This window comes from Bemisia tabaci, chromosome 5 (assembly GCF_918797505.1).
Source record: "Bemisia tabaci chromosome 5, PGI_BMITA_v3".
NCBI lineage: Eukaryota > Metazoa > Arthropoda > Insecta > Hemiptera > Aleyrodidae > Bemisia > Bemisia tabaci.
Window position 1 is genome coordinate 38825625 of NC_092797.1, and position 102758 is coordinate 38928382.

The 102758-nt window shown below is 39.4% G+C and overlaps 5 protein-coding genes across 8 annotated transcripts; 3 read left to right on the plus strand and 2 right to left on the minus strand.

Moving 5' to 3' along the window:
• Nucleotides 1-2588: 2588 nt before the first annotated feature.
• Nucleotides 2589-14415, plus strand: LOC109040836 (protein D2). 4 transcript variants are annotated; one of them, XM_072300677.1, is made up of 7 exons: nt 2589-2752; nt 3656-3951; nt 5494-5623; nt 7310-7447; nt 11047-11125; nt 11986-12276; nt 14112-14415. In XM_072300677.1, exons 1-6 carry the CDS (start codon nt 2614-2616, stop codon nt 12197-12199), a joined length of 996 nt encoding a protein of 331 aa, XP_072156778.1. In that variant the 5' UTR covers nt 2589-2613; the 3' UTR covers nt 12200-12276; nt 14112-14415. The 4 variants fall into 4 exon arrangements, with proteins under 4 accessions (XP_072156778.1, XP_072156779.1, XP_072156777.1 ...); XM_072300678.1 differs by having other exon boundaries at nt 2592-2752; nt 3755-3951; XM_072300676.1 differs by having other exon boundaries at nt 2596-2752; nt 3641-3951.
• Nucleotides 13006-21506, minus strand: LOC109040834 (uncharacterized). Its single transcript, XM_019056916.2, has 2 exons — nt 21084-21506; nt 13006-14299 (listed from the first exon to the last, which is right to left on the minus strand). The coding sequence occupies exon 1, from the start codon at nt 21500-21502 to the stop codon at nt 21140-21142; it is 363 nt and encodes a 120-aa protein (XP_018912461.2). The 5' UTR covers nt 21503-21506; the 3' UTR covers nt 13006-14299; nt 21084-21139.
• A 6273-nt stretch (nt 21507-27779) lies between these two features.
• On the minus strand, nt 27780-37020 carry Spx (Spliceosomal protein on the X). Its single transcript, XM_019056929.2, has 6 exons — nt 36893-37020; nt 34931-35014; nt 33632-33777; nt 32539-32667; nt 30710-31469; nt 27780-29233 (listed from the first exon to the last, which is right to left on the minus strand). Exons 1-6 carry the CDS (start codon nt 36924-36926, stop codon nt 29097-29099), a joined length of 1290 nt encoding a protein of 429 aa, XP_018912474.1. The 5' UTR covers nt 36927-37020; the 3' UTR covers nt 27780-29096.
• Nucleotides 37021-42033: 5013 nt separating this feature from the next.
• Nucleotides 42034-87068, plus strand: LOC109040839 (CKLF-like MARVEL transmembrane domain-containing protein 4). The gene is made up of 4 exons (XM_019056923.2): nt 42034-42344; nt 76288-76455; nt 78680-78796; nt 86538-87068. The coding sequence occupies exons 1-4, from the start codon at nt 42204-42206 to the stop codon at nt 86625-86627; spliced, it is 516 nt and encodes a 171-aa protein (XP_018912468.1). The 5' UTR covers nt 42034-42203; the 3' UTR covers nt 86628-87068.
• A 9147-nt stretch (nt 87069-96215) lies between these two features.
• Nucleotides 96216-101558, plus strand: LOC109040800 (MTOR-associated protein MEAK7). The gene is made up of 4 exons (XM_019056868.2): nt 96216-96711; nt 97260-97472; nt 98196-98354; nt 99001-101558. Exons 1-4 carry the CDS (start codon nt 96592-96594, stop codon nt 99826-99828), a joined length of 1320 nt encoding a protein of 439 aa, XP_018912413.2. The 5' UTR covers nt 96216-96591; the 3' UTR covers nt 99829-101558.
• Nucleotides 101559-102758: the final 1200 nt, after the last annotated feature.

Consider the following 102758-nt stretch of genomic DNA (forward strand, 5'->3'; position numbering starts at 1 on the left):
AAAGGCCGACGAGTGCATGCGAGAGGAAGCATATTCGTCTCTGATTGTAACGTTGTGTACCGATTGTTATGCTTTATTTTTGTATACTGTTTTTAAAAAGCTACGCACAGTTTTTCCACGAACTTTCCTTAATGATCTCAAATGTAAGCATCGAAAAATTCGACGCGATATTCTCGTTCATTCTATTTTCTTATTATGTAACAAAACAAAACAATTAAATATCCTCCGAGTTTCTGAATCGTTACAACGAGGACTTATTTCCCTTTTATTTATGGTAAAAACCGGAGCAGAGAGGCTAGAATGATGACATGTAATCCTAGTTTAACGGTGACTTTAGCGTTGCGCAAGCCAGGGAGGGGAACGCGATGGAGTCATCTCTGTAGCGTGACGCGCCTTCCATTTGGCTAGCGGCAATATGCCTACACCCATGGTCGAATAGTTATCTCGTTACGCCTGCCGTAAATGAAATCAAAAATCGCCGTCTGCACGCGGTAAAAAAAGTGTTTTTATCTCCAATTGCAACGTTGCAAATCTCTACTCATTTTTTTTATTTTTTATCAATTAAAAAGCTACACACAATTTTTGTATAAGTTTAAGAGAAATTCCCGGAGTGATTTGAAATCAAATTACAAAAAATTTCGACGCAATATTTCCGTTCAATCTGTTTTCTTTTTATTAAACCAAAATTAATTTTACGCGAATCAAGTTTCATAATCCCTGCATCGTTTAAACATCGTTCGAGTTGCTGAATCGTTGCAATTAAGAAACTTATTTACCTTTTAATTGTGGCAAAAACCGGGAAGGGGCCGTCAAAAGAAATGACGCGTGGTCCTAGTTTTGCGGCGATTTTATCGTCGTGCAAGCCAGGGAGGGGGTCTCAGTCGAGTGTCGAGTCATCTTCACAATGTATTACGCCTTCAATAGCCAGTTAGCGGAAATGTGCCTATACCCGCGGTCGAGTAGTTATCTATACTATCTATACTATAAGCTCCGAGACCTCCTAATTTTGCGAAACTGGTAACGCTTAGTTCCAGCGTTCTACCGGGCCGATTTTCATGATTTTTGCGGCTATCGACGGGCAATTGTCTCTAGATAAGCCAACTCTTTTCAGATTTTCAAAATATGGCCCAGGTTTTTTTTATATTACGTGGTAAAGTTGCGAATTCTCCCATTTAAACAATGTAAATTTATACTTTTTGTCATAGTTCGTTTGAGCGTTCTACCGGGCCGATTTCCATGATTTTTGCGTAAATCGACAGGTAATAGGCTCTAGATGAGCCCGCTCTAATCAGATTTTGGAAAAAGGACCCAGGTTTTTTTAAAATCACGTTATAAAAGTGAGTGAGTTTACAGAATGCTCCGGTATACTGCTACCGCTATGCGCGGGAGGATGCGCAGTGGTCGAGGAGGTTGCGCAGTAGCTGTGTAGCCTGCGCATCAGCTCTACACTTATCTACACAAGATTCGCGCCGAGGTCCACACGTCGAGCGGTGGCCGAGTCGTCTAAGACGTCGAATGCGTCCTTCTAGAACTCGGTATAGGTTCGATTCCCGACTCTAGAATAACTTGATCATTACCTGACAATCATTGTTTATTGTTTTACTGCAATATTTCATCAAGCAGTCATTCCATAACGCGTCCTTTTAATTTTAAAGTAATTTTAAGTAAAGTTTAAAATTAAAGTATACCTCATATCGTAATTTTTTAGGGGAAAAATAAAACTAACACTGATAGGAGGGTAAAAATAGGGCCGCGAAGCGGCCCATTGATGGCGCGGAGCGCCTTCAGGGGTTTGGGCCGCGTAGCGGCCAGGGGGCGTAGCCCCCTAGTAGCAAATAACTCTCCCATTACGTTTGGTGCAATGCGAGAAGTATTCATGCAGTCTTGCAGGCGCTACTATGAGTTTGACACCGACGCGACCGCACCGTCTTCGGCGCGATTATTCGAACTGGTGTTAGGATAATTGCAGCATTGAAAAATGGGGCTTAATAGGCCCATGTTATGTTTCGACGCCGTATGAGCAGTCCAACGATTGATGTTGCCATATTTTCATATTACTGGAGACCGTCAAAGTGACGTTTGGCGTGCAACTTAACCCTAGTAAATTCTTCTTTCTTCCATGCGCAGAAAGGTTTGATTTCTTCATAAAAGACGTTATTACCACGGTTAAGGAGTTAATGTAGGGTTAGGATATCCTCGCTGCTTATGGTGTTCACACCGCGATCCTGCAATCTTGGAATCGAAGGATTGCGGCAATTTTCCAGCTTTTTGTTTACTCATTTTATTTTCGTTTTTTTTAAATGAGAAGGAATGCTTGAAATATATTTATATATAGTGATGATAATTTGTAACATTTTGTGAAATTAAGGACATTTTAGAGTAAACGTCAGTAAGGCATGTACATACTGCTGACGGAGATGAATCACAGTAGGTAACACGGTTTTCAATCTCAACCTCTAATCACCCACATTGGATAAACGAATAATGTGACTTCAAAGTTATTTTGCTCGCATTAATCATTACTTTCAATACCACACCAGCCGTGCCTTATTAGCCAGCATTATCTGCGTGACAATCAATGATGACGTGGATGCGTAACCACTGATGTGCTAGATGTGCACTAGTTCATATTCTTCAGATGTTCTTCAAATATACGGATATTTTCACAGAAAAAGGCTGTTTGTTTCGTATCGTCTCACCTCTCAAAATGATAGCTTATCAATGAAGATTTTCTTTTCCGTTAATAGTTTAAGTGAGTTACAAATTTGATCTATAGCCTGCAAAATTACACAGGTAGTTTAGTGGGTGCATATTTGATGCTGTGCGTGATTGACAAACGACGAAAAAATTGAAAAAATAAAGGGAAAGGAAAAAGTGACGAGTATATTCAAATATTTGCATGAAAAACATCCTTAGGAGAGATATGTGATAGAGCTAAAGGACTTTAACTCAATGATTAATACAGGAATGCTAGATCATTTTAGGTTTTTTGTCCCACCTGAACCCTGGTTTCACTTCATGTCGTTTTACTCGAACCACTCCGTTAAAATTCAAACCTGAAAGTTATTTTCACCTGAAAAGGAAACAATTTCAACAGGATTATAATTTTAAGTTTTTTTTCAAATATGTTTTTTTTTTAAATTTTAAAAACTTATACATGAGTATCTATTTAAAAGTCCATTTTTCTGAAAATCTGAAATAATAGTTTCTAAATTTGTTCTACTGACGGGAAATATTGTGCAAGTTTTAAAGAAGATGGCTAAATAATTTTTTTCATATCAACAACTGTAAATGTGTCTTAAGTCTTAATAGCAGTCTTTCAATGCCTGAACTTCTTAGGATAAAAACTTTTCAGAGAAGGTCGCGTCTCTGAAAAAACTTTTTTCAGAGACGCCTACGATTTGCTGTTCCCCAAACGAATGAATGTGACTACATTTCAACTTTACACGATTTCCATACTGGTAAATTTTGTCATTACCAGAAATTGTCAAATATTTCTGATTGAAAAAATCACTGACTTTTTTTTTTCTTTTTTTTTTCTTTTTTTTACTAGATACACTAGAAAATTAGCAACATTTTGATATTTTTGTAAATTTGTAAATATATTTAGTAGATTTTGTAACCTTGGAATGCAATTAAGTTCCTCAAACTCTAGGAAACAGAGGAAATTTGAAATCCGCATCAATCATAGAGTTGCCCGATTATTTTCATAACTGTCCCCAGAAGACTCTATTAAATAGTGTCCTGTGGACAGTTACAAAAATGATCAGGCAATGTCAAGAGACTTTCGTGCTACCTATATCACTTCATTTAATTTACACACTTGCTGTAAGCCATGCCGAAAAATACAAATGGCCAGTTGGGATACAGCCGATCAAAATGCAAGCCGCATTAATGAAGCACCGGATTATCCCAGACTGCGTTGATGGCATATCCAAGTATGATCTGTGGGTGAGTTTTCAGATCTATTCAATTTTAATTTATGTATGTTTTTATTTTGTTGAGCAGCACTTCATAGTATATCACAACAAAACTGATGATACAATTTGATACAAATTTTTAGACGTTTCATGACGCCTTGGAATGCCACCTCATCAAGGGGAATCTGAGGACACAGAAAGACATTCCATCTAAGCCAAGGAGGGGGAACTCTGCCTAAAATATTTGAAAATTGAAACGACTTAAAGGCTCAATGAGTCATTCTTTCCTTCCTAGACCTTAATTAAGACGAAATTCCGGAGATATCAGGAATTTCTCACCGTTACTACGCAAAATGTCTTACATTCTTAGTTTAACCCATGAACCTACCATAACCATTCCAACCTAATTTCATACACCCGAGCCTAACTTAAATCTCAAGCGAATTTAATGCCCGCTAACTGAAAAACCCTGTTTTATTATTGATTTTTGAAACAGAGATCTTGTGCGTAGCAGGGATGTGCGATTAAAGAACTTTATTTTACGTAAAATTTCAGTAACATTTACATAACATTTTCATTTTTACGTAACATTTTTACGTTTCAATCAGAACATTTCAGAAGAAACACGATGGTGCTGCGGTTTTTATGGGAAACGAACTCACAAACTCCAAAAGAGTTCTTGATTTTAAGGGCGCAGTGTGAGGGTGAGTATGAGGGTGTGTGTGTGTGGGGGGGGGGGGGCGTCGAATATGTTATGGTGAGAGTCCATGCTGTATATCTATACCCAAACTCTATACATCCACGGATAAGGAGGAAAGACATTACAGGATTACCACTTCGTGAGGGGTAGGCAGGATCTCAAAGGCTGTAGCCACAACAGCCCTGATAATTTATTCGTTCCTTATTATCTGTGCATGGAACGTTTGATTGTAACACAGGTAGACTCTTGCCATAACGTAGGCGCGATTACTTCTGTTGTGGCCTCAACTTTGAGACCTTTTGTTGAGCATAAGGGTTTGTTTCAGAATTACCAATGACACCGTCGTGTTTCTCGTAAAATTTCACAAAGATGCAATAAATTGTACCCATTTACATTGCAAATCCCTTTGGTCTGCAAGAGGTCCACTACTGATTAACAAAAAACCTAATGGTATGGCTGGATGATCAGATAGTTCTAAAACCAATAATCATTTATGCGAGACCTTAAGAGCTGCTAGGATTCAAATAAAACTTTGTCGTTTACATGATGTAACTTACCTCTTTAAGTAAATGAACTTGAATATGCTCCGGATCATATAAAATTGACTAAAAAAAATCTTTAATATATACTTACATAATTCATCATTGAGAAGAAGTCGCCTTCGTATGGTAGTTTTATGTAGACTGTAACAAGTCGATTAAGTTGTAACAATGGTATAATTTATTTCATTGAAATGATAGCATTGTGCACGTACATTCTTCAGCTTTGCTGATAAGTTCACAATTTTTAATACGTGTCAAATTGTTAGTAATGCAAATGGTTTTTTTGGCATATTTCTGAGAGTTAATTAAGTTTACTTTCGGGTTTTTAAAGGCTGAATTCGAAGAAGACAAAACCATATATTACGGAAACTTCATTCAACCAACGGCTGACACAGAATGGTTGGCTCAGCACATAGAATGGGACGCAAAGCAACTAGATCATTTTACAATGATGCTTTTGGGTGAGAATTTTTCTCCGAACCAGATAACTTACGTAGATATTTCAGGGATAATGCGATAGTGTGAATATAATGTCACCAATTCTGCCGTGCTAAGGGAGAACGCCGTATGAGCATTCAAGAGTTGCCGAATTTCCCTGGATTAAGGATGTGTTTTTTACGAAATTTGTGCATATTTTTCCTTGAAATTTTTCCAGATATTTTAGATTAAATTGCGAGCAAAATTGTATGAAACTTGAAAACTTGAAAAACCAAGATTTTTTGGTCTAAAAATGTCAGTGACGGTAATGTCATCATTTGCTTTGCATGCATCCATGCAGGCTCATGAATACTGTAAGTTTCCAATGGTTATGATATTCTCATTTAATCAATCTATTCCACCAGGGCCGGATTTTCCTACTTGCCGCCCATGGGCCGCCTGTATTTTGCCGCCCCCTTTTCATTCGTTTTGAAACATCAATAAAAACCATCAAGTGAACGTGCCAGCGGGATAGGGGTGCATAAGACGCGTTTACTCGTGTTGAACACATTTTTTGGGAAAGCCCTGTCAACACTACTAGCAAATGGTCGCGGAAGTCAAGTTTCGTAAACCTATCTTAATGGACAAGGCCTTCCATTCATAAGAAATGAACGAAAAAATTGTGAAAGACCAAACACAAAATTTGATTTAATGATTTTAACTTCCGCCGCCGCGCCGCGCCGACCGCACCGTGTTTGGCGCAATGCGTGAGGTATTCATGCATTCTTGTAGGCGCTATCCGTTTCACGCTAACCACAATAACCGCACTGTGTTTGATGCAATGCGTGAAGTATCTGTGCAGCCTTGTAGGCGCTAATATGTGTTACATGCCGATTGCCGCGCCGAGGGCTTCTCCTTTTCATCTCAAGTCCTCGTCATCATTTCTCCCAAAGTCGCGCCGTTCCAGGCCAAATTGTGTGTTTGGTTTCTCTCTTAGCTCTACTAATTAAAGGTGCTGTTTCTCGTATCACTGAAAGACAACAAACTTAGAAATTACTATACTCTCAGGAAATGAGAGATTTTGTAGCCTTTTCTCGTTTGTAATTTTTTTTTCTGTATCCGATTTTTTTTAAACCTTCATCCTTTTTTAAACCTCAAATCCGGCCCTGTGTTCCGCATAGGTATTTGAAAACATTAAAAATCAAACTGGCAACACTTCTAATCCTGTTCTTGTGAAATCACCCATTACTTTTTTCTTTTGAAATTTAATTAGAAAAACGGAATGGAAAAGGTGAATTTCTTTATGACCATAACATTAAAACAACATTTTTATTGATTTTTTTTTCAATAAGCGGAGATTTGGCTTCTGGTTGCGTTGACTTTCAATATCCATCGTATAGCTTTTTTTCATTTTGTTGACATCAGAAAAGATTCGAAGATATATAATGGGTCTCAGAAAATTTATTCTTTAAATTTGTCAAATCTTTGCCAAAGGTAATCTGAAAAAGTAAGTAACACCCATAGAACAATTGTGAAGAAAATAGTTGAAAATTATCATCTCATTCCCTTCAATAAAATATGAAAAAGAGCACAAATGTTGAAATACTAAGATCGAGAAGCAGGATGTTTAGCATCACTCATTTATATTCTTATTTTTATATATATTTATGTTTTATTTTTAATTAATATTTTTCTTTAAATTTTACCACCAATGTTCTGAATATTTGTAGGTCTGGACGAGCCAACGGAGAAAAATCCCAGTAAAAGAGAATATATTTTCTGGCTTATCACAAACATTCACTCATACGCCATTGAAGGAGGAGACGAAATAATTGAGTACAAGCAACCAAAAGTGGCTCAAGGATCAGGTAAATCTCGCATTTATTTGAAGTTTTATATCGACGCGAGGAGGTTCTTTCATCGAAAATTCAAAGTATATTATACAAAGTAAAACTTCACGCGGTCATGGATGCATTAGCAACTTTCTGCTTATAAAAGCCAGTATGTAAGTATTAGCCATTTGACTTTCTTATCAATGCGACATTTTTTTGGCGGTATTGCAAAAACGTGTTTCAAAGGACCTTATATTTGTAACTCGTCTTACAAATAAGTTTTTTGAATTTGCACATAGCCAATGCAGTTTCCATGAAGAAAAAACAAGCAGGAAGCTCCAACGCATTGGCGTCGGAGAGCGGCTCTGGGGGCAGTAGTTGTAGTCAAGAATGAGGGCCTAGACACATTTTGTCATTGATGTACAATCCGACAACTGTCGATTCATGTTTTGTAACTTAGCAGATTTACGTAGCCGGTGTATAAATGTGTATTGGGCTTTGATATGGCGAATACATGGCATTATCACTTGTTGTATACTTTTAATTTTGAAAGCTCTTTGGAGGTCCGCTTCCTAAAAAATCTCTGGTTGATAAGTCGTTTAGCGAGGCTGCAAAAAATTTGCATTTTTATATCTGAAAGTGTAGGTATTGGTTTTTTGTATAATTGTTTTTTTGGATTGCTGGAAAAGTAACGCATACTTCTATAATTTAGGACTGAGTCAGGGAAATATAAGGTTCGTTAAATAGTAAATATTCCTAGTACCGTGTGACACTATTGTTAACGAAAAGTTTTTGCAACTTGTCAAAGAGGTTGTTGAATGATCTTCGAATAACTTTTGATGAGCTAGAGGTAATGGTTCTATCTGCAGCTCGTGGACTTCTGTACGATATTGTCCAGAATCATCTAAATTTTCAAAAAGTGTCCGCTTGTTCGATACCCAATTTGCTCATTCATGCATACAAGGAGAAGCGCATGAAAGCTTTAGCAGACATTTTGGAGATGAATCAAGAATTAGATGAAGAATTTATGACTTAAATCACGGCACCTTAATCACGGGATGACCTTAATTACGGCAACTATTTATTGTCCATGAGATGCAGATGGTTCCATTTCCCTAGCTCATCAAAAGGTATTCGAAGATCAATTTCATCAGCCACCCGTACGAACCACGTTTCTAGTGACCCGTACTTGCTTCGCACGTATGAAACATACAATCAGAGAAAACAGAATTCATCTTACAATAATCAATAATCAGTAGGACATGAATCGTTGCGATGTATAATACGACATTATAATGCGGCATTACTATTGTAATTCATTTTAATGTTTAGGGGCATTATAAATCATTATTGCCACGTCGGAATGAAATGTTGTAGACTGAATTGAAAAGCATGTTGGCAAAATTTATTATAAAAATAGTATAACATGTAGGTACATAACATAAAGGTAATACAAATTAAATGATTAGAGCGTGTATATTTCATTACATTATAGGTATATTACAATCATTTTTGTCATTGTTGGAAATTTTGATAGTTTGAATTTTGATAGTTGATAGTTGATAGTTTGAGAGTTGAAAATTTGGTTATTTTATTTAGTTAAGGTGATTCGATAGACGCCATATTTTGTGTCAGAATGGCATGCGACATATCCCATCAATTGGTTCCATTTTTTCATTTACTCATCATTTTTCTCCAATTTTAAGTTTCGCAATTCTGTTTTCAGGAGACTAAAGCACTCACTTATCAATTTGTATATTTATATTGAGTTAAGGGTAGAGACGTATTCCTCACCGGAATTGAGGAATGGAGGTGTTACAGTAAGTCCGGCATTAGGTTCCATTTCGACATCAGCGACGATCAACGCTACGATACTGGAAGCCAGTCTTCCGATATTAAATCCCTAGCGGGGAAGAAAAAAAATGCCTAGATTTCGCTAAAAATCCCTAAATCCCCAGATTTGCTCAAATATACTTAAAAAATCCCTAGATTTTGCAAAAAGCGCCATTTTTTTATGAAGAATCATGATGTCATTCGATGTAGCGATTTGCAATATTTAAATCTGATTGGCTCGTTTGAATTTTGGCGCTCTCTGAAAGCAGTGCTAATCCAGACCAATAAAATGAAAGAATATTAGTTGATTTCTTATTATTAACAGGTTGAATGCAGTTGAATGTCAAGTACATCGAAGGACGCAATCGTTTTAATTTCCGGCTTATTTGCGGGGAAAATAGTGTTGCCAAAAAGGCCTACAAAATATAGATGAAAAAATGTTTTCGATTGTCGAAGCTAGAATTGAGGTTAAAAAGTTGATTTTTGGTAACTTTACCTCATCAAAAAAAAATCCCTAGATTTCCTGAAAAATCCCTAAATCCCTGGAAATTCCGGAAAATCCCTAAATCTAGGAATAAACTCTTAGACATCGGATGGCTGTTGGAAGCATTAGAGTCAACATTTGAAACGCTGCTGCAGAATTTGCCGGGAGTATAATCGAGTGTTGAAAGTCAGTAGAATTGAACAATGTAATAATTGCTTTCCGAAATAAGCGTTATAATAAAAAAACAACGAATCTGAACTGTTAATACTGGAACACACCTTCTGTAAATGTACCTTGCGAGAGATAAGTAAAAAAATAGATGTACTGGAGGAGAAGTGCTTCTCCACAGAGTTTGAAGAAGGAAAAAAAATGCCCAAATTTACTTACTTCAGCATTTTCGGCAAAATCACTGCAATTTCCGAACCTTTTTCTGGCCAGGGGCCAAAATTAAATGATTATGAAGGGCCACTTAGATGTTGTAGATAAAAATAGGACTGTTGAAAAATTCGCCGTTTTCAATAAATATGTACCCGGAATGGAAGACATCTAGGGGAAAATTGTTACGATTTTCCGATGCAAATATTTTCCTACAATCTATTTTCCTGCGTTTTGGGATTATACGTACTAAGCAGGCTAAGGGCCCGTTCGCCAAAACTAATCGGAACTGTATGAATGAATTGCTCCTTTTAAAAATCAAAACAATATCGAATTGCGATATATTACACAGTTAAGATAGGGCTATGTCCTGTCGTAAGCGGCGACATAAAGTCGATATCATTTCAATAATCGCCCCAATGGCCACGATAGTTGTTAGACGTTTACGGTTTCCCTGGTAACCTTTGTTTGCTATCAGCTGATATCGAGTAAATGACTAGGAAGCTCCAACCCAGTGGTTAAAGCTTCCTTAACCGCGAAAACTTTAAAATTCAAATTTTCAAATTTTGAACGTAAAGTACATTTTTTCCATCACGAGATAAAAGCACAAACAAGTTTTGAATTGTTGACTGTATCACCATGATTCCAAAAATACAATACACAACATAGCACTTACTAACAATAAAACAGTATGCAATAAAATAAAGTCATGACAAGGAACATAGCCGAAAATGGCGCCGATTCCCATCAACCAACGCGCGGTCTCTACAATGTAACATGCTGCATTGATACTCCCCAGCTGGGACCGTCCGGAATAGCAGCTCTAGTGCAAGCACCAGAGCCGCTAAAGAAAAAAATAGTGACAGCTAGGGTAAGCATTTATAAGTGTGTATGTGCAGTTTGCAGATGATTCGTATTATAACTATCTTGAAATCAATTTCAGGGGTTCACCGTTACGTGTTTATTGTATACATCCAACCGAATGATAATTTGACCATGACTTGGAAACCCGTAAACAGCACGTGAGTAAACCAAATCTGCATTGATTACAATCACCTTTCGTAATGATCCGAACTTCTTCAATTCAAAAACGTCAAATGAGCAAAGTTTCTCCATAGTTCGAAAACATTAATAAATTTTGCTACTATCTGTAATTTAAAGAATTGAAGCTACTTTGGCCCCTAGCTCAGATAGTTTTCATCGTCCTTGGCTCTTTGAATTTCCCAGTATTGAAGGATAAATGTCATGATGAATAGATATACTTGGTAATCACTTCGAATGTGTTTCGAAAAGTGCCAATACTGACAGCTAGAAGCTGCAGGTAGAAATCAAGGAAAACCCTTTTGGAACCTTGAACCTCTCAATATTGTTTTTTTTTTTTTCGTTACATATTTTGGGAAATGTAATCAAACTCATGAGAAAGACACTGACTGAGATAAACCAAAGTTTCAGTTTGTTCAGTTCACACAACCAGATCTGTACCTTTAGCCCAGCTTAGTAACAAGGTTTATGGTTGTAACAAGACATTTCAGTTCTCTCGCGGTAGTCGCGGGCAAGATCTGTTGCGGCGCACAGTGAATCGAGTCAATAGGAGAGGTCGGACAAAATTTGGAGACTTTAATCGCTAATAACTCCATTTCAACAAAATTTTGATTCTAAAAGTGTTTCATTGATTTTCTCGTAAAATTTTCTTCTTAAACCACCCCTTGAAATTTAAAATATGACGAAATAAACATGAAGATTTGCAGTTTTAGTCAAAAATTTTATGTCCGGCCTCTCTAATTGATTCGATCCACTGTGCGGCGGTAGGATCTATATTTCGTTGAAGGCTCGTAACTCAGAGTTATAATGTTTCATACTTAAGATTTTCTTCTCATTTTAGTTCTGAAACGCATCGAGCGAATTTCAACCAGCGGAAGTTTGCTAAAAAACACAAACTAGGAAAACCATGGGCGATGAATTTTTTCATCAATTATTGGCTACCACCTGGCGCTACTTCACCAGGGCCCTCGACGCTGCCCCAATCAACCCCCAACATCTGGCAAAGGCTCGCCGCCGAGGCCGAGGCCAAAGAGAAAGCAAAGCAAAATGGGTGAATCTATCAAAGAAAATAGACCACGAGCACTCTGAGGACCAATCCACGCAGGCTAGTATTCGGCATCATTTTTTATAGGTAACCTTTCTCCCGTTCATCATACTGCCGTACTAGGAAAAAACACCATATGAACCTTCAGGCGTTGCCAAATTTTCTTCGATAAAACACAAATTCTCTGGTAAACTTATGAATAATTTTCTTCCAATTTTTCAGAGAATATTCTTTGTATTTTGATCTAAAGTCCCTGAAAATTTCAAGGAAAAGTGTTCATAATTTTCCTCATAAATAAACATTTTGTCAAAGGAAATTTGGCAACTCTCGAATGTTCATATGGCGTTCTTTCTCAGCACGGTAGCATAGCCCGTACAATGACGTAGAATTAGCTCATCCCGAAAATATCCCACTATAATAATTGTTTTTATTTTCTTTCTTTTCTTTCTTAGGTTTTTTTTTGTCTCATAGTTTTGCACATCATTTTTGTAATTAAATCTACAAGAATTAATGCAAACAGCAACTCTATTTCATTCGTGTCATTATAGTTCGATTGAAATAAATATTCAGTATATGATGAGTGACGCATTGAGGGTTACTTACAGCACGGCCAAATTGGGCCTTCACAGGATGCTCGTAAAACTTCATTGTAAAATTATCTTGTAACCTTACAACATGTTCATTACGAGCGTGTGTAATATGTTACTCTAGTATACGTGATGAAATGAATGACACATAATTAATCTGAGAATCTCGTCTCGCTAAAATGCGCTACGCTATGAGGGTAATTAAAGGAGTAGTGAATAAGCTCAGGTCTGAAACTTTAACTGCTTAAATGTATTATTTACATAAATTTACATGAATATAATTTATTACAAACTTGATTTTGACATCTGCATCTAATTACATAAGTTGGGGCTTTGAAAATCCACTTTGGCGTTTATATCAAGTGTGTTTCAATGGCGATGAAAAGTACCTGCATAAATGCAACGACAGCCTAACTTGACTTTTGTAGCATTTTTCTAACAATGGAAGAGATATGTTCTTAAAACTTTCAGCCCAAATACTCACCGCAAAAGTGCTTTCCTCTCAAAAGGCACACTATGAATAACGTCCTCAAAACATGATGAAAAACTCTTTGTATCGAAACGAACGACTTCCTATTTACATTTATGTACACATAACAGCAAAACATATAAATACACAAAATATCGATCATTAACGAAAAAATAAATTAGAGAAATAAATAGATATTTGAAAATAGAAAATAATAAATTAATTCTTAACAATGTAATAAATACGAGAAAGTTAGAAACGAGGATCTATTAATGGTGAAATACCTATATAAATCTGCGTATACCTATTCTACCTTATAGGTATTGGGATTCGAACTCATTGTTAGTAGAAAAATAGGGCAATCATTTGGTTGGGTATTCATTTTGAAAATTTTGGGACGCACGCACGAGAACTGCGTTTTAATGCTGGATTGCAGAGAAATTTTACCAAAATTTTTAGTTTTGGTCACTGAGCTTATAGTAGATGGATGTTCAATTTGAAAAAGTTGACTGGTTTGTACCATCATCAGCTAAAATTTTGAATGCACTTCCTAAAATCAGCCGTGAAGGTCCTTTTAAGAGATTACTAATTGGAGCCCTATATTTTCAGCTCATCTTCAGAAAAAAGAGAGGATCTAAAAAATTCAATTAAATTTTCCGAAAAGACTGATATGGACGTTTTAAGTAAGAATTAGGTCTTGATTCATCAGATCGTCGTTGTTAAACACTAAAGACCGTTTAAAAAATGACTAGATAGCCTGGTAAAACCTTTCAGATGTTAATGAGTTGCATTGTCAATACATTACTTTGCGATTTTATCATCTGAGAAACATTCATTTTCAAAATTTATGACTTGTTTTCTTGCAGATCTTTTAACTAAGAAGAATACGATTTTGACTCTGGTTTCAATCTAACACTTCTGGATTTGAAAACTTGTTCTACGTGTGTTAAAAACTTATCTGGAAAGTTACGAACAAGCCTCAAGCAGATTCTTGTGTTGAATGTTTGCTCACCACGATGGTCCAAAACTTTGATGACAGAACAGCAAAACTGACCTGAAAAATAGAACACGGAAAATAAAATTTCAGATCTTCTGGCTGAGGTAAATAGCTGACATGTTCATACGAGAGAAATCATCCTTTCATGAAAAATAAACTCCTTTCCATATGAATCATGATGTTAGTTTTTTTTTTTAGTTTTTGATCATGATGCAAGAAGAGAGGAAACTATCAGTGGAGAATAGAAATAGCTTGCACTTATGAATGATAAAATTTAAAAAAATGTAAAAATGCGTATTTTCATCGCAAAGTATCAAAATCTTCGATTAGGTTTTACTTTTCTCTAAGGAAACAAACCAAAATAGATTGTTTAAGTGCTCTAGAAATATTCTTGAGTGAATGCAGAAAATTCACACAAAACTTCAAGAACACATGTTTGTCAGCTTTTTTCAAAATAAACGTAAAACGTAGGCGGAGATTTGAAATTTTGCAATCGAAAACATATGTACATTTTTCGACTCTAAATTTCGAAACGAAAATATATAGTTTCCTTTTTCCGTTCCATTCCAGGCTCTTCAGATTTTTAAATCTAAATTTTATCCTACATTTCCGTGGCTTGTCTTTTTCCACCGTTGTTGACTCGAAAAAAGCCTTTCTCTGATTTCAAAAATCTCAAAAAATACCTAAACATTGACGAATTTTCGTCCAGAGACATCATATCAGCTCTGTGCAAATGTCTCGGGCATTCACCTTAACTTTGCAAACCTTCAATCTTCATGATTACACAATTGACTCTTTCCCACCCTCCCCCTCTTCTTGGGTGTTTTCCAAACAATGCAAAATTTTTGGCAAGTACCTGCCGAAATTTCAAAAAAAGAGTGTGCGATGAATTCCTTACTTGAATGAAACAATAACAAGCCTCGAATTTGGCGTGCGATTTTAGACGTGAAAAGACATGTTTCAACATAAATAACCAAATGAAAGGAGAGACGATATGATCGACCTCTCTCTCATGCTAGAACATTCCTAGCCTTGCTTCGAAAATTCATTCACATCAAATTTCAATGAATGTGTGTAATTGTTTAACGCTTCAATTTCTTTTTTCTCAAGGTGAGTCGAGAAAAAAAAACTGTATAATGTCCCTTGTTATTCCTTCAAGAAGTAAAATGTGTTACCATCAATTATTATCCTTAAAAATTATAAGTTCACCACTTGGAAATATAGGAATCTACAGAATAGCGGTACCAAAAGTGGTTTTAAACTTTCATGTTCTGATGAAAGTGGCCCTATCATCTGACCTTCAGAGGTTATTACGAACTTACGGGTCAAAAATCTTGGGTCAACTTGTTGTTATTTTCGGGATCATCTGACTGTGAGAGTCTGAACGAGATCTCTCCTCTTAGTCACACCAACGAAGTAGTTTCATTGTATGCTACAAAATCCACCTTCATGCAAACTCTGGAAGTGTTGTGTATGAACTCAGCGACAGAATATGAGTATCGATTTCATCAAAACAACAGAGTTTATACCATTTGCTTCACCCACACTTCGTAGTATCCTTCTTCTCTTTTGACCTCATGTTTATGCCTTCCCGTAAAAATAAGTAAACTGGCTCTCGATTTAGGAAGAATAATAAGTAGCGTCGATTACAGGAGTACGAATGTTAGATCATCAAACTGAAACACACGCCCTGATATTCTACAAACAAAGGTTAGGAGTGCTCTGCCTTGCTAAGGAAGAACACCGTATGAACAGTCGAGAGTTGCCAAATTTCCTTTGATAAAATGTTTATTTATGAGGAAAATTATGAATATTTTTCCATGAAATTTTCAGGGACTTATTAAAGAACAAAATACAAAGAATATTCTCTGAAAAATCGGAAGAAAAATATTCATAAGTTTACCAGGGAATTCGTGTTTTATCGAAGAAAATTTGGCAACGCCTGAAGGTTCATACGACGTTTTTCCTTAGCACGGCAGTGCTCCTGCTCACTTTCATGATGTAGCACGAGCAAAAAGACATCTGGTGACTCATTCTGCTGGACAAAATATATTTTCTTTTTAGCTCCTGATATGTGTTGGTTTACATTTATAAATCATTTCCCATCAATACATATTGTATTATCTGGGAGTGCTTATGGTGCAAAAAAAAGAGAGCAGAAAAAAAAGGTTGACGCCGGTTTGCAAAAGACGAGAATATGTCAAAAGGCCGCTTGGATCAATTGATAAGAAGTAAGTAGGCCATTTGATTTGATTTTGGTTCAAGAATAGTACCGATTTCCTCAAATTATGCAAAGCAAAAGAAAAGAAAAGAAAACTTTAGAGTTTTCTTGCTGTTTTCTAAAAGCATTTGACGACTAAGCCGCTACGAAGCAGTCATAATTGAAAATAACAATTATTTTGCCACTCCTCATGAAATGAAGTCATAAATATTCCTCTCTGATATTTTCAAACAAAATCTGCGACAATGGTATTTTAGCAGATCCCATAAAAAGAAGAAGAGGAAAACATGGCACTATGCAATTCACAAACGGGAGAGAATTTCATAAAATCGATCAAAGACATCGAGTCTACCTATTTTCCTCTTTTTAATCAATTTTTCACGCGGCGATTAAATGAGGAAAATGTAATTTTTATGGAAGAAAAATTATCAATGCATATCTTATGAAATTAAAAATTGAACAAGAACTTCAATCAGCCTCAAGCAGGTTTGTAATTTAAGTTACGTATACTATTACGTGTCCTTATCGGTCACTTTCTTGCAAAAAACCAGTGCAATAGGCTGCCATTATGCATTACTCGGCAATTTGCTGGAATGTTGATATTCCGAGTTAGGTAAAGTGTCAACTAGACACCTCCTCATCAGATAATCGCCCACTGTTGCGCGGAAATTCTTCCAAATCTGTTTACAAATACTCGGAGTCTCAGTACTGCCATGCTCCGGAAAAACGCCGTATGAACCTTCAAACGTTGTCAAATTACTCCGGGTAAATGCGAACTTTTTTGGAAACTGCGCGGATTTTTTTCTCGAATTTTTTGTCAGAAAATTTCACTCCCCATTTAAACGAGCATGTTTGAATACTTTGCGGAAAAAAGTTCATAAAATCTCTCAAAAATAATTATTTTTAGGACAAAATTTGGCAACATCAGAATGTTTACACGGTGTTTTCGCTCAGCGAGGTGGCTATCCTCAGCTTGCGCTTAAGAAGTGACTGAAGCAGTTAACACTGATCAGAGCGGCACCAAAGAGGCAGCAAACCAATGAGATTCGATTAGAGTAGGTGAACTGAGATTGAGCATGGAAGAAAATGGCGAAGTTTTATCAGAATAAATTCAGTATGATATCCAGACTTGGTAATGACGATTCCGTACTGGAAATGATTGATGACCAGGCATGAGACAACAAAAAAAAAAACCTTTAGCTCCTGACATTTTTCGACAGTGGATCTAGATTTCAGGTGCAGATCTTCAAACACCGAATGAAATAAGAAAATATGTGACTCATTGATACTCCTGATTTCTGATACGTGAAATATGTAATTTATGTGTAAACTTCATTACTTGAATTCTAAAGATAAAACGGAAAAAAATTTAATCTTCTGCCCAGGTCAGATATGATAACAGGATTTGAATTTTCCACATTTCCCGATTAAAATAATTGCGCGGTGTTCACCTATCACTCTATCACTTTACTTCTAAAATATCATAATCTGCAAAAAAAAATACTTCCGGCAAATTCACAAAAAATCCTGTACTAAAAGGCGGAAAATAAAAATAAAAAAGTACTGTAAATTTGATAAAACATTCACTCAAAACCGCTAGTTTCGTTTGTTAGGTTATATTTTAGAAAAGAATGTGTGTTTAAAACACGATCAATGCCCTTCTTGTGTAACTTTTTTCCGCACTCAATTATTGTTTGCTTTTACTTTCACTGTGAATGGTAGTCATTAACTGGACGTGGTAAAAGAGGTAGAGAAGTCTCGGAAATTTGTCCAGGACATTACAAGGATTACATTTTGCAACAAGGAACCACTATTTCTGTCTCATTTTAGAAACAACATCTATGCCATCGGCTTCCCTATGCAGATGCGTGCTTTCATGGAAGAGCGAGAGATAGTGATACCTTATTTCAAAATGAAATTTACTATATCTGACATCTTAATCACCCTTAACTCTCGTTTGTGTCTCGGAGTCTCGTTGAAGTCTCGTTTGGGGAGGGGGGGGGGTGTACAGCTGCTATTAAGTGCCGTGCTTTTTACGGAAAACCAGACAACGAATTTTCTTGAAAATTTCCTTGATTTCCTGCTCTGATAGTAGAATATTCTGCATCAATTTCAAGCTAAAAAGTCGACTTGTCCCTCTTCGAAAAAAACTAGGAGCGAAAATTTTGAAACGCCGCAATGGAGATGCATGGTGTCGCACTTTTGCCATCGGCATTTTCTTCATTTTTTATGAGAATCACTGCAAAAGTGAAAAATCCTAGGAAATAGGTTCCAAAAATTTCAAAATTTCTGAGAATGCAGCTGACTTTAGAGATTATGACGGTGCTGTTTCAGCACACGTGCGAAGCAAGTTTCACCTGGCGCACGTGGTCGTTTTATCTGGTTCATTATATTCGCGCACCACAAACCAAAGTATGAATGAAGCTGATGAACAAATACTTTTTAACAGAAAACTGACAAACATTCTAACTTGATGTTTTGAGAATTTATCCTTGATAATGAAAAAGCTATTCACAGAAAGTTTCAAAGTGTTACCCTCTGTTAACAAAATAAAACATGAGGGGAGATTAGACAAAATGAAATGCAGTTTTGGCTAATTCTGGTAAAGTTTACCTAATGTTTGAGTAAATATTTGAATCAATTCTTTTCTCATGACTCTATTTTGCCTTTGAATCCATTCTTTAGTTACCGAAAGTCTGGAAATCTCCTTTCTCGGAGCGGTCTTAGGCGATTGGTGAAACCACAGGACCTAAGGAAATTAAGTATTACGTTCCTAACACTTATCCGCTGTGAGTGAATATTTCGCAATTGACAACCGGCTCACACAATATTAGATCGATCTTGCCTCCTATTACGATTTTTGGTCTAAAAATCATGTATGGCTTGCAAGTTTTGAAACAGGCGACTGAGATCGTATTTCAATTCTTAGCCAATTAAGGTGATTGCGGAAAATAGATCCAATGAAAATTCAAAGCTATTCACTAAGCAATCGGTCGTTATTTCGTAAACAGTGGAGTTTCCTCACCGGTAAACAACGATTTCAGAAAAGCGGTTTTTGAGGCATTGCATGAGAATAAGTAGTAATTTAACTCACATTCTGCAGAAGACTTAAATCCAGAGAAATTCAACATGACCCGACTTGTCAGTAATTACCTACTGACCATTTTTTGGGGAATACTTAAAGACTAAAATTAGCAAACCTATCTCATGGACCCAAAAATCTGCCCCGGACCGATCATGAAAATTTTATGTTGGCGCGTTAAGTTATCTGTTCACCATGTATCGCATAGTTGGGATAGGGGTCTGTCTTGAAAGGGGGAATAATTTAACTCTCTGGGTTGGTTACATCTGGTCTAACTCATATTTGAAATGTTCATGTTTAAAAAGTAATGTGATATGTGTTTTTGTGACGGTAACACAAAAAAAATATGATGCCGAGAGTGGCTTCCAAAAGAGAGCAGTTTTTGATCTCTTTTAGAAGCCCGGGAACTTTATCCACATGTATCTAAAATGAAACCTTAGGATATGACAAACGCAGTGTAAAAGTCTTAACTTAAGTTCAAACCTAGTTTTTGGGCCACAACATTGCTAGATTTACTTCGTTTGGCATTGAAAAAATTCGGATTCATAAGCTATAACTGTAAACTTCCTGTGGAATTTTCGCCAAAAATAACCTTGAACCTATGTAGAAATTCTTACGGAGACTTTACTTGTATCAAGGTTTTATTTTAGTCACATGCCAATAAAATGTCCAGGCTGCTAAAAAAATTCCTTTTTTACGGGCGCTCTGAACATTCTTGTAAACAAGAGTTACTTCGAAAAATACGGTTTATCTTGGATTTATGAACGCGAATTTTTTCGTAAGGTCAAAAAAAGTGACACCCTCACACTCTAGTTTAGGAAGCACGCCGTACATAAATTTGAATATTGTCATATTTTCTGAAAAACTGTGCCTTTTACAAAAATGAAAGATATTTCAGATTTTTAATACATATTTTTGCGCGAATAATGTTCTGGGAAAATGTAAAAGAAAATTATTCTTAAGTTTCCCAAAAAATCCGTTTTATGACAAAGGAAATTTGACAATGCTTGAAGGCTCATACGGCGTCCATCCCTATACGACGGAGGAATAAGTTTGCTTCAGTGGAAGCACCGATGCATACTTCTCTTTTATTTTCCTTCAAGGTAGAAAAAACTTCAAATACCAAGAAAAATTTCTTGCTGGATCGACAAAATTCCTCTTCAATTAGCTACGACGGAAATTTCTCGTTAAAACAACAGAAAATCCCTTAATTTAAACAGTATTTCAATTTTTCAAAGAATACCATATCACTTTAACGAGATTTCCGATTGATCCGAAGAAAATGTCAGCCACAGTGCATCCTCCCACAATGCCTGGTGCCAAATTACGATTAAATTAATGACAAAAGCTGTACAGAGGCGGATCCAGATATTTGGCAACACCGGATTTTCTCCATTTGAACCTTTGCTAAATAATCGATTCTTGTCGGAGCACTTGGCCTCTCCAAGAATCTATACATTCCATAAGTTTAAATGGAAGAAAGGCAATGTTGCCAATTTGCTAGATCCGCCAATGAAGCTGTAAAATACAATTCTTACCACCGGGTAGAGTTCAGAAGTCTTCAAGGTACAGATCAGTTTCCCCTGGGACCAGGTCATGAGTACGGACACACTTCCTCAACAGTGACAAGAGGCTCAGCCTGGATCTCCTGGAAGACGACGGGCTCGTAGTGGTCGATGACGACAGGGGGTGACGTGAAGACGTTCAACTCCGCCTTCTGGTGGTGCTCGACGACCATTGGTCGCTCGTAGTATTCGATGACGTACGGCTTAGCGTAATGCCTAACGATCAGGGGCTCGCCCGGCTCCCCAATGATGATCGGCCCGGGAACCTCCCCCAGGACACTCTTCAGCTCACTGATGATCGCCGCCTCGTCGATGTTGATCTGCTTGATCTCGTAGGTCTTGACCGGTTCCAGCGCGGCGTAGAAGTGATCCTCGCACGGCATCGACTCCATCACAAACTCGGACGGGAATTCGTAAGTAGGCGGCAAGTCTAAACAATTGCTGAAGATTTCTTGGGAGTCTGCCCGCACGGGACGGCTTTCTTGAACTTGGCGTTGGACTCGTCCTCGAAGGGGACACTAAGAGGCTCGAGCTCAATGCTCTCGGGGGTGAAAAACGCCACCGGCTCTGGCTCGGACGAGGGGATGATTTCAATCGCGGAGGGTGCGTTATCTGCCTGAGTTAGGATTTCACCCCCCTCGATGGGGTGGACCTCGAAGGCGGGGTTGGACGCCAAGGCGATGAGGTCTTTGTCGATCTCGTCGTAGATGGATCGTCCGCACACCCGCGATTGGCAGTCCTGCTCGACCGAGTTCGGGATGGCGAACGGGACTTGGTCTTCCAGGACGAGGAGACTTTCGGGGTTGGGGTTGGTGGTCATGACTTCGCAGGGGCGTCGGAGGGAGGAGCGGCTGCGACGAAAACCGGGGCCTCGACCAGTTCGAAGTTGGAGACCGGGACTGTGTACACGTCATTGTTATCACCGCCGAAGACGATTTGGTCACCCCCGAATTCCGGTGCGGTCTTGACCCTTTTCTTGGTCTTCCGTTCGGCGAGCTTCACCTTGATCTTGCTTTTCAAGGCTGGGCGTTGCTCGACTAGCTCGCGGAACTTTTCCTCCAGGTATTTCGGCTTTGAGAGCCTTTTCATGCGCCTTTTCGACAAGGACTTCTTAGCCCTTTTGAGGGCTTGCATGCTCAAGGGCACCTCCTGATCAAACGGATTGAACAGTTCTGTCAAAAAGCTCGGCTCGGCATTCGAAACGCCTAAATTGACTTTTTCCAACTCGACACTTTCACTACTTTCACTGCTCTTCGGTTTCCGGACGGATCGACAGGAGGTAAAGTTCACTAGCGCCAGGAAAGGTATCAACAGCGCGGTTCTCATTTTGAAATCGGGTTTGCGGCTCGGGAAAACAAAGAAAAGCCACGGCGGCTGAAGACGGCGCGCACTGTCGACAAACTGATGGCTGTTTTGCTGTTGTCAGTTTTTATATCAGGCTTAAAAATTTTCAGCGCCGGCTCGACGCTCCACGGCGCCCGGTGGAGTTTATCGTGCGATGGAAGATCGGTGACCGCCGTTTCGCGATTTGAAAGTTTTTTTTTCTTGTGGTATCGGTCCTATCGTTTCTGGCGATGGTCGGATTTTCCAGCTCGATACTCCTTTTTTTCGCTTCTTACCTTTAAGATACGCGAGTCAGCTTTGCCGTGTCGTCGTACACCTGCGCGCGGCTTATCGGGGAGATGGTGAGGTAATAAGCTTTCTGCGTTTACATCATTTCTCCCGAAATATTTTGATTGTCAAAGCTGGTCGTCTTTATCCTTGTTTTCATGGCAGGAGTTATCATTTTTAGTGATGAGTTGAGCAGGGGGGACCAAAAAAGTGGTGGGGTAGACTTAAGAAGATCTTATCAGAGTAGACTTATCAGATTTAAGCTTAAATCAAAAGGAAATCCGCTCAAATTAAGAGGCCTGGTTCTTGATTTAAGCGTAAATCTGATTGAATCAAAAGTATTTTTCCTTGTCGATGTTTTTAAGAGTCTGGACTCTAGATCCAATGTGTTTTTTTTCAGTGTGTGACGCAATTCCACGCTATTTTTGGCCCCCAACATTTGCGCATCAAAGAGGAAATTTTTCGAAAAATAATATTTTCAAGCACTACCAAGTTGCTGAGACGATTTTGCTTGCTAGTGGTCCTAAAATAATTTTAGCAAAACAAACGATAACAAGACCCAGCTCGGATGTAACGTGTCCTCCGACACTATTTGACATATTTTTGCTGAGCGGAGCTACAGACGAGTAGGAAATTTCGTACTCGTTATCTTAAGATGGGGTGTGCGCTAGAAAGCTTCATAAGAACAAGGCGTGATTCCCGTCGGGCGAATGGAAAAGCATGAGTTGACATCCTACCAAATGGAACGAAGCACCAACTGTATGCGGCACTCATGAGCCTTAGACATGTAACAAGAGCGTTGTGGACAGGGATCATGAGTCGAAGTGGCGTCCCGCGGCTCGGTCGTCACCGCTGACGTCATTGGCGCTTTTTAATTCCCATTCATTCTTACGGCCCTCGAGTAAGGAGCAAACCCCCCTTCTTTCCCTTCTGTCTCTGGTTCCATTTAGCAGAATACGTCCACCTATCAATAAATCTTTGAAAGTCTCGAAACATTCGGATATGGCTTTTTGCATTTGGAACTAATGAAAATTAAAAAAAGGAATTAAAAGGAAAAAGTATTGGGTCATCTGCCCTGTTTGTCCTAGCTATGTGCCGCCTTTAGATCAAAAGATCTGACGCCATGTGACAGGGCTGGTGCATACGAGCTTAATTTAGAAATAGATCTCCAAAAACATCCTAAAAAAAGAATCACACTTGAAATACACTCAAAATATAGACTGCCGAAGTCAGGGCCGGATTTACCTACTTGCCGCCCATGGCCCGCCTATATTTTGCCGCCCCCTTCTCATCCGTTCCGAAACATCGATAAAAACCATCAAGTGAACGTGCCAGAGGGGGAGGGGTGCATAAGACGCGTTTACTCGTGTTGGACACATTTTTGCGAAAGCTCTGTCAACACTACTAACAAAAGTTCACACAAATTTGCGCGGAAGTTAAGTTCTGTAAACTTATCTCTGTGTGGACAAGGCCGTCCATTTCCAAGTATTGAAAGAAAAAATTATGAAAGAACAAACATAAGGTGTTTTAATAATTTTAACTTCCGCCGCGCTGACCGCACTGTATTTGCCGCATTGAATGAAGTATTCATGCAGTCTTGTAGGCGCTATGCGTTTCACGCCGACCGCTGCTGACCGCACAGTGTTTGATGCAATGCGTGAAGTATTCATGCAGTCTTGTAGGCGCTAATATGTGTTACACGCTGATCGCCGCGCCGAGGGCTTCTCCTTTTCATCTCAAGTCCTCGTCATCATTGCTCTCCACGCCGCGCTGTTCCAGGCCAAATTGCGTGTTTGGTTTCTCTCTGAACTCGACTAATTAAAGGTGCTGCCTTAGACGTCAAAATTAGAAATTACTTTACTCTCAGGAAATGAGAAATTTTGAATTTCGCGTTTTCTCGTTTGTAATGTTTTTTTCTGAATCCGATTTTTTTTATACCTGCATTAAAAAAAATTCAAAATTTGCCGCCCCCCTAACTTTGCCGCCATGGGCCATGGCCCATGTGGCCACCCCCTAAATCCGGCCCTGGCCGAAGTTAGGACGAGAGACGCATTGAGGCCTCGTTTTTTAACTTTTCCTCCAAATCTGAGTTGCACCTCACTGGCAGTGTAGAAAGAGCGGAGCATTCAGAGTTCTTGCCTCGCACGTCGCGCCTTCAATTTTGCAAACGCAACACGAACATTCATCAAGCACGAATAGTTGTATCTCTGCGCCGTGCTGCCATCAACGCGCGTTTTTCCCTTGCTCTATTTCCATATTGAGTTTGTTTCCGTTCGTTTTATTTTTTAGAAGTGCTTCAAGGGCTCCGTAATGAGTCGGTTGTGCGCTGGTCACAGAATCGTGTTTTGACGCTTCAGTCTTGCGGATTAGCTAAAAATAATAAGAGCTGTCCAAACAACAACGCTCTAAGCTCAATATTAACCGAGTTATCGCGCGCTTTGAAAAACTTGGTTTTTGACGTCACACTGGAAAAAAAAGGATCTAGAGTCCAGACTCTTAAAAACATCAACAAGAAAAAGTACTCATGATTCAATCAGAATCTAGCTTAAATCAAGAACCAAGCCTCTTTATTTAAGCGGATTTCGTTTTGATTCAAGCAAAAATCCGATTGAATCAAGAGTATTTTTTCTTGTCCATGTTTTCAAGAGTCTGGACTCTAGATCCAATGCGTTTTTTTTCCAGTGCATCCACCGCGGTGGTGACACATGGTTTCTTCCACCTTGGTTTTATCCGTGTTAAAAGTCCAGAAACTAGAGGGTGTACGTGTTGCTGATAGATGGGGACGGAAGAAACCATGGGTGTCACTACCACGGTGGATGACGTAAGAAAACGAGTTTTTCAAGGCGCCATATCTCGGTTAATATTGAACGTAGAAGGTTGCTGTGTGGACGGATCTCAATATTTTCAGCTTATCTACGAGAATCAAGCACCAAAATACGATTTTCTGACTAGCGCAATGGGACTGCATTTTGCAATTTTGGAACTATAGATTCTGACTCTTCTGGAAAAACACGTATGTGCATAGGGAAACTAATGGCACATACGTTGTTTTTAAATCGGGCTAGAATTTATAGTTCCAAATTGTAAAATGTAGTCCACTGTCCAATTAAGCCATTGCCCATTAAGCAGCCCAGCCGACGATCGGAGAGGCGTAATCGGGCCTCGTTTTTTAACTTTTCACCTTGTCTTTCCTATCCTATGGAATTAATTTTTATGGAATTTAAATATATATTTTTATAGCCTCCTCTTCTTGTTACCTCTTCTATCTTCTCCTTTACTTTTCTCGTGAATTTGACTGAAACCTCATCGGCAGCATAAAGCGGAGCACGACGAGCATTAGGAGTTCACGTCGCGCGGCATCGCGCCTTCAATTTTGCACACGCAACACGGACATCCATCAAGCACGAATAGTTGTATCTCTGCGCCGTCATGAGCGCGCGTCCTTTTCCTTGCTTTTTTTACATATTGTGTTGGTTCCGTTCCGTTTCCTCGTTTATTTTCTCTTAGCTCCTCCTTCCTATTTTTCTCCTTCTTCCTCATGTTACAACTCTTCTATCTTCTTCCCAACTTTGCTCCCGAATCCGAGCGACACCTCATCGCTAGCATATTGCGGAAGATTGATGCGAGTTCACGCGCCTACAATTTTGCAGACGCAACACGGACATCCATCAAGTACGAATAGTTGTATCTCTGCGCCGTCATCAACGCGCGACTTCCACCTTGCTCTATCTCCATATTTTATTGTTTCTGTTTGTCTTATTTGGTGTTGCTTCAAAGGCTACGTGAGCAGCATAGCTGGAGGTAGGAGAGTCGTAATCATGCCTTGTTTTTTAACTCCCGAATTTGAGCGATACCTCCCTAGCAGCGTAAAGCGGAGCATCGTAAGTTCACGCCTCGCGCCATCGCGCCTTCGATTTTGCAAACGCAACACGGACATCCATCAAGCACGAATAGTTGTATCTCTGCGCCGTCATCAGCGCGCGTTCTTTTCCTTGCTCTTTTTACATAATGCGTTGGTTCCGTTTGTCATTATTGTAGTGATGCAGCAAGGACTATGTGAGCGACAAAGCCGAAGATAGGAGAGACGAAATCGGGCCTCGTTTTTTAACTTCGCTCTCGAATCCAAGGGACATCCTATTGACAGCATATGCGGAGCATTGAGATTTCAAGCTTCGCGCAATAGTGCCTTCAATTTTGCAGATGCAACACGGACATCCATCAAGCACGAATAGATATATCTCTCTGTTGTCATCAATGGTCGTTGAGGTATCTGTCAATTTTGAAATTTAAGAAAATTTAAAGTTAGGTTTCCTCAAAAAAAAAAAAAAACGTGCTATGAAGAGCTTAAATCAAAGACCGTTTGGAGGAGGAAAAAACATTTAAGAGGCCTCTCAAAATTAGCATATTTTGGCGAGAGTTTGGTCGTAACAGGATAATTTATATCCGCGATGACTATACTCCTAGAAATCCCTTACCGGGGGTGAAAAATAAGCGCCATTGTGTTACTAGAAAGGTGAAAATTTAAAACGGAAAGTATTGTATTCCCTCAAAAACATAGAAATTGATGTATTTAAATAAGGGTTAATTTCACCCAACTTGGGAGTTTGCTTATGAAATAAGTCTTAGGCATCTAAGGGTTGATAATGAACACTTAAGTATATCTTGTTAAGAAGTCAATAAACAGACTTTCCATCGTGTGATTCGTTCTCTTTATAAAATTTTTAAGAGAGAGCATGTAAGGAAGTCCTTTAGCTCATCCTTGTCTGTAAGCCCTTTAAGCTCGGAAATCTTTATTTCCATCTAATGTGTTAAAAGTTTTTCCTGGAGAAATTTTGAGACTGGTTTTGAAAAGTTCTTGAAATGCTCACTCTATATCAGAAGAACGGTTTTAAAAAAAGAGGAATAAGATAAAATAGTAAAACTTCCTGAGCTTCACAACTTTATTACATAGTTCTGTTGTTGGTTGCCATCAGAGTCTGGCTTTTTTTTACCAATTTTATGCGTTGGTACAGAAATGAAAGTAAAAAAAAACGAGAGAAAGAGGAGACAAAGAGGAGGTGAGTTTCAGTTAACTTTTTATTAACAAAATACACATATTACAAGAAAGGAGACATGTGAAAAAAATTAGAAAACTCTATTTTGCTTTTTACAGAAAAGGACATTTGAAGAACTGAGCACTCTTCGGTTAGAACATTATTAGACACTTAAAATTAAATGGTAGTGATTCACTTTAAAATTATTAACAAGCCAATCCATAGGCAGGGAGGCTTACATTCAATAAGGTTGAATCTTTTGCAGCTTGGTAAACAGTATTCACGAGAAAGTAATTTGCAAATCAAATATTTTTGGTTGTTTAAGGGATATGTAGATTGAAGGAGAAATTAAAATTAGATTTGAATGGAAAGCAGAAAACGATCATCGAGTTGATAAGGTTAACATACATTTCCCCATAAATGTATTTTTATTATGATACAGCTGCTTCATTTAAAATCAAATAAAATTAGAGGTGCAACAGAGAAGACAGGTTATTTGTGCAAATTTTATTTTGCCACAAATATTTCTGAAACCCTCATTTTGTTTTTCAGGAAATATCTTTTCATGATGATAAATTCTTCTCTTACAGAGAGCCTCCATAAATTTTTGAAAAAATACATGCAAATGAGCTGATAGAGCATTGAAAATTGAATAACAACCAAGTTTTAGAAATGGAGGAGCCTAAAAGCAATACCTTTAACCAATTAAAAATGGCAGTTAAGTTAGTTTCGTCAACTTTCAGTTTTAATTATTACCTTGCCTTTGATCAGGATAAAGAAAAACATTCAATGAAGCACTTCCAATTAAAATTTCAAAACTTCCTAAAATTTGGCGGCTGTGGTAAAACTGAAAAAATATTGAGGGAGGAGAGGGGGCTTTCTGCACTACTGAGTGACTGTTTCTTGAATCGCAGCTCATAAATTCACATAGAACATTGAAGAAAAAAGAAAATGCTTGGCTTATTTGTCATTTAAGTGATTCGAGGCATTTGGTTGAAGTTTAACTACTGAATTTCATAAAAAAAAAGAAGAAAAGTGCATTACAAGAAAAATTGATGAAGATGAAATCTTAAGCCTCTCTCACTTATTTGTCATTAAAAAAAAAGAAGTGCATAACAAGAGAAATTGATGAAGATGAAATCTTAAGCCTCTCTCACTTATTTGTCATTAAAAATTACATCAGTTTTAACAAACACAGATTGACAAGTAAAATATGACTTGCTTTTCTAAGCATGTCAGGAAATTTCAGTTCAATCACAGTTCAATTCATTATACCCAGGTGATGGCAGAAGGACGCGTAATCCTCTCACCGGTGATTGAAATTCAATTCAATTGAAGTTCTTTAATCATTGTACCCGGGTGGTGGTGGGGGCGGACCTCTCATTCCTGGAGGCCCGTGAGGTGGACCATACGGTCCTCCAAAAGGACCACCCATACCGGGAGGGGGTGGTCTCCAGCCTGGTGGAGGTCTTGGCGGTCCTGTAAAATAGAGCAGACAAAAAGAGAATTAGTCGAAGAATTAGTAGAGAGGAGACAGTGTTTTTTATGGAAATAAATGACTTTTTTTTGCGAGGATTACAGCAGATTTTCTGTGTACAAGGAAGTCAAACTCAGAATTGATACTTATATTCTGAGACTAATTTGATATTAAGTTTCTCGCTACAAATTTTATTGCTTCTTTTTTTTCTTATTTATATGCCACCAAAATGTTTACAGAACTACTTAGAGAGAGAAAGAACAAAAGGAACAGTAAGAATAAAAAGAGGTAAGTTCTACACTGAATAACTATGAACTAACTATACACTTTGAGTGGCTGCCGGTATCCGCCGTTAGGCACGTCATCAGTAGTTCTCATTACACAGAAGTCATTTGTTTTCTTCTTGTCACACTAATATCGATAGGAAATTTTCAGGTCCCAAAAAATTACATATTTTTTTCTTCAGTTCTTACATAGAAAATTATTTTCACAATGGGAAGTTCAGAAATCAATTCCTTGGTGAGATATTGACAAGTGTTTTTAATATGGATCAAATAGAACTTACATTATTAAGTGTCATTTATATTTTTGCCATTGAAGCCTCTGTGGCATGAATTACTTTTTGATCTTGGATTCTGGGGGACACTAATCTATTTTGCACCTTGCATAAAAGACAAAGAGTGCCAAATATTTTTTCCAAATATTAAATTTTTGGGATTTAAGTTATTCAAAAAAGAAAAAACTATGTAGGTAATACAAATTTGCAAAATCATGCCACAATGAAATATTAAATGCTAAAAAACCCCAATAATAGGTTGTTAAAAATAAGTGACACCATGCCATGGAGGGCTAACCAATATTGATTGTGAACACTCATGTTTTGTTTGAGAATTGATTTCTAGACTTTTTGTTGTAGGATTTGTTTTCCTTGTAAAATGGAAGATAAAGTATTGTGTAGTGCTTAAATTCACACCTTGTCTAGAGATCCAATTGAGAATTGTGCTAGGAGACATCATTAATATGGTATTTTGTTAATGATGAAACAACCAAACCACAGATCTTCGTATGGTGTTTTGTTATTACTACTTATATTTTATTAAAAACAACAATCAGGCTTTTTTCCAGATAGTAAAATATGACCGAAAATTAGCATGTTGCAAACCAAGAGACAAAGTTTGTACTTCCACCATTAACCCACTAACGTTTAGCATCATAGCGTTACAAATTCGTAACAACATATTTTCAAGGTTTTTAAAAATTGAATCTTTCCCCTGTGCCATGATTTTGCAAAATTGCGTTAGTTTTTTCTTTCTTGAAAAATTGATTCCATTGATTTTGAAATTTGGCAAAAAAATTTAGCACTCTATTTTTGTAAGCAAGCTAAAAAATGTATTAGTGTCCCCTAGAATATGAGATCCAAAAGTAATTCATGCCATAGAGGGTTGATATGTGACGGCTTTTGAATGAGAGGAATTTACCTGGCATTCCAGGTGGTGGCGGTCCAAAGTTGCCAGGATGTCCAGGAGGGAATGGTGGTCTGGGACCTCCAGGTCCCATATTGTTTGGTGGATAACCACCAGGCGGTCCGTGGGGGCCTTGCTGCCATGGAGGAGGGGGAACCATTCTCGGAGGTGGAGGCGGCCCGCCCATCATAGGTGGACCTGGAGGGCCAGGCGGCCCTGGGGGAACGTTCATCGGAGGGGGGCCCATCATGTTTCCTTGAGAAGTAGGAGGCATCGGAGGTAATGGAGGTTGACCGCCAGGAGGCATCATACCGCCAGGAGGAGGAGGCATCCCTGGTGGATGTTGCATGTTTGGAGGAGGCAGGGGTGGTGGTGGTATTCCGACAGGAGGGCCCATGCCCGCTGGTGGCGGGGGGACTGGAGGAGGAGGCGGGGGATTGAATCCGATCGGAGGAGGAGGAGGCACACCCATGATGTTTGGTGGAGGAGGTGGTACAGATGTCTGTGGGAGTGGGGCAGGAGGAGGGGCATCGGCGAACAGTTGATGAGGTCTGTCTGCTTGTGATAAGGGATTCTGGGCCGCGAGCAATCGCTCCGCAGCCGATCCGTGCCGTTCGCCTTTCGAGTCTTTTTTGAAGGCGTAGGAAACAGAGACAGGTCTATTACATAAATGCTGGCTGTTCATTGATTCGATGGCGGCATCAGATGCGTCAAAACTGGCGTAGTTAATGAAAGCAAATCCCTTTGAATTTCCAGTGTCTGGGTCCCTCATGATCTGCGAAAATGAAAAACACAACAATTGAAGAGTATAATATAAGCGAATTGAAAGATTCAAGGAGAGCTTACTTGGCCAAGTTCTTCGACATGACAATTAAATGCAATTTAATATGTAACATTAAAAAGCATTAAAAAGAAATCATCACATTTAACTTCCAGTCAGACTTCCTTGGAAATTTTATTTTTCTTTCGAGAAACTGGTCAACATAAAACTTAAATTCTCCATGATTTTTCGTATTCGATAGCAGAAGATTTGGTTCAAAACTTGTCGAAAAGGAGGGGTATCGTTAAGGGCCTTTTTTGGGCCCACCCTGAGATTCCTCAACTTCGCGATTTTTTGGTCATTGAAGGTCTATATTTGACGGAATGCATAATGGTTTGGTCATTTCCGATCTATTTCGGGGTCTACCACTGTCCTAAACATGGGCCTGAAGGCCAATTTTGGCAAAAAATGCGGGTTTTTCGGCATTCAACGGCATGTTTCATACCGATCCCTTTGGAGGACAAAAAAGTCCTTCAAGTATGTTCATTAGGGATGCATGAGAGTCACTTTGGCCAATTCTTGTTGATATCAAACTTTGTGCTCATAGTTAAAAAAAAGTTTTTAGAATTTTCCTGTTTTTCATCCTTATTTAAAACGGCTTAAAAAAGCGACTCATCTTACGACGGATTTTAATTTTTTGGCAATAAATGGACGTGGGTGGTCAAAACCTTCCTCAAAAAATCTTTTTGGATTCAAAGCCCCCCAAAAAAGCCGGTGTTGCCATATTTCATAGCCTGAATTCACGGAAAACCTAGTATTTTAGAATTCGGAGGCTGTTCCTCGTCAAGAACATCCCGCAAGTTCAGAAACCTTTATTTTTCACAGAAGATCCCCCTCCTTTCAACAGAATATAATGTGTAATTGTTCCAAGCAAACAATGATTTCCTAATTTGCAAACAAACACTTGCACAAACTTGATGGCATACACAGCAATATTATTTTGCCGAAGAAGAATCTACTTGCTGTTACAAGGAAGATGCAGCAGAATGTAATATTTTTGATGCATCAAAATAAAATGACCTACCTTTGGAGTTTGTAAAATGACACCAAATGCTGAAAAAGTGTCATATAGAAGCTTCTCATCAACCTCTGGGTCAAGATTTCCGATGAAGACATTGGCACCAACATCCAAATTTTTCTGATGAGCTGAGGCCTGTGGAAAAAACATTGGCAAAAAATATTAAAAAAGCGTGCATAACTGTATTTGACAGCAAAGAAAAACACAAGTGTGAACAAGGGTGCCTCGCTCATACATTTTTTGGCATAAATGTGACATCATTATTTTAGGAAAAGTCTAGACAGGATATTGAATGTTTTCTTAAATTGTCTTAATACAGCTTTCCATGGTAGATTACATTGGAGATGCGTAAAGTGATTCTCACACGGTCAAAATGAAAGCTCCTAAATGGATAAATGCTTTTACCAGCTCTCTTATACTACCTACGACAGTGCAGACTGGCTAGGTGAAAACATCATCAGCAAACATCTTGCATATGTTGAAGGCGAATAGTCAAATCAGGCATTTTGTCAAATGCCTAGGCAAATAGTCAAATATTCTTACTTAGATTGAAATGTTGATTTTTGACCATAATTCCAGACAAAATAATTAGTTGCTCCTGTAAGACAGAATTCTCTGTAAAACTAAGCGGCATACAATAGTATTTTACACAGTTTAAAGATCTTGAATGGATATTTCTCCTGAAATTTTCAGCACGTCATAAAACATAGAATTTTTAAAACATTAACATTTAAAAGTACTAAAGGCATGTAAAAAGGAAGGAACGAGGAGAGTTCGCGGATTTGAATAGTTATTCTTCCAGAAATATTGAAAACCTTTGAGCTCCTAGCCATTAATTTACAGAATTCCGTAAACTGTCAAAATTTGACCATCAGCCTGGGCATTTGATAAAATGCCTGATTTGACTAGTTGTCTTCGACACATACATACAAGGTTCTACTTTTTGTTCATAAATTTCAATGATGTCAATCATAATTTTAAGGAGGGACCTGAAAAGCCCTTAATATTTTATTCAAAGAAGCCTTCTATTTCTTCGATTCTTGAAAAGAAACCTGGAAAAAAAATGGGATGATTACTTAAATGAGGTGCAAAGACTTACCTTGTTGACTCGAATTGGTTTGCCATACAATTTAATCATGTTCATGATTTTGATGGCATAATCAGCATCATCTTCTCCCAGAAATTCAACGAATCCATAGCCTTGATGAGATTGAGAAACTCTGTCCTTAGGCATATGGACATTAACTGGAAAAAAGGCACATTTTTATATTTTATCAATTTGAAATTAGTCCTTAAAGAAAAAACAATGTAAAAAACAATATATTTACCGAATGGAAATGCAACAAATGTTCAGTACCTAAGGGTGATTTTGCACCATAGCACTCCAAGCAGGATTTGTAGACATTTTTTTCCCAAAAGATTGTACTTGAAAACTTGTCGAATACTGAGAGATTAGCATCAGAAGAAAACGGTTTGAATGAAAATTACAAGTTAATAATTTAGTATGAAATTTTACTTGAATAGATTTCAGTTCCCGGACAAAAGTTTCAATTTATGAGTGCTACAACTATTAATTTCTCTATTGTAAAATGGTTTTAGCAGGGATGGAAAAAATGCTGAAGCAGGCTCACACGTTGCAAGAGGAAATCTGTTATGAAAGGAGCTTGAGAGGAAATATTTACATGGGATGTTCTTTTCCTCGTTTTTTCTAAAGTAGCTTGACAGGGAGAGTATGGCCTCTGGGCCCCATGGAGGGGCTTAGGTCCCAAAAGTGGCAGAGCTTTGTTTTGGTTTTTGATGATGGGAGTGGGGTCATCACCAACTATTCATAATTATCACCAACCCCACTTGCTGCAAACTTTACTACATCTAAGATGATTTTTCTCGATGATTGCACACAATTAGCAGTAAAACTACGTAAATATGACACAATATTGCATTTGGGTAAATTTTTCATTGCGATAAGCAAAGAAAACTACATTTTGAGTCATTTGGTACATACATTTACATACAGCGTCTGCCATTATTGAGCCCTAGATGGCTCCATTCAGCCTAAGATGGCTGAGCCGATCAGAGGTGGATACTGAAGTGGCCATACTCTCCCTATTAGGTAAGTACACCAATTACTTCACAGCAAAAAAATGAGAAAAAACGTAAAAGCCCGCTGATTTCAAATTAATAACTCTGCAAAAGAGATAGCAAGAAAGCTGTAAAAATTGCGAGACAAAATGATGGATTAATGCCAAGTCTAAGAGGGGAAATCAATTGTGTTTGCACCTATATGAAAACTTCCATCCTTCGATGGAGTAAAGGACAAAATCTGATTTGCAAATCTTCTCCCCCAGGATGATAGATACTTACTTGAAAAATGAAAAAAAAAAGAAATAGGTTCACTTACCAACAGGACCAGACTGAACGAATAACTCCCACATGAGGGTTTCCGAAACTTTGTCATCAAGACCACCAACGTAAATCGTGGCATCTAAAAAATAAAAATACTTATATCAAATTCAATGCGGCTGAAGATATTTTAAATAAGTTACAATTACAATTTTATCACAGGGTTGCTCAAGTTAAAGGTAGCGCACTTAGACCAGGGGGAGGGTCTGAGTCTGAGGTTTATTTAGGTTCACGTCACACGGTAATGTACGTGAATAGATATTTCAGTCTTAACTGTTGGCCGTTTTAAGCTTTCTGAATATAGAAACAGTGCTATAAAGCTTTGCAAAGTTTTTGTGTAAATTGAACAATTAAAAAGTAATTAAACGTTCTTTCCTAACTACAGAGAGCCCAACTCTCTACTTTGTTGGACTCTATTTACATAACAAGATAACTTATAACTGCTCCTGGGAACATAAGAACACCTCACATTTTCTCCAGCTCACAGAAGTATTGGATCCCGTAAGTGATATATACTTAAGTAACAGGAGAACAAAACGATGCCGGATACATTCAGTTCCATAATGCACTTTTAACATGCTGCTATATTAGTGTAGGTGAAAAACCATGAGCATTCATACAAAATAAACTGGCATGTTTTAGTGACAAAGTACTATACCTGCCATTTAATTTCCTGCATTAAGTTTCAATTAAAAAAAAAAAAGAAAAATCGGATCTACAATCACACTGCAAAAGTATACCAACTCGCTGAGCATGAGCAAGGGCTGATGTTCTGCTGTGCAATGCAAAAACCCCGTAAACGCCATTTCAAGTTTTTGGGAAAAAATTTATCATAGCAGAAAAACTTGTGTACTTGGGAACAATGTTTTTAAATAATTCTTTTGAAAATACTGTTAAGAGCTTAAACTGAAAATTTGAGGTGCATGGGTAAGTAAAACGGTTTTTATTTTAAAAAACATTAAGTTCCAAAAACACGGGAAAATCTTGATGGATTTACGGCGTTCTTACTTCGCATGGTAGTGTTGGATTAGAGGCACAGACTTTGTGCTTAAGCCAATAAAATATACTCCCTTGCGAAGTGAAAATAAAATTTTGTAAGAATTTTTGGTCAAATTTAATGGAAATGAATCACAGAACCCTCACTGACAAACTAATGTCAGCCTATCAAAAGTATTAAATTGTCTTCTGGACGTCCTCATAATATGACTTCGTTTGGCAAAAATTTACTGCGCTAAGTTGGACAGGCAGCAACGCAGTACTATTAGAGGACCTTTCTGACCAAACAGCTTATACCCGTGTCAATGTTGATAAGATTTTGTAACTATTCCTTTTATTGTAAGTAGGTATCCGAAATTACCCACATTATAAGTATATTTCTCTGCCAAAATATTCAGAAAAATGGAAAGAAAATTTGAGGGAAATTCCAGAACAAAGCTCAACGCTTTCTACTAACTTAACAGTTAAGTGTAGGCACAATCTTAGCAATGTTGATATTAGTATAAGCCGCTTGGTCCGAAAGGACCTCCTTCGGTCTCAGTCCCTCATACCAACAAGCTCCGTTAAGTTCAGAGCGCACCTAACCAACATTAAAATCAAGCTGCATTGTTCCAGAGTTTCCTCTCCTATGTGATAGCACCCTATTACGACAAGTACTTGTCACCACTGAAATAAACAATGCTCGTGCCATTGACGTGCTTCCTCTGCGGTTCGGAGGAGTACGGGCAACAGTCACATAATAGAATTGGAGCTGCAACTGAACGTTTTGAATTTATCTACGAAGGTTAGGTGACGGCATTCCATAGGGGGAAAACTCTATCCATGAAAAAATAAAATAATTTAGGAAAATTTACAGGTTGTGCGTGCTTCTGGATGACGGCGCGTCGATAAACATAACCTGAAAATGACCGGCAAAGTTGTTGTGATTTCATAGAATTAAACTAAACAATTTCAAATCAAGTACCTTGATTCCTCTCGGCGATCGGTCCTGCAGCCATGCTTATAGATTTTCTATCATACTCTTAACTTAATGATATAACGATGAAATTAGTCGGCAGGATGTGCAGATCGCAGAAATTCGTACTGCTCTTATAAGTCTTTCCACAACAACATTGGATTTCAGAGGTTAGTTTGGTTCAAATTGCGAATTTATTTCAATTATTCCTTCGTTCGAATAAAAGGAATTTTAACGGCAAATTCTGAACCAGACGTTCTGATTGGTCTAGACCGGTTCATTACAGTTATTCCGAGTTTAACCAAAACTCGCGGGAATTTCAAATAATTCCGGATATCCGTTAAATCAGAGCGTTTCCGGTCAACAGAGTTGCCAGTTTTATTGTACCGGAAATTGGTGATTTTTCTTCAATTTTCGCCAGTTCTTTGCTTTGATGACCGGAAGCAGATGAGTAGAGTAATTCCAGGGTGGCAAAATTTCATGATAAATAAAATCTTGAACTTTCACGTGAAATATTTCATGAAATTAAAGAAATATATGTAAAATATCGAAAAATACCGGTTTCTTTTCAGGTTTCGCAAAATGTAAAAATTGTGACTGTCTTCTATTTTCGTGTTCTTTGAGTGCGGGTTGCATTTTCCAACCCCTGAAAAATATGATATATTTCCCACCCTCGTGAAATTACATGAAATATTTCACCGAAATTTTCCATTCTTTCATTTCTTACTTAAGTTTCATGCCATTCTGAGAGTATAATTCAAATTTCAAAAAATATCCATATAAAAAACGGATAAGAAAATGAGAGTACCTATTTGTGATAAATATTCAGTCATAATGTCATGTATATAATCACGATGTTAATAATTCATTTTTAATTAATAATTATTTTTTGCGTACTCACGGCTTTCCCATATGCCTCGTTATTTGCTAAATTTACATTGATCGTATTGATACGGGCTTTTTTCAAGACAGAAATATGGAGCTCTTAAATTGCAAAAGGACAACCAACCTTTGAAAACGAACGATGTCACCGCCAATCTTCAGAGTCCTGCAATATCAAACCAAAATGGCCAAAATTGTGCATATTTTACTATGAGCTCTCTTCCTCAAATATGAGTAAAATGCGTACACTAAGTCAGAAATACGTGCTTTATTACCATAGCGACAGTAAAAGTTTTTGGGCTTTCGGGGATTTCCTAAACCAGTTTATCACATGGAGGGAGACGTGTAAATTGTTGAAATAATTTAATAGACTAAAAAGGTGCAGTGAGCCCCTTAAATGTGTAACAATTCGTTTGTGTATAGACCAAGTCAACAGAAAAATCTGATTGTGAGTTTCACTTGAGTGCCACGAGAACGAGAGTGCAGATCTTGAGATTGTAGTGTGGTATCCTAACATCTTGAAGGAGATTGTGGTAACCTCGCAGGAGCTAACTATTGTGATGTAGAGACTTTTGGGGACTGTTAGTGCGGGGATCAGACATAACAACGTTATAAGTAATTATTCAGACTTTTTAAGGCCATACCGATGGCCAAATTGCGAAACCACGAATCTCCATTGTGGCGTTTTAAAATGTCAGCTTCTTTTTTGTTTTTCAAAGAGAAACAATTAAGCCAACTACAAAGCTTGACAAGACAGAATACTCTCCTAATAGAGGAGAATAACCAGAGAAGTTTTTAAAAAATAACGTTGATTAGCTTTCTAAAGCAGAAAAGTATACAAGGAAGTCTGAAATGTCGCAGGCGCAGATGGCTGGTATCGCACTTTAGCCATCGATGTCGATAAACACGAACACAAATCGTGTAAAAAGTTAGTTAACATACAATGTATCTAAAATTTAAAATTTTTAAAAATTTACGAAAATTTAAAAACTTTTAAAATAAACTTTAAAATCACTCACTTTCATAAACTTTTTCAATTTTGGAAGCAGGTGCGTTTCGGAGGTGTCCCTGACCTCCATTCTCGGCATGTTGTTTCTCATCAACATACAATGTCTCCCAGGGCCGGATTAAGGGGGTGGCCACATGGACCGCAGCCCATGGCGGCAAATTTTTCAATTTTTTTAAATGTAGGTATGAAAAGAAAATCGGATTCAGAAACAAAATTACAAACGAGAAAAGGCGACAAAATCTCTCACTTCCTGAGAGTACAGTAATTTCTAATTTTGTCGTCTTTCGGTGATACAAGAGGCACCATTTTTAATTAGTCGAGTTAAAAGAGAAACCAAACACGCAATTTTGCATGGAACGGTGCGGCACAGAGAGCAATAATGACGAGTGCTTGATATGAAAAGGAGAAGCCCTCAGCGTGGCAGTCGGCATGTAACACATATAAGCACCTACAAGACTGCATGAATACTTCACGCATAGCGTCAAATACAGTGCGGTCAGTAGCGACCGACAAGAAACGCAAGGCGCCTACAAGACTGCATGCATACGTCACGCATTACGTCAAAAACAGTGCGCATGCGGTCAGCGCGGCGGCGGAAGTTAAAAGTATTAAACCACATTTATGTTTGTTCTTGCACAGTTTTTACGTTCATTTATTAGAAATGGAAGGCCTTGTTCACACAGAGATAGGTTAAAGGAACTTAACTTTCGCGCAAAGTTCCGTGAACTTTTGCTGGAAGTGTTGACAGGGTTTTCGCAAAAAATGTGTCCAACACGAGTAAACGAGTCTTATGCACCCCTCCCCCTCCGGCACGTTCATTTGATAGTTTTTATTGCGATGTTTCAAAACGAATGAGGTGGGGACTGCAAAATACAGGCGGCCCACGGGCGGCAAGTAGATAAATCCGACCCTGATGTCTCCTTATTCTCCCTCCAAAAAATTGACAATTTCAACAGCAAGAGCATGGTTGAAAGCAAGAAATGACAGCAAGAATCTGGCTGAAAGAATAAACACTTAATTTAAAAATATTGAAAATACCTACGAGAGGTTGAGATATTAATACCAGAAAAGATGAATGGAAAGAGCAACGGAACACACTTCAGTCTCGGGTTTACTATCTGTCCAATAAATGAGTAAGCCTATGAGTGTAATGAACCCAACAATCGAGAATTGAGAACTTCCATGAAATTAGGGCCGCAACCTTCATCTACGATAAACTGCTGGAAAAGCTACAAAACATGAAAATTGAAAGAACGCTATCGGAGTGAGGGGCCGCCTGTTCCTCGCTCAGGGCCTTAGGCGTGACTAACCTGCCATAGAATAAAGTGACGCTTTGGATCATATTGAATAAAGTGTTGCTAAAAACCAGTGTTTATAACTTCTCGACGCACAGTTGACCTGTTAAGCTCATTTGATTTGCAAGTTAAGACACTCATACATATTTCAAAGTTTGCGGGAAGGAAGACGCGAGGATGTTTGGGCTACATTTTGCAATTAGGATCTAGAATCCCTGACCCATTTTAGAAATAACACGTGTGTCTTTAGTTTTTCTATTCATGTAGATGTTTTCATACATGGACAAGAAATTATAGTACCTCATTGCAAAATCCAGTCCATTAATTACCGAAGTGTTAAGCGAGGATACGATACGGAGTACATATTTAGTCAAATAAAACATTATACAGAAGAAAACCGGTCACCGAATCTTGACTTATTCCACTATTAATTTTATTTGCTTGTTTCTCTTTGAAAAAACAATATAAAAAAGGAGCGGAAATTTTAAAATACCACAATGGAGATGCGTGGTTTCGCACTTTGCTTTCGCGGTTGGTCGACATCACAATAGTCAATTCCTGCGAGGTTACCACAATCTCCTTCAAAATATCAGGATACCACACCACAAGCACAAGATCTGCACTTTCGTGGCACTATAGTGAAACTCACAATCAGATTTTTCTGTTGACTAGATCTATATAAAAACGAATTTTTACAAATTTAAGAGGCTCACTGCAACTTTTTTAGTGTCTTAAATTATTTTAACAATTTACACGTCTCCCTCCATGTGATAAAGTTTAAACGAGTAGCCAAAACATAATAGAATGATTTTTTATCTAATTATATTGCCAGAAACTGAGCGTTGAACAAAAAATTATGCAATATTAATTGTAAGACTGTAAATAACGTATTATTACCTTTTTTTGCGGAGGATACAATGCGTTCCGTTTATAATGAAAAATCTAAAAAAATCTTCTCTCTCACTCTTTTATTTGATGCGATGGGATTCTTTATCTGTCATATTTTAGTTTCGAAGAAAAGAAGGAGGAGAAGAGACTGATTATAATTTTTTAACAGGCATATGAAGGACATACTGTCTTCAGTTAGCACCTCGGCCGATGGAATATTGACAGGAATATTCGCGTGCATGGATACAACTATTTAAGCTCTCCGGATGTCCGCATTGCATACTGCATACTGCATACATACAAAAATGAAGGCGGACCATCCTCGTTACCGTGGTATATTGGTTCGTGCAGTGGTGCTGGAAATTTTTAATCGATTTTTTAACCGAATAAATCGATTAAATCGCATGATTTTATTGGAATCGATTGATCGTGAAAATCGATATATTCTCTCAATATCGAAAATTCCGATTTTGTCATCTGAATGTAGTAAATCGGCACACGAGTCGATTTTTGGACCAAAAGTTTAGCCTACCTCCTGGGAATTTTCATTCTCATTTTGTTTTTGTTTTTTGAAGAGTGTAAATTTTGAGCTTTGGAAATATCCATTTTTAAAAATCGATTTTTGTCACAATTTATACTGATAAATTTAATCGCCGCCAAAAATCGAATCGGTTACATTATGTATTGTGGAGGATCTTGGAGGACAAGGCACATAAGTGCAGTTTTTGCTATTTCGAGAAAAACGTGTTTGAAGTTTCTAAATTACGTGGATCCTTATGGCGGAAAAAAGTTCAAACTGACTGTTTGATGCTTAAAAATTGGAATTTGGGAGCGAATTTTTCGAAGAATATGCATGAAGACTAGTTTTACTTGAAATTAAACAAATCTCAATTTTCCCAAAAACTACACTTGTGCGCCTTGTCTTCCGAGCCCCTCTTTCGGTTTTTTTTTTTTCTCTCTTTTTAAAAAAAACCCTCAACTCAAGATCCTCCGTGATCCATGTGCGACGAAGGCTCCCGAAGAAGGAGCGCGGTCCGGAGGGGAAGCGACTCGTGCTGGCGTCCCGCGCTCGAGGCCCGTGGACTCCCGATTCATTCAGTCTTCGCGTCCGCAGTCGCGTAGTCCACGTCGCCCTCAGCAACGTCCTGGTGCGTAAACACTGTAGTGTTCGGATGTAACAGCGTCGTGTCCGCACAGCCGCGTGTGTTCTTTGTGTCCGAGTTAGTGTTGAGTTAGTGTTGAGTTTATGATGACGGAGACGACGATCCCCGTGACCGTGGAGAATGGGCACCGGAAGCCCGGTGACAGGGATGGGCTCCTCGCCTGGGTCAAGTTCAACGTGGATTACCTAAAAACTATCCCTGGGATCTTGAAGCTAGTCCAAGTGGTACGTCACTTTTATATCATTTCTCTGCGATTTGCATCGAGTTTGACAGAGGAGAGAACCAAGTTTTACTTTATTGCTCCCCTTGTGGGTAGAGGGAGTATTGTCATCCCCCCCTTGAAAAAAAAAAAAAAAAGTTGAAATTGCATCATTTCTATGCGTTTCAAGGTGCATGGAGTCGAAGAAACCATACTTGAAAAAATGTGTGTCCGTCCATCCGTCCAGCGTCCCTTGTGTTTATGTATACAGCCATATCTCAAAATCTTGGAATTTGTTTAATTTTATTCAAAATTGGCAGAGAAGTCCATATTTTTATGATCTTTTTTTGGTAGGTCCAGGTTGGTTAGTCCAGGTAGTCCTAGGTAGGTTTTTTATGGTAGCTCTTTTTTCTGAACTATGATTTCACCAATAATCTGGAGGAAATAGCTCATTGAAGGAGCTAGACATTCCGCGTCATTTTTAATTAGTATTTGAAAATTCGGAAATAGAGAATGATTTTTATCGTCAATATTTAACTTTTTTGGTCAGACATGAACGAACAAAACTCTCTATAGTTAATTAAAAAGCGTCAGAGTTGCAGAATCCTTTGGTTACACGAGATAAAAAAGGGGAACCTGCGAAGACTAGCAGTCCACTAGTTTTCCCAAAACTTGGTGCATTTTTCTTTTCTAGTTAGACTTGATCAATTTCTTAACGCCCTGAGTCGTGCTCCGTGCTAGCTGCATCGTGTTGATATTTATAGTTTTACGCGCGAAATATCTTGAATATGAGTACGCTCTTGCTGGCTTCCTCACTGCGAGAAGTGTGAAAGCAGAGAAAACCGCATTGCAAGCGATGCTCTCTACTTCAAACAAGACTCAGACCTGAGAGTTCCACGTTGGAACAGTAGCAACAGTCTCCTGCTGGTAAAACTGTTACAAATAATTTTTCAAAAACTTTCAAGGACTGCTTTTGAAAGTTACATATACGCTTTTTTTCATTTAAAGTGATATTTTTTTAAGTTTCTTGAATATTTTTTCAAATGTTTTAAGTAGTAAAAAATCTCAGGAAATTTTATAAAGGGTTTTTGAAATTTTTACTCTTTTACTTGAGAAGCACCAAAAAGGGATTTTCTTTTATGGCTAGATATTGAAAATTTTTTGCGAGTCGTCTTCTTTTTGCAAAACTGTCTCGAAGTTTAATTTTTTCGCGTTTGTAGCACTTAGTCGTTGTTGCTAGCGTAATCAGCTCGTTGAAAAAGTGCCAGGCTGCATGGCAGTGCCTCTAGTGTCCGCGATAAACGTTATGTATGACACAACCACTTCTGTAGTTAGAAGTCTTCTATACATGCCATCGATCACACACACTGAGCGTAAACTGACAAGGAGAACATATAGGTTTGCCTGATAACATATGGTAAAAATTATATTAGAGGTGCCTTCCAGCTACTCAGCATGGCGGGAAAAATTCGAAAAGTTGCCCGGTGTCATTTAAACCCGGCCTATTTCCAAAAATCTAGATACGTGTGGAAACCACCAGGCTATTTAGTTATTTTATTTATTTTGGAGGTTGCTGCAACTGTCGCATGACAGCTGACGATCTTTTAACCATTAAACCGGTCTTTAGAATGTGTTTTTCCCTGCTAATTTTATTCCGTGATGAGACACTATCCTTTTGCAGCACCCTTAGTTGTCTGTATTTTACTCGCATTTTTGTAGTTCCATTCGAGATCATTTTTATACGAAAGGGGAAGAGACGAGACAAAGATTAGTGGGAAGTACTCTGAGATTTTAAAAAGCCTGGTGAGATACTATCTTGTGTCCTTCCTGTGGAAATTGTAAAAGAGTGCGATGAATGATGGGCACTGCCAAATAGGGTTGACAGTACGGATATTAACGAGTCATGAGTTGCATGCAGATAATTTTTGAGTGGGTGCGAGTAGCCGTGTTAAACTCGATGAATATTAGCGTAATCCTTTCAAATAAATAGAAATGTGAGGGTAGCATTCGTGTGATCCACTTAGGACTCAAAAAGTTACAAGACCTGTTGGAAACTCCCGTTAGAATTCTATTTTGTGGTTTTTAGTGACTTTTAACCCTTAAAAGCAGTACGCAATTCATATCGTCAGTTGTTTGTTCGATGTAAACTACAAGCCCATACAGAATTAAAAAATTAACGCTTTACAAGATCCGCCAATCCACTGATGACTTCTGTCTATGTGAAAGTAAAATTAACGTTCTTTCATGAACCATCTCTGATGGCTTTAAAAAATGGAATTTTGGAAAACACAACTCTTGAAAAAATTTCAGAATTGTAGTTTCGGAAACCTTTCCTACGCGTTTTTGCGCATTATATACACGAGGTCAAATTCGAGTTAAAAAACTCTTAAAAATGTGCTTTACACTCTAGAGTAAGTACACTTGTAACACTTAAAATGTTTGATGAAAATGCAAAAAAACTCATGAAAATATTATTTTTAAATGCCTTTTTACCTGACTTTTATCGTAAAAAATATCCAAAAAGTGCTCCCCAAAACATAACAATCATCATACAACGAAAACATAATTTTTGACACGTGTTTCAAGAGTTTTTGAAAAATGTTTTTTAACCTGCGCACAGTGGATCGAGCCAGTGGGAGAGGTCGGACAAAATTTGGAGACTTCAAAAGCTCATAACTCCGGTTATACAAAAGTTTGAGGTTTTAAAAGTGGTTTCGTTGGTTCCCTCAGGATATATTCCTTAACAAGCATCCCTTAAAATCCAAAATTTGACAAATTAAACATCAAAATTTGAAGTTTGAGTCAAAAATTGCATGTCCGACCCTCTGATTGACTCGCGCCGTCGTTGTCACGAGGGATCTACCGCATGGATCCGAAAGTTGTGGAGTTTATTTAACTCAAGATTATCTTCCACCTCGACTGATTGTGAGCGTCAGTGTAAACATTGCGGCCGGGGTGTATATCGTGGCGCATGCGGCGCCGCACCCTCGCTGTAAACTTCATTTCCGTCCGACGACGTCTCGGCTCAAGGCGGCATATTCTTCTCAGATGCTGAACGTATCGAATTACCGATGCTGTGCCGACACACAATACCAAAAGCACACGAACACGAGGCCTTCGCCTCCATCGCCGTCCTTTGCACGAAATATTATTCATCCGATAATATCGAGGCACAACACCCGTGACAATCTGATTCGGTGAGACCCAGCTCAACGAACCGACCGAGCCTCGTGGGTGCAGTTCAGAATCGCCCTCTTTTTACTCGATGGTGCAGAGATGTGTTCGAAGTGGATCCATAGTGTTCTTGAAGAGAAGGAGTTCTTGCGAGGGAAATGATGGTTCGGGAACTGCATGCAACTATTCGAGCTCTTCGGACAAGTTTTTACATACATCTTGAAGGCGTATTACGGTTTTGTAACACCATTCATTGTGAGTCCCCAGATTTCAATAGGCAATCCACCAGCATAGGATCAAACACAACTATTCGAGCTCTCCGGACATGTTTCAGTATACCTTGGATTTAGAAGGCATTTTAAAAACCATTTTTTTACCATTTGAAACTTGAATAACAACTCCAAGCGCTCAAGTAGTGTTTTAGAGAATTTCGTTTTTAGCTTTAGCGCTACTTTTTGCAGGACCGTCCTGTTGTGCGTTACCAAGTCGTTTGCAGTCTACAAATAGGTACCCTGTCGTGAAACAAGGTAGAGAAAGATTGTGATACGGAATCTATAGCATATTGAGACGCGAGTTTTTAGGAAGTTTATATTGACTCTCGGATATTTGACGGGTGTACCTGTACCCAAGTAGCATTTTTCAACGGGAAAATCGTGATGGTTTGAAATTAAGTTGCAATTTTTTTTTACATTTTTGGCGATTGTTCGTTTCGTATCCACCAAGAGACAGCAATTTTTTTTTTTTTTTTTTTTTTTTTTTTTTTTTGGTACTTTAAATAGCCCGCAAGGGCTAATCCTTTTGAGGAGGCGTGAGATAGAATTTTCGAGTAATTCTGCATCTAATGAACTATGGTCTAAAGGCAGTGCAGTAGATCAGGACGTTTGAAAATAGCCTGATCTACATGAAAAACTTGCAACAAGTATTTCCATGACAACCGTGCACACTCTGCATTGCGAAATCAGTGAGGCGGCACGTGGCGCATGCACTTTTGCTCCTCTGTTGTGCAACAATCTCGCCCTCAGGCTGAGAGGCATATCTCCCAGTTATAAGGGTTGATATTATCGACGCACAGTGCTGCCTGCGCGCCCCTCCACCCCATCACACCAGCAGCAGCGGAAACGTGGTCTTTGACGTCGCACACTGAAACGAGTCTTTCGAAGAAGTCGGATATGAAATATTTCACAAAAATTTTAAAATTTTACGCTTTTCTCGTCACAACATTAATTTTAAGGGGTGATTCTTGTTGAAAATTTTACGAAAAAACCAATCAAACTACTTTCAAAACATCAAAGTTTCATATCAATGAAGGTATACGCCTTTAGAGTTTTTAAATACATGTCCGACCTCTCCGATTGAATTGATCCACTGTGCGTCGACGCAACAAGATCTCAGCATTTGAGACAATTTCGGGCATCTGAAGTGATGAAAATAACAGCAATTCCCCTTCTTTCTGGTCCCCCTGCCGTACTCATTAATGCAAGTTGGGCGCAGAGTTTATGAGCCGAATTAAGAGTTCAAAGGTCGGACCGGAGACTTGACCTCCATCGCACTGCTCCCTGATGCTTTCGGTTCATTATACTTAGCTCCCCCATTCCCCATCCACCCACCATCTTCGATGCCAGACCAGGCGTGAAATTGAATTTCTCGTTCTCGAACGTTACCTTCTAATCACCGTGTACATGACCAAAATTCGGCATCAAGGTCATGATGACGTTGTCGGCCCATTGCTCAATTCCTGCAGCGTCGAAATTTTTCCTCCTTCCTCCTATGTCGGTGGATCTAGCGTACGACATCGTCCAAGATGAGACGTATTGTACGCTAGATCGATCAACATACAACGAAGATTGAAAAATTTCTTCGCTGCAGGAATTGAGCAATGAGCCGATATCAAAAAACTACGTTCGATTATCGAAAAGTTCACTTTCTCAGAGCTTCAGCTTTTTGCGTACTACAGAGGCGGGTCCAGCAATTAGGCAACACCGGTTTCCTCCATCTGAACCTATGTTAAATAATCGATTCTTGTCGGAGCACCTGGCCCTCTAAGAATCGATACATTTCCACATGTTGAAATGGAGAAAAACAATATTGCCAATTTGCTGGATCCACCAATGTTTCATTAAAAGCAGAATACTTGAGCCGAGCTTCAGACAATATCAAAAAATTGAGCTGGCTGCTTCATTTCCACGTTACACTGCAGTGCAACGGCGCACATCTCAGAACTTTTGACCAGGCCCTCATCCTCTGGAACATACTCAAATTAAAACCGACAGCACCGACCCCTTCTTTCTGCTGCACGTGCATGCGTGTTCGAGGCAATCTCATCAGACCCTCGCTTTCCTCCTGCAGGCAATGATAAATGCCGTCATGCGTGAAGGAATCTGTGGAGGTCAAGTATGTGAACTTAAATCTTCTTAAATGTATAACAATTCAGGAGTAACTGGTGCCTAACCTAAGGAGGGAGAGGTCGGTGGGAACTGGGCTTGTCAAAATTTTGTTTTATCCAATATATAGCCGTCAAAATCTCGAGGAGAGTCTTTTCTTCAACTCGAATTTGACAGACTAGGGTCATGTTATCTTCCTAACGAAGTTCTATGAAGACTCATCTAGTAGCGTGGCGTGCTTTGCGATATATCGATTGATCTGCTATTTAAACCCATGGAAAAGTATCGATAAACAGGGTATTTGCAACGATCTCCTTCATAATCGATTCTCTACCACAGTTTCAAATGGGGATATATCGATAATCGATCATTCACGCCTCGCCACTGGACTCATTAGAAACGGGAAGATATAGAGCCAGAAGGAGAAGAAGAGAGAAGTAAAGAGAAGACAGCAGAAAAAGAGAGAGACGAGGAAGATGAAATATGAGGAAATGAAGGAAGGAAAGGAAAAAGAGGAGGAAAAACGAACTAGGAGAAGAATATGAAGCAGACGTAAAGGTAGTAGTAATATTCGTTTACTTTAAAGCGGCGCCTTAGCAACTAAGAAGCGAAAGAAAAGAAGACGAAAAGAGAAGGAGAAAGCAGCAGCAGAAAGAGACAAGAATATGAAACGCAGTAAAAGGAAATATTTTGTTTTTCCTTTCTCCTATTTTTCCTCTTCTCTCTTTTGCTTCGTTCTCCTTCCTCCTCCTCATTCGGTCTGAAATCTTGCCCGCTTAAGTATTGGTTTCGTCGAGTAGCTCAACGTCAGTTCACGGTTAGTTTAAATTCAAGAATAGTAAAAACTTTTACGATTCTGAGAAAAAGCTTGCTAATTTGGGGATAATCTGACTCGCAAAACGCATCATTTTTAATCAAACGATGAGTCATGTTTCGTGAGCTGTCTAAAAACACCCAGTATACTTGCAGTAGTGCATCTGCACACCTGGAGATAGCCTATCCCAGCGATTGCAACTTTCAATCGTGCCGCCGTTCATATCCAATCCAAATCTAATCCTACATCAGCGGGCGATTCCGTCAAAGTAACATGAACTCATTTTCCTGTCGGCGTACTTTGAAGAAAACTTCGCATTTTCCTCGTTCGAGCAAGTACCACCCGGTGATTCTAAGACAATGGAAAATCACTGTCTAGCTATTATGACCGTCCACGGGAATGAAACTCTCCGATCATTGAAATTGATAGACAAAGCCATAGGCAAAGAAGATATAAGGGGTATGGAGGGATCCTATTGGTTAGTTGGAATGGACAAAAGAGGTAGGTAATTGACTAAGTAACGGCAACCGACTAGAGACCCTTTAGTCAGTCCATTATTTCCCTCCTTATAAAGAAAAATCGGATTCAGGAAACCTTTAATTAGTTGAGTTAAGACTAAGAGAGAAACCGAACACGGAATTTGGTTCTGGAACGGTGCGGCGCAGAGAGCAATGATGACGAGAACTTGAGATGAAAAGGAGAAACCCTCGACGCGGCGCAGCGGTTGGCATGTAACACATAATACCGCCTTCAAGACTGCATGAATACTTCACGCATTGCGTCAAAGACAGTGCGGTCGCTGCGGTCAGCAGCGGGCGTCGTGAAACGCATAGCGCCTACAAGACTGCATGAATACTTCACGCATTGCGTCAAACACAGTCCGTGCAGCAGCGGTCGACGTGAAACGCATACCACATACAACTCAAACAAGACTAGGAATACTTCACGCATTGCGCCACACACAGTGCGGTCAGTGCGGCGCGGCGGTGGAAGTTAAACTTATTAAACCACATGTATGTTTGTTCTTTCATAATTTTTTCGTTCGATTCATATAAATGGGAGGCCTTGTTTACACAGAGATAGGTTTACGGAACTTAACTTTCGTGCCGAGTTCCGTGAACTTTTGCTATTAGTGTTGACAGGGCTTTCGCAAAAAAAAAATGTCCAACACGAGTAAACGCGTCTTATGCAACCCTCCCCCTCCGGCACGTTCACTTGATGGTTTTCATTGATGTTTCAAAGCGAATGAGAAAGGGGCGGCAAAATACAGGCGGCCCATGGGCGGCAAGTAGAAGTATAAGTAAATCCGGCCCTGTGGTCATTACTGCTCTTACCGTTCATTCGGCAAAAATAACTTCGCCTTCTCACAGCGGAGCGTTCGGACGACAGCTCATCGAAATAAAACCTTTAATTGAGCATTGTCACATACGTGAATAATTGGCCATTCAATTAGGGGGCTCAGGTAGATTGAGTGACGTCACTTACCGTCAAGAAAATTTGTCATAGCTCTTCTTGCGATGTGATCGGTAGTGCTGTCTAATTCTCAGTAAAGGCCGCCGTTTAAATCCCATTTTTATGACATGCACGATCTCCGTGCGAGTCATCTATCCGCACCGCGGCCGCCCCGTCCCTTGATCGACAAGATGGAAATTAATGATCGCACAGGTCTCGCACAACCGTGTACGGCACGTGGGTTAATAAATTGAAAGGGACTCATATTGACACGTCGATTACTTTTTCCTCCCTCCTCATTTTTCTGTTTCCTTTAATTCCCTTTCCTCTTTCTCCAGCGACTCTTCTTTTCACCCTCCGTCAGAACCTTTTTTAGTCTAACTCCTGATTTTTTAATTTTTTTCAATTCCTTATTTTTTTATCATTATTTTGTGGACAAGGTGGCTCCCATCATCCTGAAAAAACACCCCAATCCATAATACTTTATGATGTTTCACTTTTTATACACTGAAAAAAAAATATAGTCGAACGCAAGCGGTTACGTGCCGAGAGAGAGCACCGGTGGACTGTTGTACAAATCCGGCGTCGCACAGTAGATCGAGTCAATAGGAGAGGTCGGACGAAATTTGGAAACTTCAAACGCTTATAACTTCGTCTATAGTCCACGCCACGAAAAGTGGCGGGTGAGGGGCGGAGACAGTCGGCCAGTCTAGTCTATCGTTGAAGGGTTGAAGCGCAGGTATAGGCCCGTAGTTGAAACGGGTTAACGACTGGGCCAATACCTGCGCTTCAACCCTTCAACGATAGACTAAACCGGCCGACTGTCTCCGCCCCTCACCCGCCACTTTTCGTGGCGTGGACTATAGACAAAACTTTGAGGTTCTAGAAGTGGCTCCATTGGTTTCCTCGTAAAATTTTCTGCTGTCAACAGTCAGCACCTATTGAAATTTATAATGTGACTAAATAAGTAAACATCAAAATTTGCGGTTTTAGTCGAAAATTTCATGTCCGACCTCTATAATTGACTCGATCAACTGTGTTTCGTCCGGTCAGCAGCCGGAGAAAAGCCATAAGTGCAGTGTGGGGTGAGCTTCGAGGCCTAAAAGAACACATGCTAACGGTGGCTCATATAGAGATGCATGCACATTGCACATTGCACATTGCACCTACGGCTCTCTTCCGAAACACGACGCACAATGGGACCACATTTTGCAATTTGGAACAATAAAGTCTGGCCCGGTTCTAAATTGCAAAATGCAGCCCAATGGATCGAATCAATAGGAGAGGTCGGAAAAAATTTGGAGACTTAAAACGCTTACAACTCCGTTTATACGAAACTTTGAAGTTCTAGGAGGGGTTCCATTCAGTGGTGTGACGTGCTTTGCGATTTATCGATTGTTATGCCATTTAAACCTATGGAAAATGATCGATAGACAGGGTGTTCGCAGCGAACACCTTAATAATCAATTCTTCACATACATACATACATACATACATATCAAGCCGCTACCTCAGCGCACTAGAGCGCTCTGCGACTTCAAATCGCCATCGGAATCGATCCTCCCACAAATCATCGGGCAGATTACACCGTCTGACCTCCCCCTCCACTCCCTCTCGCCAACCTTTTACTGGACGTCCACGCCGCCAAATCTTTCAATCGATCAATTCTTCACCATAGGTTTAAATGGCACAACAATCGATATATCGCAATTCACGCCACGCCACTGGTTCCATTGGCTTTTTCGTGAAATTTTCTTTTAAAAACACCCCTCAAAATGTAAAACGTGGCAAAAAGACAATAAAAATGTTGACTTTTAGTCAAAAGTTTCACGTCCGATCTCTCCGATCGACTCGATCCACTGTGCGACGGCCGGATGAGGGTCCGCGCAAGAGAGCGACATAGCGCCTTTTTTAATTGCTCCGAATCGGGCTGGGGCGTCTCCCCGGTCACTTTCTGTCCCCCACACCGCCCCCGCCCCCCTCGCGGACGGCGCATCGTCATCGCGTGGCCGCAGCGTGGGCAGACCCCGGGCATAGGAAGAATGGCCCCGTGCAGGAGTCGGAAGTGGCCGGGCCGGACGCTCCGGCGACCAGAATTTCGAATCGGGGGTGTCCCGTGTCCCGTGCCCTGCCTACTCCTCTTCTTCATTCACCAGTCATCGGTGTCTTCATTCACCGCTCATCGGCAATCCGGTCGTCACGACCGCGAAACCCAGACTGTCGTGATAGTGAAGAGAGCAGTACTGCCATGCTAAGGAAGAACGCCGTGTGAACCTTCCGGCGTTGCCAAATTTCCTTTAATAAAACACGAATTTCCTGGTGAACTTATGAATATTTTCATCCTAATTTGTCGGATAATTTTGTTCACTATTTCGCCCGAAGAGCTCGTGAAAATTTCAAGGAAAAATATTTATAGCTTTCCTCAAAAATGAACATTTTATCGGAGAAAATTTGGCAATTCTCGAATGTTCATACGGCGCTCTTCCTTAGCACGGCAGAGTAAGTGCATGCTGGGATGAACCTCGAGACATATGGACGGATTTCTGCCAAACGGAACTATGTGCATTACGACGTGAGCCCTGTCATGCATATAGTCTTATGAGTCGCAGGGCTCAAGTCTTAATGCATATAGTTCCATTTGACAGAAATACGTCCATTTAAGGCTTGTGCTAACCATGGCTCATACAGAAATGCACTTACTGCTCTCTTAGCTATCACGGTAGTAGACTCGCGAGGCAACATTCGCCGTTGCCTCGTCTCGTCGCCCGATCTGAGTTGAGGGGCTTGGAGACCAAGGCCTATAATGTCAGTTTTTGAAAAAAATGAGATAATAATAATTATTTCAAGTAAAGCTAGTCTCAATGCATATTCTGTGGGAAATTCGCTCCCGCATTAAAATTTTTAAGCATAAAAAAGTCAGTTGAACGAGTCAGTGAACGAGTGCGTGAAATAATGGGAGTTGAGGAAGATATTGTGCACGATATCAAAACCAGGCAGCTGGTTTGGTATGGACATGTGCGGAGAATGGCAGATAGTAGGTTGCCCAGAAAGGTATTTGATTGGGTTCCTCCCGGAAGAAGGCGGCGCGGACGTCCAGTGGAAGGTTGGCGAGAGGGAGTGGAGGGGGAGATCAGACGGTGTAATCTGCCCGATGATTTGTGGGAGGATCGATTCCGATGGCGATTTGGAGTCGCAGAGCGCTCTAGTGCGCTGAGGTAGCGGCTTGATATGTATGTATGTAAAAAGTCAGTTTGAGCGTTCTATCCGTCATTAAGATCCGTGTATTCTCGAAACTTCAAACAGACGCATTTCTCGAAATACACGGAAAAAATAGGGTAGTCGACACAGCCAGCGGCTGGTTAAAAATGCGTCACCTACCATGGATGTTAATGTAACTACCGGGTTAGTTGTGACCTCCACCGCGGTAGTTATCGTAACTACCGCACGGTAGCCGGCGCATTTTTAACGAGCCGCTGGTTGTGTCGATAACCCTATTTTTTTCCGTGTAGCAAAGATAGAATGGGCATTAAAGATATAAGATAGCAGAGAGGATACAGTCATAGCCATGCATCCAATCACAACCCCTCTGTTTCCCACACCTGACTTTTACCTTATAAATCCGTCCCAACAGTCAACAATTTTAGACAGATTTTACGACTTCCTCATGACGTCTGTCCTCCTCCATTTTCGCGTGTGTGGATCTGACACCGGTGGGTTGCAGTCATTGCACTTTGCGTACCTCCACACATCCTGCATGCACGCGCGCTGCATCCTGCATCGTGCCTGCAACCGCGTCCGCAGCCCAACAAATCCCCGCGAAATCTTGCAATCTTCGCCCTCCTGACTACGACGGCAGCCGTGAGTTTGCACACTCAATTAACACGAGAACATCTCCGCCCTTCTTTGAAAGTAGATGCAGTTGAGCAATAGGGCCGTAGCTACATTGAGGGGTTCGAAAAAGGCGTATGTGCAATGCTGTCGGACTCGAAACATGTATCAGGCATGAGGTCACGCATGTGAAAAAAGAGAAGGAGGAGAAGACACTGAAATGATGAGGAAGATGAGGAAGAGGTAGAAGATTTGTTTTTTTCGCACTTCAAATATCTCCTGGGAGGTAATCCTGCGCTTTCAGTTGTACTACCATCTCTCCCCAGTCCGTGGTAAACAACGAGCCCCAGAATCATTTAATACCATGAAACTTGGATCACCTGGCCGGGAATCGATCCCAGGACCCCCTGATTATACAGCCCTCGCTACAACCACTACATCATGTAGGAGGCCAACATAAGATTAATACGATGAGGGAGAGGAGTTTCTTTTTCTTCATTTTCCTCTTTTCTTCTATTTCTGCATCGTTCACTTTACTCACCTTCCCGTGCTTCTTCTTGTTACATCCTCTCCTTTCCTCTTCTTCTTTCTCATTCTCATTTTCCTCTTATTTTTTCTTGTATTCTCTTTCTCATTATTCCTTCCTTCTTCCTTCTATCCTCTTCATCTTGTTTCCTTTCCCTTCTTTTACTTCTGTTTTTCTTTCCTCTTTTTGCTTCTTTTTCTTCCAATTTCAGGGGCAGATAGATCTTTTAGATGCGCAGAGAAGTAGGAAAAGATAGAAGAAGAAGGAAGAAAAGAGGAGGAAAGAGAGAAGATATTATGAATGAAGGAGAGAGAAATAGGACGAAAATATATAAGAGAAAGAGGACGGACGAAAGGAGAGGGAGAAGAAAATGAAGAAAACTAAATTTTCTCCTTCTAGGTATTCTCTCTTATCATCTGCGTAGTCTTCCTCTCCTCCTCATTTTGCTTCGTCTATTAATTTCTCGTACGGCCCGATCTGACTTTCTTGCTAGAGATCCAACATTACTGCGCATATGTCTTTTTTCAAATCTCTTAATGTGCATGTGACCTTATTGCTTAGCTTCACTCAATTCACGCCGCAGCAACTCAACTCACGCATGCGATTACGATCTCGCATCGCGCTGCGCCGACGCAGAAGAAAAGTTTCAGAGCGTGTAGCTTGAACTACACTACCGTGCTATGAGAGAACGCCGTATGAGCATTCAAGAGTTGCCGAATTTCCCGGATAAAAAAATGTGTTTTGAAACGAAATTCGTGCATATTTTTCGCAGCAATTTGCAAATATTTTAGATTAAATTGCAAACAAAATCGTCCGGAAAATTTGGAGAAAAACATTTACAACATTCCTCGATTAAAGTTTATTTTAAGTTAGGAAATTTGGCAACGCTTGAAAGTGCATACGGCGTTTTTCCTTAGCACGGCAGTTCGGCTCGAAATCACGGGTCGGCGGAGATTCTCTTAGCACGCGAAATTACAGGCCGATAGCGCAAGAGGTAACTTTCGTCTGGAAATTAACAGCTGTATCTCTATCTAAGAGTTTCTCATCTTGGAGGTTAAAGGCTTCTGGGGGCCGGGTCGTCCGACTTCCGATTAGCGGGTGTCGGCGCTGTTCCTTAACCTCTCTTCTCTTAGCCTCGATGAGCACAACCAGACTTTTTAATTGCTTAGACAGAGAAGTACCGTTTGTCTCACTGGAGTGAGAATAAATCTTGTAGCAATCTGATTTCTTCTAAAAATGCGCAATTTGTTTTGTTTATTTACTCGAATCTAGAGGATTTCGGTTCAAAATAAGCAGAGGACAGAATCGAACTACATTTTGCAATATGGAACTATAAGTTCTAGCCCGGTTTAAAAACAACGTACATGCTATTAGTTTCCCTATGCACATAAGTGTTTTTCCAGAAGAGCCAGAATGTATAGTTCCAAATTGCAAAATGCAGTCCAATTATTCCGCCATTTGCTCCCGAGTGATGAAAATTTTTATTAAAATTAAAAAAAATTTCCCTAAATGTATCAGCACCCTCATGCTAAACTCAATCACAGGCATTTTGAGCCGTCAGAGGAAAATCTCTCGTCAATCTCATAAAAGTCACAATTTTTTTATTCAATCACTATATAAAGTTCTTTGACCCTCTAAATGTTCATTTTTCGCTTTATCATTCTACAAAAGGTCAATTTCCATGATTTTTACAGTTCCCTAGATGAGTCCGACCTGTTCAGATTTTGGAACCCGATGAGAGACAAGGGGCCTCTTGGCCCCCACAAAATTTTCCCAGCTGCGCTATAATGAAAATGTAAGCTAATTCTCTCTATCCGAAACGATTATTGTAGACGAGTTATAAGCTTGCAATCGGAGCTCGACGGTTTCGGAACTGTTTTTCCTTTTCGGGGCACGTCACAAAATAACGTCTCACCATCGGAATCCGGCGGAGGCTGCGAGGATAGAGAAAAAAACGGTCACTGGATCGGTAAACAGCCGTTCGAAAATATTTTGCGCGGGAGTGCTGTTACGAGCGCGCCATATAAGTATCGTAACCTTGATTCATCTCAGCTGGCTGGACGGTCGTCTGAGTCTGATTCTGATTCTGATTCTAATTCTGAGTGATGGATCATCGCAACGGGCTGGCGAGTGTTGCGCAGTACACTCCAGCTCCATTGACGACACCCCCCCCCCCCTCCCATCTTCCTATCACGTCTTACCTGCCGTTCACTCACGTTCTGGAAAAATATTAACACGGTGGAAAACTGCGCGACAAATATTGAGGTGTTCAAGCTTTTCCAACCACGGAAGACGCTAGTGGTTTTCAATGCAACCCAGGGCCGGATTTATAGGACACAGACGCACTATAAGCGCGCCTGGGGCCTTGCAGTACAAAGTTTCTCCTCCCTTTCCCTTCAATCCTCCAACGAGGTTACTATGTTGGAATTGACTAAAATTTCTTTAAAATTTTCATTCGTTGTTTCTCAATGTGCCCTCCTCAAACATTCGTTTTCCACGGTGAAAAACGGAACAGGAGTCTCTGTGGAAAAGAGCTGCTTAAAGAGTGGCTACAAATTATATGACCTTTTTATGTTATTTTACTGCGTTTGGGGGTGCAATCTCCTACGTCACACACAGACGGCACCAGACACTTCAAACGGGGGGGACCCCTCTGGAAAATTGTCGAAATTTTAAAGCATCTAATATGCAGGTTGAGCTGTCAATTTCATGGATAATAATTACAAAATGAAAGTATCCTTTCCTCTTTTTCCCTTTTTTCCCCACTTTTTCAGTCGAGCGGAAAGGGCGAACGCCCCCCGAGCCCTCCATCTTGAATCCGCCCATGACGTCACGTAGATTCCATCCACTACGAACTCAACCTTGAGAGCTTTTTATGAGCTTTCGAATAAATTTCAGGAAAATTCTGTGGCACCATCGTGTTCCTTGTGAACTTTAACCTTTCAATTCTCAATAAATGAAGCAAACTCTGGATTTTTGGAGGCGCTCATACCGAAGAAATAACTTCATAATTTCATCGTGCTACGAGGCCTAACAAACGGAAAGTACCGCTGCTCGATGGCCCCATGCACAGTTACGTCCGGTGGTCGATGATATCACGACGGGAGTAGTTGACAAGCGTCGCGTGAAAATTTTGACTCCTGTCCAAAGCGATTGGGCACTGGGTCGAGGGCGGAAATGGGGCCGCGATAGGAGAGGGGGAGGGGGACCAGGGGGGAGAGAGGGGGGGGGCGATGCCACATGCCGATGCGTGGATGTTGGTCAATGCCAGAGCACGGCGACAACCACCGGTTCCGACGGTGAATACAGTGTTTATAAATGGAACATTGTTTACATTTCAACGCGACGCACTATACTACGCTGCTGTCCTAAGGAAGAACGCCGTAAGAGTATTCAGACATTGCCAAGTTTCCTCCGATAAAAACCAAATTTACCGGGAAAATTGAGAATATATTTCTTCAAAATTTTTAGGCCATTTTGTTCGCAATTCAATCGAAAATATCAGAAAATTTCAAAAAAAAAATATACATGAATGTTGTCAAATATACATGTTTTATCAAGGGAAGTTTGGCAACTCTCGAATGTTCATACGGCGTTTTTCCTTCCCACGGCAATAAACTACGCTCTGTCCTAAGGAAGAACACCGTATGAGCCCTCAGAAGCTGCCAAATTTCATTCGATAAAGTACGATTCTTGAGGGAAACTAATGGAGATTTTCTCTCGGATTTTTCAGAGAGTTTTATTCGCACATTTATTTCGATAAATGTACGAATAAAACTCCCTGAAAAATCCGACTCTCTGAAAGTATCAACAATTTTCAAGATAGTACACCTCATATTTTCCTGAAAACTAAATCGTCTTATGCAGGAGATTTGGCCGCATTCGGATGTAGAAACGGTGCTTTTCCTTAGCATGACAATATCATCAAGACGCTCCTCTACTGCCTCGTCGGTGCCGCCGTGCTAGGAGAGAGCATCGTATTGAATTTTTAAAAATTGTTAAATTTCCTTTGATAAAATACGACTTGACGGAAAACTTCTGAGCAATTTTCACCAAATTTCCAGAGCATCTGAAAATTTAAATGAAAATATTCATAATTTTTTTCCAAAAACTAATATTAAATCAAGGAAATGTTTGGTGCATCCAAATGCTTATATGACGGTCTCTCTTTTCACGGCAGCAGGGACAGAGGGGACGACTCTGTGGTCCGCGAAATTTCGGATTTTCTCCATCTCCGCGAAAGTGAATAGAATATAAAAATAAACAATTAAATATATAAATACGACGTATTTTATCGATGGCCCAAGTGCAAAACCACGTATCTACGTTTGCAAAGTTGCAGACTTCCTTTCATACCTTTTTCTTTAGATTACTGGTAAGCATGATTTCTTGAAAACTCTCTTGATTTTTCTTCTCTGTCAACAAAATATTCTGTACACTGAAGAAAAAAAGCTCCGGCCGAGGAAGCCGTACTTGTGGGCTATATAGACCTATCGTCCGCTCAGGGCTCAGAGGCGGAAAGTTCCGGGCTTAGTGCCTGGTGCAATTGAAGCTACGGCTCCGCAGTGCCCGGAACTTTCGGCCTCTAAGCCCGGAACGGACGGTATGTCTATGTAGCCCGTAATTTTTTTTTCCAGTGTATACGTTTTAAGTTAAAAGTTGATTTCTTTCTCCTTAAATAAATAAAATAGGAGCAGACATATTGAAACACCGCAATGGAGATACGTGGCTACGCTTTTTGGCCATCGATATATTAAGGAAAATTGCTGTTCATCCCGATTTCATTCATAACCGCCGAGCGTGCCGCGCGCAACAAGCGTGTGTTGCACCGCTGTGATGCAACCGCACCGTCGCGACGACGCGATGTTGAGAGTGTCGACTGATTATTTTTAAGCGGATAGAAAAAACGCCCCTCCGGGACAGAAGTCATCGGGACGAAAATAGACCCAAAAGAGAGACAAGATTTACTGGAGTGTTGAAAGTAGGATGTTTGATGGTGATTTACGCGACATGTCGTCGCTTGGCTGACAAAAACACGTATCTCACACTAGATGAGCTAGGGAAAGCATCTAGTTATACGGACGACAAGGTCCACCGCGAGGTGATTTTACGCCTTTACGTCAGGGAGGTAACGATATCGTCGATAAAACTTCAAAAAAACGCGTATCTCGGTTTGCGACGCTGTGTACTTCCCTTCATTTTTTTATTTTCTACGAGAGAAAGTACTCTACGTCGTTTCTTTAAAATTTCCTTGAGTTTCCTTCATGTGGAAAATATTCTGTGAGAATTTCAAGCAATTGTATAGATTCGTTATGCTTTGATAAAGTAAAATGAGAGTGAAACTTTGAAACACCGCGAACGAAGTATGCACGAACTTTGGCATTTTCACCGCATCAATATTTAGGGTGACTAAGTATAGCAGGAACGTGCTTTGTATGTCAAAATAGAGCTTTTTTCTCCTCTCAAGTTTTTTTTTCTCTTTCAAAAGGATTCGCAATTGAAGCTATAATTTCTGCGGGAAAATTATCATTTTTCTAGTTTTTAGCGACGGTTTGGGACCGAAAAAAATAAGAGGAATAAAATAGGAAAAAAAATAAGTAAAAAATGAGAAAAAGTGAGAAAAATTTTAAACAAAGTAAGAAAAAAATATAAAACTAAGAAAAATGAATAAAAATAAAGACATGAAAAATAGATAAATAAAAAAACTGCAGTGATAAAAAAATAAAAAAATAAAATTAAAAAAATTGCAGCAGCGTCTAAACGCAGCCACGTTCCTCCTTCAAAAAAAAAAAAAAAAACGACGAAATCTTCAAACGCGTGACGTTTCGTCGGGTTCACGGCTGACAACGTTGGCTCGACGTCGTCGGCCCGCCAGGACAGTCGTAACTGTCAGCGGCTCAGCATTCATCAGTCCCTGATGATGTTCGGCTCCACCGGAGCGGAACTGAGACACAGCTGAGTTGGTCGAGGTGGTTCCACCAATTCAGCGCTCCCCGTTTGTGGGTCAGTTTTAGGCGAGGAGAGAAAATTGAAAAGCGCTGCTTAATCAGGCATTTCAGAGCGAAAAAGAGTGACACTTCCCAAAACACAGTCTCGGTTCTGGTGGGGCTCCCTTTCAGAAAGAGGCGAATTTTATTTGAAGTTCCGAACCTCTTTGGGAAATTCTGTCCCGATTTGTCTCATCAATCACCAACACCAGTGGACACAGTTGTTACCAGATTTGACTCATCAGATCCGTCGGTTTTCAATAGGTCAACCCTTTTTTAGAACAACCTCGCTAGGTGGTACCAAAATCACAAATCAACGCTGCGATTCGTTGGTCAGCGAATAGGAAGTTCCGAACTCAAATAGAATGGCAGCTAGGAGGTTCGGGCACAAAAGTAGTACCGAACCTCTAAATAAAATTTGCTCAAGGATAACTAGTGCGGTGAACTCGTCTTTTCACAGATAAAACTAAAAGAAATAACTACATTTCTAATGATACTCTCACTAGAAAATTGTATTCTCGGTAGGAAAATATTGTTTTGAACTAAAAATTTCACAGATTCTTCTTCTCGTCACTGCCAAAAATTAGCCAAATTTTGGAATTTTTTAGGTTCAAATTCCTGTGGAAAAAAAAAAAAAAAAATTCTGGGTCAATTTTTCAACCTGCACCAATCAATGTCGTTCAGCTCCTGAGAGCAAGATGAGATTTCCCTCACTAATTCGTCAACGTACAGCAAAATGATCGGAATCAGTCTGGCTCTCTGATTGATCTCTAGAATTAACGACCAGAACCGATGGGAAAAGTATCTAATGAGGAGTTAATCCCCCTAAAAAATCTTAATTGTGAACCCTGCTGTTCCATTCCAAGAGGCCTCCTGGAATGTAGATATAGTACATGAAAATGAAAAGGTATTATCAGAAAAAGTGAGTGGAACCGTAGATCCGAACCCACCTCTATACATATAGAGTCACCAAACAGGCGGAAAGGCATACAAACAGGAGAAATAAATTGATTTGGAAAGCATGTGAGATTGTAAAAAGAGATTGATAATTTCCAATCTTTTGTTTCACCTTAAAACCTTTTTATATCCCCTCAAACTCCACATTAAAGAAGAAGGAAGTTTCGCCTCTTTCCACTCAAACGCCTTCAAATAGTTCTGATACAACCAAGCTTGGCATAGACGCACGAGTAGTTATCGCTTAGGAAATCTTCTCAGATCTAATTTGAATCCTACCTCGATCCCGTTTGTTTTGACGGCTAATAGCTTGTAATTCCTGGATTTCTCTAGTGTCAATGCCCCTCGTATATACGCTCAAACCCACGAAGGAATGTTCTATTACACCTCCAGGAAGATCCAGCGCGCATAGCCTTCGTCTCCCAGCAACTTACATGTAAACATAACCTCTTAACACCTTCGAGAGTGAACCGGCGCTCTGCTCGAAAGAATGCTCCCTCCGGATAAACAATTCAAATCGTTGATTGATCCCTCTCTCACATAATTATGCTCTCTGTTTATCCGGGCATAGCGCGATGCTCTGCTTACATAAAGCGCTCCGTTTACATAAACAGTAGTTTTATTCATCAAACGTCCGAGGCGAGACGAGACGTTCACGCGACGTAATATTTTACGTTTAACGGAAGCGAGTCGTCTCAGCTGATTTGGGGCGTTTTCCAGTTTTCCTTGCGAAATAACTCCGAATAACATCCGATGGTATTCTCAGACCGAACGAATTCTCGTTGTTCTGTTTTATTAGGACTATTTTTTTTTTACTTCAAATATCTTACGAGGGATCATCCTGCGCTTTTCTGTCCCTTAAGTCCCATCCCCCTCCGTCCCTAATCAAGCAGCCAGGCCCAGATAAGTATTGTTTGAGACCATCGAACTCGGGTCACCTGGCCGGGAATCGAACCCGGGATCTCCCGATCATATAGAGCAAGCGCTACAACCACTACATCACAGAAGGCCAACTTTGTGCAATTTGGGGCCAAAATTTCTGTCTCAGTCTAGAAGCAGCGTACACTAGAAAAAAAAACACATTGAATCTAGAGTCCAAACTCTTGAAAACATTGACAAGAGAAAGGACTCTTGATTCAATCAGATTTAAGCTTAAAACAACAGGAAATCCGCTCAAATTAAGAGGCTTGGTTCTTGATTCAAGCTTAAATCTAATTGAATCAAGAGTATTTTTTCTTGTCGATGATTTTAAGAGTCTAGACTCCAAATCCAATGTGTTTTTTTTCCAATGTATGTACTCGTGCTATAGTTTCCCTGTGCGCATAATAAGTACCTTTACCCATGAGCCAGAAATTTTAGTTCCAGATTGCAAAATGTAGTCCATTTAGTCGCACCCCAGGCGAGAGGACAGAACTTAATTCCAAAGTTGCAAAATCGTTTCTTACAATTCAATTTATTTCAAGAGCCCGACTGCAATTTTTGTCCGAAAATTTACGTCGCCAATTTTTGGCTATGATCAGGAGGAAAATCAGTGGAATCCTCAATTGAAATTCGGGGACATCCACCAGTTTGCCAGGAAAAATACATCGAACAAGCTAGAGAATTTAATTCAAACGTTAAAGTGTTGTAACGTGCTCCCATCAGTTGCGTTTTTTTCTTGTATCGACGATATCGCTTATGAAAAACTATTTTCTCCACGTCGATCTCCGGACGGTGTTTGTGCGTGGCGTTTTGTTGACGTCGATGTTATTGTTACTGTCGCCGCATTTTTTATTGATATTGTTGTTATTATTCGTGCCGGTTCAAGTCTTTTTACGAGTTGGCAGGTCCAACATTTCTCCTCGATCGTTTGAAAACCCAGTTCTCGATATTTTATGTGCTCAGACCAGAGAGCTTATTTTTGTCATCAATATAGGGTTTTCCCCCGTAGTTTGTTCCACCTCCAGTTCTGTAAACAATCGGCGTAGACTACGTCGCACTACTATGGTTGTAGGAACATTTTTATATACCCTTGATAAAATGGATCGCATTTAGCAAGAAGGAACCGGAGCGTTCACAGTGTTTTCAAAATCGTGAAACTCCTTCTTTTCTCTCAAAAATACGTAAAATATGTCCCGTATTCAATTTACACAATGGACCAGTAGACAAGGTACGAATTCCAGCATTCTGATACATGTTTCTTAACTAAAATTTCTCTTAGAATACGATGCGCTCAACGAAAATTACCGAAATCAATTCCTTCCAAAGATATTTAATGATTCTTGAAGCGTGAATTCAAATCACCCGCTCATGAAAACTCAATGCTCTGCTTGATTCACATCGTGCGCTAAACGTTATCATGACAGTCTCTGCGATATGAAAATCTGGCAACCTCAATCTTGACGCTTTGGCTCAGCTGTAGCAAATTGCTTAAAGTTTGAACAACACATGTTGGGAAATGACCATTACTCGATTGAGAAGCTTGTTGAAACCGTTGTAGTGCGCGATTTGACTCACGTAGAGCTTTGAGTTCCTTGTCAGCGGGCAGTTCAAATTTCTCATAACCAGTGTGAAATAAAAACGTTAATATCTTCGTTTGGAGTTTGTTTCATTAGATTTCATTGCGCGAATCGTGCTCTACGTAAAATTCTGGTTAAGAAATATGTATCAGAATGCTTAAATTCGTACCTTGTCTAGTGGTCCATTGTTTTTCTCTTCAACTAACAGTCTTTTGGTAGGAGGAAAAAACTATTTTCTATTCTAGCAGATTTTTTAGAAAATTACGAAGAGGCAACAATTCTGGCCACATATTTACAACACTGTAATCACGCTGGTTCCTTTTTGCTAAATGCGATCCAAATATTAATCTTTGAGAAAAGTCGTGAATGTTTCTCCTTGAATTTTTGAATACTTTAAATCAAATCACGAATAAAACTTGGAAATCAAAATATTCGCAAGTTGTCCGGAAAAATCGTGTATAATCAACAATAATCTATGGCAACTTCCGGGACCTCATAAGACGTTCTTTCTTTAACAGCAGTAGAAGCGACATATGTGACATTCAGCTTTGTAACTTACACACTACGTTGGCGGTAAACACCACGCGTGAGGTGTGATTTTATTTTGAACCGAAAAAGAAATTGCTCTCGACAATGATGGAATATTTAAATCCGAGTCTATTAGTGTCAAGCTACGCCCATAGGCAGTGTGATCTATCGTGTTGTATCCCACAGTACATTGATCAATGCGTTGCAGCCTATTGTTGAGTAGAAAGTGCATCGAGTGTTAACAATTTTTTGGGAGGTTTGTGCGTCCTCGCTGCAAAGATCAGCGCTTCATAAAACCTTTTAATCGACAACTTACAGTTTGCAATTTCAGCTTTTTCAGTACCGCAACTGGTCCTTTCTCACCATGAAATATTTTTTGCAACTTAAATGCCGATCAAATAAGTTTGCATAATACTGAACTATCGAAGGCGTCGCCACCATCGCGTGAATGATTTTTTACAAGTTTCGAAATCGGCCCCGCAGAACTCACCTTTTCGCTTTGCAGTTCAGCGTGGGCTATATCGCATCGACGGGAGGATGTGTCTCTCATTATAATCGTTTTTGCGAAGTTCCGTCGACGCTGGAAGAATTTCGCAACCCGCACGTCACCATCTGATGACTTTTCCTTCAGAAATCAGTTTCGGTTGCTCTTTTTGAGCGGGCCCCAATGAAGTGGATGCAAGAATGACTTTGCAATGATGGATATTTCAGTTGAATGAGCCTCTGGTAGTAGTGTTACACGGAGAAAAAAAATCGTGCGCGGGACCCGAAGTTTAGGTCATATGGATCTCTGAAGTTTTCGGATTGAGCATCTGAACACTTTAGGTCTAGCTGTCGAGGTTCGGATCACGCATCTGAAACTTCAGTTCTTCCATCTGAAGTACTTTCAGATGTGAGAACCGAAGTTTTTTGGATGTAAGAACTGAAGTTTCAGATGTGTGATCCGAACTTTGACAGCTAGACCTAAAGTGTTCAGATGCTCAATCTGAAAACTGCAGCGATCCATATGACCTAAACTTCGGGTCCTACGCACGAGTTTTTTTTCTCCGTGTACACTCGTGCATAGTTTATGTAAGAAGGAATAGTGGTGCGCATATCGAAAGCTTATAGCCATATAAGGCACATTTGACGCCTTCTAATACCCTTAAGAGCATGTGGGTCAACTTTTTTCCATGATTTTCCCATATTATCAGTGATATGAATGTTCAAAATATGTCGTTTCTACAGCCGACAAAAGCTTCCGGAAATTTTATTTGTGTTACTTTTTTCAAATTTGAGATTTTTCGTTTTCAAATTTTTAAATATCAGTGGCTAAACAAAGAAACCGCGTATCTTCGTCTGTGACACTTCATCGTTTCGTCTGAAAACTTCTCGTGAACTTCTTCGATTTTTCGTTTCCGTTAGCGGAATATTCTGCAGAAACGTAAAGCTGAAAAGTTGGCTTGTTCTCCTCGGAAATTCGGAAACATCCCAATTTGTATACGAGGTTTCGCACTTTGGCCATGGATATATCTTCTCGAAGGATCAATGTTAGGAATGACCGTTATTGCTTCAAATAATGCAGAAACCCCTAATGAGCCACTGTACCTCATTTGATTTTTCCATCTTGAGGGCCTTTTAACCAGACTCCGTCACTCATGAAACTCTGACCCTGCATCCGACCCATTTACTCCAAAGTCTGCGATGAGGCATTAGCAATCAACCAACATAACGTTAATGGTACCTGCCAGTAGCTTGGCTCCTCGGTGCCAAAATACTAAAATTTCGGCCATCATAATGCGGTCTCTTCAATTAACCCTAAATTCGTCCTTCTTGACACCAATATCCAAGTGACCCGTTGGCCCAGTGAGTTCGTCGCACCGTAGTTCGGCGGTATAAAGGAGTGCGAACGGCACGGCGCACACTGAACCAAATCTGTAGGAGAAGTTGAACAAAATCTAGAAACTTTGGGAGCTTATATATTTTCAAAAATATGAAACAAAAAAGTTTAAAAGAGGGTTCCATTGGATTTTAATGAAATTTTATTTCAGGAACACCCTTTGAATTTGAATTTGTGACAAAATAAACATCAAAATTTGAAATTTTAGCCATAAATTTCATGTCCTACCTCTTCGATTAGGTCGTTCCACTGTGCGACTCGGCGGTACAGCGGTGCGGCGGCTATTTTCGTTACGCCAGAGTTACAAATGGGCGTTAATAAGCTCTCGCGAGCTGTTGTTTTCATGCAGAAGTGGTCACACCTACATCGCGCTCGCTAAGATGCACAAGGTAATTTCGTCGCTTGTGCAATCTTCCTTCGACGCACACGTATCCGGTTTCATACCCGAGAGGCTCTGCCGGGCTTCGCCTCCGCTCCATTGGTGCCATGCTTAAGACACCTCTTCCATGCTAAGGAAGAACGCCGTACGAGCCTTCAGGCGTTGCCCATATGTCCTTCAATAAAACATTAATTCATTACAAATATTGTGAATTTTTGTCTTCAATTTTTCCAGACAATTTCGTCGGCAATTTCGTCTAAAACTTTAGAAAATTTCAAGGAAAAATACGCAGAATCGTTCTCAAAAATACGCGTTTTATCCGGGGAAATTTGACAACTCTCGAATGTTCATACGACGTTCTTCCTGAGCACGGCAGACTTGGGTTTTGGACTTTTGAAGCGCTGGATTCCCTTTATCGTAAGAGTTGAGACACGTGGAATTTATCTTGATATCGGCTCCTTTTTGTTTCTGTAGTGGTCTGGTTCCTCCCATGGTATGGGAATCAACACTGAATAAAAAGTTACGGGCCGTATAGACATACTCAGACTATCCGGGCTCAGAGACCGAAAGTTCCGGGTGATTGAGCCGTAGGTTCGATTGCTTCGGGTGCTACGCCAGAGCCGGATTTACCTGTACTCATGGGCCGCCTGTATTTTTCCTCCCCCTCTCATTTGTTTTTAAATATCAATAGATCGTATTCGACAGTGGTTCGATGTATCGTTTAGTTCAAAACAATAGTACATAACGTAACGTCAAAGAAAAATTTTAGGATTTAATTTGGAAAAGCTGAAAATGAGAAAATTCCCAACAATTTCACTTTTCGTTGCCATTTGGTACTCGAGAGAATAAAACTTCGATCACATAAGACCCGTTACCTCAAATTTCAAAATTGACTTTTGAGGCTGTGGTTACATATTGAACCAAATCGATATCAATATAATCTCACCTGCGTGATCCTTCGATCTATAAAAACCATCAAGAGAACGTGCCGGTGGGGATGGGTGTATGAAACGCGTTTGCTCGTGTTGGGCACATTTTTTGTGAGAGCCCTGTCAACACCAACAAAAGTTCAGTTTCGTAAACCCATCCCTGTTTGGACAAGGCCTTCCATTTATAAAAAACGAAATTAACGAAAATGCTAACTTCCACCGCCGCGCCGACCGTACTGTATTGGCGCAATGCGTAAAGTATTCATGCAGTCTTGTGGGCGCTATGCGTTTCACGCCGACCGCTGCTGACCGCACTGTTTGGCGCAATGCGTGCAGTATTCATGCAGTCTTGTAGGCGCTATGCGTCTTACGTCGCGCCGACCGCTGCGGACCGCAGCGCGTTTGACGCAATGCGTGAAGTATTCATGCAGTCTTGTAGGCGACATGCATTTCATGCAGACCGCCGCGCCGCTCCGTTCCGAGTCAAATTGTGTGTTTGGTTTCTCTCTTAACTCTACTATAATTAAAGGTGTTATCTCTTGTATCACCGAAAGACGACAAAATTAGAAATTACTATATTTTTTTTCTCAGGAAATGAGAGATTTTGATGCATTTTCACGTTTGTAATTTATTTTCTGAATCCGATTTTTTTTTCTCTCTTTTTTTGATACCTACATTCAAAAAGATTGCATTTGCTGCCCCCTAAATGCCGCCTTGGGCCATGGCCACCCCCATAATCTGGCCCTGTGCTACGCTCGGAACTTTCGACTTCTCACAATTCCAATCCAATAAAGACACTGGTAGGGCAATTTGGCCACAGTTTCTTCAATGCCCCTGTTCATTTCCCTCGGTCAACCCCGCCCACAGCGCGGCGCATCGGTTAACGTGACACTCATTCAAAGCCTTCTTAGCTGGTCATTGCTGAGTGATAGGAGATGCAGCTGAGGGTCATGAAAGGTACGCTAATGCAGGATGTAGACACAGCGCACTGCTCGGATGTTGCGCGAGGAGCGTTAACCGATTGGCGTGCTTGGGAACATGGTCGTCACGCTGGGCTGAAGATCTCGATCACCGGGCAACGGGAGATCTGTCAGCGCGGAAGCTTCGAAGGATCTTGATTTATAGCGTGGCTGAAGAAAGCGGGTCCTCTCCCGGCAAAAACTTCCAAATGATAGGACATTAAAATAGATCTGCCGGCTGATCGTTGGAATTGATAGACTAAGCGATAGACAAGGGAGACACCGTCACCTACCGGCCAAAGATTCACAAGTTCCATGCAACGTTTAAAAATTTCCGCCGTTATTTTATTCTTTACAGAGAAATTTTTGGTTGTATTTGTTTGAAAATTTCACTGAAAATCAGCAGCACAAAGAAAATTCAGTGAAATTTTCGGACAGCTATGATGAACAATTTCTCTGTAATAAAATGAAATGGCGGCAAAAATTTTAAACGTCGCGGGGCACTTGTGATACTTGGGCCGGAATGTGACATATACACGGAGAAAAAAAACTTCGTGCGTGGGACCCGAAGTTTAGGTCATATGGATCCCTGAAGTTTTCGGATTGAGGATCTGAACACTTTAGGTCCAGCTGCTGAGGTTTGGATCACACATCTGAAACTTCAGTTCTCACGTCTGAAGTACTTTGGTTTTCACATCCGAAGACTTAGGTTCTCACATCCGAAAAACTTCGGTTCTCACATCTGAAGTACTTCAAATGTAAGAACTGAAGTTTCAGATGTGTGATCCGAACCTCGACAGCTAGACCTACAGTGGTCCATCTTCAAAAACCAAAATTTTTTCGCGATAGTCTGTATTCTCTCTGATCGTTTTACTTACGACGAGCTGCGAAAAGTTTCACTCGGCATTCTAGTGTACTGAGGGAGAACGCCGTATGTCCATCCGGATGCTGCCAAATCTTTTTCCATAAAATAAATATTTTAAGAAAAGTTATGAATATGTTTTATTGAAATTTTCAGATACTTCGGATTAAATTGTTTATAAAAGTCTCTGAAATATTAAAAGGAAATCATTCACATTTTCCCCCGACATCGAATTTCACTTAACTGTGAGGATGCGACTCGTATTTTCAGTTGTGCCGTGCTAAGGAAGAGCGCCGTATGAACGTTCGAGAGTTGCCAAATTTCCTTCAATAAAATGTTTATTTTTGAGTTAATTTATGAATATTTTGCCTTGAAATTGTCAGGAAATTTAGGTAAAATTGGGATCAAAATTTGCTGAAAAATTGAAGGAAAAATGTGCATAAATTTCCCCAAAAAATCGTGATTTACCAAAGGAAATTTGGCAACGCCTGAAGGTTCATACGGCGTTCTTCCTTAGCACGGCAGTATTATCAAAGGAAATCTGGCGACGTCCGAAGGCTCATACGGCGTTCTTCCATAGCATCGTGCCGTCAGATCCGTGGCAACTTTCAAAACACACGGCTTAACCTGCGCGCGCGAAGTTCCTGCGAGCCTATTATGGCATTGCCGACCGCATCATTTCATCGCTCGAAAAAGAAGGATCGGATGAGAGAAACGAGTTTCTAGAGAGCCGCAGGAAGAGAGCTACCGTGGACCCCGCGGTCTAAGCTCCGCGCATTCGGGTAAAAATAGAAATCACTTGGATGCTTGAGATTTTAGAAGGTATTTCTATTTATCTCGCGCAGGAGTTTTGGTTGGAGCGCTTGACAGGTGCATCACATGCCAAGCATTTCTGCTGTTGGGCTAAAAGTTGTTTTGGTTCGAGGTGCAATACATCACAGACTGCATGGAAAAATTTTTTAAAATATTTTTTGTACTTATTAAATAAAGTCTCTTTGATTCAAAGAATATTTTCGAAGTCGCCTTTTTTTTCAATTTAAAGAAAAATGTCCTTTACCCTCTTAAATAGCATCTGTCTAAAGTGAAAAAATTACGTTTGACTCAAACGAAGATTTTTCTAATTTTAAAGAATTGTAACTTGGTCATCCACAAGAATAAAATCTTTGTGACCCCCTCCAGAAGGAATTGCAAGGGAGTATTTTATAACGATTTTGTGACATTTCTCTCATCTTTGAAGTTTTATTAAGGATAATTCTTTGAGAAGAATAGTTCAAAATTGCTCCTACATATATAACGTCTAAATCCCCAACATTTTTCCAGGAGGGCTCTTTGTACCTCCTTTTGAAGCTGGAAGAGCACCCTAAGACCCATCTTATTGAGACGTCTTTCTGTGCCCCCCATCCCCCATCCACCTTAATGAGGTGCTACCTTGGCCCGCTCTCATAAACCAATAACAGTCTTTCCCATGCTGGTGACCACCATGAGACTATTTGAATCCTTTCGTCTCTTTGCGCAAATTTACCCAATCACGGTTTATAGATAGTAAACATACTCGTACATACATAAAAGCCGCTATCATAGCGCTCTTTGGTGCTCTGCGTCACTCAGCCGCCACAGTCTCCTATCCTCCCAAAGTCCTTCAGATAGTAGCCAGACTGCTCACCTAATCGATTATTTATAATGGGTTCAAAAAGAGTAAAAAAAGTGTTGTCAGTCAATATTACATCATTTATGACATTGAAGTCGGGAGGACTGTCTCTGGAAAGTACTGATCCACTCGTGGAACAACTTAAATTATTCATCAAACTCCTTGAGATCGAATCAATCAGGGCTTGACAAACTAGGAAAGGATCGAGTGCCCGACAGCTGTCCTCTCCAATAGAACGGCTGCTCTTGACTTTGAAGACACTGCTTTCATCGGTCGTTAAAAGGGTTTTGTGATTGCGCGCTATCTGTGTACAATCCACTCTAAACTAGCTTCATTAAATCCTATTCGCTCTTCTGGCGATGTCTATGCGAGATAGAGCCGAATTTTTTCTCGTCGAAAAAGTGAATTGCGATACTGTGGCAACGCTGTAAATGCATGCAACGCACGCACTTGAATTATTTACTCAGCGAGTTCATTAACTCCGTAGCCCGTTGTTAGTTGTTCAGATTTAGAATTACATCACGAGGGAGCATCCTCGCGTCTTCCCACACCTGGGCGCATCTTCATCCCGCCTTCGATCATCTTGCGATCACTTTAACAGGGTGTCTAGCATCGGAATTTTCCCGACTCTATCAGGATTTAAGGTCAATCAGGATTTAATCCCGATTTCATCAGAATTTGAGGAAAAATCGATCGTAAAATCAGGATTTGAGAAAAGTCGGCCGTCCGATCGGATATTTTTATCGAGCTTTGTTTGTGAAGCTATATTCGCCTTTTTCTCTCCCCAAAAAATTAGGATTTGATCAGGATTTGGAAAAAGTATGAAATCAGGATTTGGCAATCAAAAAATCAGGATTTCCCAAAATGATAAAAAAAAAGTAGACACCCTGTTTAAAATTGCTGCCTTTCAACTCCTATTTTATACAAAGTGAAAACTAAATAAATCTCAACTTCTCATCAAATGCTTCCTAAGTTTCCTCGCAAACATGAAAAATTACCACAAAGTCGAGGAATTTTCCGGTAGCTTCTCTTATTTTCCTGCGACTAACTTCCCGGAAAAGTTCAGATGGCCTCAAAACCCGAGGTGAAATTTTGTCCCCTCGGACTAAACTTATTTTATTTCGCAATCAGTCAAACTTGCGTTTTTTATGTATATCATCCCGAGTAGAATTTACATTTTTTCCTCTGTTTTTGATGCCAATGATAAGCTCAAAAAAACGTGAGGCCCTCGCTTCACGTCTCAAATTTCTCTGACAAAACTTTAACTATCTAGCAGATCGATCGAGAAGGCAACGAATCGGTGACCGCGGAGCAATAAAAGTAATAAAAAATGAAACAAAACTTGAAACCTGAGACCCGCGGGCTCTAAATCACCGAAAGAACCGTGCCCTGTCAAATGCCGACACAGTAAAATACTAGGAAGAAAGTCCATCCACCGTATCGTGTGCTTTGCCGCTGGACATGGCATGCTGCACACTGATTCAATGCCCACCTGATAACTCCTGTTGCCAGCTCAAACTTGAGAAAAAATGGTGAAAAATCATGTGGAGATATTACATCTAAAAAAGGGAAAAATCATCAGCGATAGGTGCGTCAGAAACAAAGAGTAGCGCATATTTTGGCTCATTTCGGAGTTGATAACTTTTTGGTTTCTGATATTGCCCTCAAGCATTATTAGCCAAAAATGCAGGTATTTAGCGCGTGAACTTGAGAATTTGTAAACTGTAAAATTATTGGGATCCGCACGCCAGAAAACACCAGAAAACACTTTTTTCGCACAATATTTTGGCACGTACTTCTTTTCTTGCAATTATTTTACCTTCAACCTAAAAACTATCTTTTTTTGAATAAATAACATTGTACGGGTTCAGAATATGCTTTCTTTGCAGCAAGGGCGTAAGCGTCTTTACGACGATGCACTGGAAAAAAAAAAAAAAAACACATTGGATCTAGAGTCCAGACTCTTGAAAACATTGACAAGAAAAAATACTCTCGATTTAATCGGATTTTTGCTTGAATCAAAACGAAATCCGCTTAAATTAAGAGGCTTGGTTCTTGATTTAAGCTAGATTCTGATTGAATCAAGATTACTTTTTCTTGTCGATGTTTTTAAGAATCTGGACTCTAGATCCAATGTGTTTTTTTTCCAGTGTGCCTCCCGCGACATACGTAACATTTTAAGTATTCGGAATATGCGTTCATTACAAAAAGGGCGTAGGTTGATTCAGAAATCGAACCCTTTTATCAAAAATTGCTTCAATTAAAAGATGTGCATTTTTTTTAAAAGAAAAAAAAGGTGTCAAGTCGGGCTGAATTTAAATATGCGGCAACATCGTTGACTACCTAAAATATTCAGCGACGCTCGAGTAATTTGTGTGCGCGCTGAGATGTTATCAACTTTCTCTAATGCTCCCGCGCGCGTCCCGCTACGCAAGATGCAGCCGAGCGCGATGCGCACGCGCACGGAACAATCCTCAGTCGGTATCCTAGTCCCAGTTTTTGTTCTAGTTGGCACTTTCGCGGTGTTGTACATTTTTTGGGTGATCTGAGTCTAGGGCTCACCGCTGGGCCAAGACAAAAACTCAGCTTCAACCGGAGTTCCGTCAATTATAGGGAAAACACTATCTTTCAGTGTATTATCCGACGGAATTACACTATTTTCTGAACAATAAGATCGAACAGGTCTCGGAGGAAAGTTAATTTTATCGGTTTTCCCCTCGAAAATTACGGGTTGATGCGTTAGGTTTGATCGTCCTCCTTGCTCTGGGTGGTTGTAGCTCGTATTCGATAGTAGTTTGATGTATCGTTTGCTTCAAAACAATAGAACATAACCTCGATCAAAAATTTTAGGATTCGAGATGGGAAACCTGAAAATGTGAAAATTCCTGACATTTTCACTTTTTATTGCCATTTGGTACCCATAAGAATCCACGAAATTAAGGTTTTGCCACGGCACTATTGGGGAGAATGGTGTGAGATGAAAAGTTAAAAATATCGGTATATCGGTAATAGCGGGTATAAAGTATGCGCTAGCTTGTTGTCATGCAAGAAACATGCATTTTTGACTTTTTTCTAATTTTCCTTCAACTTTGTTAAGCTCACATTTATAAAAAAAATTCCCTGGATCAACTCAGTCAGTGATTTTCATTTTGTTCCGAGCTGGCCTTTTGAATAAGAGAGAGAACTTCGTAAAAACTCTTCAGGATTGGTTTTACCTCTTAGAAAATTCAATCTTGGTTTAAATTGCCTTAGGTGCAAGTCAAAACTTATATGTCCTATGAACACCCTGAGAACCCATACTCCATCACCAAAAATTCCATCTTTAAAATTTTATTTTGTTGAAGATGAAATCAATCAATCATCTCCGTTTTCTGACCAGTAATCCTATAAATCTTTACAGCTCGTAAATCTTAACAGCTCGACTCTACTAACGGTCGGGAGTCCAATCGTTCAAGTCAAAGGAAAGAATTCAAACGATCGAGAGGGACACGCGACGCGCGCAGAAAAAAGAGAAAGTGCTCCACTCTCGACAGCTGACAAGCCCCCGGAGAGAACAAAATTTGATAATAACAGGAAATTCCGGTAGCGGAAAGATAGACAGCGGTTACTGCACTTGCTGTTGACCACCCGGTGGAACGTTTACAACCGACATAACCGCACAATGCGTGCCCTATGGGTGATCTAGACACCAGTGAGCAGCCCACACAGTAGTCGACCTTGCGCCTTCTTCGACGCCAGCTGAGCGCTTTTGGTCCAACAAACCTGGATTCCAAACTCGAACCCATGAGCAGAGCTTAGAGATTGAGTAATCCAGCGCACATATCTCGATCCATTTTTGGTGAAAATGAGGCAAGTGAATAAATCTTGCCTGGTTTTTTTCCGATATTTCCTCACACTTTGTGCCCGACTTAGCTTTTCTCTTTCCCTTTCGTCCGTGCATGACGCTATCGATCGTTAAAGTCTTTTATAGATCTCTACAAAAATGGCATTTTCTATCGCTCGTCAAAAATATCAAGATCTACGTTGGCGCCTTTAAAACTTTGATCATGCCTTCATTTTACTGCATTGCATTATTAAGAATGGACTGCGTCCAACCAAGAAGACTGAGCAAACTTGCAAAGCCTTATTTAGACCGAAGTTTTCAAACGTCCGGATTTTCAGGAAAAGAAAATAGCAAGAAAGCCTCCGCGTAGCACTGACTCGTAAGCGCTTTACACCTCAGATGGCTATCTGCCAATGAAAAATTACCATTCATGTAATCAATCTAAATAATACGTGAGCTCATGTACACCTATCGCGTTACGTTTTTGTACATTTTCTAATTTTCTCGAGTATTTTATGGAGGATTCTCTTGGATAGGAGATCTTTTTTATTCGTAAATTACTCACAACAAGCCTATCGGCAAATGCAATGGTATTTCATATCGATGGTCAAAGTGCAAAATCACGTATCTCCATTTGTGACTTTGCAAAATTCCTGTCATGCATCATCCCTGTTGAAGGAAAAGCAACGTAATTTTTTGAAAACTTCCTTGGTTTTTTTCCTCTCTCTATTAGTAGAATATTTTCTATGAATTTCAGGCTATATCGCTAACTTGTGTCTTTTCGAATAAATGATATGAGCGGAAATTTGGAAACACCGCAATGGACATACGTGGTAGTTTCGCACTTCGGCCGTCGATATAAAAGCCAATGTGTGTAATTCTTATTAAATTAATCGATTTGCGTATTTCACTTCCAAAATTATTAACTGAAATACGACTAAAAGATTTAATTAAAAAAAAAAAAAAAAAAAAATCTGTGCATACAGAGGATTGTGTTAGCTACTTAGTCATGCAAACGGTTAGCCAAGCTGACACTCCTTAATTAATGCCATCCATCATTGACGGTAGCGTTTTGCGACATGCATGAAACGCGTGACGTTGATCGTAAAGAGAGGGTGCGCCTACGCACTGCCACCGCGCCCCGCGGTTTGCATAACTGAAAAATTTCAGGAGCTATTGCAGCAACATTCATCTATGTTTCTTCACTTGGCTATTGGAGAAAAAAATGCATCTCCATAAAGATCACGATTTCTGAATGTTCCCCAGCCTCCTTGTCATGATGAAAGTTTCTTCTAAGAATCAATCTGTCAACCGGTGCACTGATGAGAATTCTATTTTCTGTTTCAGATTTTAGGTGTTGTCGCAATGGCCTTCGCATCCCCCGCAAGAATCACCGGGACACATTGGTTTCTGTTTATAGTCGTCATTAGTTTCATCGCCACAGTCATTTGGATCTTCATTTACATCCTCTCCATAAGGGAGGCGCTCACCTTCCCGATCAATTGGCTCGTTACAGTAAGATGATTTTCAGTTATTTGATTTTCCTCTTTTAAAGTATTGACCCTAGTCTGACAGACATAGATCGGAGGACTGAACACATGTCAAACGAAAATGCATCAGACATCGAGGGAAGAAGAAGAAATGGAGGAAGCTTGGAGGAAAAGGTGCACAAGTGCATTTTTGAAAAAGATTGAGATATTATTGATTTCAAGTAAAAATAGTCCTAATGCATATTCTGAGAAAAATTCGCTCTCATTTTTAAACATCAAATAGTCAGTTTGAACTGTTTTTTTGTCATGAGGATCCATGTGATTTCGAAACTTGGAACACGTATTTCTCGAAGTATCAAAAACTTCACTTGTGCGCCTTGTCCTGCAAGCCCCTCAAAAATGAGGGAGGAGAGGGAGAGAAGTTAGACGAAGGAAGAAGAAGAAAAAGAAGACGAAGAAGAGAAACAAGAAGAATTTCCTTTCCTTAATATTTGTCTTCCTCTTATATCTCTTAGTCTTCCACTTTTTCTACCTCTTATTCTTCTTCTATTTTTCTCCTGCCCTCTTTCCGTATCTTTTTCTCTTTTTTTTATTTCTCTACTCCTTATTCTCCGTCTCATTCTTCGACCCCTTCCTATTCCTCACGTATCTTTATCTGATACTACATGTATGTAGGAGACTTCAGCTTTAGTCTATATGTGTATTTCCAAAACTCTTTATGTATAAGTATGATCCCACTGCTTCGCCTTCAATTTCACATGATACCAGAAACCTACAACTGAACACGAATAGTTGCCTATCTGATCATTTTTCCCTGGTAAAAATTGGCGATACGAGCTGCGTTTCAAAACACCATAGGAGTTCTTATAGCCGACTAAAGAGGGCTATTGAAAATCATATAGCTGGCTGTAGAAAGCGGAGCAAATCATATAGCCGGGCTATACGAAGCTCTAAAAAGTATGCAGTCGGGCTATAGTTCCTATCGCCGGGCTTTACACTTTATCGCCATTGGCTATAAAAGGCTATAAGCAATTGTGTAGAAATTCGTGTGCTTTGGAAATCATTAAGTTAGATACTGAACTACCTTAATATTTACAAAACACACATTATATTTTCCTTTAAAACATATTTTTTTTTTTTTTTTTCATCAATTAAAATGAGAATAGTCCATACAGAGTGTGCAAACATTTTAAAATCATGAGTTGAAAAACGCAGACTCCGCGAGATTAAATATTAGAGCCTAACACAAAGAGAAGCGGCAGCGGCGACGCACTGGCGCCTACAAACCTAACAGGGATACTTCACGCATTGCGCGGCGACGCACTGGCGCCTACAAACCTAACAGGGATACTTCACGCATTGCGCAATGCGCGAAGTATCCCTGTTAGGTTTGTAGACGCCAATGCGCGTTTCGCGCTCTCTGCCCGCCCGCCGCGCCGCAGCGTGCCACGGCGTCTGAAGCAACGATTTCACACCAGAGGTATTGCACAGTATCGTCAGTATCATAAGAAATTAAAGGCGCTCCAACATATTAAGAATGACAGGCATCTTTCAGAAGTACGGAGCTTTCCTCGCAAAATAAATCAAGATACTACGGCACAACCTAGTATCCGTATTTAGTAACGTTTAGCATAAACTTTATCGTCTGGCTGTTGCTCAATCGCCATCGGCTATAAAAGGCTATAAGAAATTGTACAGTCGGCTACAGAAGCTATTGGAAATCTTACAGCCGGCTTTAGGTCTATAGTATTTTGGAACACACATTCTACTGCCAATTTTTACCATGGTTTTCTGTTAATATCATCCGCAAGCGTGGATTATTCAACGTGCCTCTGTATTATTCAGTGGTAGTAAAAACTGTAGTGCAGAAGTGCGGCTTAGTAATGATCGCAATATTGGTCTCCTTCCAATCAGGCGTTGTGTATTCAAGTGTTCAAAGAAATAATCCTCATACTTAGTCTTATGACAAAGTAATAAGGCATTTCGTAAGACAAAACTATAGACACCTACAAGTATAGTACTTTAATTCTACGTGTATGAGCCTTTTTATCATCGTCACAAATTCGTACTGAAAAATACATTGCAGTAAGTTTTTTTATAGTGTAAATAGGTACGTCCGAAATTTTTGCAGGATGGGAAAATGAAACCTAATATTAAGTTTTTCCTTGATAATTACTCAGTAAAAATGAAGAACTCTTTGTTGGAATAGAAGTGTTTTGTCAAGCGCTGATTTTTTTTTCTGTTTCCAGGAGCTTCTCAACACTGCCATTTTGGCAGTTCTGTACTTGGTCGCTTCAGTTCTTCAGCTTTCTGTTTGGTCTCCGCCCTACCACCCGCAGTACCGGGATCCCAACATCACAGCTGGGGTAAGTTCATTTTTTTTTCGTTTTTTACGAGGTGGAAAGAAATTTCGATACTATGTACATCATAGTCGGTGAGAAGAGAGTGGGTTGGACAATGAATACATCGAAAGAAGACAAGAATCTTCCAAACGACAACATTAGGTTTAAAAGCGACTTCTAATAGAGTTCATTTTGGCCATTTTCGAGCGCACAGCGGGAAAAATCGAGGATGTAGTCATTTATCGGTCTAGACTCATACTCTCTGGAGATCAGTGCGCCCATTTCCCAGAACTAGTTCCAAATTTTGGAACATTTTCCTGAATTTTTCCCGGAACTTTTTGAATTCCCGAAATATTCCGGATCTTTTGCATTTTCCGGATCTTTCTCGGAACTATTGAAAGAATTTCAAAAAAATCTCGTATTGTGTGGGAAAAATTGGAACAAAAAAGCTCCGAATCCTGGAACTTTTAACGGACGTACGGTTTGGTAGCACTGCTAGAGATCTCAGTTCAGCCGCCTTCTTAACATCTCCCCATTTTGTATCCAACGGATCCTACCGCCCAAAATTGGATCTCGAGAGTCAAGCACCAGTTCCGTAAAGCTCATCATGGAGTGTGACGGTGCGACGAAAATCAAAGGATGGGTTTGAATGACGGCTCGGAACCATAACTGTACTCCACGCGTCGCGCGTCGGGTGAAGTCGCAAGGCGAATACTAAACGTCCGGGCGTGAGGTGCGTTACCGCGCTGTGTGCATGCCGAGGAATGGGCCTATCAAAGCGCCAGCCGCACGCCGTGCCATATCAGGCTGGCATACGACCGACTACCGACTGGTATGCGGAATTCCACGCACAGTTGGACGTTGCATTCCTGTGTTGCCACCGAGAGTATGGCTCATGTAAAAACCAGTGCGTTATGAGCGTTCATTCATCAGAATAAAACCGATTTTTTGATTCGTGTATCAGAACGTTCGGTTCATGTAACGGAACTTCTTTCATTAGTAACTATAACCTTAGCGAAAAAAGTGAAGTTGATTTAACATTCCAGATGTGAAAAAAGTGAGTGAGAAGGTAGAAAATGCTGAATTTACCACTGCCAAGGTGTAAAATTAACTGCTGTGGCGGGCAATTCAGCCTTTCATAAGTTATCACACAATTTTTCTACATCTGGAATGTTAAATTAACCTCACTTTTTTTTCGGTGCTCATAAGTTCGGTAATACGAACTGAACGTTCGATTACACGAACTGAAAGGTGGTTTCATGCGAATTGAATAGCTGGGATGAAATAGAGCACCATGTTCTCATTCATTTCGTGGATATGCAATTTTACTTAAGTCGAAATAGTTGCATCACTCGTTTCGCCCCACCAAACTTTTCTCTCTGCGTTAAAGTGTCTGAGTCAGCCTTAAAGATTGCACGTGCTCCTTCAATTCGTGGATATGTGATTTAACCTACTTGGAAGCCCGAATAGTTGTATCACGCCACGCGTTTCTCCCCATCCAACTTTTCTACTCTGCGTTAAAGTCCCCGAGTTAGCGGACAAGAGACCAAGCTCTTTTTCATCGTTGCGAGTATACGAGAAAGTTTTGTCGCATCTTAATTGTGACAGGATTTGTGAAAAGGGTCCTCGTTTACCGTGAGAGAATTTCCGAAACTTTGAGGTCATCTAACTTCGCGCGAATAACGACCACGAGAAGCGCCTGCAAACCTTTAGAGATACTTCAAGCATTGCCCCGTCTCCCCGAGCCGATCCCGATCAGCTGTTGACTCGCGAATCGCGCTGAGTGCCGAGATGCGCGCACGCTATTTGTAAATGCGTAGGGCAGCCCAAGTAAACAACTTTGGAAGGTGTATGCAAAAAATGGCGCGCATTTTAATCAAAATGTGATAAATTTTGTATCGTCCATTATTCAAGGTCGGAACCTACGCAATTTTCCCAATGCCTACGCAGTTCGTGAGCGATCAATCGGTCGTTGGTGCTGAACATTCTGCATCCCTGCTGTACCGGTGTTCGTTACTTCTTCGCAAATCTAACACATAGTGTAAAATACTGGTTTGGGTTTCCTCATCCACTTGTGGTGGGAAAAGAAGTAGAAAAAACAGGAGTTTTTCCTGTGGATTGTTATGCAACAAGAAGTCCAGATCTATAAGAACATCCTGATGCTTATGGCTCCTTAAGTGGATCAATGCGTCAATTTTTGGGCCCGTTTTAAATTTAATCAAATCACTTTCAACGGTCTTCTCTTTGTAGAATGTACATTATTTCAATCCCTGGAAGATCCAATACCATTCCCGATTAATTTAAGTCTTCGGCACAAATTTACGTGGCTTTCGACTATATTCTATGACAATTAAAACTTTTCGGGTATATTCTGGCTTCGTCTCCTCCCCCCGTAGAGTTTATTTTTAATTAATCACGTAAGTTATTTATGTCAGTTGGCTTTGTAATCCTTACGTAATTACACCTCAGATCGAAAAAAACGCTCCTATACGAATTAAAAACGAAAAACACAGTCTTTAATTAACGTTGCAACCAGATCGCTGTCCTTCCTTGATGACTTCGTCAAATTTTATGATAAACAACGGAGGACCGGTCGGTCGATTTCAAACTGGATTTTTCTTTCTTTCCTCTTTTCTTTAGCTGACGTAATCAATATATATAATTTCTTATGCCAATGACGTTTCCTTTTTCTTTACCCCTCTCTCTCCCTGTTGTCCATGTTTCCCTAGTTTTGCCAGTAGCTTTCGTTATATCTCAAATCGAAATACGTCACGCATTTGTCATGGCTTGGCCTGTGACAAGGCAAATCTGCGGTTTGGTTGGCAGGCAAGCAAGTGACAGGTGACAAGCAAACCGGTAGAAAAAAACCAAAGACCAGAGTTGCAATTTCATCCGAATTTTCCGACCCCCCCCCCCTCCCAACCGCAAACGTTTGTCATCCAAGGCGGCGAGAAATCAGGAGAATGCTGTCATGCTTAGGGGAAAACCCCATATGAACATTCAGACGCACCCATATCTCTCTGGGTAAAGGTCCAGTTTCTTCCAAAATTAATGTATATTCTGCTCTAAGTTTCCCAGAGAATGTTTTCAAAATGTAATCTAAAATGTCAGTTAAATTCCGAAGAAAAATATACTATTAATTTTTCTTAAAAAACTGGACACCTCAAAAACGCCTTATTTTCTAAGAAATTTAATTGTTTACAATAAAAAATACGTTATATAAATTAAATAAGCAATTTTTTATTAAATCAATTTATTTAATAAGTAGATATTTAAAAAAATATTCTCTATAAAATCTAAAAATATATCTATTTCAATTTTTAAATGTTAAAAGCATTTAAATTATTCTAGAGGAGTGTTATTAGAATTTTAATCTCAATAATTGAACTGATATTTTAGTTTAAATTGTGAATAAAAGAGCCTCCCAAAATTTGGCCCCTTTTTAGGTATTCGATTCGACCATCGGACCAAGGTTTAAATGGAAGCTTATATTAACAGAAAACTCAGGAAAAAATTTCAAGATGAGTATAGGAACCGTTACCGAGTTACGGGGGGGCAAAGGGGTCACAATCCGGCCTAATTTTTTGCTGTTGTCTTGTAGAATTGATGTATCGGCGGGGTTCTTATCGTTGTTTACGCATGTGTAGCACATGGATTCCTACGTGTTTTTACACGTAGAATCGATTTTTAACGTTGTCGAACCGATATTCTGATCAGTTAAATCGATTTTGAACGATTTTTTAAGGAAAATCGATGATTTTTCAGGATCGAAATTGTTTATTTTCGATTCATGAATGAATAAATGCTCCTGAAATGACTGAAGCATACGTCACCCTATGTATTTTGACACGAAAAATTGATTTTTAACGTTGTCGAGTGGATTTATCTATCGTTTGTATCGAATTTTTGAGATTTTTTACGGACAATCGATGACTTTTCGGAATTAAAATCGGGTTTGCTCCATCCGAGATCGGAGATATGTACCCAACATGATTGGAGCACATCGACTCTCACGTATTTTCATACGTGGAATCGATCTATAACCTCGATAAGTCGATAGATCGATCAATTGTATTGAATTTTTGCGATTTTTTGCGGAAAATCGATGGTTTATCGGGATTGAGATCGGTGTCTCTCCATCCAAGATCGGAGAAATGTACCCTTCATGATTGGAGCACATCAATTCTTACGTAGGTATTTCTACACGTAGAATCAATTTTAAACGTCGACGAGTCGATATATCGATCTGACATACACGACTCTTGCGATTTTTTACGGATATTCGATGGTTCTTTTGGATTGGCCCTTGGCCCTGGATTGGTTCTTTTGGTCAACCTTAAAAATGATTGTACGTGTAAAAGTACGTGGAAACGGCGTGCTTCGACCATGTCAGGTGCATATCTCCACCCTCGGACCTTAAGTAACCAATTCCATTCCTGATAAAAAAATCGATTTTCCATAAAAATCACAAGAAGTCAATATGACCAGTCAATATATCGACTCGTCGACTTCAAAAATTGATTTAGCGAGAATAATCACAAACGAATCGATGGCCTCCAGTCATGCCTGGTAGATGTTTCCAATGCCAATCCAAAAGAACCATCGAATATCCGTAAAAAATCGCAAGAGTCGTGTATGTCAAATCGATATATCGACTCGTCGACGTTTAAAATTGATTCTACGTGTAGAAATACCTACGTAAGAATTGATGTGCTCCAATCATGAAGGGTACATTTCTCCGATCTTGGATGGAGAGACACCGATCTCAATCCCGATAAACCATCGATTTTCCGCAAAAAATCGCAAAAATTCAATACAATTGATCGATATATCGACTTATCGAGGTTATAGATCGATTCCACGTATGAAAATACGTAAGAGTCGATGTGCTCCAATCATGTTGGGTACATATCTCCGATCTCGGATGGAGCAAACCCGATTTTAATTCCGAAAAGTCATCGATTGTCCGTAAAAAATCTCAAAAATTCGATACAAACGATAGATAAATCCACTCGACAACGTTAAAAATCAATTTTTCGTGTCAAAATACATAGGGTGACGTATGCTTCAGTCATTTCAGGTGCATTTATTCATTCATGAATCGAAAATAAACAATTTCGATCCTGAAAAATCATCGATTTTCCTTAAAAAATCGTTCAAAATCGATTTAACTGATCAGAATATCGGTTCGGCAACGTTAAAAATCGATTCTACGTGTAAAAACCCGTAGGAATCCATGTGCTACACATGCGTAAACAACGATAAGAACCCCGCCGATACATCAATTCTACAAGACAACAGCAAAAAATTAGGCCGGATTGTGACCCCTTTGCCCCCCCGTAACTCGGAAACGGTTCCTATACTCATCTTGAAATTTTTTCCTGAGTTTTCTGTTAATATAAGCTTCCATTTAAACCTTGGTCCGATGGTCGAATCGAATACCTAAAAAGGGGCCAAAATCAGCCTCTTTTTTGGGAGGCTCTTTGATGAGTAACCTAGAGATAAACATGCATTGATTTGTAGAGAAAAAGTTTATGTAAGGAAATTTGGCAACACCCTAATGCTCATACTACGTTTTTCTTCGGCAACTAAGAATGGGACTCAGCACAACGACGTGGTGCGGGACAAGACTCTAGTCTGCGATCAGCGTTGTCAAATTGTGCTGAATCATCTCCGAATTTGAATGGGAGGAATATGAGAACGGTGGTTGAGAGTGGCAATGGGGTTGCATTTAACGGCAATGACTTGGGTCCCCGGCATAACTGATAGAGTACGTGCCAGGCATGCACATTGCACATTGTTTTCAAGCCCGCTCTTGGATTTGCTCCCGCTAATTTGACCCCAAATTTTGATCGAGTAACGTCACACCAGGGGTCATCCGAGTTCATCAGCAGCGGGCTCGTCTCAGACTAATGAACTTGACGATAAGTGCGTGGTCCTCCGACTCCCTTAAGAACGCATCCATTCTTTTCGATTTTCGCATTACGATAGTGAAACTTCAAAACCACGCACGTCGATTTGCGACGTTGTAGGCTTCCTGTCATCTTGTCTTCTAACTAGTTAGCATGTATTAGGAGGCTTTCGGTGGGAGACCTGTTACTTTCTTATTCCAATTTGTAAATTTTCAATAAAGAGTTATTGTGCAAAAAAAAAAAAAAAAAAAAAAAAAAAAAAAAAAAAAAAAAAAAAAAAAAAAAAAAAAATGCTGCCTGTCATAGGTACCTTATTTTTTAAATGCAGAATTTCTTAATGTCAATCCTTCAAAACCTTAATGATTTTTCCTTTCCACACGAAGTACATTCTGAGAAAACTTCAAGGAATGATGTCTATTTGTTCTCCTCCAATGAAATGAAATAGGAGCGGAGATTTTTAAACACTGCAAACGAGATACGTGGTTTGGGAGTTTCATTGGACTGCATTTTGCAATTTGGAACTATGAATTCTAGCTCTTCTGGAAAAACACTTATGTGCATAGGGAAACTGATGGCACATACGCTGTTTTTAAACTGGGCAGAATTTATAGTTCCAAATTGCAAAATGTAGTCCCATTATCAATGAGACCAATTGGACTACATTTTGCAATTTGGACCTATAGAATCTAGCCCGGTTTGAAAGCAACGTATGTGCCATTAGTTTCCCTATGAACATGAATGTTTTTCCAGAGGAGCAAGAATTGATAGTTCTAAATTGCAAAATGCTGTTTAATTGGTTTCCAAAACTAATAGCTATTTGTTAGTTAGAGTACCCTAGAGAATAAAATGACTTGAATTTGCAGACAAAAAAATTCAAAAATCAAATCGATTAAATCAAGGAAAAATCCGTTTGATAAAAGCTACTTTTTTCTAGATAACTAGGCAAATTTTCCCTATAATGTACAAGAATTCCTCTCGGTGGCTAAATCAAGAATAATTCTGCCTAAATCAAGTCATTTTCTTTCCAGTGTACCTTTGATTGGGCACCATGCATGGTACCTTGTAAGGACATGCCGTCTGATGAAGGCTTTTTGCGTAGCTACTCAATTATTTGAACACATCGAAAAAATAAGACAGCAACCTGGATGTCAAAAATGTGCTGGAACAGTCAAGCCAGAATCTAGAGAACACCAAACACATCTTTGGCATCCTAAATGTTAAAGCACCAAATTATTTTTTCTGTTCAGTTCTAAATATTCTCTAAGAAATTTTCTGTATTAGCTTTATGCCATAGAGGACATTCCTTGGAGTTTTCGAAAGAATCAATTTTGCTGTTCTCTTGTAATGAAAATGAAGTTTTCAATAAAATATAGCACCAGCTGAGGTCACATAGTTGCCTTTACCCAAGTAGCATTTTTCAGCGGAAAAAATCGCGATATTTTGCGATTTTATCGCCGATAAAATCGCTAAAATCATCAACATCTGAGCGAATATCCTCGATTTTGATGCAACAAAATCGCGATTTTATCACCCCGACAATTAATCGCGATATTTTCGAAATAAAAATCGCAATAAATGGCGATTTAATTTCGATTTTATCGACGCAAATTGATCGATTTTATCGAACCAAAGATTGCGATTTAAAGCGCTTTAATCGCCATATATCGCAATTTTTAATGCGCTAATATCTCGATATATTGCCACCGATATAATCGCGATAACCGACCAATAAAATCGCTATTTATCGCGACCACTGATACTTGGGTAAGGAGACACCGCTGATGGTATTTTCTGACGAGCTTTGTGAAGTTTGACAACGATTATTATAAAATATCTTTTATTTTTTGTTACAGATTTTCGGGTTGTTCAACACGGTTGCATACTGCGCCGGCGCCTACTTCCTGTTCGCAGAATGGAAAGGTACGAGAGTATCAGCACAGTAAAAGCGCGAACTCACAGGCGCGGAAACCAAAGATTTCTTTCTCTACGTCACTTGTGTTTCTTTTGGAACACGCTCTACCATGTTTTGTACTATAATTCGTCAAGCAAATTTTTACTTTTTTAATTCATCCCTCTTTTATACTTCTCATGTAATTTCTAGTGTGTTTCTCGTGTAAATAAGTTAAGGTCAATTGAAGATTATTTATTAACTATATTTTAAAAGATGTTATCTTATGAGAGAAATTTACCTCTGCATTTGTATATTCAAGCTTCATCTAAATGTCACATTATTGTAGCTGGACCAGACGACTTCCTTCCTTTGGAAGTTCCTAAACATAATGTATTTTTTTAAGCACTCTCAGCATATGACTGCTGTGTTTTCACTTACAGTAATAAATTAGTAATTATAAGAATAAAGATTTTTAAATTATTCTGGAGTAAAATATTGACTTTTTTTTGTGTCCTTAACATGGCTTCAACATGACTATTTTAAGTGATTATTTAATCTCCTCAAAAACCAAGAATACTCAGCTCAATCAAGAATAAAACTGGAGTTACAGATTTTTGAACCTATCATAATTTTTAGTGCCAGTTAACATTCCCAGGTCCTATATTTATCTTGACTCGCAAAAAATTAATTGAGAGTTCAGTCACATCATACCTCCATGGTTATTTTACTTTCGGCACCGGAAAGAAATTCATAATTTTTTTCCAATGAATTATTATGCGCCACGTTCAAGAAAAACTTGTAAAATGTGATGAAAATCACTAAGTATAATAACTATAATAATCAACCTGAATGATGATAGGTCTTGCCCAAATTTGAATTTTTCCGCTATGTTTCGCCATCTTTTCTTAAATATGACTGAGGAGTTTGAGGTCAGCTTCCTTTGTCACGGATAAATCACTTGTCCGATGCTAGGTCATTTTTCCTAAAAAAATGTTTTCCTACATCAGGTTTTCCTATTACTTTTTTCCTACTCGTTTTTTGTCCTATTACAGTAAGTCCTACGAGTGAGATGCCCCACTGGCTTTTTTCCTAAGGGTGTTTGTCCTAATAATCCAATAATAATTGAAACGTAAACATGAGTAGAGTAGAGGGAAATTTTTCAGAAAGAGTGAAGTTTTCTCAGCGAGCCGAATATAAGTACGTGAACAGGAGACATTACAAGCTGAGCCTTCTATACCCTCAATACAAGGAGGAGGATGAAGCTCCACTACTTACGGGCATGCGGCCACAACTTTAACTTGTGAGGTACCTATGTTGTTTTTTTACTTTCTCGATCCCCTAGTTTTAAAATTGAATTCAGGACAAATATATGCACCTAGGAAAAAAGCCAGTAGGACATCTCACTCGTAGGAGTAACTGTGATGGAACAAAAAACGAGTAGGAAAAAAGCATTAGGAAAAATTGCAGTAGGAAAAATTGTTTTAGGAAAAATGACGTGCCACCACTTGTCCAATGTAATGGTTAGCACCGAAGCTCAGCTAGCATGCGAAGAAAGCAAATTATCTCGCTAATCCAGCATTACAGATGAAAGTATGTTAGGCACGATGGCTAAAAGGTAATCCCGATGCTAATAGCTGTAGGAATCTCAAATGCGGGGGTGAAAGAGGAACCTAGTTCCTGAAGCATCAAGTGTGAATTTTTGCACACTTTTGTTGAGCCAACGCGAAATTTTAACTTAAGTGCGAAACCAAAAAGCTTCATTACAGGTTCATTACAGCGCTTCCATGCGGAATCGGAGAAAAACTAAAAACAAAAGCTTGCGTATTTTAAACTTTAAAATGCGGCAAAGTCGCCTACTCTTTTATGCCAAAATTGTCAGTTAGGCGGTTTGTTCCGTAACCTTCGAATGAATTAAACGTGAAAATCCAAAACCTGGTAAGCGCCATCAGTTGCGGCAAATGTTATGCATGCAGCAATTCGGTCATTTGACTGGATTTCAGAGGCCATAATGGGATATAATGTGTTGCAAATGGGGTTGAAATTTAGGGGCAAATTTCCCAATAAAAAGTCCATTGGACAGAGGCATTTAAGTTATTTTACAATGAGAAGCATTTTCCACCAAGCATAACCTAATTAGCGCTTAGATTATGAATTTTCACTTCTCAAGTATGCATTATCAGTTCCTAAATTTTGAATGCGAGTTCTGCGAGGGGAGTCCAGGAAGTAAGATCACTTATTACATATTTCCATGATTTAGGTAGGTAGAAAAAACTTCAGTCGTCAAATACGTAATTTTTGCAAAAAGAACTTAAAGAGAAGGGATGAATGTAAAAATAAATGAGACACATCAATAAGAAAATTAAATTTCAAAATATTATTGATAAAACTTCGATGATTTAACAATCTTCATACAGGAAGTCCCTTACTACCCTCACATGAAGTAACGTTGGAGTTTCCTTGAAGTGTAAGGTAAGGAACCTATCCACAATTCTACTTCAACAAGCGTTTGCGTTCGATTCTTTCTAAATACAAGAAAAACACGAAGAGAACAAATTATAAGATCAGGTACATTCAGATGTAGACAGTAGCGATTTTGCAAATTGGCAACACTATTTTTCCTCCATTTAAATCCATTGAAAATATCGATTTTAGGTGACGCAAGCTATTCCATGAAGAATCGATTGTTTTACATACATTTAAACGGAAGAAAAACAGTGTTGCCACGTTTCAAGAATCGCCACTAGATGCGGAGAGGGTTGCAACTTATTCAACTTGAGTATCTTGACCGCGACGCAGTTTCGAAATCTGGTTACCGAGCGCTGAGCCACGGTTCTTCTTCCACCACTGAAGCATCATTTTCAAAAATTCAGGGCTCACGACGGTCGAGCTGTCTTTACCGAAGAATGACGTGGATACTCCCGTTGATTTCTTTTGAGACTGGATGTTATCCAACCAGGCCCAGAAGTTAGGATCCGCCTGTGCCTCTTGACTAGAAAAGGTGACTCCTTGGTCCTCGGGGTCACCTTCAACTTCTTTCAATTCTAAATTGGCCGAGCCAGATTGGTCCTTGTCCATCTGTTGCGGCGAGTTCTTGCACTGGCAGGGATATTGACCACACTGGCTGCACACACGGTAGTCCTGCGGGGGCGCGAAAAGGTCACCGATGCCCAAAGATGCACAGTAGGCTGGGTTCGCTTGGCAGAATTCCATCAATGATCCGTCCATCCCCTGTTGCGGGAAGGGTTGTAGTCCTTGGAGCATAGGGCCCATGGGGGAGGGTCCGTAATTTGTCCCAAATTGTTGCCCGAGCGCGGGACCCATGGGACCGGCGGAGAGCTGGGCGAGCAGGGATGCCACGGTGCCCATCAGGTCCTGTTCACTCATGCCAGGTGGAAGGACATCATCATTCTGAGGGATCTTTGGGCGACAGTCACAGAATCCAACCGCAACCACCAATAATAAAATCGAAGCAAACTTTGCCATTGCGCCGACCTTCACGTCACTGAATTGTTCTTGACTATAAAAATTTGGTTAATACTCTTGTGTCCACTTTAAGAAAGTGTACAATTTCACCACGAGCCTCTCAAACAAACTAATTCCCCAAAAATGGATGGATTTTCAAAGTATCCCTATCCACTTTCAACAAACACCAATTTTCTTAAACTGAGGAATTGCTGAATGAATGCTGTCAGAAGCTTTTGAGCGTAGTTTATATACTTTGAAATACTTTTTTGTCTTCCCCTCCCTGTGTTGTTTCGAATTTATCAGCGTGTTTCAGCGTCAATTTAGGTTTTTCGACTGGCATCAATGGTGAACAAAAGCAATTATGGCCAGCTGCAACGGAGACTCAATAGGTTGGTTTTTTGCACAGGACAATAATAGTATTTGCAGATGGCTGCACAGCAAGAGTGAAGTCATCCGCACCGAGAAAGAAATGCCATTTACAGCGAAAGTAAGGTGTGCTGACTCAGCATAAACACGTGTTCTCTGCCTTGTTTCCATTGACAATTTGCTGAAAAATGTTATCTCCCCTCCGCGGAAGAGTTTCTTTGACCAGTGACGCCGTTGTTATTATCTCAACACAGCTACACACGCCAGGTCTCGATTCTCAAACGAGAGAAAAAACACAAAAATGCAGACGCAAGAAAGTTTGATGAGCAACTGTTGAATGGAATGCAGTGGAAAGGAAACGAATCCTTCGAAATTTCAATCTGAGGCAGCAGGGAGGTTATTTCAGATGTTTTGAGGTTATTTCAGAAAAGTGTATTTTCCATGCTTCCCTGTGCTGATTCCTTATTTTTTAATCAGAGTTTTAGACTTGCCATACCCATGGCCCCCAAAAGGATACCACTGTACTCAGATCCTTTAACAGGAATTTGTAGACTCATGGGAGAAATGAATTATGTTTACGAAAAAAGGATAGTTTGGTAGAAATATTCATCAAAGCTGACTCAGAAATCGTTTTGGAGATTGAAACCCCTTCATTATGTTTAGAACTCTGTCCCCATCTTCTTTGTTCGTACCTTAGTCCAGAACTAGGAGTGGAAGCCATGGAGGCCTAAAACTCATCGAGCCAATCAGCGAAAGGCACGCTTATTCTGCACTTAGTAAAAGAATTGATACAGCAAAACTCTTCGTACATAAATAATCTTCTAGGCTCTCTGACATTTGGAACGAAAAGTTTTTATCGGTGCGATAGTAAACAGAAAAATCAACATTTTGGTTTTCTGTTCATAACCATATACAACATGCCATGCTTTCAGTATCTAATTGCCTAGAAAGTAGCATCGTTATGATTTGGAAGGATGACACACAGAGGGTCTTAATAGAATTGTCACAAATTTTCATTTGAAAAGGGAGAAAAAGGGAGGCAAAGTTGTCACGAAAACGGTTTAGAAGTCACGCATGCTGCAGATAATTTGCCTTCAATTTATAGGCAGGCCACGCGACTTACTCCGTGGAGCAATAGCACTATACTTTTCAAGAATTTTCCTGTGTTGTCTAAAAATTTTGCCTTGCAGTATATTATGTCAACCCTCAGATGCCCAAGACTTTTTGTTAGCCCCAATTGACTTGTGTTTAAATGCATTGACTTTGATAGTTTTTAAAGTATTATCTGTGCTATTCCTATCTTTGAAGGCAAGAAATACTTTTTTTATCCTATTTATCCTATGAGCGCTTCTAAGGTTTCGTATCTTAAAAATTTGATAGATACTGATTTGCAGGAGAGATTGCCAAGAAAACAAAATCCAGGGATCACTTCAGTGACTTTAATGCAGGGCAAAAAAGTAAGCGTACCGACAAATGCGAGTTGCTTTAACGCATGGAGATCTTATTATATTTAAAAATTTTCTCTTGCTGAGCCTAGCCCTAGAGATTTTGAGATTTTTGGTGGCAGACGTTTGGACCGCTTTTAGCAGAAAGGAATCAAGCCGAATCAGCTACTGCCATTTAATTGGGCAATCGAATTTTTTGCAAGGGAACGTTAGTGCGTATTCCCTTGAAAATTTTTAGGAATTTGCCTCTTCTCATGCAGAAAATTCAGTGAAATCTGCACAATCGTTTTCATGTTAAAAATTTAATTGTCCAATGAAATTTGGCAATGGCTGATGAGGCTTGGTTCCTTTTTGCTTAACGCAGTCCATTTGTTCTTCGTCTGTAACTTGATCGAGCGGTGAAAGGGGTATGGGTTCAAAAAAAATTTGGGGGGGTAAACTGTGCTAAAAAAATTTAAATGCATACAGATTTTCAGATAGATATCAGCACAAATTTGTGCTTAGCCTGTAATTTCGATTGACGAAAAACGCGATTTGTAATGATTTGTAATGACTTATTATGGCTGCAAATGTGTAAAAATTATGGGGGGGGGGGGGGATCTGTCAAAACGCTCGTAGGAAACCGTGTTAATCACGTGAAAATACACAAAAGTTCGTGTTCGTTGACAAATTTTCACATCTTAAGCAGCAGTCTTTGTGCCTAGCGTGCCGTGTGCAGAAATGAAAGATTGGAAATTTCAGTGAAACATTTCATGAAATTTCACAAAGTTGTGAAATATTTCATATTTCTCAGAGGTTAGAGTGTGCAACCCGCACTCAAACACCTAAAAATATAAGAAAATCGCAATTTTTAAATTTACCGAAATATAGAAAGGAACCGATAGTTTGCAATATCTTTCATAAATTTATGAAATTTCATGAAATATTTCACGTGAAATTTCAATATTTTATCTTTCATGGCGTTTTTCCACCTTGTGCTAACCACTTGAGATTATTCTAAAATTTGTGCCTAAAGACAAATTTTCAGACCTTTAGCATCATGCGTTCTCGGGTTGTGTTCTTCACGTAGCCCTTGAAGCACCACTACAACTTAGGCAAACAAAAAAACACAAAACGGAAACAGATCAAGGGAAAGAATCTGCGTTGACGACGGCGCAGAGATACACCTATTCGTACTTGATGGATGTCCGTGTTGCGTCTGCAAAATTGAAGGCTCGATGGCGCAAGGCGCGAACTCACGATGCTCCGCTCTACGCTGCTAGGGAGGTATCGCTCAAATTCGGGAGTTAAAAAACAAGGCCTAATTACGTCTCTCCTACCTTCAGCTAAGCGGCTCACGTAGCCCTTGAAGTACCACTACAAATTAGACAAACAGGGCCAACACAATATGGACATGGAGCAAGGTAGAGGACGCGCGTTGATGACGGCGCAGAGATACGACTATTCGTACTTGATGGATGTCCGTGTTGCGTCTGCAAAATTGAAGGCGCGATGGCGCGTGGCGTGAACTCGCATCAATCTTCCGCCTTATGCTATATAGCGATGAGGTGTCGCTCGGATTCGGGAGAAAAGTTAAGAAGAAGACAGAAGAGTTGTAACATGAGGACGGCGGAGAAAAATAGGAAGGAGGAGCTGAAGAGAAAATAAACGAAGAGAAATGCGGTATACCTATCGACAGTGAAACTTCCAAACAACACGTATCTTGTTTGCTGTGTTTAAAAATCTCCGCTCCCATTTTGTTTTTTAGAAGGAGAACAAAGCAACAGGCCCGGACTTAGGGCGTGTGCAGGGCGTGCGGCGCACACGGGCGCCAGCCTTTGGGGGGCGCCACGAAAGAAGAAGAGAGGGAAAAAAGGGGGGAAAAGGAAAAGGGAAAAAAGGGAAGAAAGGACAAGGGAAAAAAGGAAAAGGAAACAAGGTTGGGCAGTGAAAGCAAGGAAGAAGGGGGGAAATGGAAGGAAAAAGGAGAGAAGAAAAGTGAAAAGAGAGTCCGCGAGAAAAAGGGGGGGCATAAAAACCATAGACAAAATATAAAGAGAATTGCCGTCTAAAGGTAAATTTTGAGGACAAAAACTCCACCTGGTCCATAGACGGTCAGGCGCCCCTTAACCCTAAAGCGGCTGTACAGAAGTACAAGAGTAGGCATGTAGTAAGGGGGCGCCATAAATCCATCGAACAGGAGCCGACATATCATTTTAGGCCACGTCCGCCATCTTGGATTTGAGAATTTTCAAAAATCTACTAAAAATTCGAGTTTCCCGTCGAAAAGTACCCCTAATCCCGCGGTTCACAAAGCTCTAACGAACAGAAACGGAGGCCAGAACCGGGGCTCATTTTGGCCACATCCAACATTTTGGAGTTGAGAATTTTAAAAAGTTGACTGAAAATTTGAGTTTTCCGTTGAAAAATACCGTGTGATACCGCGTTTCACAAGACTCGAACAAACAGAAACCGAGATAGCATTTTAGCCCACGTCCGCCATCTTGAATTTGAGAATTTTAAAAAATGGACTAAAAATTCGAGTTTCCCGTCGAAAAATACCTCCTGACACCGCATTTCAGAAAAATCCATCGAACAGGGGCCGAGATAGCATTTTAAGCCATTTCGGATTTTCGAATTTTGAATTTTTTGAATTTTGACAGATTTTGATTTAAAACGCGTGATCCCCAAAATCGAAGCTCAGATTCGGATTCCTCGTAAAAAATCGATGCGATTTCATGTATCATACCCTGACACCGAATTTCAGGAGAATCCATCAAACAGGAGCCGAGATGGCATTTTAAGCCACTTCAGTCATTTCGGATTTTTGAAGTTGAAAATTTTACTTAAAACGCGTGATACCCAAAATCGAAGTTCAGATTCGGATTCCTCGTTAAAAATTGATATAATTTCATGTATCATACCCGAGCATAGCATGAAGGAAAGAGACGTAACGTAGACATACCGATTCGAACATATGAATCCAACGTGGCAACATGGGTAGTGCTCAGTGGGTCAGCGGAGGAGGAAGAATAAGAATTTATCGTGAGGAATTCCTCGGGACGAAACCGAACGTAAGCGCCGCCGCGGCGGCGTAGTTCAAAGGGGCAGTATGACAGAATCTATACACGTCGTTAAACCTTTTTCCTTCACGCTATTTTAACATATGATACATGAAATCTCATCAATTTTTCACGAGAAATCCGAATCTGAGCTTAGATTTTGGATATTACGCGTTTTAATTTATTTAAAATCGTAAGAGAATTTACAGAATTGTCCTTGGAAATTGATCACACACTAGTGTTTTTTTACGTCATTAAAGCTCTTTCCTTTTCGCTATTCTAACATATGATGCATGAAATCTCATCAATTTTTCACGAGAAATCCGAATCTGAGCTTAGATTTTCGATATTACGCGTTTTAATCTATTTAAAATCGTAGGAGAAATTACAGAATTGTCCTTGAAAATTGATCACATATTAGTGATTTTTTACCCCGTTTTTCTTCTACGTTCACGTAATGAAATTAGATCAACAGTTGACTCATCGACTAGTCTAGCCTAATCCCCCAGAATCGGTCTAAAGGGCGAACGATTTTATCAGATAAGATGTGCGGTCCTAGTTTCCGGGCAATTGCGGTTTGATGGAAGCTGCGATGAGGAGAAACGGAAGATATGCGGAACTCGGGCGGATATTCAGTGAGAAACCAGGTAGGGGAAAGAAAGGCTTTCTTCCCGAAAAGTTAGTGCTCGCGCCAACTTACATGGTCACTGGAGCATTGTATAGCAGGTTGTGGGAAACTATTTTTTTGCAGCAACAACCAATTGGATCGCATTTTGCAAAAAGGAACTAAGAGCATTTCAATGTTGCTGGGATTGTGCAACTTAGGTACATTCTTTGCAAAAAGTAAACTTTGCGACGGTAATTTTCGTCTTGAATTCATAGTTTATTATGGGAGTAGATGTGAAATTAGTTTAGATGATCGTTTATGTTTGCAAGGTTAGCGACATTGGAATGCTCTTGAAAGCAACTTGAAATTTGTTCATAATTTACTTTGCACACAAGGTAGAATAATAACAGTACATCATTTAAAAAATGAATGATGACAGGAAGTCTGCTACATCGCTTCGCAAACCGGGATACGTGCGGTTTCGAGGTTTCACCATCGATATTCTTTCACTCCAATCCCTCTATTTCTTTTCCTTCCCTTTCTAGGGGAAACCTCATGCAGAAATCAAATCGAGGTGTCGAAGGAGATAAACTACTTTTTTTTAGATGAAAATGTAATTATGTTAAGCGATGGTTACAATTTGAAATGCGCTCGATCGATGGTGTTGCCGCAAAATTAAATTTCGCGCTCAAAGAGACCTTCGTGACGTCATGTCTGTTATTGTTTACAATCACAATTGAAGGTTATGTTTGTTTACTAGGATTAAAAATTTAACATGTTCGGGTTGCATTTCGTTTTTCCAGTTTTTCCTGAATAAGCTTAGTTTTGATTCAATTAGTTTAGCTATTTTTTAATTTTGTGGTTTTTTCCAATATCATCTTGTCCCATCACGTGTGTTCAGTTTGCCACACCTTTTTAACATCTGGTATTGGTTTTTCTATTGCTCATTTCATCCTGGATTTGTCTTCGTGCAGCTACTGTTCTTTTCATAATCTGCAATGATCATAAGTCATGATATCCTGCAAGTTTGACTCATTAAGTGATTGAAAGGAATTATTGCAAAAGGGTCAAGCACCTCATACCCTCTTAAAAATGGGGAATCAATCTGCCAAAACGTCCTCAAAATCTTTCTCGAATGTCAGTCCGAATGAATTAGCCATTATCGAAAGTACAATACATAAATCAAATGATATCAAACAGAACGATGTCCAAGTAAGTATACTTCACATGGTCTTTTATTTTTTTGTCCCTCTCCTCTTTGTGGCCGAAGATCGAGCTCTGGCATCGTATGTTGAGATAAATGTCAAAGTATTAACCTGTCGATTGGTGCTAATTCTGAGCTAATCCGAGATTGAAATTTGTTTCAACATACAATGCCAGAACTCTATTATGACTGCCCTGCAGTAGCCGTATGCATTCATCACTCTCCGTAACTTACGTAGGGTAGTTAAACCCAATAATGAAGCGTTCTAATAATCTCTCTACATGCACAAAATTCCAATATCAAACAGAAGACTAACCCAAACAGAGTCTGAGTAGTTGAAGGATGCATTCTATCTGCATAAGATACCTTTCAGATCCAAATCAGACATCAGAAAATACTGAAAAAGTCTGTTTCTTCTGAAATAATCCTCTAATGGAGCTTTTCAAACAAGCTGATACAAGAAGCATGGTTTGGACCATGACCTGACAGTGAACAACAACATGAAAGGAAAACATATCTTTGCTGTAACGCTTATTTTAATTTCTCACTTTTTCAGAAAGTATGGAGCGAGTACATCACCCCTACCTTGTTACAGAACTACTCACGGTTTATTTTCTCTAGGAGTCCCCAAAACTCTCCAAACTTAAATTTGAAATCATTTACCATTCTACTCAGTGAACTTGGTAGAGGTTCATCAGATCAGCAAGCTGCTGCTTTATACTTGATTTTGAGATCCAGCGAGGAGGTAACTGCGGGTGACATGGAACAGGTGCGTTCATTACTTTGTTTCTTAGCTCGACCTCTCAGAAAGGAGGTGCCTCAAGCTTTTTATGTTTAGAATATCTGCTGCTATTTGTAGTTCTACAATTTAAGTGAAACTGGATTGCTTGTTATAGAAAGGAAACAATTTTTAATGTTTGCTCGTTTGCTAACAGTGAGCAAAATTTTACACCAAAAATCTGTTTACTGATATGTAAATAGGTGGTAGAAGTAGTCTCCTAAAGTTCTTCCTCTAAATGCAATCCAACTCCAGATTGAATTGATATCATGAGTCGGTAAGTATGTATGTTTAACATATCAAAGATTCAGGTTGATTTGGCCAACACAACTGAGAAGTTGGGTGCTATCCCAAGATCCAGGAATTGCCTTATAAATGAGTATTGGAAATGTAAATTCGAAAGCAGAACACTTTTTTGGAGCTATCACGGGCTCCAAACAATTTCTTTGTCAAAACTCAAGGAACGGACTACAAAATATGAAGATAAATTAAAAAGAAGCAGTATATAGTTCACGACGCTTTTGCAAATTAAAATGTTTTTAAAAACAATTTTTCATTGGACCATTGCTTACGAGAATGGAAAACCCAGTTTTGAGCATGTAGTTCATCTGCAGTGATAACGGTGACAGCTTTTTTTACTGAAAAAAGAGCTTTCATTTGATGTCCAAGATTTTATACTTGCTCTCTAAGTCAAATTTCAATTGTTTGTTTCAGTATGTGATACAACTTCTCCAATCATGCTTTAAAATCTTAGAGAAAAAACAAAACAAATCCTACTTAAAATGGAAAAAAATTGCAGCAGATTCATTTGATTCTGATGTATCAGGTGTCTCAAGTTATTTATGTCAAGATTTGAAGAGAGAAAACAATGTTGTAAGTAAAGTCCATTTTCGTTTATCTTCTCCAACTTTTCAGATGCACCTCCCTAAATTTCATTCAGAAATTCATGAATTATTTTCATCATTTTTCACTCTTTTTATCCCTCATTCTCCATTTGCCTATTGTAAGCGTAGAGTTAGAACACACAGTAAATGCAACCTTGATGAACCTTTCGGAAAGGAAAAAAAAGAAAGAAAAAGAGAGATAATAATATAATTTCGCTGTACTACACAGGAGCATCAGAACAATTTACTCTGTTTGAGCTTCTCCTCGTTTTCCTCTCCCCCCCCCCCCCCCAAAAAAAAAACCTAGGTATACAAGGTAAGTAAATAGTCTTTCAAGGTATTGCTAACAAATGTGCCTCTTCCAGGTTTCATCCATTTTAAGATATGGTTTTGAAATTGAGAGTGCTATCTGAGCTGCTGGAAGGCTACAAGAGGAAAAAAATTAACTCAAAATAACTTTGGCTGTCTTTTGCTGAGGCATGGTAGTGTAATTTCACTAAAAGCAGTTGAATACTTAAGGTGACCAAAATTAAGGTGAAATTACCTCTTGAATAAATGTTAGGAATTTATTGAAGCATGATTTTGGTCGCACCTCCCTCCTCTTCTCATAATTTTAAAATAATAATTATTTTCAGATCTCTGAGGATTTCATCGCCAACTGGTCAGCACAATGTCAAATGATTCATCTACTTCATAGTTTCGTGATTCTGCATCTATATGGTCTGTATCAGTCACAAGAATCAAGTGGTCAACAGATGCCTTTTTTTCTACCAAATCTGAAGCTTTTACCTGGAAGTGAGAATGCAACGTCGCAGCTGTCACTACCTGGAATCCTTTTTCTCAACCAATTGCTACCTGTTGAATTTCAGAGAGATTGGCGTCTCCTTTTCTCATCAAATTTGCATGGGGAAAGTTTTTCGATGATGCAAAAATATGTCTTAGAACAGGGTCCGAGCATAATAATAGTTCGTGATTCTGATGGTCATGTTTTTGGAGGTTTTGCTAATGATAGCTGGCGTCTTGGGCCCAAATTTTATGGTGATTCAAGTTGTTTTCTATTTACTTTGAGTCCCAGGTTTTCAGTGAGCCGTTCTACTGGTTACAATAGCCATTATATGTATATAAATACGAATCAATCAACTTTGCCAAACGGGCTTGGGATGGGCGGGCAGTTTGACTATTGGGGGTTGTGGATTGATTCAGAGTTCGGAGTGGGTGCATGTAGCAACACATGCACAACGTTCGATAATTATACCTGTTTGTCCAAAGACAAAAATTTCCATATTGCAAGCTTAGAGGTGTGGGGTGTTGGCATACCTCCTCCAACAGCAGCTGAAAGAGGAGAAAGAGAAGTCGGGAAGTCAATTTTGGATAAAGACCCAACAGCGTCAAGCATTTTAGAAATCGCCGGTAAAACTCGGCACAGTGATGGATTGCGAGATCGACCAGATGATGAAATGTAAGACTCAAATTTTGTTCTGATGGCTTACATACTGTTATCACTTTGTTTCGTTACACTGACTTCTTTGGTATTTCTTATCCATTCCTGTTTTTAATCTGTTATCTGTGATTTGCTCTATGGACTTCTCCATGAAAACATGATAGGATTATCGCATTTGAGGCACACCACCTGTTCGTGTGGACTTGGACTGTATGTAATTTCAATCGTTTTTATCATTTTGCAAAGTACCTTCATATGAAATTCATGACTTCTGTAGCCTTCTACCTTTCTAAAAAAACTGAATCTCGTCTATATCAGTAAGTTTTTAATAAATAGAGAGCTTCAATGACTTAAGATTTAAAATAATTTTCAATTATTTCATGAAGTAAGAGTTTCAAAATTGAACCGTAAAGTGCAATCAACAGTCATGTCGCCTCGCTAATGTGATGAAAGAAATGAAAATTTATAAAATTATGATTGGTTAATAGTGCCAGAGTATTTCTAGTCAGTGGCATTCTTGTGGAACTCTGATTATTGTATGAAATAACATAAGAATATAGGGCCTAAAACAATACTTTTCGGTGAAAAACTTTCAGCAGAAGCTTTTAGCACTAGAGTTCTGAGAGGAAAAATTGCGGTGAAATTATTTTGTTTTCCCTGAAAAATCAATCTACCCCTGAACCAGTCTTGTGATTCTAAATGTGAATCAGTAATTGGACGTAGTTCTACCCAACAGACCTATGTGGAAGTGAGAAATATGGGGTGTGCTCGTTAGTCTCTGGTCGTAAGAGTGAATGAGAATAATAAAGCGCCAGTGACGTCAGCGGCAATGATCATCGAGGAGCGCGACGTCGACGTCGTCGTCGGGGCTCTTTAACTCATGAGCCCTGTCCACAAGGCTCTCTTGCCATGCCCGCGGCTCATGAGTTCCGCACTCAGCTGCACATAGGTCTGTTTGATAGAATGCAATATCCCGCTTTGCCAATTCTTCAAAAGGAACCACGCCCACTTTTACATTGCTTCTTATCCAGATTTCTAGAGCACACCCCACATTTCTCATCGCCACATAGGTCTGTTTGCTAGAAATACGTCCAATTATAAAAGCAATGCTGCAATTACAATAATACTTGATTTTTTGAAATTTTATAGCTCTCCTGTTTCAACGAAATTGTGGGAACGCATAAGCATGAAGTTTTAGCGATGAAGTCAGGCAAAATAATATTTGAGGTAGAAATTCAAGTCATTCAGTGTTGCAAAAAAATGGATGATGAATCAAAAATATTGATTCTCAGTTTACAATTCTAAACGCTTTTTATTATGTACTCTCATAAAGATCAGGCTAAAATTTTAAGCCACAGCTTGCATTTAAAAGTATAGTATAAACCTCTAAATGAATAAATTGTTTCTTAAGGAGGCAAGAGAGTCGATAATTTTAAGAGTGTTTTCTCTAGCCCTGGATTTATTGTTCCCTAACATTGATTTATTGCTTAGGAACCAATTTTTTAATGTTCTTTGCACAGGCCACTACAGAATTTACTCCTCTGAGCCATGGTGTAGTTGTCTTATTTTTATGTTTTCTCACCTTAAGAGTGATTTTGCCTGACTTCATCACATTTACCTAATATATTATAGAAATGCATATACGTATACTTATGTGAGTGACAAATATTAATTCTCTGTTAATTGTTTTTTGGAATTTTATTTTATTCTTAAATAAATACAGTTTTTTTTTTCTTTTTACAAAATATGAAATCGAATTTTTGAATTTTCACATAGTACAAACTTTACTATTTTAAAATTTAAAATCTAAATTTCCAGTTGAGTATTGGATGAAAACATCAATTGCCATTGAAGGTTGTTATAAAAAGAAAGAGAAAATGACCTTAATGTAATGCATGAAAATGCATTTTAACGAATCTTAAGAATTAGTGAAAATGTAAAAATAAGCAGAAAAGGCGAATAGAGAAAATAAAATAGAATGATTAATAAAAATAATTTCTCTTTGACAAATCTAATGGATTATGAGATGACACAAATAGGGACTCCAATATATACTATAACTGTCACAATAATAAAGTAATTTTTTTGCTCTGTAGGTGAGGAATTATTCCACGAAAATTGGAGTCCTTATATTGCTTATCTTTGTTGGCATGAAAAAGAAATTCAGTAGAAAATAAGACAAAAACTGGCATACTTAAAGGTTTGGCCAATTTTTCACATGGCATATAATGTAACCAATTTTAATGACTAGCATCCATTTCAATATAAGTAAAAATACTTTTCACAATATGCGAGTAACAGAGGTACGATAGTGCATGTTACTCTTGAATAGCATGAAAGATTCTTTGATTCTTTCAGAGATGTTAGTAAGCCTAGGTCGTCAGATCCAAAGAGTTGGTGCAATTTTTTTCTCCTTTTTAAGGAGATATACTACTCATCATTTATAAATAATCACAATCGGACTGTCCCTTCTGGCAACGATGGACAAAAAAACTGTAGGAGTCTTAAGTTGTGGGTGGGGTTTACTTAAGTAGTTGGATGTTGGATGCAACAATTTTTCATGATAAGATTTGAATTTTTTTTTCAATGTTTAAGTTGAAATCTACAAAAGAATGATAAATGACATACTCTTTGGATCTTTAATGTGCATACAAGGCTGACTTCTGGAAGCACTTGACTAATTTTTTTTTTTTTTTATTTTTAAAGAAAAGCCTTTAGTACATGATAGATGGCTCTTTTGGTAACTTGAGATTACAAAGAGGGTCTGTAAAATATGTAACGTTCCTCCTATGTGGAACAGCCCATTTAATCCTGAAATGTTAGGTTAGTAAGAGGCAATCCCTCCAGATTTCAGATAAAACTACAATTTCCTTGGAGAGCCTTTTTTTTGGCAAACAAAGTTTTTGCATCATCAAATTTGACCGTTTTATGGACACTCCTATTTGAGTTGAC

Coding starts and splice junctions, on each gene's coding strand:
- LOC109040836 (XM_072300676.1), top strand. CDS start 2,614: ATGTGCACTAGTTCATATTCTTCAGATGTTCTTCAAATATACGGATAT. Junction 5,624..7,309: donor TTTTACAATGATGCTTTTGG/GTGAGAATTTTT, acceptor GAATATTTGTAG/GTCTGGACGAGCCAACGGAG. Junction 11,126..11,985: donor TGGAAACCCGTAAACAGCAC/GTGAGTAAACCA, acceptor TTCTCATTTTAG/TTCTGAAACGCATCGAGCGA.
- LOC109040834 (XM_019056916.2), bottom strand. CDS start 21,502: ATGGAGTCGATGCCGTGCGAGGATCACTTCTACGCCGCGCTGGAACCG.
- Spx (XM_019056929.2), bottom strand. CDS start 36,926: ATGGCTGCAGGACCGATCGCCGAGAGGAATCAAG. Junction 33,778..34,930: donor CGTTCAGTCTGGTCCTGTTG/GTAAGTGAACCT, acceptor CCTTTTTTCCAG/TTAATGTCCATATGCCTAAG. Junction 29,234..30,709: donor GCCACCACCTGGAATGCCAG/GTAAATTCCTCT, acceptor TCTATTTTACAG/GACCGCCAAGACCTCCACCA.
- LOC109040839 (XM_019056923.2), top strand. CDS start 42,204: ATGATGACGGAGACGACGATCCCCGTGACCGTGGAGAATGGGCACCGG. Junction 76,456..78,679: donor CGATCAATTGGCTCGTTACA/GTAAGATGATTT, acceptor TTCTGTTTCCAG/GAGCTTCTCAACACTGCCAT. Junction 78,797..86,537: donor ATCCCAACATCACAGCTGGG/GTAAGTTCATTT, acceptor TTTTTGTTACAG/ATTTTCGGGTTGTTCAACAC.
- LOC109040800 (XM_019056868.2), top strand. CDS start 96,592: ATGGGGAATCAATCTGCCAAAACGTCCTCAAAATCTTTCTCGAATGTC. Junction 96,712..97,259: donor TCAAACAGAACGATGTCCAA/GTAAGTATACTT, acceptor TCACTTTTTCAG/AAAGTATGGAGCGAGTACAT. Junction 98,355..99,000: donor TGAAGAGAGAAAACAATGTT/GTAAGTAAAGTC, acceptor AATTATTTTCAG/ATCTCTGAGGATTTCATCGC.